General features: G+C 44.8%; 2 protein-coding genes across 3 annotated transcripts; one reads left to right on the plus strand and one right to left on the minus strand.

Annotated features, from left to right (window-relative positions):
• Nucleotides 1-32,271: 32,271 nt before the first annotated feature.
• gba3 (glucosidase, beta, acid 3) lies at nt 32,272-35,335 on the minus strand. 2 transcript variants are annotated; one of them, XM_076035417.1, is made up of 5 exons: nt 35,130-35,335; nt 34,344-34,568; nt 33,464-34,263; nt 32,934-33,047; nt 32,272-32,567 (listed from the first exon to the last, which is right to left on the minus strand). In XM_076035417.1, the coding sequence occupies exons 1-5, from the start codon at nt 35,182-35,184 to the stop codon at nt 32,439-32,441; spliced, it is 1,323 nt and encodes a 440-aa protein (XP_075891532.1). In that variant the 5' UTR covers nt 35,185-35,335; the 3' UTR covers nt 32,272-32,438. The 2 variants fall into 2 exon arrangements, with proteins under 2 accessions (XP_075891532.1, XP_075891531.1); XM_076035416.1 differs by having other exon boundaries at nt 32,924-33,047; nt 35,130-35,334.
• A 1,153-nt stretch (nt 35,336-36,488) lies between these two features.
• Nucleotides 36,489-59,456, plus strand: adgra3 (adhesion G protein-coupled receptor A3). Its single transcript, XM_076035418.1, has 19 exons — nt 36,489-37,530; nt 43,465-43,536; nt 46,975-47,046; nt 51,455-51,526; nt 51,618-51,689; nt 51,782-51,942; nt 52,298-52,511; nt 52,594-52,758; nt 53,016-53,217; nt 53,306-53,455; nt 54,137-54,295; nt 54,409-54,576; nt 55,434-55,644; nt 55,739-55,947; nt 56,050-56,174; nt 56,469-56,592; nt 56,819-56,964; nt 57,399-57,494; nt 57,698-59,456. The coding sequence occupies exons 1-19, from the start codon at nt 37,310-37,312 to the stop codon at nt 59,181-59,183; spliced, it is 4,125 nt and encodes a 1,374-aa protein (XP_075891533.1). The 5' UTR covers nt 36,489-37,309; the 3' UTR covers nt 59,184-59,456.
• Nucleotides 59,457-133,926: the final 74,470 nt, after the last annotated feature.

Consider the following 133,926-nt stretch of genomic DNA (forward strand, 5'->3'; position numbering starts at 1 on the left):
AAACTACTTTGTCTGTTTAAAGTAAAAGTTTGTTCCTGCTGTTTAACAGGTTTTGCCCTTCTCCTGTGCCTGTACCTGACTATGGTCAAGACAAAAGTGGCCATATGTTACAGCTTTATTGAATAGTGAATGGAAAGAAATTTTCAAAAACCACTTTCGAGCCTGCCGTGGCCTTCTTTGGCCATTAATGATGCACTGTTCTGCCCGCAACACTTTATCATGATCTATGAATCTGTGATTTTGATGCGATAGAAAACCAATCACTTGCAGCGGGTCCCTAGGCAAAGCATTAGTCATCATGTCTTTGACACCGGCCCAGAATTGGGTCATTCTTTAAAATTAAATGCCCTCATTTGTAAATATACACTTGCGGACGAACAAAGACGAGACACACTCTCTTCTTATTTTGATGTATGAAAGAATAAAGCAATGGTGCTCAGGTGAATTAATGCTTTGCCAGTGCTGCACCTGTGCGAGGAATAAGTGTAGTGGGACGGGGCTGCAGATGATTGAACACTTTTGTCGGTATCTGGCAGTTGTGCACTTGTATTCCTTTATCAGGCTTATTTGTCAGAGGGTGAATCCCATTCACCCCAGTGGAGCGCACATTACTGGACAGACACGGTGAGATGCCAATAAGATGTCAATATATCCCTTCTCTCCATTCTTCTCTAGCTTATTTTTTATTAAACCTCTCCCCTCAAGATTATTCAGGCATATATCATTGTTCCCAGCTGGAGAGGCTTAAGTCAAGAAACTTAATCTCTGTTGCTCGATAGAGAGCTTCTGCCGTCTGATGGGGTCTGACGGTTATTGAACACCTGGGGTGTATTCAATAAACCTTAAAGTTTGTTCTCGCTTTAGTTCAATAAAGAAGTGCTCCGTATCAATTTGCCCAAGAGATGTATGCCGTGCATAAGCGACAGTGAATTTCCATATGCCTGAGCAATGATGTCTTAATGATAAATGTGCCGTCTTTTGGACTTTATCCAAAGATCGGCCGTCATGGTGGGCTGGAAGGGGTTTATTCTATGAAAGTAGCATCTATTGGACAGAAACTGCCCCACAGGTGCTGGTGGACAATAGTAACTTTTGAAAAAGTGGTGTGTATACAAAGGGTTTTTGTTCTTAAATAGTTAATTAGCATACACTCAACCTTTAAGCTAACCTAGTCCACCCCTCAACATATGGAGGAATGTTGAGACCCTCTTCACACAGTTGCAGATCTGAGGTCCCCTGGCGTCGTTGCAGGTAGGATTGGCAGTGACTCCACTCAGGGCTACAGAGGGGAAATGTTTGAACCACAACGTTCTTGCAGAGCAGCATAAAGACACATTCGAAGCGTTTGACATCACACAGCACACTGCCACCAGGGGACGTGGCAAGCACACTACAGTATTTACAATTATTTTCCTGGGTTTTAACATACCGTATAACATCCTCGAAAAATACAGCTGTTTCCTTTCTGGCTGGGCATGGAAAGATGGCCTCAGACTTTCTGATCAGTGTTGTCATTTCCCTACATGGCCTCATTGCCAATACCTGTGTTAAATGTGCCATACGTCCACATGTTGCCCCTATGAGCTCACTCTCCACAGTTTGTTGAGTACTGCTCAGAAGTGCGGACTAAAATAGGCCAAAAAGGCCCTCATGGCTGTGACTGAGTGTAACTATGACATTCGCGAGGCTCGTTATTTGCATCTAGGGTGTCTGGAATGACTCTCAGAGTAGAAATGAGACGCCAACAAAGGGGGTGCAGTCACTTAGGGTGGCGCCATCGTTACAGTATGAGGTGAGTAGGGGGATGTTAGCGACAGAATGCTAATCGCCATCTGTGGCGCTGAGCAAATCAACTCCACAGTGCACATCATAGGCCTGGGTCACATTAGGACACCCACCCCGAAATGCATGTTATCATCTTACTGCTGGCAAAGGGGAAGAAGAAGAGCAGAAGATGGTGTGCTGTTCCAAATGTTAGTGACATTGAAAGGCATACCACCATTATCCTTGTTCCTCTTCGCCATTCATAAATGCATTTTATATCACTGCACCTAGGTTTACAGGGCTGCTGGAGCACATCTTGGGTAACTTGGGACAAAGGTGATGTACACGCGGGACAGTTTTGTGGCAGGTTCAGAGAGATACACAGTAATCCACATCCATACTTACATGCAGTTTAGAGTTGCCAATCAGCCTAATGAATGTGGGCCAATGCATGTTTTTGAATGCGGGAGTTAACCAGTGTTCTACCTCCTCCTCCTCTGTCTAGTACAAATATTGGAGTTCTTTTGTTCTCCATTACCATCCACCTCACATGACTTTAAATCGTGAACAGGTACTGCTTCTTCACTGGATGAGGAAAGATAATTATTTCATTAATATGATTTGTTTTTAATGGACACACCTCTTTTTTTTCCTTTCAATTAATTTAAACTTATTTTCGTTTCAATGTTTTATTCTAAATAGAAAAAAATCGATTTGCTAGTTGGAGCCTGTCGTCAATCAACAAAAGCATTTTACTGTAATTGCTATGCACCCACCCTGTCTACAATAGTATTTGTTCCATAAAGTGAATTGTAGGGCAAATAAACTATTTGTTTTGTCAGGGTCGTGAAAAGCAAGGGCAGCATTTGGACCTGGGGGGATTGGACGCAAGGTTGTTAGGAATACAAGTGGATTCCAGAGGCTGCTGACCCCTCCATCATCTCTGAGTCTCTGCTTCTTTTATTTTACTTCAAAGTCAACTTCTAAAAAGCAAATGCCAAACCTCGCCATCGCCACCAGCCCTCTTCTCTTAGCTAATATTTTAGCAAGTGATCTCCTGTCAAAATGCCAACATTCCTATGACTAAGGTTATTCAGAGAAAAGGGCAGCATTTGGGCCCGTGAGGCTGAAGTGTTGTGTTTCTGTCCTACGGGACCCTGTTGACTTGCAGCAGCAATTGAAGTTGGTGGTCAAGCGCATTAAAGTATCATGCAGTTTTAAAAAAAAAAATGCATGTAAAAAGAGTTGCCGAACAATTGCCAACACTGACACGCAAACAATGTCATGCTCTGGTATTTCTGTAGATGTGACTGCATCAGCATGCTGAGCCCGCAGCATCCCATTCCACCTGGGAGCTGCGTTGGACCATGGAGGTGTGGTAAAATACTACACGCTCCAGGGCACACATGACCTTTGAGTTATGGCCTTCAGCAAACTATGTGTGTGGAAACAAAAGACAAAAGGACAGAGTGACCAGGAGGGACAGATAGCATATGTGCCTTTGTGATTCCACCGATGATGTGGCTCAAACTGCTACGAGATCGCCACATTTTTATCATGATTGTCCTTACCTGTATGGAGCCATGTTTCCCTTTCTAAAAATCCGAGGTGCATGCATGCACCACATGCTCCCATTTATATTCAGGCCACTTAGGAATACACATTTGAAGTGTCTGCTTGTCTCTTTTCTGCATTTTGTCTTGGTATTCATGAACAAGGTCCCTTTCGATACTGGGACAGAAAGAGAAGTGGTTCCAATGTTAGAAGTAAGTGGAGGAGTTTATTGTTTCAGGCAAAACATGTTATGGATATCCAGACTATTTGGATGGACAGTCACGACGCCACGATGTTGTGGTGGGTGGCATTAAAGGGTCTGTGAAAGAAAAGGTGTCTGAGGACAATGTGAGAAAACTATTCAGTGAGAAGTTGCATATTTGAGATATGACAAACTCATTGTTCATCCACCTGCCATCCCATCACAACAAAGGAGGGCCAATGTTTAGAGTTTGGCTCATTAGTCTCTGCTATTTGACATGTATGGAGTATCCTTGATCTTTTAATCACACATCTTTTTTATCAGTTTAGATGTTGACCCAGACCAAAACTTTTTCCATCTTTTAATGTCTCAACGTTTTGTAGTTTTTATAATGAATCTCAATTTAATACGTTATTTGCTTCTATGCCTCCTAATATTTTCTCGACTTGAATATAAGAAGTCTTCCTAGCAACTATGATCAATTCAATCATTATGTATGTTTACTCAAACACAGATTTTCTATTATCGTCTTATGAGAAACACGCCTTACAGAAACCTCTAAATACATTTTTTAAAATACCTAAATATAATGCAATTCACCAGGTAAGAGAAAATAGATCTGCAGGTGACGTGTCTCTGTTTATTCATGAAGCAAATTAATGTAAAGATTTCTCACTCAAGTTTGATGGGGCTGAGGTGGAATCTGTCTTTAGAGCTCTCTGGTGTCTCTGGTGGAAAGAATATTATCGTTGGTGGTATATATCTCCCTCCCGATTCTGTTGTCAAATATTTTAGTAAAAAACTTGTCCAGCTTGCTTAGCCTAATAAACAAAGAAGTTAAATTCTGCTATATTCTTCCAATTATTTCCCCCTTCTTTTTCATAAATCTACATGAATAAAAGAAAATTCCACAACTTTGATGGATAATATTTTAACAAATTTGTTAAGTTAAGTCTTGTTTTCAGACTTCAGATCATTTCCCAATACAAACCTGGACAGCAACTTAAGTTTGTCATGAGTTTGAGGAACAGTCAACAGCTTTTTGCTGTTAAGTGTTGTTGGTCTATCTCTACAAACGTGCACCAGCTCCACTCTTTCCATTTTGGGGTCGTGTATCGCTGTATCACAGTCTCCCTGAAAATAGTTTATGTTGTTACTCCCACAAACACACAGGAGCAATTCCACATATCAATCAATCAATCAATTAATCAATCAACTTGTATTTATACAGCGCTAAATCACATCCAAAAACGTCTCAAAGCGCTTTGTACAATCAGAGAAAAAGGAACCAACTGGGCCCCCAGAGCAAGCAAAGTGTGACAGTGGCCAGGAAAAACTCCCCTGTGGGAAGAAACCTAGAGCAGATCCAGACTCCAGAGGGCCGTCATCTGCCTATGACCAGTTGGGGTGAGAAGGAAATAGAGAGAGAGAGAGACAGAAGTAGCCAGAGTGGCAGACAGGCCAGAGTGAGTTGCAGGGTTAAAGCTCTCACAATAAACAGTAGATGCAGATATATAAGAATGAATAATTAAAATATGTATGTAAGTGGATGTTTTTGTATCATATACTTTAAAACATTCTAGAATCTAGATAGGCCCAAATGTTGAGTGGTGGGGTGGTACAGCCGCTGTCCATGTAGAGTGATTTCTCTCCATATGATGGAGAGAAATCTCATGTCAGTGCAAGCCTGCTTCTTTTAAAATATTCTAAAGCTCTCTCCTTTGCTGTAGAGATGCTTGTTGTTTTATGTGTGTGTGTGTGTGTGTGTGTGTGTGTGTGTGTGTGTGTGTGTGTGTGTGTGTGTGTGTGTGTGTGTGTGTGTGTGTGTATGCGTGTGTGTTTTCTTGGACTCACGAATGATGCATAGACTCTGACACTTTGACAGATGAACAGATTTAGAGCGCTCGAACGAGCCAGCATGCTCAATAAAGGCAGGAGGGAGAGCCCAAGTGTGTTTGTGTCGCTGTGTGGTGACTGTTGGATTTGCTAAATGTGCAGGTCACGGTGCTTTTATTTCTCCTTATTGATGCACAAAGTTGCGTAATGCGACGGGATGGAGGGACGCGTCAGTCATGCTGAATGCCAGCAGTGAGCTAATGGAAGTGCAATCTGGGTAACTTAAAAATGTGGGCAGTTCCCTTATTCTGCAAGAATCGTCGATGCATCAACTCCCATGCACTGTATGCGCTTTCTTGATTTGCCAAAACAAGTAAAACAGAAAGACATGAAATTAATGTCGACATTTTCCTGCGACTCCACTACATTTTGTTCTTACCTCCCGGACAGGGAGTCGTTTATCAAGACATTTTTTCTGTTGTGGTTTCCACTTTAGACTGGCTGGTTTTGTTGGAAAAGGACCATTACTGCCATATTATATCATGTTTTCCAGTCAGATGTATTGAGATGTTTATCTTTTGCTCTGCCTGTAGATGCACACTTAAATTCAAACGGGTCATTATGTCTTTTGACACGTGCAGGCGCACCAACAAATATGTTTCTTTTTTTCTGTCCTTGCCTGTCATTTGTCAACGAGCGATAAAATTTACCAAAATGTGTTTTTTTTTTTTTTTTATTTACTCTTTAGTTGTAAATAATGAGCAAAGACTTCAGAAATTGAATTACTGCCACTGTGCTGACAAAAGTGTCCAACTGAAATCACGCCGTGGCCCCAGATTCCCACTCAAAACTCCACAAACCAAACACCCCCACCCTACCCCACTGGCAGTTGTGAGGGGAGAAAGTGTGCGGGTGAGGGTGTGGCTATCTCCATGCCCTCACCCGCACACTGTGTTCCCCTGTCAGGAAAACTGCCCAACACAGACAACATGCACGACTTGTCTGCCTAAGCAAATAATTACTGAGATTAATTAACCATGCTGTGGATAGCTGGAGGCAAACATTCAGTTTGAGAGGAGCTAAAACACAGCAGAAAGCGGTCGTGACGTCAGCACTGATGGGGATTGTCAGAGCGACCCGCCTTTGGCGCAGGTGGATGATGAATTTACAGCACTGCTGGAAACCTGACGTCCCTCTACTGTAACAGAATCACGTAGTGTTGCGTAATTGGACTAAATTATGTTGCACACAGAGTTTGTGTATGTGTGTGTGTGTGTGTGCGTACGTGATTTATCACCCACAAGGTTGTATACTTTTTTATTGAAATGTCAGTGAATGATTGTTTTTATGTTTTCTACAGTGGCGACAACAATGAAATATATTTCAAACAGAACTGTGGCTCAGTGAAATCTCTTATCAGGCTCTGCCAAAAAAAATAAATAATAATATTGCAGAGCTTTCGTTTTTACTTTCTCTGTTAAAAGTTGTGAGGTTTTTGTGTGTGTTTGTGTCAATATGTGTTTCTGTATGTTATATTTTTTGACCAACTGACCCGAGCCTCTGGGACATGAAAAGGAAATCCATGATTTAAACACAATCGCCCACCTTTTTTCCTCTCTCTTTTCTTGATTATGTATGAGAACTTTGTGGGTATAACTTCAATAAACTGTTCCTGACTTAAACATTTTTGTTTGCGGTACATCCTTTGCTTCCTGTTCCCACAGTTCCACCCATCTGCCGGCCTCCTGCATAAAACAACACCTATCTGCCGCCCTTGTGGTGGTTGTTGAAGCACCGTCTGGCACCGGTGCCCACGGAGTGACTAATGAGTCTTACAAATGTGTATCATTTGCATCAAAAGACGGGGACAAATTTCAGAGTGACACGCCGAGACATGATCGGCGATAGAGGGTCACAGGTCGGTCTTGTTGATCTGCCAACTCACAGGAGTGATGAAGGGGATGGGTGGAGCTGGTGTTTGCTCTCCTGCAGGAGAGATTATTTAAACAGAAAGCATGTCTCTCCTCAAACCTAAAAGCTTTTCTCTCCGCTCTCCTGGCTGCCGTTTCCCACCTTGATTTCCTCCTCTGAAGGAAACATTGTGACGTCTTTCATCCCCAGGTGTTCACATGCTCGAAACTTTTGTCCCAGCAACCAGCAAAAGAGCATCCACATTGACAGGACGTTGAGCAGTCGTGTTTGGAACTGAAAACTACTACCCCCCCTAGTGGATTATGCTGGAACTTGAGGTGCACTCTTACCATGTGCTCAAATGCCTCCCCACGCAGTGTCTTCCACGTATCTGAGACGCCTGCATGCCTGTTTCTCTGCGTCTAATTGTCCCTGAACACTCGGCCCAACATCTTTAGTTTCCTCTGTTTATGCAGAATGAACCCACTGACAGTTCAGCGCAACACTTCCCTGCAAATAATTTCCTCCCTTTGTGCAGGGAGACAAGGAAAACTGCCTCATTTCAGCAAGCGGCCGCAGTAATTTCATTTCAGTCTCCAAATGAGCTTTCTCTCGTGTTTCATTTTGCACCGTTTCCAAGTCCTTTTGTCACCGCTTCATTTTCTTATTATTGTTCACAAAAATGCCTCTGACATTTAATTTTTTTTTTTTCCTTTTTGGCACATGATCTGGTGCATTCCGTCCCTTCCATTTCACTTTGGCTGACTCACACGCCAATTGTCCAGGAGCAATGATATTTTCCTTTTGGTCTTCTGGACAAGTGCTGATATTCTTGACTCGTCCTCACAAAGGCCCGTCACTCCATTTTAATGGACTTTAAAAGTGACAGTGTTTATGTGTCAATTATCCCTACGGTGGACACACATGGCTGGATCCCTCCTCATTGGGAGGGAAATACCGTCCTTTGTCGAAATTATACATCTGGGAGTCTCGGTGCATGTCATCTCCTTGGCACCGTACCATGGGTGATTGGTTAATGTAAGCAAATATATTCACTACGGTAAGATGCTCGGCAAGGCTCGCCTTGGTTGTGGCAAAAGTAATTTAGAGCTCTAACAGGTATGACAGAGCAGGGAGCGTGCGTGTTTGAATGCGTGATACTGGAGGAAAGGTTAGATCCAGCCTATATCATGAATCACCAGGGAACACCTGGATTTCTATAGGTCATCTGCCGGATTTAATCGAAGCAGCGGATGGGCATTTCCTCAATATCTCACTGTATATCTGCGCTTTTTAGGACCGGAATCCACCTCACGACCATGTGAGTTGCAGTCTTGCGGGGCAAACCGAGGCGTAGAATTACTCTCTCAGTCCGTTTGAAAGGGACCTTGTGAAAAGAAGATAGGGCCCGAACCAGCACCCTCCCACCCCCACCCCCCTCGATCCAATAGATGGAGCGCTCTTCTCAGCCCCGCAGGAAGCAGCAGCGAGCGTCTCGATAGCATCCGCCATCTACTTTATTTTTTCTTATTCTTATTTTTCAATTTGGCGGCGAGGGAAAGGTCAGGATTAGTTATCGACGTGGCTGTGTCTAAGCTAGAGACATGTGGCTCGGGAGCGGAGAGACCAAAGCCTCTGTCATGGGTTCCCTAAAACCATTTTCCTCAGTCCCTGCACTCGCCTAATCAGTGTGTAGGTATTTGACTGCACATGTGTATGTCTGGACGGCTGAGCACTGTGTATTTGTGCTCGTGCGCGTCTTTGACTGTAGCTCCAGAGTTTATTTCCCCCCCCCGACATAACGTTTCTTGCGAGACGATGCATATGCATGTCCTCACACGTTTGTATTTTCGCAGAAGTTGCAGGAAGAGCCATCCGCCTTCTAGCCCAGGGACTTCGCTATCCAAAACACGTTCCCGTTCGAGAGGCTCCTGCCGAGCTGTTGTGTACAATTTCAATCAGCGTGTCAACTCAGTGTCTGCTGTTACTCGTAATCGACAAAGTCTCGTCCCCCCAAACTGATTGGATTCCGCCCTCCTGTAGCATCGCCCTTCTCTTCTCTCACCACCTCCCATCCATCGGCAAACCACCAGCGAATCCCGCTGTGAGAGGCTGCTGTCTCACACTCTTCAGACCTGTGAAATGATGATAGAGGAGCCTCACAACCTCACCCATCAGTCTTTATCGCTCTGGTTTGCTCCCTCCCCGCCCTGCTTCCACCACCACCTCCCATATGGTATGGAAGGGTGAACTCTAGCTGTGGTCACTCTGACGGTGACAGATGATCCCGGCCGTCGTGAACTTGAATACCACCATCCCAACCCCCTAAAGTCATCTCCGCTCTGGCTTTAACCTGCTGACCAGGTCTGCTGGTGAGACCTTTGACAGGTCAAAGGTCAGGGAGTTCCCGAAGTATCGGGCTGAAAAGTTTGAGTTGCACAGATGCTTTGCTGCGTCTATGTCTCTCCACTCATGCAAAGTTTAAGCTGACTGAGTCGTGCGCTTTCCTTTCATGTCGCCAATTTATTTTAAGTGGTGCATTGCATTATTTAGATGATGCTAATAGTGCCCGCCCAATCATTATCTGGTCCAGACTGGGGCAGAAATGCATCTGTATCTCTCTCTCTGTATTAACCAGAATTCAGAAGGAAGGGAGATGTACAAGATTGATTAGATGTTCTGAAAAATCTGATGCTATCTGTCACCAATTGGTTTTCCCCTAATCTCTCTGTAGCTGCGAGATCTTTAAAAGACATTAGCCACATACTGTAAGAAATAAATCAAACAAATGGATTACCAGAGCTAAAGAGTTGTCAGCAGCGTCACAAGACCTTATGAAGACAGATCTGCCTCCCATGAGGGCAATCAGGCGCCGAACGTATCATAACAGAAATTAGGAATGTGACCCATTCTTTATGTCACAAACCAAGGATATATATCCAATTGAAAAAAATAAATGAATGGCCAAGTGCATTATTCAACTATAGCAATATATGTGTTGGCTTGGCTGACCTTGTATTTTAAATACACACACGCACACACGCACACACGCACACACACACACACACACACACACACCAAGGATATATTATCATTCCAAAAAGCTGAGCTTAATGTCGCACAATGGGACACACTATGCAAGGGTCGGGAACCTTTTTGGCTAAAAGAGCCAAAAAAATCAAATATTTTAAAAATTATTTTCGTGAGAGCCATACAATATTTATTATTTTTAATTAGTAACTCTTAATACAACTAAATACAGAGATTCCGCCAAACTGGAGTCTGAAGGAAGCACTGTGGCCATTTCCACATCTAACCTCCGTGTCTCTTCTCTCCTCTCCCTTTTCCACTGTGTCTTTGTCCGCGGTGCGTGGGGGCAACCATCCTGGCATCAAAGTGTTGTTTTATTGCTGTGCAGAGAATTTAAGTATGAGAGCGAATTACGAAACCACCGCGTGCGCGCAGTGTCCAGAAATGCCGCTGTCTGCACTAAACTTGAGCACAGTGGCACTTTAATTGCGTCCTTATTATCAATTGACCTTGATTGCCACACGGGCTTCAGAACTATCTGATAAAGCTAAAAAATAAATGTATATCTATTAAGGGTGTCAAAGTTAACGCGTTTTTAACGCGTTAACTCAAAGGCGCTTTATCGCCGACAATTTTTTTTATCACGCGATTAACGCACAAGGTGCTTTTTGAACCTTTGGCCGCTCCGTAGATTGTGGAAACGGGAAATGAATCGACTCAGCACACAGTCACACGCTTGCAGCCGGCTTGTAAACACAACAAAAAAAGAAAAAGACACTGAGCGTAGATGAGCACTAGGAAGGACTAACATGGATAAGGCGTCAATTGTAAATGGAAAGTTCCACTTCAAAACCCTGCCAGATGGCAGTCTTGACAGGACAAAAGTGATATGCATTTACTGTAAAGCTGTATTTAGTTTCCACCGGAGTACGAGCAGTCTTACATACAGCTGATGCGGAGAGCCCTCTGCCACCTTCTAAAGGTAAAGCAAACCACGTTGGATGGTGTGGCACGGAGACCACTGGCCGCGTCCACCACACGCCAACCTTCAACAGCAGGGACTAAATGGGTGTGGCTACGGCTTGCAGGCCAATTAATGTGGTGGAGGACGAGGGTCTGCGCGATATCATTCGTATCGCCTCCAGTGTCTATACGTATGTACTGCCTTGTAGAACTACAACCATGACTATGGATGATTATGGCACTGACTGTGGATTACTATGGATGCTGGACAGCTGTTATAGGCTATACTGCCTAACTGAACTATATCATTTGAGTCCTGTTCTGTATTGCACTGCCCCCTGTTTAATGCACACTTAATATTTATTGTTTTGATTTAATTTCATTTATTTTGTGCATCACAGTTTGATGCAATGCATAAAGGTCATCCTTTTGTGTTAATGGCTGCTGAAAAAAGGGGATGAATAGTTCAAGTTCGAGTTGAAAAGTAAAATACACTAATTTTGTTAGTACTAGTAATCATTACTATGTAATGTTACAGTTATGCCCATCTGTTATCTTTATTGGGCTTGAGTTTATAATATTTCTTTTTACCCTGTGCATCTTTTGTTTTGCTAGTAGTAATTGTCATTGCTCCAACACGAATAAACATGCTGCATTTGCAGAAAGCATTTGCCTACTACCATGTTGATATGATTATTGAAAAAAAATGGAAAAATATCAGTTTACGGTAGATTTAGAGCAGATAAAAATATGCGATTAATTTGCAATTAATCGTGAGTTAACTATGGAAAACCAAGCGATTAAGCGGATTATTCTTTTTAATCGACTGACAGCTCTAATATACATATATATATATATATATATATATATATATATATATATATATACACACACATATATATATATATATATATATATATATCTTCTTCGGCAAAAGGGTTTGCGCTGTATAAATCAGCTAGCTAACTTTCTGATTAAACGGCAGGAAGTTATGCTTCACCTCACAATGACTTGTGTAGCCTACCGCATTTAATCCAATAAAAACAGAGGTGTTGAACCCTCCCATATACTGAAGCACAGATGTGATAGGCTCCAGCAGCGCAACCCTGAACATTTGTAACCTATAAAATACACAAGAATTTTTTTGTGAAGATTATTTTTAACACTGTGATTTTTGTGATGTTTTATTTGAAAATCAGCGGAATTATTCATTACTTGTGTTAAGAAAGGTCAGCTAAGATTTTTCTGTGAGCCAGATGCCGTCATCAAAAGAGCCACATCTGGCTCGCGAGCCATAGGTTCCCAACCCCTGCACTATGCCATTAATGTGCCTTCATGACCTGTTGGCCCAAGTTAGGAGGGAGCATGGTAGTGTTCCACAGTCAGTGTGCATATAGATATACAGATATGCATTACTAGTAGTTGCATGCTCTCAGATGCCGATATGTACACATGGAGTTTGCGCCATGTGAGGTTTCAGGAATCTGGGACCTATGTTTGTGATTTAGCCCTTCATCACCTGCTCAAACCAATGTCAAACCACCACCTGCTGACCCACCGAGGGTAGCAAGACCTCAGCAATTTATTGGTAATCACAACACTAGCATGTTATCACCTTTTATAATTAGGTATAAACATATTAGCAACATGTTAGAGTGCTTAACAGACAGGGGGCGTTACTTGGATTGGACCCAAGTGCAAGTAGCTGATGTTACTTTTGGGTCGCAACTAAACCAGCATCAACTTACTATTTTTCTGTAAAGGCACATGGGGGTATGAACATTTTTGACTGAGATTGCTTTTGGGAGGGACCAGTGTATTTACATGTAATTTGATATCATTACTGGATGGATGTCAAGAGGTTTTGTTTATTATTATAAATGGACAAAAAGGCAAATATTTTTTGTTTTAATTTTTGGTCTGCTGCACCCTAAATGCCATGTTGGTGACTTTGGAGAAGTGACCAAATGGCACTGGTATGCACACTAATGTTAGTGATGCTGGTTTCAGCTTACTTGCTGGCATGCAGCGGTGGCAGATTATAGGTGATGTTTGTGGATTTGGTTAAATGAAACGTTGTTCTTGCCATCTTTTAGCATTGATTTGAAATGAATTCTTAAAAAGTTGAAAGCTGTAAAATAAAATGTGGTGACGCATTTTGGATTGTTTATTTGAACGCAAAAAAATCTTTAAAACCCATCTAGATTTGTGGCTTGAATTTGTGGTTTAAGGCCTATTGTAACACATTGTGCGAGCCTGTTCATTTAAGACTTCATGTCATGTCATTTCTCTTGCGGTGTCTAGTTGTTTGGCTTCACAAACACTTGACTGCCACACCATTTGCATCCAGTGAAGGATAACCAAGTGAGCTCTGCAAAAAAATAAAAAAAAAATGAATAAAAATGTAAAGGCAGGGCAGGAGCTGATGTGTATCGGTCATCTTTTCTACATGTAACTGTAGCTCAGGTGTCAATTTCCCTTATCTCTTGCCAGGTGTCTGTGACTGGGAGACGGTCACGCTCTTTTGGCATTCCCTCCGCTTGGTGTGCAGCCAACGCCAAACCCCAGCAATGATTGTTTAGAAGAGTTAAACCACAAAGAGGCAGACAGGTGGCATGTGAAAATGTCATCAGTGTAAACCTGGGCCCACTTAAAAACAGTGGCGGCTGTGGGGGCGGGTCTCAGGGTAGGAAAGATGTGGGGCGGGAAGGGGGCACAGCAGCAAGCCAAAAGGCCATTAAAATCTGCGATCATTTATTTCAACTCCCTCACCTAATCCATCTCTCTGGGGAATGGCTGTGTCCTTATCCACCCAAGGCTACCAATTTATTCTCCTGTCTGTCTCTGTGCATCAGAATGAACCCGTGAAACAGTCAAACATGCTCTCTTCCTCCCTTATCCCTACCCCACTCTTCTTCTTCTCTCGCCGCCTCAACCCTCCCTCTGATTTGTTTCCTCTCTACCTCCCCGCCTCCAATTGTTCCATTGTCTTTCTCTTCTTCATCTTTTCCCCTTCCCTCCTCTGTGGCTGTTCCTTTCCTCTATCCCCCTCTCCACTTTGCCGTTTTAGAAACGTATGCATGAATCCAATTCCAATCATATCCTCTGAGAGAGAGAGAGAGAGAGAGAGAGCAACAACAAGACTTTGTCAATGGCAATTTAATCCGCAGTGAGCAAGGTGTATGTAATACGGTGCATGTTCCGGGAAGCTGTCTGATTGCATTTGGATTTGTGCAGATCTGGTTGCAGCTTACTTGTACCGAGAGAGTGGAGCAAAAAATTACACTAATGGAGACAGCTGATTCATTTTTCACTGTACTTAGAATTCTTTTATTTGATTCCTATTTGTGTTCAAGGGGACATTATTATGAGCGGTTGGATACTTATTAAAATATTGATGGATTTGTTTTGCTGAAAGAATGATGGCACTTAGGGAAAGGGGTGGGGCTCCCCTACCTCAGTGCCTAACCTTGTATTTTGTGAAGATAAGAATAAAGGGGTCTGAGGCGTGCAGCTCATCATTCACAGCCTTACTCGTTGTGAAAAAACAAGTGAATAAAAGTAGTGCCTCAAACCAAGGACCAATTTCCCATCAGACCTGATCCCCCAAGGTTAGTCACACCATTGCGCCATCGCATCAGGAAATAAAAAACTCCCATCAGCCTCCCTTGCCTGACACAAACGCCTTTTTTTCCTAATGGCCATCCACTAAGTCCCACTAAACATCAAGTGAATATTTATAGACTATTAATACCTATGTGTGAACCGCAAGTGTCACCAACCGGGCCAAGTCAATGATGGGGAATCATTGTTGGAGCATCAATATTGGCACCGGCTTCCCCAAAGGTGGATAAATGAACCGCTGTGTCTTGGACTTGTGTGCACACGGGATTGGCTGCCAGAAATCCCAGACGGTGAGGTCCACGATCCCATCCCATTCAAATCCCAATGACATAATTGGTGCAATTGTATGATGAATTGGAGCCATTAAGCTTCTTCAGTCTTCACACCACTTCTATCTACAAGCCTCAGCAATTCTCTCTACAAAGGTGTAACCAGTTGAGTTCATCGGGCATCTCTGCTATAGTTGAGGAGGGAGAGGACCGGGGCAATGTTAAATATGTACAATTGGTCAAGTAATTAGATTAATAAGGGCTAATGAGCTCCGGGCCAGGAACTGAAACCCAAAATCCCTCATCCTCTGAGAGGGTGCAGTGAACTACATTGCAATGTGTGCTCAAAGTTTAAATGAAGCCTGAAAAAAAAGGTTTCTTCGTCATAACTCGGCCCAGCAGACTTGTATTCCCCTCTGCTCAGCGCACTAAAAAGACATCTTCTGAAGAAGTAATAATGGACCGGAATTTGTGAAAGTCTGCAGAAAGGGAGAGAAAATAAAATGAGATGAGACAAAAAAAAAAGGCCTTTTAAGATTACTTAACTTCATTTAATCTCTTGCTGCACATGTTTCATGACATTTTTTCTTTGATTTCTACAGTCACACCACAATAAATACAGATGGCTTTAGCTCATAAAACCTACTGATCAGAACTGTGTACAGCAACCTGGTCACTTACACTGTGACAGAATGTATACGGAAGCTAAAAAGATGCACAGGGTTGCTCTGAAAGCATGCTGACATCAGAGATGCTCTTAGCCCTGAAAGTTTGACTTCAAGAAAGGTTGGAAAAATAAAATTTAAATGCATTTTTCATTCGATTTGACTTCAATTTCTGCTCAAAGTGTCCTACAGTAAATAGATGTCAACAGAATTGTGGACACTGCATTGCCTGTAATGCACAACTCCCGGGGCAAAACACATTTCTACAATAGATCCAGCCTTACTGTATGCCTCCAGAGTTGTCGCTGTTGTCTGCAAATTGTGCTAATTTCATTTTCTTTCATCCAATTTATCAGTGTCATTAATGTTCCCAAATGCTTACGCCCCCAGTCAGGATTTAGCGTCCTTCCATCCTCAAATGCAGGATGTTTGTCAGCATGATTGACGGCATCACTTCAGATCAGGTTAATTCAAAAGAGCCTGCGATGGAATTAGGTGAACTATCATTATCGCACCAAAGGTGGGAGTATAATGAACTGTTTCACCTCCATTAAACCTGAAAATTGGTAGTAGGGCCTCTCTATTCTCAAAACATCATAACTTAACTCAAACTTTTTGTAGCAGGGGAGATGACTTTTATTACATCGCTTTATATTTTAATTTCACTTATTTCTGCGCTCCTGCTTTGATGGTACTGGTTGGAATTGGGGTTATACCGTGGTCACATATACGAGCCCAGTGCGAATTGTCTTTTGAAGATATATATATATTATTGGTTCCACCCCCACCAGAAGGCTGTTTCTGTCCTACAGTGGAGGAAGACTACAATAGGAAAGTAGAGCTTCAGGAGGTATTAGGAACATAAAAGTACTGTAGGAGGGCTCCAACTCCCTGGGGGACCGAGATTTATTTTATGAATGCAAAACAAAATAGCACGGGGGTGAGTGGAGAGTGTGGACTGCAGTGGGGGTGCTATGCTCACTGCTACGTCGGCCTTCCTCTCGTTTCCTTTAATTTTTTCCACGTCTTCTCTGACCTGACATGGATTAATTACAGCCCAGCACAATTTACACCGTGCTGGAACTGTGGCACAGAATAAAGAATGGTTGAAATGTGAGCTCAGTGAAAGGGTGTTAGAATGCTGAATTGCTTTGTGCTCCAGCTCTCTTGCCTTTGCTGGGACCATGTTTATGGGGCTCGACTCAGAGGTGAGCTCCCAGGCTTTAAAGTGACAAAATGGGCTCACTTAGATCAAGACAGCCACGATGTTTTATGAACAACTGGGAAACTTTCCATTTTTGCGTCTCCTTACGCGACAACTTGAACATGTCAGCCTTTCCTTGAAACCACGGCATGCAGCTGCTGTAATATGACACAGCTTGTCCGGCACCACAGCCACATGTATTACATGCCTGAAGTAAGTGCATGCAAATATTCTGCATGTGATACATGCACGGTGAGGCGTGCTTGCTGGGACAGCGGCTTTTGTGGACACCTCAGCCATAGTCGACCCGGTGCAGCCAAGGAGGTGTCAGCAACAACTTGCAAAATGGGCCCCTGGCCAGCCAGCCTGGCTGCCCTGCCTATGAATGGCACTTTTGTCAAAGGTGGCAGTGAGGACACTTGAGAGGTCTGCAATTAACACCCCCTTAAATTAGAACGCGTGACCCTGTACATCTGGTCTGGAATTAAAAAAAATAAAAGAAATAAAGGACCTTATCTCCTTTTATTCGCCGCTGAATACATTCACATTTTCTATCGTTTCAGTGAGCAGTGTTTACTTGTTTGCAACCAACGAGCCAGAGGTGAGTTACTGGGTCCATCGAGGTTAACTGGGTGGGGGTGAGCAACAGGAGCAAAAACCATGTTGGCTGGAAGTGACCGGTGGATCAATGCGCTAAATGGTTGAGCCAAAGGTCACGCTGCTCAACGGCAGCCTGGGTGCTCAATGTAACAGTGAGCTGGATGTACGAGAGCCACCACTATCATGTGACCACACACTCTGCTGGATACTCAAGTCAAAGCCGTCCCCATGAAGACACTGGCTAGAAGGAGAACAGGAAGAAGATGAAGAAACTTTTATTGTTCCCACATTGGGGAAATTTGCATGATTACATCAACAGTACAATAGAAAAGAATGGAGATTATATTTATTAAAAAGAAATAGAGAAATAAAATATTAATAGACAAAGAAGGAACTTCTTCATCATTGTCTTCTTCTTCTTCTTCTTCTTCTTCTTCTTCTTCTTCTTCTTCTTCTTCTTCTTCAGTCTTGAGCTGAAGGAGCTGCTCAGGCTCTCCACAGTGTGGTGCAGGAGGTGGGAGGTGTTGTCCACGATGGATGTCACCTTGGCCAACATCCTTTTGTTCGCCCCCTCCTGGATGGAGTCCAGTGGACAGTCAAGGATGCAGCTGGCTCTCCTCACCAGTTTGTCCAGTCTCCTCCTATCCCTGTCTGTGACTCCACTCCCACAGCACACAATGGCATAACACAGCACAGAGGCCACCACAGTGTCATAAAATGTCCGGAGAAGGGCCCTGCTGACCTCAAAGGACCTCGATGTCCTCAGAAGGTAGAATTTGGGTGCTTTGGTGGAAATCAACCCCACGCTCCTTGGTCTTATTTGTGTTGAGCAGCAGGTGGTGTTCACACGAGTCCATCAAGTCCAGGCTCTAAGAAAAAACATCCAAATACTATTTCCAAAAATGATTCCCAATTTGATACAGATTAGACGTGTAAACCTTTCTCCTTTCTTTTTGTCCTGCTCTCATCAGCAACTGACATCCTGTTCCAGACGACTACTTAGACTGCCACCTGAGCTGAGTGGCATACTCAGGAGACCGCAGCAAAACCTTTTAGAGTGAGCAAAGTGACAAAATGAACAACCTGCTCACAAGACCTGGACCTTGACGACCACTTGGGTTTGAAACCCATGGCAAGTATTTTAGCCATTCTAACCTGCCCTGCATGTAGACTGCCCCCTCTCCCTTTTTTCTTTTACTTTATTGTCCCTCCACCTTTTTTTTCTACCTTCAGGTGGTGATTGCATCAGTAACAGTCCCTCAGATCCAACCAAATTCAAATTTTTTCGAAGAGTGTGTCAGTGCGACTGGCAGGGAGACGCAGTCCTAGCAGGAAATAAACAAGACGCCCAACAAATTGGAAAGAGCGATGTTTCTCCCTGCTGTGCATTTAAATTGGCCTGCACAATTTTGACAGGCCACTGTCGTGCATGTCGGCAGGATTAGAAAGCTTCCAGATATTGCTTGTGTCCAGTTTTTTGCTGGATATTTTGCCCTCATTTTCTTTCCTCAAACACCACAGTTACTCACTACATAATTTGCAGCCACTGAGCTTTTTATGAAAAGTAAACATGTCTACTTTTAAAGGTCCCATAGTGTGCAAAATTCACTTCACCTGTGTCTCTAGCTCCTCGGAAATTGGAACTGCTTTAGTTTCCAAACAAATCTGATGAAAATAATGTTGGACTTTAATGTATCATTATTCTCTGTCATCATTCTGAACAAACAACAAAACGACTTCAATGATCAACATTTTTTGTCAGCCTTGTAAATGCTTAACACTGAGAGCATTAACTTGCTGGACAAAATGTGTCCCCACACCCCAAAAATGGTGAAAAACATCCAAGAGCAGTGCTATCACACAGTCTGATGCTCATTCCTTTTATTGTGCATGCTTTTTCCCCCCTCGGAATTACTGACTGCCAAAAAGGGGGAAAAAAAAGACTGGCATGCTCTCCTAATTCCCCTGAGATATGAGCTCTATTCGAGGATATGGCTATTACTTATCATCATCAAAAAGTGCTTGTTTGGTGATAATAAGGACCCGGGATAGAAATCTTGGCCAAAGGGAGGCTGGGGGTGGGCAGGGGGTACCTGCAGCATAGCGATGGAGGAATCCTTCCTCTGCTTAGCCAAGCACTTTCTGGCTCTCCTCAAAAACAGAGGAGGTCGCTGCAAGATCCAGCTTAGCCAACAAATAGAGGAAGATAGGAAGAGTTATTAGCCGTGGGTTTGAGGAATGGAATAAGATAAAGAATAGCAGACAAGAACTTAAAATGCGCTTACTGCGCAGAAGACAACTGCCAGGGAATGTGGAAGGTGTTGCAATAAAAAAATAATAGGTTGCACTGCCTTCTTTTTTAAATCCAGTGTTCTTCTCTGCAATTTTGAAAATGAGAGCAATATCACTCCAGACAGGAAAGATGTTGATTTGCAAAGCACCACCTTAACCCACCTTAAAAGGCAAAGAGTACAAGGAGACTGAGCGTCATTTTTTGTCACTGCATTCTCTTTACTTAGCCTGCAGCATGATCAACATTCGGCCTTTAGGGAGAATCGCCATGAATTTTCCTTTGTCCCCCCCCCCTCTCTCTCTCTTTTTTCACAAGGGGTCAGGAAGACCAAGCACCCAGGGGGAAAAACTGGACAGTTCACAATTCAACATGAAACATAACTCACATCATGCTACATGGAGAGAAGGTTCATGCAATACATAGATTTGGGGTCATGTTTTACAGTTCCAGCAGGGGTTGAGTTCAATAATAGCCCAATTGCTATGCAGCGGCGGTTGGCCTTATCTGTAAAAGTTCTTGACAGCATGCTGAGCATTCCTTCGCCTGCGCCTATGCATGCAGTCCACGCTCCTTGTTTGTTTTATCTATCACCATTCCGCTATTTGGGTTTGACATCGGGTTCATGACCACTTCAATTCACCTCCTGGTATCTGATGATGCCGTCGCTCACACTCCTGTAATGTATTCTGAAGGTAGTGGGGAAAGGCAGCACGAAAAAGGCACGCATCGCCTCTGACTGCACGGTCTTCCCTGATGAATCGTGCCACAATAGACAACTTAGCGTTATCAACACATTCTCCCCTTCCCAGTGCTGTGATTAATCAGAGGGACTACATTATTAATGCGAAAAGGAAAAATAAAGTCGCTGCAAATCATCAAGACAAGACTCAGAAAACCAAGTGTTTATTCACTCTGGTGATGAGATGTGACCTCGCCTTAATGGGGTCGCGTTCATAAGCTTTGTTTGTAATATTTTGGTTGTGTCAGGCGGTTGTGATAGCATGGCAGGAGAGGGCCAGACAAAACAACACAAACAAGGCTCATTTTGGATGGAGAGAGTCTCATAGATCCATGCTGACAGAAATACCCGTTTTGCCCTGAGCATCTCTTCCGTTTGGTGCACATTTCTCTACTGGTCACAAGCGGCGAAGTGATACCTGTAGAGGAAGGAAGAAAAATGGAGAAAATGAAATAAATATCTGTTTAAAAATAGCCTCTCCGCATGGAGGGGAGAGATTTGAAGATATTATCCTCAAAAGCTCCTGTGAGTGAGGCCACGAGAAGAAAAGGCTGTCTAGAGTGAAATATGAAAGGCACATACTCCCTGACAGCCTATGGCTTCTCCTGATACTGCCAACACCAACCCGCTGGAGTGATCCATAGACTCTTTGTGGAGACTTGTGATATAAATGCTGAGGGCTAGATGTTGCCGAAGATGCTTGGCTTGGCTCGCCGCTGCCCCGCCCTCCGTCGTCGTCTCTTCCCATTGCCTCGCCTGCCTCACGGGAAGAATTTGTTATGTTCCCTCTCGCACGCCTGCCTTGGAAACATCAGGAAAGCAGACCGGCGGGGCAAGTCGACTGACTCGTCCTTGCCCCTCTTCAATTTGACAAGGCAAGCAGCCTTGGGGACGTTCCAGTCTATTTTCAAATTGACCATTTATAATCACTTTCTAAAGAAGACAGATAAGGACTGGGGGAGTCAAGCCAGCCCCACATTGTGGTGGAGGGTTCGGAGCTGGGGGTTGGGGGATGATAATACAGCAGCATGTTGTCAGGTTTGTCAGCAGGTGAGATGAATGAAGAATGGGGAGAGAGTGCATAAAAGGGAAGGCACGGCAGGGAACTGACCTCTATTCAGAAAAGGGGGGGGGGGTGGCTGACGGAAGGGACATACATTGCGGCGTGGAGAAATCTTTATAGACTCACAATGTAAAACGTGCCACTTGTTAGTGAAAGTGTGTCTCGTGGCGGTCGAGAGCTTAAAAATTCCAGAGGCGCCCGTTGTCCATTTTGTCCGTGCGACAGACAAGGCTGCATACATCAGCACCTACAAGGTCAGGCCGACTTGGGCGTGGCGAGCGCAGCGAGGGCCTCGGCCCGGCAGGCGTCGCAGCTTTCAGTCACACTGCCTGCTCCACCGACACCGCACGGTGACATTTCCACAAGATGGCTCTTCTGAATTATGCAGGCCAGTGGATAGGCAAGAAGGGAACATCGTGAGAGTCGAAGGCTTATTTTCTGGGTGTCTGCCTCCGACCCCAAACAGCCACTTGTTTTTCATCAGCAGCTCTTTTTTTTTGCCGCTTATGCAAAACAGCGCGCGAGGTGATGGGGGAGCAATCAAGCCAGCCCGCCACTTCTGTTACCTTGTTCTATAGCCGCTGCATTCTTTTTTCCTCCCTCTGGGCGAGAACGACATGGTGTCACCTCTACACTGGCCCCCATCCTTCCCAAATTAATCCCAATTTGGCCATCAAGCGTGAGGCTGTCCAAGGGGGCAGACGGCAAGTAATTGACATTCTCAGGTGCATGACTTTTGTTTATGTATTAACGCTGAGCCAAGGCCTTTCGCCGCGGATGACAGCGGACCCAGTTTGCATACGGCGCCTGATTCTTGGTGGGGGCCGTGCATGAGTGACTGCTCAGCAGCCCGTGGCCATGTGGCATTTCAGCAGAGGACATTTCAGTAAAGACCGCCTCAGGTGTCAGGTGACTGGAGGGTGCGGGCGGTAGCCGCATGAGGTCGTTTGTCCGTAGCATCGATTCCACCGTGACCCCATCGTTCTCTCTAACTATTGATCCATCTCTTGAGACCCCTCCCATACAATGCCCATGCCACAGTGGGGAATTTGAGCCAAGGTGTCAATGTGGCCCTTCCCTTCAAACAAAAGAATGGCAAATTTTCAATAGGACATCGCACATCAGTAAAGAAGAAAAGGCATTGTGCCTCCCACTTCCCTTTGAGGTCACTGCAATATGCAGAGTCCATTTTGGTTATTGGCATTCAATGTAGGTGTGGAGTGTATTAAAACAAGAGCACACAGGGAGCTGGTGGGGGTCCTTCGTATGTGTGTTGAGGTTGGTGGAATACCCTTCCCGCAATGTTTTCCTAGACGGATCTCCCATGGCTTTTAGCATGTCACCCAGAGCCATGAATCACCATAACAGCGCCTAGGTTTTTACCTGGGTCCCTTTGAAGGCTTTTTCATCAGGGTAAAAGGGACCCCAACGTTTAGGAGGGGGTTGGCTGTGCTTGCAGAGAGGTTAGGGATTTGGGTTGGGTGGGTTAATTACAATAACAATGGGGGCGGCCAAAAAGAACCTGAAGAGCATGCTCCGTGGCGGGGCTGAGTCGCTCTCATTTGTTTCAATAACCTAAATTGATTCCTATGTCCTCTGGTGCCATTTGCATCGCTTCCATTTAGCGCGCGCCTCCCACACAACTCTCCTGCCACCCTTTTATATGCAACCTCGTCCTCCCCCAGCTTCCATTCACTTCACGTGCGGAGGACAAGACAACATCAGTTGGGATGCATTGATCTGCCCAAACAGCGGATGCATGAAAATACTCATACGTACGTCCACATGCATTCTTATATCCACCTTTGCGTGGAGGTGATTGTATAGTATGGTAAAGCGTGTACACACTAATATGTATGTATGCGCAACTGGAATAGGTATGGACGCTTAAAATTTGACAATTTGGGAAATGTCTAATGTCTAAGATTTATCAGTATCCAGTCGGAAGAAAGCATGTAGCCAAAAATGCTATTGCTAGTTCCTGTTTTTGAACAGCCACTTTACTTATGCCACTCTATTCTTATGCCAGTTGTGACGGCAGGATAAAATCACATGCCTCCAAGCAGTTTCTGGTGATACATGCCCACTGGTCTGTGGCTCAGGAGGTAGAGCGGGTTGTCTAATGACCGAAAAAGACCGAAAAAATCCTGCTCCATCCCAGTCCATTGTTGTGTCCTATGAGCAAGACGCTTAACCTTAAATTGCTCCCAATGGGGCTAGGCAGCGCAATTGCATGGCAACAACCACCCATTGGTGTGTGAATAGGTGAATAAGAGGCCTTTGTAAAGCGCTCTGGGGTACTGTGATGGTGCTGGAAAAGCCTTATATATATGCAGTCCATTTACCATTTATACATTGGTACACTTTAAAGGAACAATGCAACGATAAGAACCTTTTTTTAAAAAAAGAAAAAAGAAAAAAAAAGCACAACAACACAACAACATAGTTATGTTTAATCTTTCAGTGGTCATTTTTTTTAATTTGATGGGCACGACCGTCATGTATCACTTAAAGCAGTGCTACTTTCTTAGATCTAAATTGTTCTCTCCAAGACCTCTTAGGGTGTATTCACACCAGGAAAGTCCTTTAATTCTGCTTTCTTTTTTGGTTTGGTTCGCTTCCTTTTCACATTGCAATTTTCTCACGAGTCCCAGGATTTGAAAACAAACCCACATGTGTGCAAAAATCGTTCAATCATTGGACAAAACGGTCTGGGGCGGGGTAACACTGTAAAATACGGAAAGTAAACAATCATGGAGCTCCAGCGTGCTGCACTCGTGCTCATGATTTTTCATGACAGTTACGAGCATTTCCAGGAAATTTGGAGCATCAGAGGCTTTTGATGCAACGTCGATTTTATGAGGAGATGTTTGCCATTTTGCGACATCAAAGATGTTTCGCAAGACCCATCTCCTCATTGCTCCACATTGAACCACGACTCGTGTTAGCGGTCCGACGACGTGCTACTAAACTTTCTACTATGCTAACCAAGACAATATTTCCCATAACGGCTGTGGCTACGGAAGCCTGTGACGTGTAAAAAGGTGTGTGATTTCAGAACTGGTTCAAACCACGGTGCGGTCGCTTTCACACATCAACCGAACCGCACCATGGTTTGTTTGGAAGCGAACCGAGACCACCTCTCCGGCGAGGTGTCGGACCGGCTGTTTGCTCCGCACCAGACTTCGCTGGTTTGTATTCACACCAGCCCGAAAGGTCCACACCAAACAGGACAGGTGTGAATACGCCCTTTGTTTTAGTTAACTTTGCTAGGAGGACAGCAGTCACAGAGAGTTACTTACGGCTCCTGGTCCTGCGGGTCAACTTTATTCTCACCCTAACTTTGCTAGGCAGCAACACAGTGGCAACTTTTCTGAGTACAAATTCCCGTTCCCACTGCGTGACGACTGATCCATCTCACCAACACAGCTATGCCCGCTGGGATGCCGCGCTGACTGGCCGCAGCATTGCTCCCAGACACACAGCCAGTGACTGCAGCCCTGCCTCGCGGCCTCTAACCTCAGCTTTCGGTCAACGGTATCCATCTTGCCTTGCTCACTGCCTTGCCTACCTGCAACAGTCCCCCTTTAGCGCAACACACTAGCCTAGTGTTAATACATACACTCTCCCACCCCAAACTGCCATCATCAGTCATGGTCAGAGCAGATAGCGGCGGCCGTCAGGTGGATGAGTGACGACCAAGCTGGCTACCCGAGCAACTGACACTGGGCCTGTGGGCTGAGATAGAGAGGCAAAAACCTGCAAACTCTCCCACACACACCAAAATGACAAAACACACCAGCTGAGTTGCCCTATAGCTGGTCACGGCTTCATAGATTTGACTAAACTGTATTCAGACGTTCTGCTCAGAATTTCTCTTTGCCACCAAACAGCAGGAAACAAAAATAGAGGCTTTATAATGAAACTAATCCTGTCAATTATTGCACTTTCAGCATTTATCTCCTCCTTCAGGACGACAACCCTTCAATGAGCTTATTCCTTAGTTAATTCCTTAAATAAATAAATAAATAAATATGCGGAGTGAAATTGCTGCCAAAGGTATCACAACCGCCTCCTCGAATCAGCAATAAGCAAATCCTATAAATCCACTTTAATTAGCTCTCAATTGAGGCAAATCCTCACTGCTTTTGAACAATATAAAAATATAGATTTTAATGACTTCAGGGAGTTTGAAAGAGCAGGCATATTATACTCATTAATAGTTATTTTCCTGCCTGTTCTGTACATTCGCAAGTTTGCGATGATTGCAGGCCGGGAGGGAGCGCTTGCCTTTGAAACCTGCACAATCCTGGCGTGTTTACACAAATAGACATTGTACTCACACTCACATTTGCGACTTTCAGCGCACACAGAAACAGTTTGTCAGACAAACACGTGCTCCAACTTCGCCGCAAAATTTAAACGATAAAAGTCTCCCCATCAGGCCCTGAAACGCAGCAGCCGTCTCTGCGAGCAGCCTTGAACTCTGGCTGATCTGCTGTTTGTTACCTCGAGCACTTGGCAAAACAATAAACATCTGCAGCCCAAACACTAGAGGAGGCTTATTGTTCATGTTACCCACAAGTTCAACACTGTCTGGCAGCAACAAACCAGCCAGACAACCAGAACTGGGCTGGCAGTGCGATGCTCCAAAAAAAAAACCTCTGTCAATTTGGAAACACGGCCTCCATTACTGAAGTAGAAAACTCCAAATCAGTTCGAAAATTGGAAAATCATTACAGTGCTTCAACTGAAACCCTGCAGCTGATTTGTATTGCAACCGGAAACACTAGTGCACAACAACCAAACCACAGGTTTGGGCACCACTGTGATGATTATGGTAATCCAACAATACCAAAGCTCTATTGTATGTCAGATTTTTGCTGCAAACTCATGACCTTATTAACCTCCTTAATCCTCAACTGGCTTCTCATGATAAGGGGCTTACGTGTACACACACACACACACACACACACACACACACACTAGAGTGTGCTCACGCATCCAAACATTTTCACTTTGATGCCAGGCAAACACTTATGGAGCTATAAACCACCTGTTTTATCCTTCACACCTGAGATTCCTTGCATAATATCAGCCAAAACCCTCGAGTCATCCAAGACAATTAACGCTTTCTTTTAGATCAACAGTGGAGGTGGTGAGGGGGTAGGCGGGATGGGCGGAGGGGATGGCGGCATTTGGAGCAGAGGGCTCTCCCAGCGTAGGTGCATGAGAAAGCAGGTCTGATTGGTATTAAGTGGTGAGATTAAAAAGCCATCTCATAAGTCAGGTCAGCTGGTGTTCATTTGAATGCATTACCAGGGTCCGAGGATAGATAATTCTCTCATTAGCGCCACTCAAACACCGAGCGACAACACGGGTGAGAAGGGAGCATGTCGTACAACACTTAGAGTTAATTAGTCCGTGCGCACTGTTGCTCTGCGCCCTTTTGCATCAGCTCTCTCTTAAAATGGCCTGAACCTGAAGTGTTTCGCAGTTAATCAAAGACAAGCTGCCGAGGAACTCCAAAGGAGCCACTTGTTGGTGCGCTTTACTCCCCGCAAACCTTCAGAAATTGGGATTTATCAGGATTAGAAACGGGTTTAAGTCATGTGCTGAATTTCTACTTAACTGCTTTTTTCCACTCTATGCCAGACTTATGAAAAGGCTAAAAGAAAATCTGCTCAATATGACGACAATTGGAAGAGAGTTAAGTGTGCAAGAGCCTCCAGATGGCAGATTGCACACAAACGAACAGTTTCCTTTCATGTGCTTTGGAGTCAAATCAAAATGGAGAACAAGCACTGCTTTGTCTGATGTACTGTAAGTGGATTGGGCTTCTCATTACAGAGTACAGGGTAAAATACATTGCATTAAGTGATAGAGGTGGGATCGTTCCTTAGTCTATGAAATTATACACGTGGGTGCTTTTTGCCACTTATGACCTACAGGCAGGAAGTACCTTTTTAAGGTGAAGTGCATGTGTAGTGTTGATATTTATCTACCCCCCCTGTTCATTCTGTTAATGCAACACAGCCACAAAAGCTGTAACAGGTACCGCAGACCACCAGCTGGCGCTACTTGATGTCAGATAACCGAAGCACGTTCTGTGCATGTGTAGTGGATTTGTTTCCCTATGGCCACGTGGTAGCAGTAAGTAGACAGAGAAAACGAGGCACGAAAAGTAAAAGTCAATATTGTTGTGTGGCGGAGTTACACCCTGGACAGGTTGCCAGTTTAGAGCAGGGAAGGTGGGAGGCAAACGTAGAGATTGGTATTCATAGTCAGCATGGAGGAGTTTTTGGGAAAATGCCGGGGAAAAAACAAACAAAATAAAACACAGTTTGCATTTAAGCTATTTCGAAAAGACTTAAATGCTTAAAAAACATAGATAAAAATGTTTACATAAAATATCCATGTCCATGTTGCAATGTGAGCCTCCACGTCACATCAATTCTCCATCATAATGTGTTTTTTTTAGTTGTATGAAAGGAAAGGGCCTCTATAGGGTTGATTAAATAAAAGGTGAGAAGAAGTAAAATGGAATGACGCTTGAATTAGTTTCCCCTCCTTATTTCCTTCAATTTTCTGGGCCAGATAAGACCCACAGGTAACACTTTCCGTCTGCAAAGTTTCCGAGGAGATTCTGAGCAAGATGAATTCTCTGCTCATTCCTTTGTTGATGACACTGTGTTTGCATATTGGGAGCACAAGGTTATATCCACATTATTAGTCTCTCTGCTTGGATCTAGGCCTGATAACTCTGACAGCCATCCGCGGCCATCCCCACTTTGGTTCTAAAGCTTCCATAAATTGTCTCCTTTCTCTTTTTCCTATGTTATAGGTTTCGCTCCTCCTACTGCTCTCATGAGACGCCTCTCGCCTCATTGACTACCACAGACACGCAGAGCGCGGACGGGAGTCTCTCTTCTCACCAACACCGCTGGGCTTACCCACCATACACACACACACACACACACACGCTGACCCTGAATACCAATCTCTGCGTGTGCCTCCCACCATCCCTTCCCAAATCACCACCCTAAACCGAGCACATGGGGTTCGCTGAATATTCTAGGAGCTTTCAATTTTTCAGGCAGGTCTGCGAACCCCCTCCCCATCCTGCGGCGCCATCACACTCAAGGGAGTCGGAATTTCAACAGTCGTTAGTGGGGTCATGTGCAGTCCCTCCTGGAGGGACTTTGAAGAAAGAAAAAAAAAGACAAAGAGGTTTCAATTGCCTTTTTCTCTGTTTTTATTCCCTTCCCCCGCTTTAGTGCTCAGTATGGGTCTGTCATAATTCCACTTCCTGTTTTCAAGGCCTCACAATATTCACTTCGCTCAGTCTGGCCGCCAAATTCATCAATCAAAGGCGAAATCTTTCAAAGCGCTTTGTGTAGCTTCTCTCCATGTCACGCTTTTTACACCACTGTGGAGAGCAGCAGGCGACAGAGCTTCCCTTGGAAAAAAAATTAAAATGCCTGGTTTATCCACTTGTATAATGTACTGTAGTGCTCATGCAAGATCAAATGTGAAGGAGGGATGGCTTCCAGAGGAAGGAGGAGGAAGAGGGTGTCAAGGAAGATGGGTGGAGGAGGAGAAGGAGGAGGCATTTCTTCTTCTTTTTCTTCTTCTTCTTCTTCTTCTTCTTCTTCTTCTTCTTCTTCTTCTTCTTCTTCTCCTTCTTCCAACTATTTTGCTCTAATATGAATTCCCAGTGAAACGTCTACCAAAGTAGGTCAATGGGATTTAGAAAGTTTGTGCTGTGTTTTCTCTCCTCCACCACCCTCTCTCCTCTCACTCTCTTGTCAATGGGAAAAAATGAGCAATGCGATTATGAGACAGAGAGTGAGATGATGAGCCGCAGAGAGTGACTGAACAGGGCAGAGAAAAGGAAAAGAACAGAAACAGCGGTTAGTTTTCCAGGGGGTCTCATGGGCCCCGATACTGGCTGACAGAGAGACAAAGACAGGAGGAGGCAAAAGGAAGATTTGAATCTCATCTCCAAGAGGGAGAGAAGCAGAGAAGTGGGGGGGCCGATGCCTCTTCATCTAGATATTGAAGCAACAATCTAATGGTGTGATTTCTCCTGGGAGTCGGCATGTGAGGGTAATCAGTAAATAGAGAGGAAAAAATGCTAATTATTTGCATGAAATTGCAGCTGACGCACCTGTAAGCACTGCAGCGATGCACTAGATTGAGAACTCTTCAAAAAAGAAAAAAGGTTTATCTGACTGCGTTAATTCATAGTAAGTAAATGAATCACCCCCCCCATTTTTGAATATTTCGTGGTGCCTGTCAAAATGTAATGAGTCTTCCAAAGTTTGGCGTGATACAAATGGTGGGCCCCTCCTGATAATTTGCCACAGAGCTGCTTGGGCTGAAATCTCTGCCAGTGGACATGATTGAATGTTACAATTAAATGTTCTAATTCAGTGTCAAAAAGCAACTTATCTGTACACATGATGTATTTGCCGCTTAATTGGAAAGCACATTTAAGAAATGGTTTTCCCCGGCGACTCCCTACATCATGGCCCCTAATCGCAATGAATTTCTGGGCCACAGTAATGAGTCAAACTCGAATATTTGTAGTCAGGGCTATTACAGCGACTGGAGGAGTGAATTATTTAAATGATAATTAATGTTTTAAGCGTTCCATGCCAACCTGCAAGAGGCACAGCACCCCTCCCCCAGCTCCCTCACAAAATGGCTCGTTTTGAAATCAAGCATGTGGAGGGTAACTTTTCACTCATATTTCATTCAATCAGCTCAGCAGAAGCGGCTCTCTCAGCCATGCAGCTAACCCTGGCTGGTGATGGAGGAAGATGGAAGTCATCAATATTGGGCGACAGTCAGTGGAATTGCTAATCAACTCTTAGCTGGGGAACTGGGTTTCCCATCACCTGCGTTCATGAATGGCGGAAAACGTCTTTGGTTGTGATTTTTTATTTTTTTTTCTTAAGAAAGAGAGCAGTGAGTGGAATATTTCCCAAATCTGCTGGACTTGTCTGCCATATCCACCTGTTCAGGAGGCTATTGGACATGTTTGAATATGAGAGGGCCCTTCAAAATAACCTAAAATGTGATTCGATGAAGCTCATTTAAAGAAAGCAAGTCTCCACAAGCCATGTGTGAGACCTCCTACACTGACATGCGTCAGTGCCCCGTGGCCAGTCACAAGGCTCAGTGGAGTTTCAGCAAACTATTTTAATATTCTGGCAATCAGGAGGAAACATAAGTCTTGAGTGCTGTTCTATGATCTTCGTTTGATGACCAAGTGCCTGGAGTGATAAAAGTGAATCCATGTAGCGGCTGCCCTTGTTCACAGGTAGCTTCCTATTCTTGACACAAGTAAACAATGGCCCATACCTCTCACCTCTCTTTTCTCAAAATGACATTGATTAGTCCAACCAGATCAAAACAGATCTGATTAGAGCTTTTTCAAGAAGGGGCTGTGAAACTTAAGACCCGAATCTTGCTTGAGCTTCGACCCATGGTAGGAGAGAATTCCCAATCACTAAATTAGATTTTTAAACACTGCTTTCTCCTCCCCTGAGGTTTGCTCTCTGGTCAATAAGTGTGAACAGTCTCGTTGCCATCATCCCGGTGGGACGTGAGGCTTAGGAAACATTAGGTGATCGTCATAAAGAAAGTGTGAAATTTGGTTTATGTCTGCGTTCAAAGTTGCCCACATTTGAAGTCCTGATGCGAGTTGGCACAGCGGCATTATTCATGTTTCCACAATGGCTTGTTATTCATCACAAGACAAAGGAGGATCTCACCCGGCCTGACATAGATGGAGGAGGGCCACCAGGGTATTACTCACATCTGTTGAAAAGTGGAGCGCCAACACAGCCAACTGGATGTCACGATGCACCGCGCTTATGAATGCAAACACAGTCTCTCAAAACAGAATATAAATGACACTTTTCTGTCACACTGAAGCATGAATATTAATTGTGTTAGATGTGTGATGTATCGTGGTTAGGGAGTTGCTTTGGTGGTTTATTCTTAAACCAGCAGAACGCTTTGTTTTAATCAAAGCGGCACGCGACGGGCTGAAGAGTGCAGCACAATTAAAGCTGGCAAGTTGGAGGCTTGTGGTTTCAATTGTAGCCACAAGATGGCACTGCAAGCCTGCAAACGCGAGTTGTCAAACTGCTGCGTTAATGGATCAAGTTCTGTTGTATGGACTTTTTTAATTTGTGTAAAAAGTGTGTCGTGAGGAAATCACACAATGGATTCAGTCCTTAATTTCACAGAAACCTTTAGTTCTTGCTTCTTTTTTTTTTTAGTCGTCTTTGTGTGGTTTATACTACTGTTTATATTGGTTTATTGTGCAACCCAAACAGCGGCCCCTCTGGGCCATCATCCTCTAAGAGTCAACTGCAATGTTCTTTATGCTGCCTGATGGTGTTCCATTAACTACGTTTCAGCGTGAGGTGTGATAAGCAAGGGAGCACCAGAGCTGTCCATCACAGGATCATGACATTAGTTATACAAACTCTTGTCCATGTCATCAGGTTTCCTTGCTGCTGTGAGGAGCAGTCAGAGTGATAGTAGTTATAGTGTTTATTTAAGTTGGTGTTCAAATTGAGAACAAATCTGAAGAATCTGCAAGTTGCAAGAAAACACAAATTGAAGCATTTAAGTTTTTCCCATACATTTGTTTTTGGAAATAATCTTTGCATAGTCCTTTCCGGATCTGTAAATGGTTCGGCTCAGTTTCGTATCTGCAAAGTCCACATGGAACAGTCCAAAACGGACGCTGTAGCTGTCAGCCCACTCAAAGTTGTCCAGTAGGGACCACGCAAAATATCCACGCACATCAACCCGATCCTCTTGTATGGCTGTTGAAGGGGGAGGGGGGAGGGGGGAGGGAGGGGAGACAATCAGTGAATTTAAATGCAGACAACAATCATAATTTAATATCAGCAAAATCCACAGATCGCCCCGATAAATATCACCCCTTGCCATAAACAAAGATTGACCACAAGATGGTGCCAATGTACACATTTTTACTTGCAGGTTAAGTAGATGCAGTTTTTGTTTTCTTAAAAGGAAATTATTGCTACATTTTGCTAAATGTCACAAATCTCATTTTCTTCTGACAGAAAACATATTTTTTCAAGTCTTTTGTCAGTCACATAACAAATCATCATACATCCAATCTGCTAACATCCACTGCAATTCTACCAATATATACCTTTTCCCACCTCCTGGATGGTGTCCCTATAAAACTCTGAGCGCTGGACATCCTCCATCTGCAGCTTCCCCACTTGGGCAAAGCCATTCTCAGTGATGTAAACCACTGGGCTGTTGAAAGTGTTCTGTAAAAATCACAGGGCAAATGTTGTCAAACAGGGCGTCTCCGCTGTCAGACAGCACGGCGACACTGCCACTGAGCTGCATTCAGACAGCGTCCGTGCTCAAACTAATGGCCTGTGACAAGTGACGAAGGCAGGAAAATGCAATCGCAAACACTCTCAGCAAAGTGGCGGTTTCATTCAATGTGACAGCGCTAATGAAGCGTCAATGTGTTTGTGGGGGTGTTAACGGGAGATTACTGCACACAAAATCAATAGTGAGACAGTAAACAAATGTCACGGGGTTCTCCTGATTTGGTTGGAGGCAATTTTTCTTCTTGTCAGTTAATTTGGACAAAACAATCACTTCACATTTCAACCCATAAGGACATGTCAGAGAAAATGGGGAGCTAAAAGGTGAGCGGGAGCTTTAGCTTTACCTTGATGTACCTGAGAAGATTCCTCAAACCACACGGCACCACAGCAAGCCAGGACACACCGCTGATAGGCCAGGACGGATCCAGAACTTCTTCGACATCCTGGTCACCTTTCATGCTTATCCCGCCAGTGCCACATCCTGCCCTAATTTTACGAGATGTATAGTAGTTCAGCGCAAAAAAGTCAGCTGTGCCCAGTACTGCAGGCTCTTCCTTGGAGAAGGTGGGCAGCCTTGAGTCTCCATCATATGCCTGCTTCTTGCTTTGAGCGTCAATGGCACGCCGCATTATTTCCGGGTAATCTCCTGTCACAAAGACGGGCCACGCAAACCAACCCAAAGTGAATGCAAGACAGCGTTCGGTGGCAGCTATGTCTTCAGTGCAACCAGGCCGCAATGGCTCGAGCCAGTCACTGTTGATGGCCAACGAAATCATGCCCCCCTGCTCTGCCCTGTAGAGGGTGTTGTAGCTGTGCCAGGCCATGGCGTGGGCTTGCAGCATGTTATGGCCCACCAAGTAGGCAGTGGTCCCTGGTTCCTGCAAACCCGGTGCATGGATGCCGTCTTCATGGCCCAGTTTGGAACAAATGTAGGGCTCGTTTATGGTGATCCAAAGCTTGACGCGGTCACCAAATGTTTGGAAGCAAAACCTGGCATAGCTGCCAAAAGTGGCAGCAATAGCAGGTGACTTCCACCCTCCCTGATCTTGCAGAGCTTGAGGCAGGTCAAAATGGTAGAGTGTGACCATGGGGGAGATGCCACAGGCGCACAAGTCATCAATTACCTTGTTGTAGTATTGCACTCCTGCAAGACATACAAAGTTGGTAAGTAGAGAAAGTAGAGAAGCACCAACAAAAAGGCTGCTTTAATTGTACAGTTTTAACCTTTTTGGTTGACATTTTGCGTGGTCCCATCAGGCAGAAGGCGGGGCCAGGACAGGGAGAGCCGATAGTGTGTCAGACCGAGCTGCTGGATGCACTGCAGGTCCTCCTCCCACAGCTCGTAACTGTTACAGCTCACGCTGGCGCTCTGGTCCCTGAACACTCTGCCTGGCTCCTGACAAAATGTGTCCCAGATACTGGCTCCCTTGCCGTCGGCCTGCCAGCCACCTCGACAAAAAGATGTTTCATATCATGAAGTAACACAACATGTCGTCGGTAGAAAAGTTCAAAGACACTGCTGGTGATGGGATTTATCTGGTGTCTGCGACTTTCCCTGAACTCTGAATGACTTTATCTGTTGACTTTTTTTTTTTTTTTTTTTTTTTCTTTTTTAAAGTGTTTTAGATTACATTTGAGTCCATAGTTTTTGGCATTTGAGCACAATATTAAGAACACCTTTGAAGACAAACCCTCAACAAACAGCCTCTCATGTTTATATTGTTTGACTGGTCTATTCAGTGTTTTTTCATTTAAACCAAACTTATTTATTTAAAATAATTATCAAGTTATCACTCGGATAGCAGTAAAACAATATTCATAACATAACGTAGTATTCCTAATTATATACACTAACAGATTTTATATTGCGATACAACAGCCACCAGTCACCTGGCAACTCAATGTTAGAACAATTATTTTTGATCAAGTAGAAAATATATGTATAAACAAGTAAAATATGTATGTATGTTCCCTAACAATAACCAGTGAATTACGGAGTAGCATGTATACCTTCTATTTGATATGCGGCGGTGGCTGCTCCCCACGCGAAGCCACGTGGGAACATAGTTTGCAGCGCTGACGCTTTAATCCGATGCAGCTCTAATAGTGGGCCGGAGTTTGATCAGACTAAGTCAGTCTTTTGCAAGTTTGGCAAATGAAAACAGTATTTTCCCGTCGCGCGACAGGACAGTTGTAAACGATGACAAAACAGGAAGCACTGCGGAATGTGGCGTTTACTTTCCGTGACGTTGGTCTTTTAAAGTCAGGTTTGAAATATCCAAATCTTTCGATTAATTACGTCCACTTTACGCTGTGACTAAGCAATTATCGTGGTAAACACTTTTAGTGTTGATCCCCCTCTCCCTCCCCATATTAAGCAGGATTTGTTCGCCAGACTTTGGAACGCTAGTTTTATCGAGCATCCGTGAAAGCAGCACGGCTCCTGCGCTGCGTCAGAAATATAAACTAGGTTTGAACTGTGCATTACTGAGTAGGCTGGTTAGTTGGTTCGTTCGTTCGCTTTTAATTTGTTCTTGTAAAGTTAAAGCAATCTAATAAGAATATATTACTCATGGATAAATGTTGACAGGGAAAATAAGTCGTTGTTGGGACAGTCTTTTAGGATATAATATTGAGGAGAAAATATGCATGCATTGCCATTAATATTCACATTTTATTAGACAATACTGAAATGTAATACATCTTATGTATCTTGGAATCTTTTGATAATTATACCTGCTATACACTTGTTATGGGGTCACATGACAGGAATGCTTTAATAAATCTACAGTGAAAGTTAATTGCATTATCTATCTACTCTGTGTGCAGGGAAGTCGTGTTTTTCAGCGAAAAAGGGCAAAGGTTGCCTGTCAGGTTACTTGTGGCTTCTCCTGTCCCGAAAACAACTGCTGTCGGTGGAGGTGAAGGCTCTCTAGCCTCCAGGCATGTGTTCCTTTGGCCTGTGATCTCTTCCACACAATCCTATGGTCCCTTTTCAGCCGAATAATGACTCACTCAACCTGGTCACAACATAGAAAATGGATGTCCTTGCCTCTATTCTAAACTACATATGCTGGACACAGGATGCCTCCTTACACCCTGATGTAGGTCATATTTTTGAGTTCTTCTTCTGTTTAATTAGCAACCCCAAGTGTACCTGAAGTATGTTATTGTGAGTATTTTTGCCACTTTTTTTTATTTTTGTAAGCAGATAGATGACTAGGCCCTACTGATTGATTAATAACCTGTTCATATCCAGACGTTTTCCCATTTCCTATTGCCTTGGTAATGTCTTTTAGGAACTCACGAAACCTCATCGGTGTATTTATTTTGAAAGGTACACCGGATATGATACAAACTCCTTGTGACTTGGCTGGAGCAGCTCCCGGGGCAGGACCACACAGTCAGGAAGGCAGCTTCTCAATGGACAACTGGCGCTGATTATTTATCGAAAACTCGGCGAACAAACTTTAACACCCAGGATATATTTCAGAGATTCTTGATTGAGGAGATTTTGAACTTGTTTATGTAATTTTCCTCTTTAAGAAGTTATTCTTTCCCCCCGAGTATTAGGGGTGTGTTATTGTAGCGCGCTTTCCCCATAGTTATTTCCTGTCCAGAGAAGAAGAGACGGGGGAAGTTTACTTGCTCGATCGTCCACATCATTGGAATTTAACTAGTGTATTTTGAACCGGAAAGGCTTGGGCGTGTTTTTTTTTTTTTTGGGGGGGGGGAGTTTTGCTGCACAACCTGGGACCTGTAGCGCCGCCGTGTCCCGTGGTAACGACGGACAGCCTGGTCCGAAACCCACGCTTCGGCCAACAAAGAAACCCCTCGACAGCAACGGCTCAAGTTATTCAGTAACCAACCGGCATGTGAAAACGCCGCGGACGAGACGTCCGCACAGCCCTGAATCGAATGGAGTAGTAAATGAAAGGAGAGGCAGCCCTCGGTCGGGCTCTACGAGGACGCACAAAGGAAAAAAAAAGGGGGAAATCTTTGGCGAGACATGGAGGAAGACGCTTCCGCGGAGCCCAATAGGAGACCAGCGATAACAGCGCACGGCTCTCGGCTCGCGCTCTCCTAGCACACCGCGGAATTATCACTCTGTTCGATCGCCAAACCTTTGTTTTTATTGTTTTGCCCTCGCGTCGCCAAATGCCGCTGCGGTTCGCCGGTGGCGTGCGAACATGAGGGTGGATCTGTTGCAGTTGTTGGCGGTCCTGCTGCTGGGCGCCTGCGGCAGCAGGAGCGGCTCGGCGGCGCTATCGCCGTCTGACTGCAAATCGAATGATAAGCGGCTGAAAAGCAGCCCCAGGAGCCCGGCGTCCGACGGGAAGATGGTGTGCAGCAACATGGAGCTCCATCAGGTGTTACCCGCGGACTCGTTCCCCAACAGGACCCTCACACTGTGAGTACAGCCCACCCCTCCCCTTGGGATGCAGAGTGAAAACACTCCTGCGGCACATTTGGAAGCTTAACTCACAGATGCGAGTTCGATTTAATTTACCTGCACTTTAACTGAGAAAGGAAGTAAAACCCTAGTTGATTTACACGTTACACATGTGAGCTATAGTCGGCCACACATGTCTCCTTTTACATTGGGTGGTTACAATATCCGCAAACCCCCAATTTGACAAGGTTCTGTGGCAGTACTTTCCATTTAAAAGATTTATGTTCACCACTGAACCATAAATCAAACATTGCATATCTTGACATTCCATCACTTTTGGATGTATGTGGAAATGACAAAATCTCCTGTTTGTCTGAGGAACCCCTGAACCCTGGGAAAGTGCTACCATACCCTGCTTTGAGACCCTGGGGGCCTCATTTATCAGTTGACTGAATGAACAGATTTTTCCCACGCAAAGTGGGAAATCTGTCTTGGTTTGTGTTTAGATACAAGCATTACTCTGAAAAACGCGTCAACCAATCATCAATCAAATTAATTAGTGTAGTCCAAGTTTGTAAAAAAAAAAAAAAAAGATATTTTCTTCACAGGGCTTAACATTCCGTACAGATGCAACACCCTCTGCCCTTTGACCCTCGAATGTAGTGGTTCCATTTAAAAAACCCAAACAAAAACCATTACACGTGTCACAACACACTTGAAACCATTACATCAATTTCAGTTTCACTCAGTTAACGACTTCTCATATTATTTTATTCCACACATGTCCGCACCAGTCTTGCATAACTAGGAGATATGAATTTCCTTGAATCCACCTGCAGTGTAGAACAATATTAAGTTGATGTTTAGCTGGAAAACTTCTTCAGATTCACGTCAGAATCCAGTGTTTGTATAAACACTGAGCCCGGTTCAGGCTTTTCAGTTTATGTCACTTTGAGTGCCACATTTTTTGAAGTTCAGCATTCATATTTAACATTTTTTAATACAACAATCAATCCCCGGTCTGTTCATACATAATATATTTCTTAAAACAATACTATTAATGTTATTTTCTTTTAACAGTAAAATGTAAAACATTTAAAATGTATTTAAAAGACCACTAATTTCCTCAGGTATACCAATTACATATATTTGTAATTTAAAAACATAACAATAGTATTTAATAATCCTATTTTATGGAAATGTAACTCTTTGCATGTCCAGAGACGCAACGTGGGGATAGACTGCCTTTACAAACTTGTTTATGAGGTCATTAAAGATATTTTTGTGGAGATTTGTCTTTCTACCAAAGGGGGAAGGGAGGTGGATTGTAATCCAAATCTTTGTGCTGAGTGCACTTGTGCTTTGTGGTGTTGGTGAGTGATGAGGGAAATATGAGAATACCAGGGCAGGGTGCAGGAGATGAGAGTAAATAATAGACTGCAGGGAAGGAAGGAGAGGAAAGAAAAGGAGAGGACTGACAAGGTGGTTAGCTCAGTGTGCATGTTTTAACCTGTTTACCATAAATTATGTTTGCCTTTACTTTGAAGCTCATTTTCCTTTTAGGTCTCTGCATCTGCTCTCCATGCGCTATCATGACTGTGTAGTAAATGACTTATAGTTTGTTAATGAAAATCATTTAGTCCAAAAAACAACATCATTGTGACGATGCACAGAAGACACCAAACATTTTTTTGCACTATTGTTGTATGGTTGTTGAGATCTGCAACTTCTGGAAATATTATTGTGTTCCCTCCGCTGTTTGCACATGATGATGTTCACTGATCCCTTTGAGGTTCGGCGTTCCTCGGAGCCGTTCAGCAAGCCTTAAATCTAGTATTTGTGTTTGCTGTGTCTGTACGTCTTAAGTGAGTTTGTGGAGGGTCTGACAGTGACATATGGTTGGTGGAGCCAGCCCTTGTGATTTAGCACCACACTCTGGTACTGCTACCATCCTCCACAGAAGGAGAGATGTAATAAAAAACAAAACACAGATAGAAAGTGGTGTAACTTCATCTTGAGACATTTGGTGTCCTTCACTGACACAAATTGAACAGTGTCTGGCTTCAGACGATATCACAAAACTTACTCACCCTGAAAAAAAAGTGTACTGATGTACAACGTGACACCAGGTTCACATTCTTGTGTCAGTCAAGTGCATCCTGTTGTGGCTCACAACAGTGTTGTGATACAGATGGTTATTGAGGTGCCCAATGGTTAAGGGTTTACATTTGGTTTCATTGCGGGAAAGAAAAAGCTGAAGGGTTTGATAGTCTTGTGGATTTCATTGTCCTATAATCGCCAGAATTTTTCTGTCTCGCTAGGATCACAAGCGATGGTTCTCCATTAAATGAGACTGTTGTGTTCTTATCCTCCCTGTCTGCTATTTGCATTTGTGCTCATGACCTAAGGGGTTGGGACTTTAATTAAATACAATCAAAACAAACCTAGAAACCACATACTCCCTACTAAAAAAATGTTTGAACAGTTTTTGTGAACTTTATAAAAAAAAAAACTGGTAGAAGACTCGTGAGTTTAATGATGTCTTCAATTTAGACTGTTGGCTGTTGGGCAGCAGATACAGGGTCAAATATTTATTCATGTACACCAAAACTATAGACTTAATTGACAACCAGTTTTGGCTTGGATTAGAACATTGTATTTGATAAAGAGGGACAACGCACATTAATGGACATTTTTACAAAAAATGTAAATGTACCCAATTCTAGCATGAAGCTAATTTGCATTGGTAGTCCCCCTGAACCACTGTGGAAATCCTGGGAGCCTCTCAGCCCTGAATGCCGGCTCTGTTCAGTAGGGTAAAGCGAGGGATGCATTCCCTGCATTTGTGCTCCTCCAAATGCATGCCAAAGTAATCCGAGAGGAAATGACACAAACGTGTTTACAGCTGGCCTCATCCTGTTTCCTCATAGAAGTGAAGACCACAGCTAAAACACAGGGACAGAAATGAAGTTGCAGCCTTGCCTCAAAGAATAAACTAGATTGAGTGCACCATGCAGGTGTAGACAGTAGTAAAAGCCACCTGAACTGTGTGTTCCACATCTGATAATCCCTGGCAATCTCCACTATTCAAAGCAAACATGAGCTCATCTCCTTTTATTTGATTATTTGCACAGAAAAGCAACAACTTTAATGATTTGCCCCGATGCTCTGACCGACTGAATTTTCCCAAAACTATGGCTGCAGTTTCAGGTGCTAAAATGTACGTGTTGGAGGGGGAGAAATTCTCTAAGAGGTTGTGAGACTTTTTTTTTTAGCTTGCTATAGTGCAAGCCAATCCCTTTTGAAATACATAAATACAAAGTCTACCAAATTGTACTTGGTCTCACTTTATTTCCAAACGCTACATAAAATCCTTGTGCCCCAGCATATTTATGGAACAGAAATGCGGTGGATTACCACAAGAATTGGGCTGGCACATTGTAGCGTCCTTGCCAATTGGACCACTTCCCTTTTCCACCTGAGCCGAGGTCCACTTTTCCACTATAGGGGGAAGTCAGTCTTGGAAGAGTTTTTATGAGCTCAACTGAAAGATATTTGAAACCCAGTTGTTGACTTTGAGCCCTCTGCTCTTGGGCATCCTTTGTTTCAAAGCCTCCTGAGCAAAAGTAAAGTGTGGTGAGCATCTGCAAACAATAACTAAAGCTTTGTGGCAGCATACTTTTGGAATTATTTCAATGACGTTCCTCCAACCTAATTGTTGCCTCTCGAGTCATAAGTTAAAGAAGATGGCAACATTGATAGTGTAATCTAATATTTCCCTTGAAGAAAGCATTTCTCGATTGTGCTCTGCTCTCCGTTTTCTTCCATTAATGTTGTTGAGGTTTACATTAAAAGATGACTTGGAGGATATGGCCAGACCACCCTGCAGCTTGTTTTTGCCCCCAGCTCAAACGGCTCTTATCTATGCATCGAGATAAGAAAGGCTCCTCTGTCATTTTAGCCTTAGCTTGAAGAAATTCCAGAGACACTTTTGTAGCCCGGGGGGCCTCGGGAAGATGTCCGTAGGCAGACAGCAAGGAAGCAGACGGTCTATAAACAGACGGCCTGAGGTCGGTGGTGTTGCAGCCGGTTAAATTGCGGCTAATAGCCACACTGGCCTATTTGACTTTTGTCTATATATATATATATATGTGTAGGGTTATAAAGACTGTAGTAACATGTCCTTTCTCGTGACTGGTTTTGCAGACAGAGCAGTTTCCAATGCAAGGAGGTCACAGTCCTGTCATTAGCTGGGGCAGTGACAAGTTAGTGCAGGAATGAACACAAAGCATTGCAAGAAAGGGAGTGTTAGAAAGAGGTTCAGAAAAGGGCCAAGAAGGCAAGAGAATTTTCTTTCCAGAATCTCTAGTTAACAAGACCAGGGATGTGTCTTGAGACAGCGAGACGAGACAGAGTTTCCAAGACATGTTTGAAATTTATAATCTGCTCTGTAAATCTCAGTTTTATTAATTTCCCAATAAGATAGGGGGCGCCTGTGAGGAGATTCTTATGGTCCAAAAAGTCAAGTAGATTCTTTCTTGTGCCTTAAAGATGTCAGTCACCTTTGATTACATTATTGAGTTGTTTAACATCCTTGACACACACACACAAACTCATGACCCATAATCCTCCTCTGCATTTTTTTGTGACAACCTATGTAGCTGAATCGCGCCAGCAAACATGTATCAGTTGCCCAGCCACCCCCTGGCTTGCAAGCTGGTCTTTCACCCACCCTCAATACCCAGTGGATCAAAACATGCTAGTCATTCTTCACCATACATGAGGCCTTTGTGACCACTACCCAAGGGAAGTCTGACGTCTCTGCTCATACCATCATTACACGTGGTGGAAAACATTCGTTGTCCTTTACTTTGCAATATATGCAATTCCAAAAGTACAAAGCAATGCATCCAAGAAAACCTGAAGGCTGTTTGTGTGGACAGTCCGAAGCCCAATTGGCAAACCTGCCCTCAAGCCCCATAGCAACAACACAACCCCTCAGCACAGCGTAATGACTACATTTGCCCCCAGGCTTTTGGGTTTGCTCTCCTACCACAAGCTCCTCCTCATTGACCAGAAAACACATGTTAACCATGAGCGTCCGCTGCTTGGGGTTTTCTTTGGGGAGACGACACTACTTTTGATTCCCCAGACTGTTAAAGAGCAGGGCTGCAGCTCCTTGGACACCCCGGGTGAACCTTTTTCAGTAATTTAACTTAGCTTTACTTATTTATTGTAAAATTGTTTGTCAAAACGGGTTTATTATTCCTGGGTTTAGCAATCGCAAGTTCATGACAAGACTTACAGTTTTTCTTCAGCGTGTAAGTGTAACTGCTCATCATCACACATCAACAGCACTTTAAACTTTTGGGCATTTTATTATCCTCTGACATATCTGAAACCTTTTACGACCAGCAACATGAATACTTTAGTTTTTAGATCAACCAGCTGTGTACTAGTTAACCACAGCTGCTGCAAATAACATTGAGGTGCTTTTCCTTGGGAAAGTGAAATTCTCTACAGAGAGATTCCTTTGGGCCTTGTGCCCAACGAGTCGCTCACATGAGCAAATTTAGGACGGGGAAAAAAAAAACCTGGCCACAACTGACGTTCTTCTTCTGATCCTTTCCTTGTGGTTAGGAAGATGAGAGTAACTTGAGGACTATTAGCAAAGCCTAATACTGTTATCTATCTAATAAGGAGAAGTGGGCCTCTGTTCCACTTCTTGTTGAAAAAATATATATAAATGTTTTAATAAACCTTTATGATTTAATTAAAACACATTTCCTGCTGAAAGTCATGCTTTTTTTCTTCCTGCAAAGACACTGTAGAAAGCACAGTTTTAAGTTTCTGTTAGTTGGCAGGATCAATATTTTGTAGAGAAACAGTGAACTGCGATCATTACATGTATTTCAAATTTTAAAGACTTTCTCTTCACTTTTGCTCACACAGACTTTTAAACAACAACAAGATCCAGGAACTCAGAAATGGGTCCTTCTTTGGATTGTCTTCTTTGGAAAAGTTGTAAGTATTCAATGGTTACTTACTATACTTTATGTGTTATTGTGCATGTAATGTGTAATTTTGTTGATTTGCACGTTAAGCTAATACTGGTATTTTCTTTATTTTGGAACGTAGACTGTGCAGTGGTGGGGACCCTAAAAGTCTCGAGTTATATCGATGACGTACTGTACAGCAAGTGCATTAGCATGAATCATCCATCTTACACTAAAGTGAAAGTCTCACTGGCCCGGTGCCAGTGGAACATCCAGGTCACAAAAAAACCATCTGTACTCACTGCCTCACTCAAGAATATGGGTCCACGGCGGAAGACTGTGGAGGGTATTAGAAAGGGCTAATTATAGGTGCAGCCCGGAGGGTCGGCTGCCTGCCTGGCGACATCCTCTCAACACACTGCTGCTTTGGTAACCGCTCCTCTCCCCCAAGATACAGTAGCTGAGCAAGCTGTTATTGTTATGACAGCTATTATTATCATAATGGAGGTTGCAGTCAAGGAGCGAGGGAGTTCTGAGATGCCGAAGATGTCCCGTGGCGATGTATTGAGATTCCATACAGAGAGCATGGATGTCAACCGTGGCTCCTTCCTGAAAATGGCGGCGGGCCTGTGCGCGGAGATCCGAAGGTGATTTATCGCCTCGGAATGTCTCAGTTCAGATAAAATAACCAGGCCATTAATGCTAACACGTTTTACTGCAAAAACATGACTGCAGCGACCGTGGACGTGCTTTCCCCAGTGCCTTTTTTCCCAGGCTGGTTGAAGAGAAAGGAATGTGAAGCCACTCCTTTTGCCTCTGATATTCCCCCGGATATCTCTGACTGGGCCGCCTGTCGAAAACGACTCTTGCCAAATTTTAGTATTCAGTAGCTTCTACCACTGTTCTAAGTTGTAATAGCTGTTGTGTTGCTTTAAAGGCAAGAATATATTTCTTTCCTTCTCCGGCTTTCTCTATATCTCAATTGTTTTTTTGTTGGTGTTGTTTTCTTCTTCCGTTCCATAAAATGACAACTTTGTTAAACTTGGATGAACAAGTACTTCAGAAAAAATATTTTTGTTGTTGTTGTTTAAATTAAAAAAAAAAATCTCTCCACCAAGAAGAACTTGTATGCGCCTAAATGCATCGTCTGCAAAGTTCCGGTTAGATCCTGTTGTGTCAGTTCACTTGTTGCATCCATTGATACGAGTGTTTTCCTCCAAAAGCAGCCCCCATCCATTGTCACCTTGTAGCCCCACCCACCCACCCGTGCCCTGGGGTGGTACAGGGGGATTGCTGCATGGCTGGAGTCTTGCTTTTTTTGTCATTGTAATGAGGCCAAGCCGAGGCCAGAGGTGTCAGCGACAGCAGTATGATTCCCAGCGACGCTCTGCACACTGAGCCCCCCATCACCACCACCACCCTCTCTCTCCCTGCATTCAGTCACACCCTCCGCCTCTCGAGTCATCTGAATGCACCCAGGCTCTCCATGCTGTCCACCACCCCTCCTTCCTGCTGCCTTATAAAACCCCCGAGTCCACAAAGGAATTCTGCCTCCTTTGGAACTTTCTGCCGTGGCGAAGACAGAGACAGCAGTTGGCTGCGAGGGGTAGAGAATCGATTACGCCTCCGCGCCGTTCAGTGTGTGTGAAATCCTAAAGTTACTGTGGAGATGGTCATGTTTTTTGTCAGGGGCCAAAAGGTGTCCTTCTCTTGGAAATAAACCGCACAGAATCCCCCATTATCACACGCTTGCCCTTAGAAATTAGAGCCCAGTCTGGCGACCGTCACATGCTAATTCCTGCTAAATCCGTTGCTGTGGAGGAATGCTTATTGTGGGAAACAGAGCCAGGAGAAACAGCCCCAGTGTGCAGTATTTTTTTCTTCTTTGTTTCTTGTTTTTTTTTTTTTTAATTCCTGAGGAACTCATTGTCATCTAATTGTGAATGGCCTCACACTTCAAGAAGAATGTCAGCGAGTTTTGCAATAGCTTCAACACAGCAGCATTTTTTTCTAAAAGTAGATCCTCCCTATTTATCCCACGAGTTTCAAGTGAAGTGGTTGAAAAGCTCAGTATTCATTGTTTTAGTTTGGAAAGTTAAAAGGACTTCTGCACTTCGCTCTTGACCTGGCAAACATGACTTCAGAGGTTGCCAGGTTGTGTGTGGTCGGCAGTTATTGGACTCAGCAGCACAGTTCTGCTTGGTTTCACGTGGAGCAGTTCACCCTCCCGCTCCTGCTATTTCATCCATGTATTAAAACATTTTTGTTGGTTGCAGTTGCAGATTAGCGCGGCGCAGACTCAGGCGTGCATTTTAAAACCTTAAACGGGCCCCAATGGAGAAACTCTCTCTTAGACTGTGAGTTGATTGCCTGTTTAAACTTGGACACAAGAAGAGGACTTCTGACGATGTTCATTTCCTGCGTTGCCTCGAGTGTTGTAACCGCAGCCTCTAAATTCTGTTTAAAAATTGGCCTCGGCAGGGAGAGAATCGTCAGACTCGGTGCAAAGACTAATCGGAAAGATATTCCCGATTCCTGGCTGCTCGTTTTCCTTTCAACACTGAATCCGGGCCTGCCAGCTCACATCCGACGCTGCAACAGGCAATTTTTTTTTTCTTTTATCTCTGACTTATCTGATGCCACCTACCCACCATCAGATGACAGGTCCCCCACATCAAACAAGCTTAGTTACCCAGAGGCCCTTTATGTGGGCCCAGGTGGCGACTGGTTTGCCTCTGAAGCTGTTCTTTAATGAGTGAGTCGGCAGAGCTGACCCAGGTGAGCGCCACAGGAATTCTGGGAGCCTTTGAACCTTGGAGGAAGGAGGTCGGAGAGAAAGAGACAGAGAACAGCGAGCAGAGGGACAGTCAGCTGTGTGAAGATCAGAGCATCTATAGACACCTGATGCCAAGCTGAACAGGATACTCCCTTCATTTCAACCTGATCATTAAGAAAATATGTAATTATCTGTGCTATTGAAGTGCCGCTAATTTTTATTAAAGTGATAATAGAGTGTCATGATTTGATGCTCTCAGTCTCCTGAAGTCCTCACCTGGCTAGTTTGAGTTCATTTTTCCTTTCGGTTAAAGCCTCAAACTTTATCAACCAAGGGTTTGTCACTTCTGCAGTCACATCACTACGCTGTAATTGAAGTCAACAGAAGTACTGAATTTATGATCAACAGGAGTCATGTCCAAGCATGTTGTCACACCACTGCACTGCTACTCTTTAGTTAGAATGAAACTATCCCACACATGCAATCCCTCAAGCATTACCGTTTCTCTTAACTACCGACACCGATTTCAGAAGAAGACAAAGCAGATTCGACTCCTGCCTCCACGACAAGCGGAGACATTAGTGGATGCCATGCATCCTCGCCAACACCATTTGGTCACCAAAATTCAACAATTGTAACAATTAAAACCAGAGCCAGCAGTTTGACCAAACATTCCTTCTGCCCCCACAGGGACCTGCGGAGCAACCTGATCAGTTTGATCGAGCCAGGAGCTTTCCTCGGGCTGTCGGCGCTCAAGAGACTGTAAGTTCCAGCAAAGTGTCTGTTAGAGTACGCAAAAAAACCCAAAAACATGTACAGTATTATTGTATTACTCTCAACAAGAGCGGGACGTAATGAGAAAAACAGCTGATAAATGCTACTACGGCTCTGCACTGCAGTGTGCTGCGGTCGCGGCAGCTGTTGCTCAGTGTTTGCCGATGCAATTCAAGTTCATCCAGCTTCCATGAGGAAGCCGGCCGGCTGGTCGGCCAGTCAGTCTGACGGTCGGCTGGTCGGCCAGGCTGAAGCCTTGTTCTGCTGCTGTGTTTAGTCTGGCCTGCAGCCAGTCACTGATGCAGACAGCACCAAGCTTTATCCATTGTCACACTCTGAAGTGTGTGTGTGTGTGTGTGTGTGTGTGTGTGTGTGTGTGTGTGTGTGATTTTAATATGCATATATTATGTGAATCAGAATTCTATGTGGGAGCTTCTTTGAGGTCACGCTAGTGGGAGCATTAACTGGAATGGTCATGGAATGGTCCGACAGTAGCTGCCAACTCAAACTCCAGCTTGGCTGCTACTGCCGAGCGTGAAGAACAAGACAGGAAGACAATCGGCTTCTTGGCTTGGACCGGCGCCCTCCGCAGTCATCCTACACTCTAAAGGACCCCAATCTTTTCAGCCCACACAGACCTGCACTGGCCATTCATAGAGCTGCTGCTGCTGCTGCTGCTGCTGCTGCTGCTGCTGCTGCTGCTGCTGCTGGAGTCTTGTTTAGTTTAGCCCCGGGGGCAACAAAGTTAAATTGGCCCCCCGTCACCCATCTTGCCTGTTTTCAAAGGGTACTTGTCACTCAGTGGACTGTAAAAAAAAAAAACAGAAAAGGGGGGAGGGGGGGGGGAGGGGCAGAGAGACAAGCAAAAGAGACGATGAGGTAGTGCTGCTGCACCCTGGGAATGTAAACACAGAAGCCAGACATCAAGGGTTTTCTATTCAACCTGCTTTTTTCTCTCCGTGTTTCCAGACTGGAGACTGAATGAATGTTTATTAATGAGTTCACCGGATGATAATGGCACTTTATCTTAGATCCTGATGATCTGTGAGCTCTCAATTCAGATCATGCGTCACAGCAGTGCAGGAGCAGTGTAGAGTTTTTTTTATCTGTTGTTGTTGTTGTTGTTGTTTATTATTATTTCTCAAAGTAGCCGTGCTGCACTTACTTCGGCCGTTGCCTCCGTGCTTGCTCGAGCGCGAACCGTATAGTACTGAAGCTCACCTCCTCCCAGCGTGTCATAGCAGTAGATGTCTATAGAGCACTCACACTAGCCAAGTGTACCGCATTTTAGAGCCCAATCAGCTTTGGCACGGTACTGATTGTCTAGTGGACAGGTGTCAAACTCTGGCCCGCTGTCCAAATTTGGCCCGCAGTGTGATTTTATTTGGCCTGTGAGGCAATGCAAAATCTCTACTAGATCTGGCCTGCTGGTAATATACAGCACATGTAGTGCTAATACTACAAATCCCAGAATGCTCTTCTCAATCAGGGCAGGATGTTCATTCATTCAAGTATATTATTATTACTTAATTGGTTCATTGTTGTTATTTTATTTTTAAATGTATTATTAGCCCTTGGAAAAAGGTTACTGTTGAAATTTAAATCAGGAGGCTGCAAATAAAAAAGAGGCAAACGATTTTTGTTATTATTCATTCATTCATTCATTCATCTTCCATACCCGCTTAGTCCCGAGCTCAGGGTCACGGGGGTCTGCTGGAGCCTATCCCAGCTGTCATAGGGCGAAGGCAGGGTGACACCCTGGACAAGTCGCCAGTTCATCGCAGGGCCATATAGAAACAAACAACCATTCGCACTCACATGCACACTTACGGACAATTTAGAATGTTCAATTGACCTCACATGCATGTTTTTGGAGTGTGGGAGGAAGCCGGAGAACCCGGAGAGAACCCACGCAGACACAGGGAGAACATGCAAACTCCACACAGAAAGGTCCCAGGCCTGGAATCGAACCCTCGACCTTCTTGCTGTGAGGCAGCAGCGCTAACATTATTATTATTATTATTATTATTATTATTATTATTGTTATTATTATCATTATTATTATTATTATTATTATTACAAGATATTTTTTTTCAATAAATAGCAATGTTGGCCCGACACTCTGTCCAGTTTTTAAAATTTGGCCCACTATGTATTTGAGCTTGACACTCCTGGTCTAGTGTGAGTGCACCCCAAGTATAGCAACAACAGCATCCAGGTGGTGCATTAAGATTTCCACCCTTTAACACAGCGGCCGTGTTTCACAGTAGACAACAGCAAAGGACTGAAAGAGCCCCACTCTGAGTGCGAGCCAAAAGCTGCAGGCGTTCAGATGTTCCAGTTAACGTTATGCCCGGTTAAAGTCTTAATGAGGGGTGTTGCTTACACTTTGCGTTGAAAGTGCACGGAAAGTGTTGCTTACACTTTCCACTCACAAATGTACTGTATGCAAAACCCAGTAATCAGCGGCAGCCCCTTCCATCCTCGCTGCGAATCCCACCGACAGCTGAGGCGGCTCTGCTGGAGAGCCTCATCACGCCGGGGCTATTTCTGGCTCATCCGCAAACAACTGAAGCGCTGTGCAGACACAATCCTCTGCGCCGTTAACGTGACACATGCCTGCGGTCCGGAGACACTTTGGTAGTAAATAGCCGACCGGCAAGCGGGCACTCTAATCACCAGTGGTTGCAGGCTTTAAATCAGTCAGACTTCATGCATGCAGAAAAGAACATCAGCGAGTGGTCTTTTCTTGTTAGGCTGAGGTGTGGCGCTAACGCAGCGATCACCAGGTTGATGGACATTAGCGTTAGGCTGCACAGCTGCTGCCTTCAGCAACAGACAGCAATAATTACACGAGGCGCAGATGTTGGCACAGGCCTGGTGGTGATCTTTTTTCCAGGTATTGCTTAGTCTCTGCATCACCTTCCTCCAGTCAACCCCCGGGATAGGTGACGAGATGACTATGAGGTCACGCTCCGTGTCTCCTGTGGCGTCTTTGCTTCACATTCTTCTGAGATTTGAACACTCTTGGTCTTGTACTCCAGCTTCTGTAAAGGTAATGTGAGTCGTAACATTAGATGCCTTTTAATTATGTTTATTGGATAATGAGCTGACTGGAAATGCAAAAAAAAAAAAAAAGTGTTTTTTTTTAAGTGGCTGTGAACTCAGCCAATGTAATTTTTGTGTTCCTGCAGTGCCTTTTATTTAGATTTTTAGAAGCAGCAGTATAAAACAAATACCTCAATGATTCTTCAAGTAATCTCAAGTAGTGTAATCCCTCAAAGCAGGTGTTCTGTCTCAATTATGATTGATGGTTTATGTATTTATTTAATTGTGACACATCACGCTTAGGGCACCCACATAGCAAGAGAAAGAGGAGGCGGATTGCGCTTTGTTTAGAGGGAGCAGGCAAAGACAGAAATGTTGAGGTTAATGTTGTTTTTCGCTTGTGTGTTCAAAAGTGCTGGTTTATTAATGGCTCATTGGATTGGTTGTCAGAATACCTGGTTCGCAAAAGGTTCTGTGGCTTTAGCCATAAATGACTCCAAATAAAAAGGGATTAATTCTGAGAATCCAGTGTTGTCAGTTGTTGAGAGGTCACTGTCTTCACTGAGTCACCACAGCACACAAACACAGCCATGTGATGTTGACAATGAGGCACCACGCAATAAGACACAGTCACGTGCACGTCACACAGTAAATATTAAAGGCAAGGAAGAACGTCATGAAGAGAATATGCACATATGTAGCAGCAAGGAATCTTGAGTTGTCCAACTGCACCAGCGACCTCCTTCTTCAAAATGCCATGCAGTGGTATGAGGTTTTTCAATGGGCAAGAATTTTAAGTTCTATCCATTTTTCAACAAGAGTTTGTTTTTTGTTTTTTAAGTTGAAACGCAGTCTGCCTGATAAGGCCATCATACCGGGTGCTTCTACATGGAGGTGTTGCAACCCACAGATGGAGGGTCAGCTCGCGACGTGCCTGCACTTCCTCCTGAATGGCGTCGGGAGTCTCAGACGCTCTTATCAGATCTCCACAGACTCGGCGTCGGGTCGCAGTCAGCGAGGGGAAACACCATTTTTTTATTCAACGTGTTTGACATAAATCCTGGGTGATGACTCTTCTGGCAGGGTGTTAACCTTTTTGAAGTGTCCACCCCCTCCCCCGCCCCGAGGCCCACACCAGACATGATCTAAAATCTCCGTGAAACTTTTTTTTTTGTGCGTTTTGCCTCTACACGTCTGTGTTGAACTTGGCTCCTCTGAGCTCCTTCATATCACCAACTTGGGGATTTTTCAACTTTCCCAACCGTCTTTGATCCTTTTTATTGTGATACATCCAAAATGTGGAGGAAATAAACATTGATTTTTTTTTTTTTTTTCCTCTGTCTTCCAGCGACTTGTCCAACAATAGCATCGGCTGTCTCAACGGGGAGATCTTCAAGGGCCTGAGCAGCTTGATCAAACTGTATGTTGTTTTTGTTATGACGATGTCATCCCTGTGCCTCCTGCAGCGACTGGAAGGAGCTCTGGTTCATGGTCTGTGTCTTCTCTCGCAGAAACCTTTCGGGGAACATTTTCTCCTCGCTGACTCAGGGAAGCTTCGACGGCTTGGTGTCACTGAAGTCGCTGTAAGTCACCTGACGGTACACACAAGGGACATGAGAGGTCGGAGTCGTCTTCTGTGGTCGGCTTTTGAAGGCGCGTTCCTTCGTCCCTGCAGGGATTTCCAGACGCCGTACCTACTGTGTGACTGCAACCTGCTGTGGCTGCTGCGGTGGATCAAAGAGAGGAACATTGCCGTCAAGAACACAAAGTGCTCCTTCCCGCAGTCCTTGCAGGGCCAGTTCATCACCTCCATCAGGCTGGAGCTCCTCACATGCGGTAGGCACTACAAAAAAATAAATTGCACTTTTAAAGAGTTGCGACACAAGCAAAACAAACTCAGTGGCCAGTTTGTGCTCTCCCTGCTTTAATGTCTGGGTTTTTGGCATCAGGCAGGCCGACAGTATTTGGGGACTGTGGCGATAAGATCACCGCTGCTCACGCTGGCTTTATTTGCGCTCGCTTGTGTCTTATCAGCTTGGCACTGGACCGAGCGAGGGCTGATGAAACGTGAGAGGCTGCACCCGCAGGAGCCGTGGCCTTTACTTAAACGAAAAATCAAAAGCCTGCGATCCCCAGTTTAAAGCTCTCAGAGTGTTATTTTGTTTCCAATATCGAGCGTTGATTTCCCCAGATGCCCCTCTGGAGTTGCCGTCCTTCCAGCTGACTCCGTCCCAGCGGCAGGTGGTCTTTCAGGGGGACAGCCTGCCCTTCCAGTGCCAGGCCTCCTTCGTGGCTGAAGACATGCAGGTGTTGTGGTACCAGAATGGCCGCATGGTGAAGCCCGACGCGGCCCAGGGCATCTTCATCGAGAAGCGGATGGTGCAGAACTGCTCCCTCATCGCAAGGTAAACCTTCAGCATGTTAGTCTGCGTGGGGTTATGAGCCAGTTGATGGTTCGCCTCACTCCCTCCCCTTCACTCCAATCAGTGCCTTGACCATCTCCAACATCCAACCTGGTTTCACTGGAAACTGGGAGTGTCGGGTGAGGACCAGCAGGGGAAACACCACCAGGACCGTCCACATCGTCGTGCTGGAGACTTCGGCCAAATACTGCGCACCCGAACGAGTCATCAACAACAGGGGGGAGTTCAAGTGAGTACGCACGCTCACTGAGGAAGAGCAAAGGTGTTCACTTGTTGAAAGCTTTAACACCGGTTGGCCTCCACGCCGTCTGTGTCCCGCTATGTTTAGCTCTCTTGCACCCCCATGTGGTTAATCGTATGTATTAACACTTTGACATTTTTCTGCTTAGCTGATCCAATGACGGACTCTTTCCTGTGAAAAGCTTCTCTGGCATCTGTGTTTTGATTTTTTTTTTCTTTTGTTTTTCTATTATTATTTTTTTTCAGATGGCCACGCACCCTGGCCGGGATCCGGGCCTACCTTCCTTGCAATCGGCTGTCGTCCACGGCAGGCACGTACTCGGGCAGCTTGGGCGACGAGCACCGCGCGTGGCGCTACTGTGATCGCAGGGGCGTGTGGTCCGAGGAGGACTACACCCGCTGCCAGTTCCAGAAGGACATCACCAGGTTTCTCTACGTCATCAACCAGGTCCGCTAGTTGTTTGACCTCTTTCTCCAGGCTGATCTGGGTTCACGAGTCGAAACGTGACCCGATCCTCTCTGCCTCCCGCCTCCAGATGCCTCTGAACGAGAGCAACGTGGTGGAGAGGGCCCGCCGCCTGCTGGTCTGCACCATCGACGCAGCCAACTTCTCCGACAAGATGGACGTCATCTTCGTGGCCGAGATGATCGAAAAAATCAGCAAGTTTGTGGAGAAGTTCAAAGACGTGAGTGGCTGCGCATCTCGGGGAGAAGGACGTCGTTTGAGTCAGCCCCTCCTCCTCCTCCCCCAGCGGGCTGTTGCGACGCTGCCGGCGACAAACAAATTAACTGCTGTGCAGCTGTCTGTTGTCACGTTGTTAAAAGAGAAGGGACGTGTTGCCTCGACTTTGAGCTCAGCAGCAGGAAGGCAGACAGAAAGGTTGTGAGGAACACTGAGCGTGTTGCAGGAGTTGGAGAAATGCAGAAACTCCACAAGGTTAAGTGTGAACTGCGGTGGCCAGCGCACACGCACCAGGATGCCTCGTCAATCTTCTTTGACGTGAGCGTTCACCCTAAATAGGAACGCCACCGTCACTATATATTCTATATCTATCTATCTACCTATACATATATATATACACACACACACACACACACACACACATATCTCTATATTCTTACATACATATGATAACAGATGGGTAGGAAAACCAGATCATTTTTATTGTATTATTAATGTTTTTATGGGCTGCATATTAAACTTTTAACAAAAGAAAAATCATAAATTCGGCCAATTTTTACCCGCTGGACCTTTAAGGACCTTCCTTGTGTTAGTCGAGCTCCAGCTACAGGAAGGAAGTATTTCACGACAATTTAGGAAGCCAGCACTGAGAGTTTCCTCCCTCTCTTCTCTTCCGGCGGCCCAGCTGGGCGAGGTGATGCTCAGCATGGCCAGCAACATGATGCTGGCGGATGAGAGGGTTCTGTGGATGGCTCAGCGGGACGCCATGGCCTGCTCCCGCATCGTCTCCTGCCTCCAGAAGATCGCCGGCTACCGCCTGGCCGCGGCCCAGGCCTTCTCTCTGGTCAGTCCCTGACACCGAGCACCTGCATCTCCAGCGTGTCACCTGGAAAATTGTTCCACCTCCGTTTCTTTTTTACCCCCCCCCGACCCACATTCACCTCTCCCCACCCCCAGACGTCCCCCAACATCGCACTGGAGGCCCACGCTGTCAGGGCTGCCGACTGGAACGGCATGACCTGCATGCTGTTCCAAAGGCCGAGTCCCGAGCGCACGCACGGCCAGGACCGCCAGCTCACCTTCAAGTGCAACACCACCAGCTCCTTCTCCAGCATCCTCGTCAAGGTGAGCTTAGCCCACACCAGACGTTCTGATGCTGTAACTGTTTCCTGGTCAATCATTGAGTCCACACTCTATACTGTTGTCAGTAAAGTGCATTTATTCATCATCCAACACCATGAAAACTAAAAACAGATAATGAGATGAAAAGGTCAATAAATATCAGTCATGGCAGACAGGAGATTTCTATTGAAGTGGATGAATGAATGAAACTCAATTAGGCAACATTTAGTTGGACAAATTTAATTGGTGCAGGTTTTAATCCTGTGACCTGTTTTTCAAAATACATTGCTCAATGCACATGTCCCATTAAAAAGTAAGAATTCAAATGGGAAATGTACTATAAACACTGCAAACTCAATTACAGTGAAATTCAAGCTCAGAAAATTCTCCAATAGTGCAAAATAGCATCAAATATAGCATCAAATCATGTGCTAAAGTGTCCATAGCCTAGAGGGCAAACTAAGTTGCTTCTAAACCGTAATGTAATGCACAACAAACTATTGTCATGCAACTGAACGTTTTACACCACAAACCATTCAGATTATTCAATTATTGACATCAAGCAGAAGGTTAGTACAGAAAAAAAGACAGCAATTTACCGTGTGCGCCTTTGACCAGTCGTAGAATCAAATTTAAACTCCCTCTGCTCTGGTGTCTCTTGTTGCTCAGTTTCTTGTTTCACTACTGCTACTACTTCTACTACTACTACTGCTCCCACGCTTTTAAGCGCTCCACCTCACAGACTTCAATATCCGGGTGTGAGAGTTGCTGATAAATAAAAATAAACTTGAAATACAAAATCATTCACGCTGTAAACCTTTGCTGCCAAGAGACCAACATGGTATTTGTGTTCCCTGCAGAGCACCGTGGTGGAGGCTTCCCTGCAGCTCCCCCAGTCCCTCTTCGCCCAGACGGCAGTCTCCGGCGCTCAGCTGGACGACATCGTCTACAAGCTCCACCTCCTCGGCTTCCGCAATGGCAAGTTCTTCCCCTCCACCGGCGACTCCTCTGTCCTGGCCGACGGCGGAAAGAGGAGGAGCGTGGCCACCCCGGTCATCATGGCCAAGATAGGTGAGTTCCAACAGCCAGCTGTGGAGATCTGAGTGCGGCTGTGACATCGATGCATCTGAAATGAGCTGGGAAAATGCGCCTGCGTTGTGTCCAGATGGCTTCTCCCTGCACGTCCTGAAGACGCCCGTCAACGTCACCCTGCGGCGGTTCGCCCACGGCTCAGACGCCGTGTCGGCCTCCTGGAACCTGAGCCTGGCCGGCGGCCAGGGGGGCTGGCAGAGCGACGGCTGCCGCATCCTCGGCCATCACGACAACTTCACCACCATTTCCTGCAACTCTCTGGGCAACTACGGGCTCCTCATGGTGGGTGTGGTCACACCCTGCAAGTGCAGGCTGCAGGCCGCCAGCTATTTCTTTGGGTTCGGTCGTGACCTGTCAGCATTTGTCTTTGCGTGTGCGATGCAGGACCTCAGCAGCGTGGAGTTCTTCTCTCCGAGCATCCAACCCCTCCACCCGGTAATCTACGCCACTGCGGTGGTGCTTCTTCTCTGCCTGCTCACCATTATCATCAGCTACATCTATCATCACAGGTGAGGAAAGTCACCCCATTTCATTTTTTGCCACCCCCTCTGCTCAGCACACTGCAGTCTGTAATTTCATTTTAATGATAGTTAATGATATTAATTTGTTGTCCTAATTAAATCTCACTCACAATGCTGCGGCTTTTTCCTCCCCCGTTTGTTGCACCATCAGCACTGGGGGCAGCGCCAGAAATAAACAGTGCAACTAATCCAGAGTTCAGATCCAACTTTCATATTCCCACTTTTCATTTTAAACGAAATCGTCCGCTTTGTGATTTTCCTCCTCTGGTTCCGTGGCTGCAGGTCGGTCCGTGTCAGCCAGAAATTTTGGCACATGCTGATCAACCTCTGCTTCCACATCTCGCTCACCTGCGCCGTCTTTGTGGGCGGCATAAATCAGACGCGGTATGCTAGCGTCTGCCAAGCGGTGAGTACACGTCTCCCGCCGCTCGCACTTCACACTGCAGAGTCCGCAGTCAACATTAATTGTGAGAATGAAACTTTTGAACAATCTGCCTCAAGCCAAAATGCACTGCACTCAGAAAAGTCCTGCAAATACATCAGACTACATATTTTCCCAGATTCTGTATACATTTTTTTTTCCCTCCAAATGGAAAAGATTGTGAACAGCGGGGGCGTAATCTGTCTTCCAGGTGGGGATCCTCCTGCACTACTCCACTCTGGCCACCGCGCTGTGGGTGGGTGTGACCGCTCGCAACATCTACAAGCAAGTGACCCGTAAGGCCAAACGCTACGAAGAGCTGGACGAGCCGCCGCCGCCGCCACGGCCCATGTTGAGGTAGACGTCACTGGGTTTGGCTGTCGGTTTGGACTGTGACTCTACAATTTAGCCTCAACTGGGGGAGCTTATTTTCCAATGCATGGTGTCAAAAGTAGTCAGACAGGTTTCTACTGCTATGATTTAGCTCCTGAATTTCATTGAAAATGTTCCAGTTTTTGGCCAAAGATAAAACCAAAGTAACAGTCACATTTCAAATTTAGAGACACTCCACCTTCTAAATTAATAAAAAATCATTTTAAAATGGATGAAGCTGGATTATTTCAACTGATTTCTAGATCTGTGTGCCCTTTTTCTCATACAATGGCTCAAGTGTGAATGAAGATTGTGCTATTGATACAAAATTGCTGCAATGTTGCAAAGCAGCCGCTAGGTGTCACTGTGGAGTCCACCAAAGCATTGACACAACAGCCTTTCTGTGTTTTTGTCCAAAGGTTCTATTTGATCGGTGGAGGGATACCCATCATTGTCTGCGGGATCACTGCGGCGGCTAACATCAAGAACTACGGCAGCAGGGCCAGCGCTCCATAGTGAGTCCTTCTGATGCCATCTTTAACCAACCTGACTTTCAATCACTTTTCAAAATCTACCCTCTGCTTTGTTATTTAATGAGACAGTACGTGTCTGATATTTATACTCAGAAGGTTGGAGTGTGTGGAGTAACGCAGCAGTGGTTCTCACCTCTCTTTTCATCGAATTGATTCAAATGTTCGCCTCCCTCTCGCCCCCTTAGCTGCTGGATGGCGTGGGAGCCCAGCATCGGGGCGTTCTACGGCCCCGTGGGCTTCATCATCTTTGTGGACTGCATGTACTTCCTGAGCATCCTCCTGCAGCTGCGCCGCCACCCGGAGCGTCGATACGAGCTCAAGGAGCCGTCGGAGGAGCCGCAGCGCGCCGCCTCGGCCAACGTGGAGGCCCGGCTGGACGCCCCCAGCAGCCAGTGCCACCTGCTGGCCCTGCAGCTGCAGCCTCACGACGCTGCCTCTTCCTCCCCTGTGCCCCTGTCGGCCCTGGCCAACGAGCACACCTTCATCGCCCAGCTGATGGGCGTGGCCGGGGCGCTGGGCCTCTACGCCGCCCTGTGGGTGTTTGGCGCCATGGCGGTCTCCCAGGACCACCCCTTCGACCTGGTCTTCACCTGCCTTTTTGGCGTGGCTGCACTGGCCCTGGCCGCCTTCATGGTGGCGCACCACTGCGGCAACCGGCGCGACATGCGGCTCTTCTGGTCGCGGGCCTGCTGCTCCGCCAGGCGTCGGGCATACTCGGCCCAGGAGGACGTCCTCCTGCCGCAGGACTCCGCCTCCGCGTGCGCCGCCGCCACCGTCGGAGCCGCTGACAAGGCCGACGGGGAGTCGACAAAGTGCGGCCACAGCAGCGCTGACTCGTCCCACACCAACAAGAGCGCCGCCAGCATGCGCAACTCTGCGCACGGCAGCAAGCTGACCAACTTACAGGTGGAGGCGGCGCAGTGCAAGCCCCCCCCCGCCGCCGCCGCCACAGCCGCCACTGCCACTGCCACTGCCAATGCCGCCGTCTTGGACAACAGCCTGACGGAACACTCCATAGACAATGAGATCAAAATGCACGTGGCGCCGGTGGAGGTGCAGCTCCGGCCCGTCAACAATCTCGGCAACCCGGCGGCAGCTGCCGCTAACGGCCATGGTGGTGGCGGTGGCGGAGGCGGCGGCAGCCGCCACCACAAGAACAGGGCACGGGCACACCGGGCCAGCCGCCTCACGGTGCTGCGCGAGTACGCCTACGATGTGCCCACCAGCTTGGACGGCAGCGTGCAGAGCGCCCCCCACAGGCGGAACCACCACCACCACTACTACGACATGGCGGCGCGCAACAGCCGGCGTGCCGCCTACATGGCGTACAGGGAGCGGCACCAGAGCCAGCAGCTGCAGCAGGACAGCAGCGACAGCGCCAGCCTGCCGCGCCGCTCCCGCTACCCCGACCGGGGTGGTGAAGGGGCCACAGGAGCCGCCGAGTCTGACCGGGGTGCCTCGGCCGCCGCGTCCAACTCCGGCAAAGACTCTGGGTCGGCAAGGCCGCCCGGCAGCACCGAGCTGGAGAGCCAGCCAAAGTCATACGGCCTCAACCTGGTGAGTCCCAACGGCAGCGCGCTGAAAGAGAACGGACAGCTGTTGCCGCTCATCGGCATCGAGGGCACCGCCGTCATCAAGACGGGCCTGTGGAAACACGAAACTACTGTGTAGCGACAGTTTCCATCCTAAAGACTGCATCATCAGGATTTGTGTTAAACTGTGAAATGACTGTTTTTTGTTTTTTTTTAAGATTTGCGATTTCATCGAAATGGCTATGAACTGAACTGAGCCGTGTGTACATATGTTTTTTGTAAATTATCTATTTTTATAACTTCACTGTTCTAGGAAGTCTTCACATGCAACGACACCACCTTCTCCCCTGGGGATGTTTTTCTTCCCAGTCTGTAGTTTTTGGCAACAGCAATAAAGCAAAAGTTCAGTTTACCTACTCGAATGGTATTTTTCTTTTTCCTTTCATCCGCAATCGCTTTTGTATCTCTGCAGCCGGTGCAAAGGTGAGTCAGATCTGTTTTGTTTCCCAGAATTACTCCTGCTGACGACATATGACAAGCTGGTAATTGGATTTCTTGCTGACCTTCGGGTGGCCTCGGGGTCCTCTCTCCTCAGCAGAGTAGCACTTTAATTGCAGCTGGCTGTGGCTCCGGGGCTCGATCAGCAGATTTTTTTTTTTGATTTCTTCCCCGCCTGCTGGCACTTCTGATGAGTGCACCCTGCACTCGGGGCTCCTGACGACTTGATGGCCCGGCAGGGCCGTGATTGACAGCTGACTTGCAGACCAAGCAAAGTCCCCTTGAGTAGTAAAGCATAGTGGGAGGAGAGCAGCTTCCCATCTCTGGCTGTCCTGGTGTCCCTTCTCAGCTCGACTCCGCTGCAGAGGGTGGAGAGCGCTCAAGCACTCCAATGATTAAATTGGAGTGTTCGCAGCCCTGCCTGAGATGGACGGATGTCAGAAAAAGTTGGTAAAAGTTGATGTAAGAGCCTGTAACTGGTGGTTAGTGATGCTGTGTCATTGCTCCTAGTATTTGTACCCATATAATTATGACGAATGTGATGCGACTACCTTTGTTCACCTAACAATAGAACAATATACTTTAGTATGAAAAGATAATTGGATCAGGTTCAAAGTCACTAAAATTATTTTCTTGACAGTTTTTTTTTTATCCTCATCCAACAAGATATCTTGGCATCTTTTTCGCTTTTGTTCTTGGCCCACTGTCCTTCCAGAGAACATTTTTAAATGCATCGCCAGTGTCTAAGGGAACAAAAAAAAGGGTGGCGCTCACGATGGCAAAGTTTCCAACAATGTTTTTGCATCAAGCTGTTGAAAACATGCTTTCCCAGTGGGGCCAAACATGGATTGCGTGAAACCAGGAACTTCCTGGGGTAAATGTTTAATTCACTGATTTGCTACTGTCTACATGTTGCCACCCCTCCCCAGATAACATTAAAAATTTAAGATGATGTCATGGTTCCGTTTTTTTATTTCGTTTATTTCTATTCTTTTGAAATCAGGGTGACAGTATATTCCATCATAGGTCCAGGAAGAGATTGCTAGCCGTCAGACGCTAATTGTTGAGTTGGGCAGCGAGCAGAGGGATGGGACAGCTCTGCAAGCTCCAGCTTCTCATTAATAGCGTATTAATAAAAGACATATTTCACTTGGGTTGAGATATATGGGCTGGCCGTCTTGGATGTGACAACTTGTAATAAGGCTTGTGAATTATGCAGAGAGCAGTTAGGATGTGATTAGCGGAGGCCTCGCTCCTTCCCTCCGGGCACTGTGGAGCGATCGCAAAATAATTGTGATTGGTCGTCTCCACGAGTTCATCCCAGGCTGTCAGCAAGACGGGAATGAAAATAGGAGGATTTGTGGTTGCGCATGCGTGTGTGTGTGGACTGATTCTATCTCCCGTTCTAAGATCAGAGGGACACCTTGGGCGGGAATCGATGCCAAAATTCAGATAAAACAAACAAGCCCCTCCCGCTTTCCCCTTTACATCTCAGGAATAGTAAATCAGAGAGAGAGAGAGAGAGAGAGAGAGAGAGACTCCTATCATGGCTCCCAAAGCACTAGAGGATGATTAAAGTTTCCCCGTAGAGTGTATGTGTGCTCGTAACCCAGAGGCCTGCGAATGGTTCTTTGCCCAGAAGTGATGTTTGCATTTCTTAAACAGCCTCTTCAGGCATCTCAACCACGCATCTGGGAACTTGCCACTAGGAAGACGATTGATAAAACCTGAAAACCAGCTCAATCTGGCTGCTCCGATTGGCTGTCTCTGGAAAAGCCCATTTATGTGTTTCTTACCTGCAGCACTGATTATAAACATATAGCATAAAGCATTAATTAACTGATTTGTCTCGATGGCGGAAACAGACAAAAAAAACTGCAGCAATAATTTTGGATTCATGTTTGGACTTCGAGTTAAACACTTGCAAATGAGGCCATCAGTATGCAGCTCGTGTGTCTGTGTATATTAGACAAAGGTCAGGGCAAATGTTTGTATGCGAGTCAGAGAATTCTTGACAAGTGCTGAGCAAAACATTACCAGCTGTCCTTCAAACATCACAAATGCTTTAATGCCATAATTGCTTCTTTTTTAAAAAAAAAACAAAAAAAAAAACAAGCCTTTATGCTTTTATTTTTATTACAATGACTCACCCACATCCTGTCTGAAGCTTGGTGCAGGTGTGAGGTGTTTGCCCAACAAACAAGAAGAGAAGGCAGCGCAGGTCTTTTCATTCAAGTTGTAAGCAATCTAAGAAGTAATTACTCTGTCTGGAAGTATTTGGCCACAATAATCGATGGCTGCACTAACAATGCCTGTTTAATCAGGCAGCATTGGGTGTAAGCCACTGGTGAATAACACAAGATGTGGTCTTAATTATCTTAAACCTCCATGTTGAAAGCAGAACATGTCAGAAACTCCCATTGTTTCTATTGCTTGTGTTAATTGATTTTCTCATGAAGGATTTGAAATGAGGGTGTCTCATGTGTTACTGCATGGGATGCTCCTTCTTTCTCCATTATCTTTGACTGTTTCCAGTATTGAAACCTAAATATATTCAATTTTGAACAGCAGCCAATAAGCTAAAAAGTGACAATAGAGACTCGAATTTCTGGGTACAAATGAGGTCCATTCTCAACCTGAACACATCTTCCAGTCTTTTTAGCAAAGTTAGATCCACATGTACCCTGGCTGCCACATAATGATGACATCAAGCCATCTGCACTGCTCTAACCCGGATGTGTTGGCAGGCCTGTGTGCTCTCATTAATGCCCCCATCGCCATCCATCTACCTGCGCCAGCGCGTGTCACAGCCCATTCTGGCTTCATCTCTCTGTCCAGGTGCACTGTTATTTATAGCCTCCTCAAAAAGGCATATCAGTCATCGTTCACGGTGACAGCTGCAGACAGAGCTCCTCTTCTCTCGGGCACGCAATCACAGAAATTGAGGGGTGTCCCATCGAGTTGCATTAAGTCTTCTGTGGGCACGAGAAGAGGATGTTTAGAGGCCTCGATGTGAACGTGAGTTGATGTTACTGTGAACGGGTTTCCTTTGACTTATTTTTTTCGCTCAAATTTACAATTAGGGAAGAGCTGAGGTGAAAATATGACTGTGAATTTTGAATCATTTAGAACATCTGTATCAGCCGTCAGCTTGGATGCAGCAGTATGCAGTTCTGGCCAGTTTGAGACATTGTGCACTGTGTCAAATTTGATGATATTTAGAACATGTTTAGTGTGTTAAATGATGATTTTTGTAAACACTTACTATGCAACTAGCGCACTTCCAGTTTAAGTGACGTTAAAAAAAAGAAAAAGAAAAAAGTACACATGGGTTTTTGGCCCATGTCACTACGACCTTCCTTGTGGCTGATAGGCCCATTTTAGTTTTGTAGTGATTCTAGGTTGATTCTGTGTGTTCCCAGGGGGATCTAGAGGTATACTCTGACTTTAAAGGGCCATAAAATGAAAACTGTAAGGATCGTGGAACTTTTTTTGAATGGAAATGTTCTGAACAGGTGACTATGATGATCCTAGTGCATGGGTATTGGAAATCTGGTTTGATGTTGTGTTACAAATTATGTACAGAAATACTTCACTTAAACAAACCTTCCATTATGTGTTTCACTCCTCACTAAAGTGTCTAGATTCATGGTATCCACTTAAAAGTCCACAGGAATCACAGAGCATCACTTAGCCTTCTATGTCACTTTTCTATATGATGTATATAGACTGTAAATGAATACAAATGCGGTTCAAACCATCACTCAAATGGGAATCAAAGCTGTTCATTGGACAGGCTCACGTTCTGAGGCGTGAAACTGTTATTTCATTAAACTTATTCCTTCACAGTGAGACAGCTAAACTCTGTTGGGTTGTTGGCTAGAAAGGCTAGCCACCCCCAATATGGGGCAGATGTTTGAAACCATTTCTGTGATCTTGAAACTAGCTGACGCACCACAAAGAAAGATACAACAGTCCTGAGTTTATGTCTTTAATGTGCCTTAACTGTTCACTGTTGTGGGTGAGTGTGTGTAGAACAACGTCTGTGTGAGTCTCCCTCTGGGACCTGTCTGTGGTTGCACCAAGACTATATTGTACTCAACAGAACTGGTTGGGATGATATGAAACAATTCTGTCCTTACTATATCGTTACATGTGTGTGTACATTTTGGTGTGGTGATGAATTGATCTAAACTGTGATTACCATGTACATCCCCAGTACAAGTCAAAGGAAAATACAAATAATGTGAAATAATTCTACAAATGATTGATATCTCCCACATTTATTTAGTCTAACGTGTGGATGACACTAGATCATCATGCATCTTATTTTTCTGCGTTTAAGGTCACGTGCCCTCCATTTAAAGGGTTATATTAGAATATTTGGAAACGGCCAATATCATCATTACCTAATTACTTATTTTTGCCATCATTGAGTAAGAGACCGTTCATTTCATGTACCAGCATCGCTCATGCAAACAAAACATCCCATAACGTTTTCCCGAAGCGCACACTCGGGATTGCGCGCCACGCTTCACCGACACGGGCGCGCCCCCCCCCCCCCCCCCCCCCCCCAACCACCGACTCCCCCAGCACGTCCGGCGTTCCTGTGCGCCGCGCGCGCCCTCTCTCACTGCGAAACTTGTGCTCGAGTTGACGGAGCGGCGGCAGCAACTGGTACCAGCCGAGAAAGAGAGAGAGAGCGAGAGAGAGTGAGAGACCGGACACGGCACCTCGGGAAGTGAGTCTGAGCGAACATGGAAGCGCGGAGAGTCGAGACCATCTCTGCCCGGGTGGATGCGACCGGCGCGGCTCCCGGTAGGACCGCCACAGCGCGGATTTTTCTCCCGTTTCACTGCCTGCTCGTTGCAAGTGGTGAAAACAAAGAGAGAGAGAGAGACGCCGTGCAAAACTCCCCGTTTGAGACTGACGGCTGAATGCTGGCGCTCAAAGTGAAATATGATGGTTAGCTTTAACTCGGACTTACATTTTGTGGTAGTTTATTTTTATTCGCGGTAAGAGTCAACTTTATGGTAATGAGCACTGGCACCAGTACACCTCTAGCTATGCTAATAATCAATCACTTGTGACGTAATTTACCGTGCTATTTCCGTAGTTAAAAAGTACTGTTCATTAATTGAATGTTCAGTACGACAGGGGAGTTTTACATGGCTTCCCTTTTTCTGCATGTGGGCATTGCACGTTTATGTTTGTCAGAATGGTTTTTGCGCTCTTGCCTTCTCTTGAAAGCTTTTTTTTTTTATTTTTTTAAATTTTTTTTAAAATTTTTTTATAATTAATATTAGCATATTTATAGAGTTTTTTTTAAACAACGAAGCCCTCAATATGTTAGTATATGTGAATTAATATGTCACAAATATAACTGTGCTGCTGCCACAGTTGCAGGATTCCACATTTGTATTTATTCACTTATTGCCGGAGATTTTCTTTTCTTCTTCCCTAAAAAAAATAAAAGGAATTATCACCTTAACCCCACCCCCGTGTCACTGTGTGAGTAAACAGCAAACTTGGAGACCCCTCGAGGTGATTGAATGTGTCTACCTGGGAGGCAGCGTAATGAATTCCGCTGCATAAATCTGTCCACTCATGCTCCTCTGTGTTTTGGCCAACATCCAGAATAATGATCTCAGTTTAGGTGCACAGGTGCCCCCTTCCCCCAGGCTCCTGTCAGCCGGGCGAGCAGCTTAAGTATTCAGGTACACGCTTGTTTGCCCACCTGCATGTCTTGTAATTAGCCTGTGTTGAGGACATGAGTCAAACCCTCAAGGTCTTTTTGCGGATTTAAACTATCACTATCATTGTTATCGCTCTCCAACTTTATCACCGCTTCAGCAACACTTTGTTCGCTCATCTTTTTTAATTTCCAATGAGCACCTCCCACCTACCGCAGTGCTGTGCAGTGATTGTCAGTGGAGGGGAACTCATGCTGTCTAATGAGCAGGCTTTTAAGTGCTTCTGTAGTTGTGTACTAGACTGCATTTAATGATCACTCGCTTTAAGACTTTGGCTTTAAAACCTCATGTGTTGAATTTGCTCATGTCAGATACTGCAGCAGTGTGTGTAGGTTAGTGTATTTCTGCAGGATTTTATAATTGGTTACTAATATTGAATTTGAATGAATTCTCTTTTGTTTTCATACCCAATCACGACATTTGTTTTTCATTTCAAACTTTTTGAAAGCTTAATGGTGAAAAAAACAAAACAAAAAACCCAATGATACAATTGCCTCTCTCTTAACTGCCACTATATTGCCCCCGGTGGGCTACTGTGCAACACCGCGCTCCCCCAAGCCCTGCAGGAAAACCTTTAAAACGCGCAGAACGCCCACAAAAATGCTACAGCCACTCAGGCATGAGCCGATCCTCCCATGAGCCACCTCTTCCTGTGTGCAGTGATTCCTCGCATCGTTGCCTCAGAGTGTTCCCTCATCAGAGCCTCGGCTCCGCTTGACGGCTGCCAGAGGCTCCCGGAGACGTCCGACCGTCTCTCAGCCGCCGAAATATCACTGATTTTCAGAAGGTGAATGAAGTGCATGAAACAAGCCCTGCTTCCATTTCTCCGGGAGGGTTTTTTTCCCCCCCCCAAATTGCTCCATGTGAGATGCCATCAGCACCATGGATAGCTTCCGGTGTGCTTTCTCTGGAATATACTGGATGGAAACGAGTGAGGGGCCATGTGAGCTCGAATGTCCTCCTTAATTGTGTCAGTGTGAATTATGGTCACTAATTAAACCTTGACTGGCTCACACATCCAGGAGTTTTTTTTTTTTAACGACACCACAAACAGCATAAAGCATTAAAGTGCGCTCGCGATAACTGTTACTGTGAGGCATTAGCTCGGTGCTGCTGACTCTTTCATTTGTTCTGATTTGTGTTTAATGGCCTGCGTCCATGTAAAGCTGCAATCCCGGCATTATCATCTATACCAACAGTGCAAAACTTTCCTAATTAAACTGTCAGGCAAGAAAGCCCATGACATATTAGCAGTGTTGATGCGCCAGGTGGAGGTGAGTGTTGATGTGAATGCTAAGAGGTCACGGAGGCTAGTCATTGTTGTGCTAATTAGGATAAGTGCGTAAATGTACGTGAAGACATGACATTGAGGAAAAAAGCAGAATGGCAGCGAGTTAGTCTGCTCATTTATTTTCATTTATTTTCAGTAATAATATTTTTTTCCCAATAAATGTTCCTTCATGCTCTTAAATTGTTTCTGAAAATGATTCGGATAGTAGGTCACAGTCTGTTTCTTGACTAACCTCACTAGTGTTAAAACATTGAGCTGTCTTCATCTGATTGATTCAATTGTCTTCCTATTCACGGATATATTTTCATAAATTCCTTTCTTAAGTATTAGATTTTTCATACTTTTACCATTCTAAATCCTCAGCGTCTAGTCGCACACATGTGGTTCGGATGCTGGTATTTTGAATGTCAACGTCCAAAGAAATGTCTTTTCTTGTGTTGTTTTCAAGAAAGGTTCCTTCCACTTAATGATGTTAAAAATAATCCTCATCTGCATAGTAGAAGATAAACTGGCCTAAAAATAGACGTCTGCCTTCTTTGTTTCTTCTGAACTTTATTCTTATCACTTCAAAGTCATCGCATTCAGCTGCATCACGGTGCCACTCGTCCTGTCTGTGTGAACTTTAAATGGCTTATTGTGCAGAATCAAAAATGTGTCTCTTTGCGTGTGAGCTATTTTCTACGCCTCTGTCTGTTTAGTCTATATGCCCATTTCTTTTTTGTGTTCTGCAGGGATGAAATGAACCGTGGTGCTCCTTTGTCTGCAGTGAATTGTTGCCCTTCAGCTTGTTCATGAAGAGAACTGACCGCATGAACATTGTGTATGTATCTCGCTCTCCCTCTAGCTCTGTGTGCTTTTTTGTGCAGATGTTGTGGTGCAAAGTTGCTCCAGATCTGTCAGCAAGCAGGACAGTGTACTGTGGCTTTATTAGCAGAACATTTGGTCAACGGGTATCAGGATCAGTAGTTTGACTTTGTGTGGTTTGATCTGCACATCTTAATGAACCAGACTTTTCAAAAACTTTCTCCAAGTTACTTTTATGAGATCCTGATTTCTCAAACTTTGCCCTACAGACTTGAATTTGATTTTGACTTGTTAAACACGCTGATCTGGCACATCAGAAGGTCGTGTCAAACACCTGAGATTATACAATGGTAGAATCTTGAGGATAAGTATTTTTTTTTCCTTCTGGCTTTTTGGGCACCTACCTGTCTGCTTCCTCTCCAGCAGGAAGTCAAGTCCCTCAGTCACACTCAGAATGGTTCTGCAAACTCCCCTGCTCCTTCATTGGTCGCCCTCCAGCAGATTCTGTTTACTTTGGATCCAGCCCTTTGTTCTTCCCTTTTTGGAGAGGAAGGCACAGAGGGCGGGTGGGGAGCATCTGCCTGGGCAGACCATCTGCCTTGGGATTCTGGCCAGAGAAGAAGGAGAGGAAAAAAGGAAGGAAAGAAGAAATGAAAAAGGATCCATGCTCATTAAAAGCACGGTGGATGAATGGAGAGGGGGAGACATTCTGGGACTTGTGCAGAGAAGTGAGGTCACAGCTTTGTTGAATGGCTGCATCTATTGGGATCACAGCATCCCTCTTTTGAGTGCAGCAGTTGTCTTGTATTTCTGCCCGCAGGCCTGTGTATTCCTTGGAATGGGCACCAAAGACCGCACGCCAACTGGGCGGTGACGCTCGGCCTTGCCAAGCAATTAGGTCTTTTCTGTGCTTGTGCCAAGGTTATGCTGAGGATAAACTGTCTTCCCTGGTGGCTCCAATAAACCCAAAGCAAAACAAAAATGAACCAACAGGAAGGAAAAGGAACTTGTTGGTTGTTGGAGTGTAAAATAAAAACAAAAAAAGACATCTCTAAAATAGAACAAAAGGCATCACGCTAGCAGAATTACATGAGAGTTTGGAGAATGATGAGGGTTTTTTTTTTGTCTAAGCCGCTGTCATTAGTCTGAAGACTCACAAACCCACAATGCCTCATTAGGATTTCATTTGAGGCTTTATATGCTTTTACCGAACCTAATGATCCTAACGGAAGTCTTTCTGCCAGTCATTGGCAGTCGTTAAAGATATTGATAAATGTTGAACATGCAGATTTAGAAAAAGTAGACGGAGGATACGATAAAGGTGTGGAATAATTTATTGTTTGAAAAAATAAATAAGTCTTTATTAGTCATTATTTTATTTACACTTGTGGTCAAATGCTGCCTTTTAAAAGGTGCAAGTTTTTTTTTTTAATCTCTGTTTTGCATTGAACATTAATTATTTTGGAATGTGGCAGATTTCTCTGCTTTCTGTTCTTGCAAGAAGTTAAAAGCACCAATTAAAAGTATTTTTAGTTTGAGCTGAGAGAAATCAGCTACGGTATTTCAAATGATGCTTTAGCAGGATAGATACGCCTTGATGTTGAAGGATCCTGTACACATGAAGCCTTAATGAAAATAAAAACCTTAAAAAATGAACTTAGCTTAAAGTCTTGCTACTTAGGCTTCTAGTATAATTATATAATATATATTATCTATAATGCATTGCCCTGAGTTTAGATTTTAAAGTTAGTCTATAAAAGAGTTAAGAGACAAGAAGCAATGTTTTCAGATGTTTTTTTGTTTTGTTTTTTTCACTCGAGTCTTTGATATGAAATGGTGTCAGGGCTGTGGATGGCGTCACACTTGGCCATATGTGGAGGCAGGCCCTGTGCCATCCGCCAACTGTAGGATCCGTCTGTCTTTTTTCCATCTCACTGGATGCTATTCTGGGCTCCAGCCTTTGCAATAGTCCGTGTCCTGAAGGGGCTGCTTCCAGAGCTTATAATCTCACAAATATAGTCTGCCTAATGCTGAACATATCTGTCAGTCACATGGTCAGAAGGTGACAATGGCGTGTAAAATGCAGACATATGATTGTCAGTGGTCAGAAATAGATTGGGGGTGTAGCAGGAATTTGTGCAAAACAATGCTGGTCAATTATTGGAGGCTTAAGTCCTGGACAGAGGATGCTCTTAGAATGTCGTGTGTGTGTGTGTGTGTGTGTGTGTGTGTGTGTGTGTGTGTGTGTGTGTGTGTGTGCGCGTGAGTATGGGCGGGTGGGGTGGCAGCAGTGGCATCCATGCAGTGATCAATGGTGACACCATGTGGTCAGAATCTAGGGTGCAGCCCTCGCAATAGAGAGTGCTCTCAGATTTCACTAGTTTACCGTGTTTTTGTTTTTTCTGTAAAAAAGAAAAAAATACTACACACACACACACACACACACACACACACACACACACACACGCACACACACACACACACACACACACACACACACATAAAAGGGCTGTATCGTCTCTGGACACCATATCTGTTGCTGTCCTGTTTCCCTCCATAAGTGATTGTCGGTTGAAGTGTTAGCGTTAGATTCACTTTGAGGGGATCAGAGATGCAGTTTTATGGAGGTCATTCCCTGACCAAACAATAAGCAACAAGACAAAACGTGTTTTACTCACAGCGTACGATTCATAAAAACATTATGTTTGTTGAAAGACCTAAAGAATAGCTACAAATTACATCTTATTAAAATGCATGAATTCTAAACAAAACAGTTTAAATAGATACAATGGAAAGTGTGTTGCAGTGTAAGTTATACATAGAATTATGAATAATGAAATAGAAGTGTTTCATTGATGTTGTTGTTGTGTTGTTATTCTCACAGGGTGAGACCATCTCTGGGCTGTCGTACATAGAACAGGTGCAGGCTGCAGTTGATCCTTTTTTTTTTAAACTGATTTTTTCCTTACAGAGCAAAAGGTTCTTTAGACAAGCAGAAAATAAGAGCATCCCCTGGAGAAAGGCAGAGTGACCTTACAGCTCAGCCTCTTTTTTCACCTGCATGCTCGGCCGCCACACTGACATGCGTCCTTACACAGGAGGTGCACCCCCCCCACCCCCCACACACACACACCCCTACACCTCCACAGCCACCCCCTCCGTCCTCCCCCGAGTCCCACCAGGTGCTTGTACAGTCACCAGTGGAGTCGCTCTGCACGCTGACCGGTGCAGCCACTGTTATCATCAGATAGCAGGCACTGCGGCTGAGTAATTCCAATTCCAGCACATTGGCTCAAGAGAGGAACACACACATCCACAGAGACACTGGAAGTGTGTGTATTGAGTTAAATTGTTGCTGCACATTGTCTTCGTCATTACCAAGTGAATAGTCCATTTTTTAATATCCCAAATCTCCCAGGAGGCTTTTCTGTCTGGTTGCTTTGAAAGCGCTGACCGAGCCTTTCTTTTATCTGCACTTATTACTTGTTATTGTTTTTTACTGAGTTGTTCCGTATAAGCACAGCGGTGCAATGAACACAACTCAGCAGTAATGTTATTGGTAATTGGCCGTACAATGGAGCAAAGCCAGAGAATTTTTTTCTAACATTTATGTGTCTGTGATTTCACTTCCTGATGTCCTTGCCAATAAGAAGACACTGAGACTCAGTCAAATTGGAAAACTCATTGCAAGCTCTCTTTTCTGATATGATTGTGTTCAATATTTTTAATCGGCTATGTTAACGTTCAACTTTTCATTGGGTGATTAGACGACCATGCCATAGGTTGAGCTGCTGCTTGAATTTTCTGTGAACCAGATGCACTGCGACAGCGCGAGGCAGCAGACCGCAGTGTGATGGAAGTGTCTTCTCCTTGTACTTTGAATTTCAGGATTTTACAGACACCTGAGCTAGTGCTTCCCCTCTGCTCTCATATTACCATCCAGCCACGAGTCAAGAGGTGATCACATTGATTTCAGGTCCATTCACAAGTAAAGAATATCAACCGCGGATTCCGCTAAGTCTCCACCGCCAAGCGCTCATGTTCCCAAATGAAAAAGGCGGAAACGGATCCGTGGTATCCTGATACTCGAAGATTACGAGCCGATATTTCTTATCCGTGCGTGCTGCACTGCAGTCTTTTTGGTCCACAGGGTCATTTCCTCTCATGCATTCGGCCAGTTTTAGCCAGCAGCCCCTGCGGAAGGTGAGGAAATGAGTGTGTGTTTATGTGTGTGTCCAGCCTATGTGCTATGCCCAATGCATCACTAGTGTGGCACAGCTGTGAGCACCAGCTGACCTGCAAATGCTCAACTGGGGGTGCGCTGACCACCGTGACGCTGAAATGGAGCAGAACTGATGGAGCTGGTGAAGCAGCAATACTAACAAATATCTCAAAGGTTTAAACTGACTGAGCTGGGAGATGTGTATTTCAAACATTCAATTATTTCTAATGTGCTGTAGCTCTTCTTATTCAAGGCTTGTATGTATCTTTTTATTTAGCGTAAGACACACGGGGCTCCTCACAGCTGCTGCATCAGAGTGCTGCACAGTACAAACGTCACACTTGAGCAGGGAAAGACGATTGCAGGCTTCGTCTTTTCAGATTCAGAGAAGCGTATATGCAAAATGAATAGATAAACAAGTAACCAGATGATGTGAAGTTGTGCAGCAACAGCCTTCGCTCTGTTGGTAATGGTCTCTCTAATGGGCTGTTGCATTATCCTTGCTGGCTTTATGGAGGCGCTGGGGCTCCTTTCAAAATCAGCCTTTTGCTCTTAAATGTGCATCTAGTATCTGTTCATACAGTTGCAGTGTTATTATTATTGTTCCTAAAGCATTTTTGTCTTAAATCTCCTGCAACACTAAGAAACAAGGTTCAACACATGGTTCAGTTTTAGACAGTGTCACCGGTGAACAGCAGTGTTGTGCTTGCCGGTTTATTTAAGCTGTGATCTTACAGCATAATTGCATGTAAATACAACTTAATTTGAGCACAACTACACCCTTGTGTTTTTCATGTTGTGTTACTTTATTCACACCGATGACATTGTTGCTTGCATAATCAAAAGCTAAAGCTAACCTGGGATAATCAGTGAAACATTTGGCCATCTGAGCTCTGGTTGGCCCTTCTGGTTGACTAGAAATTTAGGAGCCCTTCCCTGTGGGCAGCCACACTGTTTTCTATTTAAAAGTATGTACATTTTAGAACTTAGGCCAAGTCTGTCAGGTGCCTTCCTCACCATTTGAATCCAATTCAATATATTGAAACACTTCTTGCTCTTGACTTGTTGGTGCTGTGGCCACTGGCTCGGCCTGCGGGGCCTTGGGCAATTCTGAGTGGAGTTTGCATGTTTTCCTTGTGTATGTGTGTGTGTGTGTGTGTTCTCTCCGGATACTCTGGTTTCCTCCCACATTCTAAAGACCTGCATGTGAGGTGAATCGGGAACTTTAAATTGTCTGTATGAGACAGTGTGAATATTAGTTCAACTGTATTTGCTGCCAGGCGATGAAGTGTCCACTTCTGCAGGATGTAACACCTGTTCTCTTCCCAGACAGCTTGTATATACTCCAGCAACCCTGAGTATATACAAGTGGTTATACAAAATGATATGAAAACTTGTTGCTTTGCAGTAACACACAGTAACACCAAAGCCACCAAAATTTCTCCGTCTGTGGGTGACGTCCACCCAGCTTCTCAAACTCCCTGCGACTCATCTTGGAGATGAATAATTCAGCCAACTGGGGACGGAGCTCTCAACCTCCCACCCTCCCTCGGGACTTGGACTCACCTGACGCCAATGTGTCGCAACAGGATCCACATGGCGGCGCCTAGCACGCTGTAGCCAGCCACTCTGATAGCTCTCCTCACTGGGCTGCGAGTGACAGGGGCCTACTGGGAGCTGGGGGGGGGGGGGGGTGCTCCATATCTCTCCACATACAGAATATGCTTTCCTCACCTCATGGGAGGCAATTAGATTCAGCTGTGCCGCCTCGCCTTAAGCGTCCCCATCCATCACCAGGCGACGCTTAATGTTATGCGCATCTAAATGTGGACTTGAAGCCCATTTTGGGCGATGACCGGTGACAAACCATTTGCATGTGATGGGCGCCAATGTGCATGGGCACCTACTGTACATCGGGGCGTAAACAAGAGACCACTGCCGACAACCGCTGCCCACATATTCTGGGAGTCTGTAGTGATAAATGCAGGGTGTGATGTAGTAATGGCTGCTGCGGCAAGCATCATATTACTCTAAAGAGCTAAGAGCAGCTTTTAAAACTCATCACCTGGCAAGTTGGATCGATAGGCCAGCCCTTTTATACATCTGGCCTAACTTTATGGGTTGGGCTTAAGTTGTCAGTGTGTGGTGCTTCAAGGTTCTAGGAGTCTTGTACTGAGAATTAACCCATGTTGTGTTTGTAAAATGTAGGATGCCATCCATGAAAAACCACATTGTGATGAGTGTGATAAGTCGTATTTTGGTAGGTGACAGATAATCTGCCAGTTAGAATGGGCTATCAAGTGAAGCGATGTCAAATATTTCAGTTTATTTGAAAGCATGACCTTCACCACTAGATGTCACTGGTTTTCAAACATTCCTGAAAACCTGTTCAAGCAGACGCTTCCATTTTTGGAAAAAATTTAAAATGTTTTCCAAAAATATATGTCCAAATAATAAACAAATGAAAAAAAATGATTAAACCAAGCCAGTTTTTTTTTTTTTTTCAATTTAACTCTTATTTTGTAGTATGTATTATAGGTGTGATCTTGGAACTTGTTGGCTGGTAATTTTAGCATTTCTTGGGGAACAGCAACTTTTTTCCAGTTGTAGATTAAGAAAGTATAATCAGAGGTTTTCCTTGGTGATTGCAGGCCGAGGGCGTCTTTGACTTTCTTTTGCCCTACACACAGCACACTACACACACGTGGTTGTCCCTCTCGGGTTAAACTAAAAGCCACAGAGTCGGACAGAAACTCCCCTCTCTTGCTGCGTCGCTCTCTCCGTCCTCTTCCTCCCTCCCTTCTTCCCTGCCTCCCTCCCTCCCTCCCCCTTTCACACTCTGTTGATCAGCTCAGAACTGGTAGAGTGCTGGCGTGAAACCTGAGGATCACTCCCAGACTGAGGGAAAAGGAGGGACTGTGCACATCCAGCTTTAGCCTGCAAGGTAAGATGATGCTCCAAAGGATGAACAATAACAAATTAGGACCTCGGCTTCTTGCGTATTGGAATATGATGTTGTGATGTTGAGAATCTAGCCAGCATCCTTCTGTCACAACGAATGTGCAATGTTGTAAATGTCTTAAAACTGCTCATGTAATTGTGCTCCTGAATAATTCAGGCTACTGTTGTCTTTTGTTTAGCGGCATTTTGAAGTTTCTCTTGTTTGGATGACAGTCTGCAGATGGTCTGGATAATCTTAATCAGATGCTGATGCTAGACTGCACTGCTTCACTTGTCCTAAAATAGCTGCAGGGAGAGGAAAAGCTCAGGCCACATAAAAAAAAAAGGGCACTCTGAAATGTCTTGCATTTCATAATGACCATGCATAGCTGCAGGCAACTGGCAGCCAAAATTAGCTTTTGTTCTCGGTGGCTACATAAAACTTGCAGTGGCGTTCACTTTTTTCTCAGTGGAAAAAACTTCAGGGCTCGGAAATCGCGTATTCCACAAATTCCCTGCTCCGTGAGAAGCATCTCTCAACTTCTTTTTGTGGTTGATGTCCTGCTCTGATGTTTTGCGCTAGAAGAGAACTTCCAGCCATGTGTACGCCGCCCAAGAGAACGCAGTGGAGGGAGGACCTGCAGCATTTCCGCAGGGACTACGGCTTCTCCAAGAAAGTGCTGCTCAACTGCTGCCTGGTGCGGCGCATCATCTCTTGGGCCTCCCCAAACACCAAAGGTAGAACAACCCCCCCCCCCCCACCCCCACCCTTTCTGGATTTACGTTCTAATAAAGCGAAGATGTGCCTCTCCTCGGTACGATAGGAATCATAAGCTTATTGTCAGTGGCATGAACACTGATCCTGGCCCCCCCCCCCTTTTTTTCTAAATAATAAATGCTCAGCAATATATACTTTTTTCCCCTTGTTTGCATAAGGTGAACATATTTACTATGTTAATTAGGACATAACTTCAAAAGTAAGACAAACAAACAAGAAGAAAATAAACTTAAGATGCACTAACAGTGGAAAGTTGATATTAGAAACCAAATGGCAACATTTTTCAAGTTTGTGGCTGTGGAGATGAAACCTGATTCCACCAAAGTAAGACGTAAAGCTTACACACAACAGCCCCTAAAAGCATCTTTTGATTTAGTGCTTTGACCAGAGTGCAGAAGACGCTCTATCCAAAGACTGCTCAGGATGTGAGAGCTGTTTGAAACGTATTACTGCGCTATTGATCAGCCCTCCTTTGACCTTATGGAGAGAATTTATGATTTTTCTGTAGTGTTGCACCATGAGTTGCAATCGACATGTATGGTAAATTAATTTTACCGCATTGATCACTCCTTGGCACTATAACCTAGAAAGAGAGGATTTATGGCGACATTTCTTGTTTCCTCATCGCAAGAACATTAAGCCATATCAGCCAGTGAAACGGGAAATGCAGTGGCTTTCCTTTGGTGATGCCTTCAGGTCACCTTTAACAACAGTAAGAATTTGAGGCAAGAAAAAGTCCTGTTCACTTTAAAAGTTTGGTCTTAGTATAATGTTGGCTGGCGTTGCTTTAAAAAAGTCAAACTTCCAGGCTTTTTCCATTGTGAACTCTTCACTGTACATGTTGCTGAGAATCCTCGAATGCATTTTCTTTAAGTCATATCTCAAAACTCAGGGACTCTGTGGCCATCAGTTTCTTCTGCTTTGATAAGGTTGTCAGACCGTGTTTGGGTGTGATGTAAGTATTGCTATTAAACAGTCATGAGTGTCACAGTGGGGACTAAATGCCATCTGCAGACAAGACTTTTTTCTTCTTGCAGGGGGAAACAAAACAAGAAGCCACCAAAATAGCTGCTTTCCTGCTTTCATGAATAAAATAAAAGAATCCAGCATAGGAAGTTGATTTCATTGTAGTAGATGTGGAGAATGCAGGTAGCGCCAGTGGTATCCTATTTCCTGTGTCTGAGCTCACGCAAGCACACCTATCTATCTATCTATCTATCTATCTATCTATCTATCTATCTATCTATCTATCTATCTATTGCTGCAGTGATGTGCACTAGATCCAGCAGAAGGAGTAGTGGTAGTTTTTTTTTTATTAGCTTTCTCTCTGTCTGAGGTGGCTGCATATTCATCAAAAGCATATTACAGCTTTGAATGGGTGGGTGAAATGGTGCTTTCCCTTATGTTCACTATCATAAATATGCAAATAACCATAAAGGAGTCCAAACTTTGCTTTAATCTGTGTGTTTTGAGCTGTAATTGGCTTGACATTCCTGTTTATATTTGCCCTTTTCTCGTCCTCCCCCCCCCCCCCCTTTTTCTTAACCCAGATGATATTACCTTTTGGCATTTTCCAGAACAACCTTCTCTCATGCCGCCCTTCCTGGTCTAACCCTGCCAGGTGGCAATCTCACCCTCCGGATATTAGAGCACTGTACAGGAAGACAGCAGGCTCACTGTAGCAGGTGTTGTCTAGAAAGGGCGCATGTTGTGCCGACAGGGATGACGCCGGCTCGCAGGAAGGGAGAAATTGCAAGGACTGCAATGCCTGTGACGAAGCACAACGAGCCATTATGTTTACACACGTGTGGACAGGACAGTCGAGTGCAGCTCGGTCTGTGTCAGTGTTTTCTAAAAACCATTTAAAAATATATTTTTACTTTCACCAATTTGATTGACTATATTAACATTTATTTTATTTTGTTTTGTTTTATTTTATTTTATTTTATTTATTTTATTTTTTTAGAGGGGGCGGGGGCAAATGGTGGGGGGCTGGCGGCGGTGCGGGTAATAAATAATGAGAGCAAAATGTCCCTTTGTACTTAATATATTTATCCCGCTCCCTGAGTGCAGCAGAGGTTTTAACGGACATTGGAGGTATGGGAGGGAACGTTTTCAGAAATTGTCACTGTACTTCCTCTTTCCGACCAGCAGATGGCAGCAACGGAGCTGATAAATACCCAACACGACGCACCTTATGCTGCATTTACAGCGCTCTGGCCCAACTGCCATGAATAATAAACAGGAATGCTGGGAGAATGGAGATAATTCAGTTACTATTGAGAAGCCATTAAACAGATCATATCACTGAGTTGGTGTGGTGCCTAAAAATACACTCGAAAGAAAACCTCACAAAACATGTAGGCCATTAAATATGACAAATGATGGCTCCTCTAAATGCTCCCTGCTGCAGTTGTTCCCCTGGCTTGTATACAAGTGTGGGCACAGTGTCAAGTGCAGCAGCAGCAGCAGCAGCAGCAGCAGCAGCAGCAGCAGCAGCAGCAGCAGCTCAGGCCAATATAATCAAACACAGCAACGCTGTGTGTTGGTGCTCCCCCTGAATACAGCGTCACGTGTCTTGTAGCAGTCAGCCGGTGATAGTAGGGCCATAAATTTGCTGAATGCACTGCCACCGCACTGCAGTAGTAATTCAGTGCCCCCAAAGGCACTGCTGTGCCTCTGCTTATGACAGCTCAGGGCTGAAATAAAAGGAAGGATGCATACTCATGGAGTATATCGCTGCTTACACGCTTGATCTTATTTTATTTGTTTTCTTGCTGCGGATACTTGAATTAATGGAGTGCAGGGACATTTAATCCCCCCTCAGCCTGCACACCTCCTGGTCCCCTTGGGTCTGGACATGCTTTTTATTGCTTTTTTTTTTTTTTTTTTCCTTTTTACTGCAAATACAGCAAGTTCTGACTTCCTTGCCCTTCTGTTCCCCTCGGTGTTACCCCCGGAGTCTATCAGCTGCAGTGTTGCAACCCCTTGAGAATGTATCTCAGGGCCACGTCCTTCAAACCCCACAGAAATAGCCTTGTAATTATAATACTTTTTTTTCTTCTTTTTTTAAATAAACCAACCAACCTTGGTGAATCCTCAGGAGCGGGTTTGGTGTTATTTTTTTATTTTTTATATATATATTTTTTAATCCAGCACACGTCAAAGATTTGCCTTTTGAGATAAGTTGAGGTCTCGCTCCTGCTGCTCCCCAACATCAATTTAAATTTAGCTGCTGATGAGAGGAGCTCGCAGGGGGACGCCTCATCTAGCTGTCTCATCTGGGAGACATGAGAGGTGTGACTAAAAAAAGAGCATGGAAAACTTTATATGTGGTGCCAGTCGCCATGATGCTTTGTTTTGCAGTCAGTGTTAAGAGCTTCCAAACTTGAAGGCCCTCGATGACTCCCCTCTTGGTTGGTGCAGCGACTTAAACAAAAGGAAAAAAGAAAAATCACAATTCAGCCATGTGTGGATCTGGAAAAAGCAAACGAGTGACTGTTTCAATCCATTTCCCTCATGGTCAAGAGTGCCGACCTCTGCAGATGTGAGGTGGAAATGGAAGCAGGCAATGATGGATTAGAGGGGGAGTTAAGGCAGCGTGCGGAAGAAGAGCGATTGCTCTGGGAGCGCCACCCGCGTGGTCGGCTGCCAGCGGACGCAGACATGTCCTAGTGGTGTCATTCGCATGATTCATTTGTTGTGAAAGTAGTTGCTGGAGAATGAGGGAGTGAGGATGCTGCAGTCGTACCCCCCCCCCTACCCCTCCCACCCCGACATTAATCCAATTCATATTGCTGTCTAGCCACTGACAGGCAGGGAGAAGAAGCTGTACGTTGTTTATGACTAATGGGGCCCAGAGAAACGCGACTGGCAGCATCCTTTACCTGCACGCACACGTGTAAACGGATAGCGTTTATTTGTATTCTGCGAAAAACAAAAGCTCCGTTCGCACAATGCTAACGGTTTTGAGCAGAGAGGCGCGGCACCATCATTAGCGGCAGAAAAGCTTCCCGCTGGACATGTTGTAATGCAGATGATTTGCTCCCTGAACAGTTTAAATGGTTTCAATACAGTATGAGCCAAAGCACTCTCCACCATGTCCTGCAGCAGTGCGACCGCAGACACCACCCACGTGCGTCAGTGGATAAACAGGGATTAGCATCTAACAGTCGGGGATTAGTGTATTTTTTTGTACGGCACCTCAAAGTAGCCAGTTGACAGATGGGAGAAACATCGGACACCAGTAACCAATATGTGCAGCGCTTTAACGTGACCGGTTACTGCTGAAACCAAGCCGGCTCCATTTTGTCGCAGCTATATCAGAAACTTTACCTATACGTCATTAAATATTAATTCAAGTGTTTTTCCACAGACACGCTGCTGGTATGTGGTTGTTTTTTCGGGGAGAGGTCCCACTCTCCACTTCATTGTTTGAACTGGCCGATCGACTGCTGGGCTTTAACAGATACGTGTATATCTGGAAGGAGCTGCAGTTTAGAGTGATTAATTGATCATCCTGCCTCACCCTTCCTGTAAAACAAACACCCTACACTATGCTTTTGAAAAGTGTGTTTCATTACATCTACTTTTGGCCTGGAAATACATAAATAACAAAGTCAATGAGTGGTACTGCACATTATTCCTGATTGCAAGGGCCTGTTTGACTTTTATTCAGTGAAAAAAAAAAACCCAGTAATCTTAAGTAGAACAAATCTGTCTGGGAGCGAGGCTGCCTGCAATTGAATTAGCCCTTTTTTTTACAACCTCAAACGAGATGCTATCATCAAGTGTCTTCCTGTGCCGAGCCTGAAGTTTATCTTTGACGAACAGCAGTGGGAGTAGAATTGTCCTTTGCAGCTTATATCCCCCTTCTTTTTTTTTTGTCAGACTGCAGCAGCTCAAGAATGAACTAAAAAAAAAATAGAAATATACTTGTGACATTTGGTGTTTTCTTCACTTCCTGGTATTACAGCTCCAAAACTTTGTTAGCACGCATGTCTGGGCACCGTGTTGGTGTAGATGTTCCAAGGCAACCTCAGATTTCAGTGTTTGGCAGAGTTGGCAGGACATTAATCAGTTGCTGCTGCATAAATAAACTCTCACCTGCCCCCCCACCCCTCCCCCCCATCTTTTTTTAAGCTCCTCCTTTCTGCCTGAGATGAAACTGTTTGGCCTAATTCAGTTGAGTGTTTGTATTCCTGCAGCCGCCGTGTTCTCTCTAAAAATAGGCTGCACTGATTGATACCCGGTACAATGAGCACCTTGCCAGGACGTAGCTGCTGCTGGAGGGCAGGGATGACTTTCCTGTGTGTGTGTGACTCGGCCTCGCTACACCTGCTGCTGTCACTGTTCTGCTCATCTTTCCTGCCTGCTGGTCAGGCAGCATCCAGGCAGGAGGCACAGGTGAAACAGCAAGACTGGCAGAGTCGGTTTATAATCCAGACTGAGATATGAAAAGCAGAATGGATCAACACCTGTGGCTTTTTCTAAAAAAAAAATTTCAATTCAGTTTTATGCATGCATATTGGAGTGGAAATAATGACGTATTGTATTTGCACTTGCACGAGTTCAAACTTGTGCAGGATCTTTTGAACCACATCCAAAGCTCAGTGGCTTAGTGGTAGATTGTCTGCCCTGAGACTGGTGGGTTGTGGGTTCGATCCCTGGCCAGGTCAAACCATAGACTGTAAAAATGGTAGCCATTGCCTCCTTGCTTGGCACTCAGCATTTGGGGCTGGACTTGGGGGGTTCAATCACCTGATAACTCCTGGGCACGGCACTGCTGCTGCCCACTGCTCGCTAAGGGGATGATGGGTCAAATGCAGAGGACACATTTTGTATCCTTCAGGATGTGACAATCAGTGGGACTATAACCTTTTTTTTTCAATTTATTTTTTTCTTAAGACGTCTCAAAGCGTTTTGTACAGTAAGAGGACGTGGGCTTTTGCATTCCCTTTGGTGTCGATGTGTAGTTGAACAAAAAAACAAAAAAACAATGTAAGGTTTTGCACTTCGTTCTCTCACCAAGTGGAGTAATGGGATATTTTCAAGCAGCAAGAAATTTTCAGACGCTGGACAATGAAATAGCTTCTTTGGACATAAATGAATCATTGTTGATTCACTGACAGGGTTTTTTTTTTTTTACTTCAACATTGGATTTCTTTTTACATTCTGCACACTGTAACCAAGATAACTATTGAAAAAACAAACAAACCAATATTCCATGCAAATATTTCCATAAAAAGTACAAACTTTATTCAAAATAGTGGGAGGTGCTTTCCTGGGACCCGCACATATATATTTTCAGGTCACTGCTCAAATGCAGCATTTTCCCAGAGTGCCATCACGGTCCCCGATGTCTGCATCAGCCGCCTGTCAGACGGGGACGATGCAGAAATTGGATTGAAGCTCTACTGGGAGCATTGCAGTTAGTGAAGCCATTCAAGACTGTAGCAGTGTGCAGATTGGCCCAAATGATGGGCTGACAGTGAAATGTAATCGTTGTGATATGAAGCTGCGCTGCGGCTGGGCCGTGTTCAATCGCTGCTATTGCAGAGGTGATATGGCAGCTCAGCTGCTCGGCTGCCATTTACATGGAGCAAATGTCTGGGTTCATTTGTTTCCTGGGGACACTTTTGAGACCTGTTGGATTTTACAGCCACAGATGAGAAAATAATTGTTGTCTGTCAGGTCAAAATGGCACGGGAAAAGCAGCTGATTAATTATTCATCTCTAACCAGTGGGGTTATTTTTCTCGCTCATACTCAACCTGCAAGGCTTGAATATTATTCCCTCTCAGGGGTTTTTTTTTTTCTTCCTTCTGTTAAATTTTGAATCGGGTTAAATGATCGTAGTTTTCGGTGGTTGTTGTTTTTTGCACCGACAGGTTTGTTTCACAGCCGACGACGGCCCCTCTGCTAATGACGTGGCTCTAATTGTGGTTGTTTTTTGCTGAAACTCACACATTTGCTCTGCACACTGGTGCGAGAACAAGATGAATAATTTAACTATGCATTCTCATTAGAAGGGCAAATCGGTGTGCATCTAATGGCTATGTATCCCGCAGTCTGATTAATGCGCCAGTAAAAGTCTTTATTGTTGCCTGACGGGAGAGAATTGATGCTTTTGATTGGAATGGATTTCCCTTTACAGTCCGGAGCTGCAAAGGCTCTGTGCAATGAAGCTCTGCCCTCTAGGAGAGATTCATTCATTCTGCTCTCAGTCCAGCAGCCTCCTGGCTTCACCTGTTTCAGCTTCTTGTTCTGTGCCAATAACCTGCAGTAGTGATTGGGAAGTGGCCACATGACCGCAGCGGTAGCAACTGCTGTAGCCAAGAGAGATGGATAACAACCGAAAGAGAACGAACGGCAGGACAGGAAAGGAGAAGGGGGGATAGAGTGGAGAAAGAAATGGAGTGAATAATTAGCAGGGAAATGGGAGGAGGGAACAATAAGGGCAGTTTGCTGACTGGGAAGGAGACAGACGACAGATGGCTGAAGGTGGGCAGTCTGTCCAAAATGCCAGAGAAAAGTTTGTGGGTCTGGCACGGCAGCGCAGAAATGTTGAGCAGACTGGAGTCTGGTGAGGGCCAGGCCATTGGCGGCAGTTTAAACCACAAGACCGACCTCACATCAGCCCATTGCCAACTCCATTCATAATTATACTGAGATGAAATTCATGTTTTAGTGGTACACAATGTCAAAACTGTCAAACACAGTGAGTGCTACTCACACGTCAAGATCACAGATTTGCCCAGCTGCACTCAGGGTATGAAACAAATCTTTGCTTTTGTTAAAAAAAAAAAAAAAAAAAAAAGTTTCTGTGCGGTCAAAAACATTTTGTTGTTTCTCGGTCCCAAGGCATCAATATTTAATGAGTTGAAATTGAAACTGAACATCCGACAAACGGCTCGTTTAAAATTTAGAACGCTCGCTTGCCTCCCTTTCAAAGCAATTCATCATGCGCATCATGCAGGTAGCCATGCACTCCCTCAACTGTTCTATTCAGCCTAAATTCAGTGAAATTTGGTTTGGAAACAAAATGCATGTAAATTGTAGGTCCCACGATATTTTTCACGTCTTTATTCATTATTCAGAGAAATCTGAAAAATGTGACTCATGAATCATAAAAACTTAACTGCATTCTTGCATTTTATTGTGCCAAGGTTTTTCCCTGGTCATGTTGGCGCCTGAATTTAGACTGTCCTGACTACTCTGATTGGAAGTGGACAGCTGTACCTACAAATGAAAAACCTGGGGAAAACGCACTGCCAACGTAATTAAGATAGAAAACATTTCTTTGAACTTCCATGCTGACACCGGTTCAGAAGAGCCCATCGAGAAATCTAACAAATTACTTGAACATCTTCTAAAACAAAAGTTTCGACTTTCTTCTTTTTTGTTGTTTTGCTGGTGGACTCGGCATGGCTGAGTGAATTGCTTCCTCTCGATGATAAACGAGGGACAGCGAAGCATTTGGTCTTTACGAGCGCAGAAATGCGCGCTTATCGTTTTTTGATGAGCTGTGTGGGTGAGGTTGTTGTGAATTATCAAAAAGTATGTTTCTATATCTTTTAACAACACACTTTAGGAAATACTTGACAACAGACAGACATCCAAAGGACCTCCTCACCTCAGCGTTTCCTCAGTTTGGCAGGAACAAAAGACATGTTGGCGCCTTGGCTTTGAAATGCCATTCAGCAGCCCGAGGCTGCAGCGACTTGGGGAATTACATTTTTTTACGCTGTCATTGAACCCTGTGTGAAGAAAAGCTCACTCTGTCACCTTTATGTCTGACTGAAGGTCTCCTTCTGTGTACAACTGCAAATTGCTATCCTGTTATTTCTCCTGCAGCATTGACCCAGTCCAGACATTCGCTTTTAAACGGCACTTCTGGGCTCTCTGTTTTTTTTTTTTTCTTTTCTTTCCTTCTTCTTCTCACTTTCATAGACCACAAGGCTGGGGATTTCTCACACCTACAGCTACACATTAAGGCCAACCTATATTTGCTGCTGCAGCCGCCGTTGCCCTACTGGCACCAGACCCATTTGTTCTCAGTCAAGGGGACGAACTCAGTAGTGTTTTGTGTTCCGAGTGGACCAGATCCATCACTCTTAAGTAACAGTTGGTGGCTCGCTCTTGTTGGCATACCGGCGAACTCTCACCCACTAGGAAATAGGTTAAAAAAAAAAAAAAAGAGTTGACACCAGGAAACCAAACAGTGTGATGTCATGGAAAAGAGCAGGCTTTCAGCTGGCCTGCAGAGCTTTTTAGCATGGCACAATTTATGCCTTGTTATGACAGTCTACTCCCTTCTAACACTAACAGAGTCACTCGCCAGAATAAATTGTGTGCACGACTTCTCGCCATGTGTTTTGACATTAAGGAACAGACGTAAGTTACAGCACCTATTATGGAGTAATAGTATTTTTTCATCTGGCTCGCGCTGGTCTGTTCATGCCTCAGACCCTCTCCACTGCATCATCAAAATATCAGTCGGACCAGCGGGACTATCAGATAAATGCGACAGTCACAAAATTGTGCCTGCATGCAAACAACTCGAGCGGAATGAGTTTCAATTGTTCACAAGGAACACTGGACTCTCTTCTGCGAGTGGCAGGACAATTGCCCACCACATTTTCCTCCCCAAGGTACATTTTCTCATATTTCTGACGACTGCTTACTGGCAGTGCACTTCCACTGATGAATCTCAGATGTGATGGCCTCTCAGTAATTACAGCGCTAATGATCGTTTGCGGTGCATGGCGCCGGCGGCAGCGGGTGTAATCGTCCTCCTCTCACGACGGCCTGCAAGTTCATTTTTTTTCTTATGTTCGCTTTTGGCTAAATCGATCTGTGCTGGCGGGAATGGCACTAAACTGCTACAGCCGTCTCTTCCATGTGCAGCTGCAGTGAATTAAGAGTTTGTTGATAGGATGAGAGTGTCGTAGCTTAAGTGCAAGTGTTAATGGGAACTGCCTCTTTTACGTCCCTAAGACGCCGCTATCGCTGCAACATTATGCCACATAGGAGCAATTAGGAATAAATCCCCTTGTCGAAGGATATTTTTGTAAGATGAAACTATTGTGATGATGTCTCAAGCTTATAGCACACACTGAAGCCATTCTCCCACAGTAACACTCAGTGTCTTACAGTTTTGGACTTGTAAGCAACACAGGGAGCCACATACTAGATGCAATTTGTTACCAGGGCACTCTGGTTGGCCTCACTAGTGAGATCTTACTGGAGTGAGATCGTTTTTCAGTTCACTTTAAATCACTGTGAACAGTGGCAATGTAGCTGATGAGATTAATCAGCACCATGTGGTGCCAAAATGGTGGTGTGAAAAAAAAAAAGAGTACTTCACCACTATGTAACTGCCTGAAGGGTCGCCCTGCCCTTGTCGAGGTATCTCCAATTTAAAAACCTTCAGTTTAACATTTGTAAACACATAATATAATGAGGGGCTGTTTGCAGCCTTTAGGAGGCGCTATAGAGTGGCTATGTGGGTTCTGTGATCCTGTCTTGAGTGTTTTCCCTAAAGTTTACCCTCATTTTTTTTATATACATCTTCTGCATTGTCTTTAGCATTAACAGTAAACTAAGCTGTGTTTGATCTATTTAATTTTGAAAAAATCGGGAAAATAGAATTATTTTTTCCTCAGAAACAGAGGCACCATTTCCTTGGTTGTGCTGGAGATGATGTCAGTGTAGCTTTTCATCAGCCTGGTAACAAGAACTCAGACCCCCCTTTTGGCTCTGCTTAGCCTTGTATCCCATTATCCCCAGAGACTGAGAAGAGGCTGCTGTGACTCCTACATTCAGATATTTACATATCCCCACCCCCTATAGGATAAGCATATACAGCTGGAATCGTTGGGTTATTTGACACTTGATCAAAGAAGTGCTGTTAGCCCTGGGCCAATAGATTTCAGGAGAGAATTGTTTGGTTTCTTACAAAGATGTTCATCTTATCCAGGGGAACCCATAACATCCCCCCTTGTCAAAAATGTCTTGTAAACACACAGGGACACTGACCCGCGTCAACATCAGTCAGACGACACGGCAATCTGCAAAGTTTTCAGTCGACTCAGCTTCCAGCGGGAACGCTGGACCTGCATCGACCCCGTGATTTACGTCACAGGGAATTGTGCTTTGTCTCCTCCGGCTCTTACTTGGGGGAGTTTTTCATCTCGGCCACAAACTCCACTCGCCTGCATCTCATTGGTGCTTGTTCAGTCTCCACTGCGTTTCCGTTGACCTTCTAATTCCAGTGGCAAACGGGCAAGTGTGAGTGTTGAAAATCCCCACTGTGCTACCAAATCCTTGGATCAACAACATGTGAGCATGTCCAAATAAACATGATTCAGAGACATAGCGGAATCCTCATACGTTTGTACACTGTTAAAATGGATTCTTTCTACGTCATTGTGCCTCTGGAGACAGATTCTGGAGACATTCTTTGGAAGTTTTCCTTCAAACATGAGGCTTATGGTGCTTTGCTCATTAAAATAGTAAATTGCAATACCATCACTTCATTTTCAGGCAGCCTTAAAATGCAGTGCCATCTCGAAAATAGTTCCAATCAATCACGTCTCACTCCTGCAGCATTTACAGAGCTGGGTGGGCAAAGGAACAGAAACTATGGTGCTTTCTGTCAAGATTGTTTTTCTTCGGTCAGTGAAAGCGAGCGCTGACCTCCTCCTTCCACTCCATCAAACTGAGCAATGAGCTTGAGAGGGAAAGAGTTCATTAGTGTCCCTGGACTTGATGTTTTCATTACACAGAGAAATAGCGATTTTCATTTTCTTCCTCCTTTTCTTCCCTCACCTCAGTGTCAGACATTAAATCAATGCCCTTAAAAAATGCCCAAATGTCACTGGTGTTGACTGAGAAACTTGACTTTTTGGTGTTTTCCTCCCTGACTTAATGCTTGCTTGAAAGATGGGGCCTGGTGGTTTGCAGTCATTTTCCTTCTAAACATTGTTTTGACCCTTATGCAGCTGTTTGTAATACCTGCTGGATTCTCACAGAATTTATAAACTGTAATCAAGTTTCCTTTGATATTTTATACCATCAATGAGATTTAAAACTTGAAAGGAGAGTTTTGCGCTTGAAGGTTACTTTGCAATATGCAGGTCTCCCTTGTTCCTGGAATACTAAGAACTTTTTAAATGTAAATATATTTTGTAAAGAATTTTTATAGTTAAAGCCTCAGGCACATAGCAAATCACTGCTTCTTTAATTGGTTTTCTTTCCATACAGAGAGACACACAAGACCTCATTTAAATGCCTTACTTATACTTGGATTATTTATTTATTTACTTAGAAAAGAACTGATTTCATTCTCAAACATTACTTAGAACCTTTTGTTTGCCACCGTAAAAAGAAACAGGTTTGATGTAAAACACACAGACAAGTTCATTTTTGCAGACATTGCCGGGAATGAGAATGTCACCGAGCACCAGCAAGCACATTTGTAATAACCACAGCTCACAGTCGAGTGTCTTAATGTGGCTCTGTTGTTTTTGTTCCTTTCACTCTGTGCTTCGTGTCTTAACCTCTTGCCTGGTCCTTGCATTATAAGACAGCCAGCGTGCTCTGTTGCTGTTTGAGCCTCCGAGTCCTGCAGAAGGTCACCTGTTCTGCCAGGAGATGTAGGCAGAGCCATTTTTGGTTCACAGCCAGAGGTGAAGAGCTGTCTTGATTGCAACACTTGAGATGCCGCAGCCGAGGAAGTCCTTGAATTTTTACCTTGCCCTCTTTCAATCCTATTTTATTTTGAAAAAATCTGATGGAGCCAACCCTTGAAATGATAATTTCTGCAACTGCTTTATCCTCCTGCACCTTTTCTCCGTCATGGTGCCTTTATAATGGTTCTGACACACTCACCAGCGATAGTGAAGGACATCTAACAAGGTGTTGGACCCCTGAAGATTTAGAGAAATGCTTCAGGCAAAACTCATGAAGGAATTTGCACCTGGCTGCAATGTCATTGCTCAACTGCAGAGTCTCGGGGGGATCGCTTCACACATTCAAAGGGCCCATTCTTGGTTTTTGCATATCAGGCTTTGCCGATGGCCTTTAAGATTCTGCTGCTCCCTTGACGGATATCTGGAGACTGATTTTAGCATTTCAAACCAAGCTATAAAGATGCAAGCGCAAAGAATTGACTCTCTAACATGGAGCCTAAGTTTCACTGGAAAGAAGGGACTTTCTCCATCACAGACTTACTTCAGCTGGGTCCTCAGAGCCAGTTGCTGTTCTCAGTGTCTGCAGAGGCCACATCTCTCCCAGCAGCTCCCAGTTTAAAACACACCAGAGATGAAGCACTAAGCGAGCATCGCGGGACGAGTGACAGAGATGAATGCACAGCCCGCCATTCTCACTGGGCTCTACTGTACCATTATGAGCAGCTCATCAGCGGCATTTCTCTAATGACCTTTTAAAAACAAGCTCCAGTTAATTTTGGAGGCCGCCGCTGAATGCTGATGAGAAGCCGCAGCAGCGGGCTGCGGCACGGTGAAACAAAGGCCCACCATATGTTCGCTGTATTAATGTGAATTTGACTTCCTGCGCAAGCCATGCAAAGCAGGGTGAAATGTATTCTACTCTAAGGAGTCATTCCATATGCTTTTTCCCCCTCCCCTCGTCTCAGCGCTGCCCTCAGGGAGCTGTTGTACTAACATTAGTACATTGATGTCATAAGCAATTCATTACTGTCTGGGGGATATCGACTGAGCTCTTATCTGCAGTGGCACCCTGCAATGTCACAGCTCACCATACACCTGGCTGTGTTGTCTCTTTTTCCCTTCATACAACAGAGACGAACCCTTTCCCTGTTTAGCGCTCAAACATTCACTCCTTTGAGTAATAATCATGAGCTAGCAGTGGGTTTCTGGTATATTAATCGCTAATATAGTGTTCATTTCAGCAATGCTTCAAACCAGAACTGACAGAATACAGTCTCACGTTTCTATAAACTAATCCATTGTCTTGGATTCCCATTTGTTTCCTATTTTCATCCATTTATTTTAGAAGAAAAAACACAAGTGTGTCCTGGACAGCAAGGAAAAGCTGCTCTATCATCTATTACAGCTCATCAAGCACCTACCGTAGTTCTGTTTTAAGATCACATTTGCTCAAAACAAAATCTTTGAGTGTGGCCTTTGCTGTAATTCCCTGAGCCATAATTTGATGTGTGGAGGAAAGATCCAACATCAATCTTGTTGTTTTAGGGGGCACAGCCTCGTCAAAGATCCCCTCCAGACGTCATTATTGTTGCCCATTTTCAGGCTTTGTAAAAATCGGCTAACCTTTCTTCCAACACTGGCCTCACAGGATTCATCAACCTTTTATCTAATAACCGCACTTGTGTATTTCTGCGTCTCCATAAAGGTTACTGTAACTGCAGTGCAATTTGCAGGGCTCTTGCTATTTTTGTGTGTGTATGTTTAAACGGATTACAAAAAAGTTACTGCTTATTTAATTCTCTTTTTTTTAAAGACTGATCTCTTTTCACAAGCGGAAATTTTACAGTCCAACTGTTTTGAGATGCTGGCAGCTGCGTCGGGCCTCTGAGGGAACCTATAAACGCTGCATCGCGCCAACACCTCGGCTTTATTGGTTTCACCCTGGCGGAAAGTCTGCTCGTAAAAACAGAAACATCATAGCTGCGGTCATTTAAGGTTTGGTGCTAAAAATATTTGTTAATGCTGTCATCAGAGTCGTCGTAATGGTAATCTGGCTTTTTCATCCTCATTCCTTTGTCATTGTCTGAGATTCTCGGGTGATGCGTCATATTACTGCCTTGTAAAAGTGTGTTTTTTTCCCAGTAAACATTTCCAGGCACAGTGCCCAGACAGTTTTCTCTGAAACTGAACTCATCAGATCCATTATTCTGCCCAGAATCTGGTGTTTGGTGCTCATCTCCACTCCTCGCTCCCACTGTGGAAGTGTTTCTGTCGACATGAACGGAGGATTTGTTCCCAAATAGGAAGGTAACAGGAATGGATGGTGCACTTGCTGTCATCTTCTCCGCTCTTTTCTCTTGCTCAGCAGATTGACCAGCGTCGTGCCCGAGTACCTGATGATGAATTTCTGTCCTCATGGGGTTTTTTGTTATCAGGGGTGTCAAACTCAAATTCACAGTGGGCCAAAATGTAAAACTTGGCCCAATGGGCCAACATTAATATTTATTGAAAATAATCTTCCTCCAGATATGACAGTGAACCACTTTATATGGACCCAAACGAGTTTTGCTTCAACCTGAATATGGAACAAAATAACCTAATACTGCACACATGCTAAACTGATTAAAAAAAACAAAAAAAAACTCATCAATATAAATAAAATGTAAAATTAAACTGTATGCCTCTTTTTTTTTATTTTTTTTATTTCAACAGTAACATTTTTCCACTGGGCAAATAATAGATTTGAAAATAAAGTAACAATAAACCAATTCCGTAATAATAATATCCTTCAATGAACGTCCTGTCCTGATTGACGTGCTAGAATACCAGCTGAGCATTCTGGGATTTGTAGTATTAGCGGTATACATGCTGAATAATACCAGAGGTCCAGCTTTAGTAGTGATTTTGTATTGCTTCGCGGGCCAAATATAATGACACTGTGGGCCAAATTTGTCCAGAGTTTGACACCTTTGTGTTATATTGTCATTATTGTTCGCTGATTGTTCGTTTGCACTTCCCTTACCTCGGAATTGAAATTGACTTTTTGCTGTTGTTGTTGTTTTAAATAAACATTTTTACCTGTTTCAGGGTTCGCATTCCCCAATTTCTATGACCCCTGTCATGAGGTTAATGTTGTATCTTGGTGTGTTTTGCTGATGGGGCAACCTTGATGCTCGCTTAATGCAGATTTTCGCCAGTGGTGTGCACCCATGCTGCTTTCCAGCGATATATTCAGGTACCGGGAGGCATTTCACTAATGACATCTTGCTGATATTCTGGCTCTCAACCCTGACAAGTTTCATCATCTCAATGCAATTGCAGCGAGTGTGATGGAAGAAGTGCTGTTTGATAGACGACTAAGAATTATTTAAAAGATTGTGCTGTAACTCTGCAGCTGAAGGGCTGCCAATCCATCAATTGTCTTTCTTCTCCGCTCCTCGCTGCTTTCAATTCTCTGAACCTTTTTAGTTGTTTTTTTGTCAAACAAAGGACGGTAAGTACTGGGTGAGTGAAGCGCACTCCACTGCAGATGAGCACTTCAGAGATTGTGGTTGGCCTCTCCACGTGTCGTTTAGTGGCCGCCCTCACCAAGCCACTCATCTGAGGTATCACTTGATTTTAAAAGATCTAAAGCAAAAGCGCTTCATGCTCCAGGAGCGCAGATTTTCCTGCCGTGCGGTTTTGAAAAGTAGTTAGTAGATCAGCTGCCGCTCCAGTCAAGCTGCTTGCCCACAAACAAAGGGAGCTTTGATTCTTATGAGGTGCTCAATCAATCCATCAGCTCCTCCTGCAGCTCCTCTCTGTCTCGTCACTGCTGCTGGAGGCGAGCATGCGGTTGTGAGGCTACAGTCCTCCATGAGGTGAACGTTAAATATTTAGATTTGTGATGGAATTATTGTACTGCTGAAACATCCTTCGCTCAGCATCGGCAGGGTCGCGCTTTGCCGAGGTTCGAACACCACTGAGACTTTGCCGACATGAAATAAAGGGGCTGCTCCCAAATACCTTTGGTCCCCGTCAACCTAAACTATTAGAGTAAACCGAGCTGGATTCGCTTTATCCCGAACTCAGCGGCGGATTGTTTAAAATGGGACTGTTTGTGTTTTGTGTTGACCCTGGGTTAAATATCGCTCTCTGCCTTGACCAAACTCATGGAGGTGAACATGACTCATGTTGAGAGATTTTCCTGACTGTATATGGGCTTGGAATGTGATGATTTGTTCCGCACATCACGCTCAACACAGGAGAGGCTTTGAGGGTGATCTGCGTGGAATGGAAGCCCATTGGAGAAGAGGGAGGGAAAAAAAGAAGCTTTGTTCACCTGAGAGATGTTCTGCTGTGTGGTCCCATTTTTCTTTCTTGTTGCTGCTCTGATATGATCTGCAGGGCATTTGTTTCTGTCGGAGTCCCTAATTTAACTCCCTGTGACCCGTGTGTGCGTCGCGTGACGCGGGATTGTTCCAGTGTGAAGCTGCTTCTCAGGCGAACTCGGGGGTGTGTTTGTTTATCGGAGACGTGGAGGGGAACGGAAACCAGAAGCTGGATGACAGGTGCACGCATGTGAAAAATCAAGTGTGAACCTTGGCCCCGTGCTGCCGATAGCACAGAGTCTTGAGAATCGCAGTGTTAGCTGAATTCTCTGTCACTCTGCTGAGCACAATGACCCCCCCCTCCCCAGCCCCTCGACCTCCCCCGCCCCAAAAAAGAGAGAATTAACAGGTGAGCATGCTTGTTTATTTCATGGCAAAACTACTTTTGTCAATTTGAACTTCAGTACATTTGATGCATAAATTGCTCAGTGCCTCTAGTGACAAGTCATCAAGTTCCCTGCTCTTAAAAAAAGAAAAAGAAAGAAAGAAATTAGTCCACGCGCCCTGCAGGAATCTGTGACAGTGTCATAAAGGCTGCGCAATGGCCCACAAGTACCTGGTAAATTATTCACCCAATAGAGACACCGGACTAGTCCTCTGCGCTGCTCTGACCCAAATGGAAGTTTCACATGATACCTGAAGTCCCCAGTTCCCACTTTTTTTCCCTCCCTCTCCAACACTCCTGTCTGGAACGTCCTTTCGTTGCAGTTGGACAAGTCGAAATAGACACTGAGGTCAGAGATGACGGAGCTGTTATCGCAGCCGGTTTCCCTTGAAAACAAACATGCACCAAAATATCTTCATTACCTGTCGTTCTAATGAGACGACGTGCCTCTGGTTGTTTTCCCAAGTGCTCTTATCCATAGCGGAAATGGTTAAAGGTTGGAGTTAATGATGGTCCCCTCAGATAGGGGGGGGAGGGGGAGGGGATGCCTGGCATTGATAGATGAGCGCAATCGAGGTACAGTACGGGCAAATTAGCCGAGGAGATGATGCACTTGGTGAGCCTTAACGTCACCGCTGGCGCCGGCCGTCGCCTGTCACTCATTATTAGCAGCGACCTTGATGTTTGTGGCTGCGGGGGAAACTCACCTCGCCTCGCCTCTTCACACCCCATTTTCTGCCTCCGACGTAATATTCTCGCAGCTTTGTCCGTCAGTCCGTCGGCCTCTTTCCTCATCGGGAGCCATTAACGTTGCAACACTGTCACTCATCACTCTAAAACATTCAATTACGTATGATGTGGCGGGCCGGTAATGTACTGTCACTGCTGATTCATCGACGGTCACTTTCCCCTTAATTCTCATTTATTTCTCGCCTCCTCCTCTTCGTGGTGTGCGTTGTATCTCCCTTCTCCTCCTCCTCCTCCTCCTCCTCCTCCTCCTCCTCTCGAGCCAATCAGGCCACGCCTCCATGGCAACCGTCAGCGAGTGTAAAACCTCCACAGATGGTGCTGAGTCGAGCGGAGCAGCAGCAGCAGCAGCAGCAGCGGCGGCGCGACCAGATCAAGTGTGCGTTTATTTGTTCATCTCGAGTGGATGGCCGCCGCGTTGCCAAGCCGTCGGAGGGGTGTCTAGTAGCACAGACGAGGAGCGCGAGTGCAGAGTGAAGCTGCGAGCGCGTTGGTGCGAGCGGGGGAAAAAGTCTGAAGAAGAGGAAAAAGAAAGAGGAGAAGAAGTGAGTGAGTGAGACTCCCACGTCCCCTGCTCATCACCAAGGAAGTAAACTGCTGGGAAGGAAATATTAATGACCTGAACAAAGGAGCGTGGACCACCTCTGTGTTGGACGGACGGCTCTCCATCCCAGGAGTACAGACACTCACACACACACGAGAGAGAGAGAGAGAGAGAGAGAGAGAGAGAGAGAGAGAGAGAGAGAGAGAATAAGAGAGAGAGAGTGAGACCCCCTCTCAGTGCTCTTCAGTCTCCCCCTGACAGAGGTGGGCGCTCAACCTGCTGCGGAACTTTGCAGAAAGTTCAGCTCTCCCTCGGATGTTCCCCGGCCCTCCTCTGGACTCTCTGTCTGTTCTTCGGTGACCTTTTTCTCCTCCCACAAACCTGGCTGACCCTCGCTTCTCCCTCACCTCCACCTCCTCCTCCACCTCAACCTCCCGACTCCCAGGACCAAAGATGAGCTGCAGGAAAAGGTGCAAGCGGGAGATCTTCAAGTTTGCCCAGTACCTGTTTCGTCTCGTCACCGGGACGCTCAATATCGGTAAGAGTCCTGCAGGGGGCTTTGGAGGAAGGTCTGCAGAGGTTCCTCCTGCCGTTGGCTCAGACTTCAGGGTTTGATTGATGCGCGGTTGACATTCGGTCTGTCGAGGCACCGACATGCCATGATCGGCTGACACTGTTGAGGCGGCGTGCACGGTTGATGCGTGCAAGACCTGCTCAAGCATCACTTGGATTTATCGGAGTAAACTTTTATTAATTACCTAGAATGCATCTCCATTGTAGAGACAGTTGCACTCTGGGTCGAAGCAATGGCGAAATCATTTTTCTTACCAGGAAATGTGCTGAAGCAGCTCCTTCTGCAGCTTTTCACTGAGTTTCACACTCTGAGTACAGAAGTTATTTAGCGACAGTAATAATTTCTGGAGCATGTTTTATTTTAAATATGTATATAGTGAAAAAAAAAAAACCTTTAGCAGCATCAGGCTGCAAAACAAAAGAAATTTGAATGTGCTTTGTTTCCCTTTTGGACTGACACACACATGAACACACACACACACACACACACACACACACACACACACACACACGCACAGACACACGCACGGACGGACGTACAAACACACTCACACACAGACACTAAGGGTCTTTCCAATAAGCAGCAAGGTAAATCAACAGCATTAATGAGATAAATCTTGGATTTAAGTGGATTATCAGTAGATTAGAGTTGATTACAGTGGAGAGGTTATCAGCGGATCAACTGCCCCGCTCGCTCATTCGTATTCACACACGGCTTATCTTTGTGGTGTATTGTTTTGCCTTATTTCCCGCATGCAGGTGATGCGGCAACATCAGCGGCTTACATTGATGCCCTCGCCGTGCACCAAGTGCGTCCTACTGTTGAATCCATTGTGTCGTTGATTATCGCAGCGTGTGACAAAGACTGGTGCCGAGCCTCGGAGAGGTGTCACATACAAATGCAAATTAATTCCAATATGAATCCCATATCTCTCCTTCTGCCTTCTTGCAACCTGTTTCGATGGGGCAGCCTGCAATGAAAGCAAAATTTAAAGGGAAATTGAGACTATTTCCTTGAAGTCTTGGTCCACTTTCACCTTTCTTCTCGACCTTTGGGACTAGAGGACCAAGTCGGGAGGATGGACGCCACTGTATCAGAGTCCCTTATACGATCATACCTAAAACTGCAGACTGGCTGTATACAAGGTCTAGACAACTCAGTTTTGTCACAGTGTAAAATCCCCTGTGTTTAAAATGTGATTAGTGTGTTTGTGTTTGATTTTCCTCCAGTGGCATCCAAGCGTTGATGTGGCTTGCCTGTGTCGCCAAGTTATGCCCTTTAATGTCAGTTCTTGATGCTCATTAATTATTGATTATGTGAAATACATGTGAAAATAGGACATATTTCCCCATGGAGGGAGCACATTTACTCTACTTGTGCTGAGTTAGAGCCGTTTTATTGACCATTTTGCCCGAACAATATTACTTTGGCTTCCCCCTCTGTTAGTCTTAAATAGCCATTGCCAATACAGTTTCATTTCCAATATAGGATACGAGCAAATCACTTTTCTGCACCTCAGCGTTCATGGTAATTAAATGCAGGTAACTGCTTATTAAAATTCTGCAGTCGTAGGCACAAAGTCACAGGGCAGTTTTGAAAGGATCGTCAGTTCAGGACAGAGGGTAAAGGAAGTTGTCTGCAGCAGAAAAGGGTAATCCTGGCACAAAAAACAACAACAAAACATGTCCTCAACTCCTTTACATACAAATTCTTAGATGGCACTAGATGACGTGATTTATGGAGCTCCTGGGCACATCGTGTTCAGGTTGCTTGTTAATCTGCCTTTGAACTGACCTCAAAGTAGGGCAGAAGGTGCCAAAAGGTTATATTTAGTCACTTAATTGGCACCTTTAGGGCACATCAAGAGTAGAATTAATCAGTGTCATCTTCATCCTCCTAAGGAACAAGGGCAGCCTGCAGGCTATACATCGTACAGAAATTATCTCTGGTCACAGGAACCTCGGAGTCCATGTAATTAATTCACAAACCTTTTAATTGATATTCTTTCATTTTATGGTGCTTAAAATAGAGACCAATTGTCAGGTCACAATACACATTCTGATTAATGTCAGATGAGTTGCATCTGCTTGAGGAAGTTGTTCATCATTAGTAGTCGCACAAGCAGTGGCAATAGTTGCTGCTGTCGACAAAAGAAACCTCAGTGCAGTACTTGTACAAAGCAGCTGTTGCGTGATGATCAATTATATCATCACCTAATATGCCAATGGAATATCTCACAATCTATTGTTAATTGCTGCGGCTATTTTTTTTGTAGTGAATCAAGATTGATTCATTCATATTCTCATTTTCAGGTTAAAGGTTTAAGTTCAGGTCTGTGTCTTTCCGTTAATTCCGTTATGTTTAAACTCACCACAGGTTTTTGTAGGCCTTTTTGTTTACCCGGCCTGTGGTCTCACAGGGTTAAACAAACCTCACGAGTCATTCTGTTGAGACTTTTTTTTTCTTCTTCTTAAGAGCAGGAACCAGAAAGGAGAGGTGGCCTGAATGATGGATGGCGTCAGTTAGCAGACCGTGGGATTTTAATTGAGATGTTCATCGTCCTAGAACATTTGGAGGCTTGTGGCTCCACCGGTTGCGTGGCTGCCAAGGTCGCCTCCAACATTTCGCAGGCGGTCGAAGGGTTACGTGCATGACGTCGCACTACAAACCTGAGTGGATTGCACTCTGCATTCTACAGATGAAGTGAAGTTTGTTTTCTGTCTGTTGATTGATAGGTTGTGCAGATTTATATCACAGTTAATGAGGATGGAAACAAATAGACAATGTTCCAGGTCAGGAAACTGAACAACTACTGCATCAGCAAACAACCTCTTTATTATGCGCGCTTTATGGACTCAAGTAGACAATAAAAAAAACACAGCATCCCTTTGACTTTATACTGGTTCTTGACACTTTCACCTTCTCTTTGTTGCCTATTCTGTACCCTTAGTGGTGCCCTGAGAATTAAAGTCGGACCAGGGCTTTGCGTTCACATTCCCAGGCTTTGATTGTTCCCTGACATCTCTGCTCCTGCAGTGTATCATCTTTTGTACCCTCATCAGAACTCTATCATGAAGCTGCATAGAACATGCGGTCCATGACCTCTGCTCCCAACTCCCAACCAGACCTGCTGTGCATTGCTCGTCAGGGCCCTTTGGTGGAGGTGTTTGGGTTTCTTTTTTTTGTTTCGCTGTGTTCTTTGTAATGGAACAACAGTGATCGTAATGTCTTCAGGCTTTCAAATGATTCTGTCTTGGAATGGCAGTGCAGCAGTAAATGCCATACAAGCATGTTGTTCCCCCTCAGGACATTGAATTTTGTTTTATTGGTGACTCAACAAAATGGGATTTTTGTTTGTTCACCGTCTAGCTCAATCACTTGTTCCAAGGGTTTTTGTGTGTGTGGGTGTGTGTGTGTGTGTGTGTTCTTTCTCTGCAGTACATAAACTGCAGAGCGAGCAGAGAAATACTGTGATCCTTTACCTGAAATTCTAAAATCCTCTGGTCAGATAAGAAATGGCGAGCCAAGATCTGCCTTGAAAAGTGGCTGATAAAAACCTAATTTTGCTTTGCTTCGGTGCGATTGGTGGCTTTAATTCAAGCGTCTTTGGGATATTATAGTCTGGAAAGGTAATGCCTGTCTTTGAAGGTAATCCCCATTTAAACTGTTTATTCAAGATTATCTACCTGTAAAGAAAAACAGCATCAGATATTTTGTTGGGCCACGGCAGTCAGAACTCTCCATCTCCATCCAACTGCTCCCTACTCAGTGTACTTGGGAGCCTCATGTGGAGGGGCTGCCCAGTGACGCGAGGACTCGTCTTTGTTTCCCTTTCTTTGGTTTCCTGACAGCTTTTAGCAGGTCATGTTCCACCTGTCCCCTAAGGACAGTGTGTTTGAAGGGCCATAATCCCTGACCGAACACTGAATATTTGATATCTCGCAAGCTGGCATCATGTCTGCCTGTTTGCTACGTAGCGTGGGCTTGGTGTTTACTGGGGTTTAGAATAGAAGGTGTGGGTACAGGTCTATCTGTAGGGAGCAATGAAACATTACAAATCCAGCAACTTATTATGACCCAGAGCGATGAGTCTGTTTTTGAGAGAAATTTAATAAGTTTATCTCATCAATAAGAAAACAGTCTTATTTGTCCCCATTTTGTAATAATTTGAACTGTTTGCAGAAGTCATTGGAGTATATGAAGACAGAACAAATCAACCTGGCAGAGTTAATGTGTCATTTTAATTGTATTCATACCTCTAGATGAGTTTTTCCTGTTTAACTTATTACATTTTCAGAAGTGAGCTGTTTCTCACACTGAGTGGTTTAATGTAAAGCCTAGTGGCGTGTTCATTTCGTAGCTGAGTGATTCTCAACAGCACATGGCCAACCATGCTTCAAGCTTACTTGGCCTTTGCATGAATTTGGCCTGACATGAAGCCTCCGTCACGGTTTCCCTTATGGTTGAGATGCAAAATAAAACAAAGACTGCTAAAATTTGCTGAATGGGCTCAATCAGTTTGGTCCAGTTATTTCCCAGTTGGCCACCTGGTAATTGAGATTCATCCAAAAAAATCTTTGAACATGGAATCAGAGAAACTCAAGAGCTGCAAACAAAAAAGAGGCAATGAAGATGCATTTTCCTGTGTGTGTGTGTGTGTGTGTGTGTGTGTGTGTGTGTGTGTGTGCGTGCGTGTGTGTGTGTGTGTTGAAACTGCAGAGACTATCTTGAGAAGAAGTTGTGACTGAAAGCAATGTATACGGATACTGTTGTGAGTGACTACAAACTTCAAACTTCAAAAAAAAAAAAATCTTTCTTTCTTTCCTAGTGGAAAATAGTACCAGTTTCATCTAACTTTCATTTGCCCTCACACTGTGGCCTTTCACCACGACCCTCTCTAAGGTCAGTGCCCTTTTGGTCTCTGCTGCCTGTGTCAGCTGTCCAGTGCCAGGGCAGCACTTCTTCTTTGGCTCATTTTGCTTTTCTTTGGAACCAAGTGTCGTACAGTAAGCTCCGGCCAGTCCAGTTTGCCCGACTGAGGAGTGGAAGTTGTAAAACGGGAGGGAGACGGTGCTCACTGTGGTGGAACATTAATGTCACTTTCTACTTCGGCCTCATCACCACTTGAGATGGAAGTTATTTGATGATATTTGATGACCCTTGCTACTATTGGGGTGAGTGGTTATGTCTGGATTTCTTCTGGGTCTCTCCTTGCCTTCATCAATGCTGATATAGCGATTCAAATGACCGGCTTTGCTTGAAGACTCTTGCTGCAGCAGTTTTGAGACTTGTTATTAATTACTAAATGTAACATGAATAATTAAGTGATGATGGGGTTGTCATAAGAATGGCACCATGGCCGATGAGAAGAGTGATTAATAGGCAAAGACACCAAGGGACTCCCCTGTGTATGGAACATTCTCAGAACTCAGCTCAGACCAGCTCCAACATTTGACAAATTTGTCTAAAGGGACGTTCAAGTAATTTGAGCATATACGTCCAGTGACAGGATATTTCTAACCTTTATTTCTTTCTTAGATTTATATTTTCTGCAATATCCCAACTTTATATCCTAATTTTCTTATATGTATGCTTTATATTTTTAACACCTAAAGTTCTAAACAATTTTGAGCAAGAGTTTGTTTTCTGTGAGTGAACTTTCCTTTATTGAGGAAGTCAGATGTGAGTTAAAAGAGGGAGCGGTATTTTTTATTTTTTTGGGGGGGGAATTGAATCCTGGCGTTGCCGTGTAGATGTCTCCAAAACCACATCCACTGATCCCTTCAGGTTGTGTGGATTTGATTTGACCTCAATTTTTCTCTATTTGTGTTCCATGTGGGCCTGCGGTTATCCCATGACTCTTTCCATTTACGTTCAGCCTCCATCCCATGTAATCAGTTTTCCCATTTGCGCTAATGTTTTTTGAACAAGTGTCCGTCTGAGTGGAAACGATGGCGGGGTTATTTTTAGACTGGCCACCATGGTTGGGCTGGCTGAGCTTCTGTGTGCAAAATTGGACTGTTTCGAAACAGAAAATTGGTACAAAAAAGGAACCTGGGGATCACTAGAACTGGTTTTTGAATTCCGCTGTGTAATAGGGTTGGATATATTGTCTTTGACGTTTGGGAAAGATTTTGTTCTAAAATTATTTTCTTGAGTTTTTTTCACCAGTGAAATCTGTATTTTTAGGCCAGACTGATCCCCAATAATTCATATTTTGGTTAAAAAATACAAAAGTAAAACTTTAACTGCTCTTCTATTCAAAAAATCTGTAATCTAATAATATCATTTATTTCAATTGTAATTCTTTTCCAATTCAGTTCTGGAACTCTTGTTCTTAGCTTGAATTCCTCTTTCCACATCATCCAACCTAATTTATCAATCGTTTTGAGGATTGTGTATCATGTCACCACTGTGTTTTCACAAAAAAATGACCCCTGTCCCAGGATACTATGCAATGCGAGAGACAATGTGCTCTCATGCACCATTAGTCGGCAATTACTGGGATGCCAGCCAAGCTCCAGCTCTCTGCCAACAATCCCAGACTTGATTTACCCTTACAGGATGAAATGGGAGGGTTTTTTGAGTCGTGTATATTTGGTTAGTTGATGATTACCACCATGCATGATCCTCACACATTGTTTTTAGTGTTGCAGACCAATGCAAGCTCCTATAACTGAACATGTCATCTTTTCTTTTCAAAGCCTTCAGTATGCAGTCTCACAGGAATTTTTCACATTTTTTTTATGCTTCATTTTCCTCAACGGCCTCATGGTTTGTCACTGATGGAAACGGCTGATCTTAAATGGCTTTCATTGGCCTCAGATTGAAATTTCCAGCGGATCGATCTCCATCATAAAAACCGCAAAGAATTGCATGAACTGAGGCAATAATGAGACTGGTGGTTCGGTCCTCTATACCTTTCCCCTTGCATTTGCTTAATAAAATAATGCTTTTTTTCCTCAAACATATATGTTACTGCGCTAATTCTATTCTAACCCATGCAGCGTTGGACTGCAGTTATTTCTGAAGGTTTCAGTGAAATCACAAACACACAGTACCGTACCATGGTGAAGGTGAGCTATTGGATTTTTTGTTGGGCTGCAGGGTAGAATAGCTGCATTATGCCATCAGTATTTCATGTTTGTTGTCAGTAGAGGTCGATTTTAGTCAGAAGGTGTTGTATCAGGTTTGTGGCACTCGTGGGGTGCGGGGATAAAGTGGCGCTGTGTGACAAGAATACTCAGTTTTAATCTGTTAGTATGATCCTACTCAAGGACAATCAAAAGCTGAAATTCCTGCCCAGTCTGCTGGAGACGATTGCAGGGTTGTGCTACCTCCCCTCCCTTCTCATCAAATCCCCAGAGTTCTGTTGTAAACCAGTGTAATCGCTCACTTACGCCCTGCAGCAAGGCCTCGTCGTGGATGGCGATGCAGAAAATGGAGCTCATTCTACATCACTGGTCAGATGGACCTACCCCCCGGCTTACCTTTCTGTTATTTCTCTGGCTGGCTGTGGAGGGAAACAGGAAGGATCACACCCGTCTGACATCGGTGTTGGAGAGGAATAAAGTAACGGAAAAGGTACAAATTGAATGAATGATAATGATTGGGCGATGAGCTGGACAGTGCCTCATTCGTACTTGTAGTTATTTTGGTGTTTCTGCAAATCCCTGAAAGTGAGAGCACAAAGACTTTAAATGTCCTTCAAATAACCCAAATGCAATTTGTTTGGTCTTGCATTATGCATTTATTGTGAAAGACTGCATATGAGCTGTGACAAGGACTTCTGCCCATCTTCTATTCCCACTTCTTCTGCACTCTGGGTTGTGAGGGGTGCTGGAGTCCATCCCAGCTGTCTTTGGTTGAAGGCAGGGTTGCACCCTGGACAAGTCACCAGATCACAACATTGCCTCATAGAAAGAGAAACATCCATTCACTCTCAAACTCACATCTACGGACCAATTTAGAGTTCCCGATTCACCCCACATGCGCGTTTTTGGACTGTGGGAGAAAACCGGAGGAAACCTACGCTAGACACAGGGAGACCATGTAAACTCCACGCAAGGCTCGAGGATTGAACCATCTTGCGGATTCAACCTTCTACCTTCTTCTTGATTATTCCATCATTTCGAGGAAGTTGTTACATCTTATCTTGGATTAATTTCCCTAAACAAGCCTAGCGGAGTCCTTTGCATTTTGTAAATGTTGTTCTTTATGTTTAATTCAAGGGGAGCTTCGAACAACCTCTGCAAGCTGAGCTACATTTCTTGGATCTTTTGCATTTGAAATGTGAATTTCGTACAATTCTTTCTTAAACATTTAGAGTAACGCGTTAAGGTTGCATTGATGAATGAAACTTAACTCAAAAGACAACTGATGCACCACAGAGACATGATGTACGCAGACAAAGGTCCAAGCCAAAGATCTCAGCTTTCATGCTTTATTGAGCAAGAAAACAAGAAAACAAAACAAATAAATAATTGTATATAAATAAACAAAATAAACAAAAAAAAAAAAATCATATGTCCACCCAGGTACATTGTGGTCGTGTTCCAGCTAACCTACTTATTGGTTAGTTGGAACCTATAAGTAAAAGAGGATAAATACCTTAAACAAATAGCAAACAACAATAGTAACAAAAGTGTCTACCCAAGAAGCTAAAATTCACAAACGTATCCAACAAAAATAACTATACTGCTAGCCAATATAATATCAAATTTCATATATCCAATAAATGGTTCCTACAGTTAAGATGCAGGAGACGCATTAGATTTATCATTTGCCCACATTTGCATTGCTCATTTCCATGCAGAGATGACACAGCAAAACCCATTCGCCAGAATCCTGGGATCGCGGCTCATCAGCGAGCAACGAGATGCACAGGTGATGTATGACTCGCCGAGTTTCAGAGCATCCCGCCAAAGTGCCATCTAGAAGCGTCATCTGCTGCATTTTTCCACGCATCGCCGCAACTGTTGTGAATTCAATTTAAATGCAAAGCAACAGAAGAGACGACGAGGCGTTTATGTTTGCCACGTGTGTACAGTATCTGTTCTTGAGCATTGGGCTGGCGTGGCTTAGGCCCATCTCCTGGTCCCACCCATCACACTGACCGTTCTATTGGCTCTGACTGGCTGCTTGATCCATTAGGTGCGGACCTAATGAGGATGGATCACCCCTTTTTGCTCTCCTCCAATATCCTTCCAACATCCTTCAGCCTATTTTCGCTCCTGCTGTGGTTTTCTGTTGTCGAACTGTGGCCCAGACGAATGTCTTTGCTTTCTTTATTCTCTCACAAATCCAACACCTTATTGTGTTTAGGCCGATTAAACGGTCAAAAGGCATACTCCAATTCTATTATTAAAAGGCCATTAGGCGGGATTTATTGTCCAGATAATGGCTTGGCTGTTCTTCAGTAATGGGTGGCTTACATCGTGTTGATGGATTGGTAATGATTTAAATGCTCACATGCGGTTTCCTTTAATGATCTCTTTCAGCTGGCCCTTTTTGAAAAGCAGAAGAAAAGTTTTGTGAAGCTTCAGAGGAACAAAGTTCTTGAGTTCATATATTGCGTTGTTTGTGATCACAGTCGTGACGGCTTGAGTGAAGTCTTCAGAGGAAAAATCTTCTGATGGAGTGTGTTTCGCTGCTTGTCCTTATGGTCACGCTGCTCTGAGACGAAAAGCACGCCTGTATCGGTACAACTAAGCGGATTATGTTGCTCCACATCCCTTTTGAGTCAATAAAACGCAATCAAAGATGGCTGGTGTGCATAATAAACCCCTTAATTGAAAGTCTTATCGGACACAGAATTGCTCATAATCCCACAAAGAGGGATTTATGGCCAAAGCAGCAGGATGTTCATTAAAATGAGTTTGCTGTTTGTGTTGAACTTGGGGGATTCCTTGCCTTGTAGTGGACGGCTGTAATCTCCAGCAGACAATACTCCTTCCTGTTTGCGGAGAAAGGTGGCGTAATCTGAGCTTTAGCGGAGTAAACAGAGTGGAGTCAGTGGTCCAGAGAAACGGAGGAGCACAAAGAGTAAACGGAGATGCAGACTGAGCAATATTTACCCCGCAAATGTTCGCTGCCAACCTTTGTGGGATGCATCAGTCGATGCCAGTGACTGAGCAGATGGTTTCAGTGAAAAAAAAAAAAATCCAAATAAAAACCATATTCCCTAATTAATCTAATACAACAATAAAATTACAGTTTTTGGCGCTGACAAATCTAAAAACATGCGGTTAAGCTGTGATGGAAATGCAGCCAAAAAAACAGTTTTTCTTTCATCTAAATCTGCACATTGTACAGCCTAAACCAGGAGTGAGGCTCAGACGACTGCTGGGGAGCCCTGTGTGAGGGGAGTGCATCCCGTACAGATCATCCTTTTTTATGTTTCTCCCTTTGTCTTCACCTTTCTTTGGCTTTCTGACATCGAACGTACGGTGCCGCGACAAGCTATGACTTCACCCGAGCGGGTCGGGCAAATATTGAGTACGGCCTGTCTGTCAGTGGGCTGTCAGTGAAGCTACGTAATCCGCAGTGCGCTGGTGGAAAGTGCCATCAAAGACGAGGCCGCCGCGCTCGGCAGAGACTGATTGTCTCTCGCGGCGGGGCGGCGGTGTGGGGTTTCAATGGGGAGGCTTGATATTCTCTGCCACGTTTGGCGCTGGTGGCGTCTGGGTAATCAGACGCCGGAGGGGCTCGGCGAGGCGTTGCGGGAAGAATCGGCAGCGCTGAGAGATGTGAAATCTGTCATCACTCGATATGATTCTGTCACTCGTGCAACAAGTTTCAAACCCCAGACTGACATTTTTGCCCATGCCTGCGCGCTGGTGAGTGTGGTTGTAATTCAGTGACATTATGGGTTACATGTTAAGGAATTTACTTTTGATTCCTTAATTGTTCATGATTAATTTCGCTGATTCTTCTTATCCTCCATCAATGATGAAATGAATGAATCCTCGACTCGGTGAACAAAAACCTTGTGGGGTGTCTGTGGCCCTGGCTGAGAAGTTGTCTGAGTGTGTTAGTGAGCCAACGTCCCACCTTGAGAAGCTCCTCCCTCCACATTCGCCCTTCGTTCTCTTTCGCTGTTTTCATCTATCCCCTTTGCAAGGAGTCGCACCTCTCGCTCGTATTTTTTCAGCGACGGCGCCATACTGTATGATAGCGCCTGCGGGTTCATATTTAATGGAGGACCCCATTACAAATGAAAAATGGGCCTTGTTCTGTAATGGCTGGCTAAATCCAGAGGCCCTGAGGAGCGCCCATGAAAAGTCTCTAAAGAGGAGAGATGATGCTGAGGTGACGATTTGTCTGCTGGTGATTCTTTCTTTTTTCCTTCTTGCGGAACGCCAGAGGAAGGCGTTGATAGGACGTATTAAATTTCCTTTTGCAGAAACTGATAGAATCAGCGGAGAGAACGCGCTAAGCTTGCAGGAGGTTTTTGCCCATCGGAAGATTTGCAGATGAGAGGAGTAAATACACTGCGCTTGCGTAAAGGGCATCCCTCTTGCGATCGCTAGATGCCTTCGTCAAGGATTAAATCCAAACTAATGGATGGGAAGGAAGCGCTCAGCACTTCTCGGGGAGATCAGTCCTTTCCTGTCTCTCACAGAGCTCGCAGCCCAGTGGCCCCCTCGAGTGACAACCAGACAAATTGGTGTTGAAGAAGCTTGCAGGCACACCGCTCGCTCGCAATTACTGGCCCGCTAACGATCAATGTGGCTCTGTGGAGAATGTGACCACAGTGGGCCGGGACAGGACTCATAAAATGGATCTGGATGGGTGGGCAGATCTTTTTTATTATTATTATTTTTTTGTTAAAAAATGAGCAGGAGAGAGATATTGAACATGAAGAGGTTCCTCCTGAAATGTCGATTGTCCCGACAGCAGGTAAGCAGGTCTCCTCTCCCTTATACGACATGGCAGCCCCATTCCCACCAAGAGACACCATTGTCACTTTGCTTTAAGCGGATTAGCTAAATTTTGGGGCTGTCTTACAATTAAAGTACACATTCCATTTCCTCCACCCTTTAGGAGAAAGTGCAAGATCATTGATCTCCTTAAATGGTCTTCCACTTAATAAATCTGAGCAATTTATTTGGTGGATTTCCCCCCTGAAAAATTCTCATTAAGTATCAAGTATTCCAAAACAATAGTTTATACAATAGTTATATGGAACATATTGCTTTCAAGTGACAGTAAATAGCATTTTTGCAATTGGATTTTTTTAGCTGCTGCAAAGCCAAAGACGATTTCCACTTTATCTCCTACAGCCTCCTTGGATCTGCAGAGCATGGTGAGTAATCCTCCTTCTCCAGGGCAGAACAGAGCAAAAACCAAACCTGAATGATTCTTGTGTCGGCAAATGTCTGCGTCATCGACGCAGAAAGGGGATAAATGTGGTATCAGTATCAACAAAACTGCATTCATCAGCCTTATGAAATACCCACTTGGCTGTTCAGCTTCCTCATTAACCATAATTGTAAGCCATGTTGTCGGACCAGAGTGAATTCACGTATAACGTCGTCCACATGTGGCCGAGCGGCTGATCTCTTATTCCTAACCGCAGCATGAATCCACTCATGTCACGTCAATCCCAGCCGCATCCACGCCGCATACAAATCAGAGGACTCGCGGCCAGTCGCGCCCTCATTACCACGTCACGTTTTGCCCATTTCTTCTCAGCTGGTGTGCACAAACTTTGCCCTTTTTGCACTCACAGCTGGATCTCTATAATTCTGAAGGCTTGAGCCCAAAAGGTTTAAATTTATTGGGTTAGAATTCTATATCCTGCTCCTGGCAAACGATACAAAGTGAATACTTAATGTGCAAAGGCAGGGATGAAATGCAACACATTTCTGACTGAGTTTAAAGGTTCGCAGTCCTGCCGGCGATGAAGAGAATCATGGCTCCGGCAGATCCTTTCAGCGGGAGCAGTTTGGGTCGAGGCAAACGCCTCCCGTTTTAAAGTTTGTTTCTGTGAAATATGCAAAACCTGCAGAATGACAAATATTATGTTTTGCTGAAGGTGGAAGGTGAGCTCCGCCGAACACAGGTTTAAAATTTTGACTTTGAGCATTTATCTCTTCTGATAAAGCCTGTGAACATGTCTGCTTGAAGCACTGAGATCACGGTGGATTACTTCACACATGCACTCACGTGGATTTCTGGTGCAGTGTTATGAAGAAAGGAGATGAAATCCATCAATTGCTTATTGATCTTTGCCTCTGATACGGGATGGCGCCGAGTTGCTGTTATGACCGTGAAATGTAATTTTTATTAGGTCCTCTGGAACGTTAACCCTTTCTCAGCTGTCCAAACAAGTCTGGTGAGGTCTGCAGTGATATCCCCTACATGCCTGGGAGATGTAGGTGCGTTGATACCTGACGGCTGCAGGCAATTTGATCAATATTGAACTCGCTGTTGGAACGTGATGACTTTTGACCAGCCAGTCTAACTCCAATACAGGTCATTGACATTTTTTGTAATTGAGCATCAGAGTAATTAAGCAGTATTAAGCAGACAGACCACAATGGTGGAGCTCTCGGTCTACATCTTAATGAGCTGATAATCAATGTCAGTTCTGCTCCCTTTGATTAAATGATGTTCAGCAACTATCCTGCTCAACTTCACGCCTTAGCTTCACCGTTTAGCCACCATGCTAAGGGTCTCCTTGCTTTTTTGGGGGGCTTTTTCTATCGTCCTAATCTCAGCTAGCCATGTTCAACCTTAAAGGTTTGGTTTCTCACTGTATTTTTTGTTAACATTTCAACCTTGTTTCATAATAAGGAGTGAAATGAGCTGCACAGAAGCTTTTTTTTTGTCTTCAGAAACAGTGGGGTGTGGAAGACAGCAACTGGAAAAGGCTGACTGCTGTGCCGAGGCATGAGGCCGACAACATTCTGGCTGCAAAAAAACAAAACTCTTCCCCAAGGTGAATATAGAGAAGCTGGAATGAATTCACCTGCTGCTTCTCTGTCATATGCAGTGGGTGGGTGGAAGTAAAGGCTGTGTCCTGCGTGTCGCTGTGAGTGTGTGTGTGTAGGTGTTGCTGTTATTTGATGGCAGCAAACACAATTCCGAAGCTGCAGCAGCCTGACGAGTATAAGGGCTGCATTGCAGTGGGTAGGGATGTCATTAAGACAATGTTCCTCTCCTCTTATAGATCAGGAGAGCAAAGACTCCCGTCTCACTCATTGAAGCAAAACCCCCAAACCATAAAACTGCATTCCTTTAGAGTTGTTTTGCATCGTTGTGTCATCATTTTGTTGCACACCTGAAGTTGTGGTTTCTTTGGCAGTGTGGGAATACACATACAGTATATGTTTTTACTGTCACTTTACATTACATTGCTACTGAGTGCCTCTTTTCATTTTCTGACACATTTGGTTTGGCTTTAGCATGTTTTTGCAGCTGGACACAGTTGTCCCGTGTCTTTGTGGGAAGAGCTTCAGTGCTGTGTTCACTGCTCGGCTGTGCCTTAAAACAAAAAACAAAAGCCTTATCAAATAAATACATCAAACGTTTTTAGTAAGCTGTGCAGTAATGATGCATGAAACCAGATCATCAAAACAAACATATAGAATTGGATTCAGTTGGCTGTTGTCTGATGTAATAGGGCATTTTTGATATTAAGAAATTCACTTTATGACTCTCTGGGCCCAAGGGCCCATTTAGCCATCCATCCATGGCTGACTTACATAAATTGGCAGCCCCGCTCATCTTTATAATGGCTTTGACCCCATGACCCCCCCCCCCCCCACACACACACACATACACACACACACACACACACACACGCGCGCGCTCATATGGATTATTGATAAGGTGCGAGAGCATCACTCAACGACGGACCCGACTCCTAACATGAGACCAACAACTGGTCAATACTCACGCTGTTCTCTGGCCGACCTCCCATTCATCAAATGATTTCAGTGCCGTTAAACGCGGGGAAACATGCAGAGTTTTGATTTTTCCTCCTCTCAGACGAACTGAAAGTTGGACACTCCATCACTGTTTACAATGCAATACATAATTCAAACATTTCTGCCTGTCAGGTGAACCCCATGTATGTTTCATGAGCTGATGCAACATGGACAAGGCTGTTTCTGCAAAGAGGAATAAATAAAAGTGTTGGCTGAGAGTTTGGCAACTGAGGAATCACACAGAGGTGGATTTAGAGATCAGAGGAGAGAGCGTCATGACTTTGAGCTGGAGGAGAGAGAAACGAGGCCCGGCAAAGATGAGAGAAGCTGCATCAGACGACTGCCTTTTGTAATTGTGCCTTTTGTTGTGCACGCCTTGCGTCACTGCACTTTCAGAGGTGCCGTGAGCATTATTGATGCACACCAATAATGTCTACAGTGTTGCAAATGTATCAAAAGTGAGGGAATTCCTCACCTTCAGTGTTTGTATTTATGGCCATGGGACCTAATTGATATGTGCCCATATGCTCTCATGAAAGGCACTTCATTATACTCTGAAGCACCTTTAAAGCTGTTGGAACGATCAACACTCCAGCATCGTATCCCCCTTGGCTGCAAAAGTTACACTTTAGTAGGACGTTATCCACAACAGGCTGGATAAGCCAAATTCATCTCCAGTATTAGAATGCAGATATGCAGTATTTACACTGCGTCATCACAAATGCTTGAATCGGTCAATTTGAATGCTTTTGCTTTGAATTTCCCCTCAGCTACTGCCATACTAATGCAAACAGACAGCGAAAAAAAATTTAAACTGTTATCAAAAAAACTCCCCCGAGATAAAGGAACACAAAAAGGCCTTGTTATGCTTTTAAAGGTCTCGAGTCGGCACCAAAACGGGTTATCGTTGTTGTGCCGCTGCTGCTGAGATATCTGCAGCGCAATGCTATCAAGGTAATTGTCTGTCCTTTATCTGGCCGCGTCCAGAGACAACGGCAGTAATGTGCCGTTTGTTTGCCAGGCAGGTGCGTCTGAATCTACCCGACAGGTTCTCCTCCGACGCATCCACCTGCAGCAGCGCAATGCGAGGCCAGCTTCGTTCAGCCTTTGTCACCTTAGCACCTGCGTGGGACATGAAATAGCAGAAACGAATAAGTGCGCAGTCTTTGCCTTATTACTCGGAAGTGCATACTCGCGTGAGCTCCGTGTTCTCGGCCGGGTTTGATTAAACAGCTACCGCATTGCACATATTGACTCCAAAATGAGGTGCCCAAATTCCAAGACGCCGCAGACACCGAGAAAAGTATTTTATTGCAAGCAGACGGCTGAAATAAGAAAGATAATCTCATCTCGCATGGAAAAGGATTGATGACCAAGAGCTGCTGGCTCCAGTTCAGCTTTTTAAATGAGATGGTAAACACATCTTTTCAAGCAGCGCGTCTCCTTATCTCCCCCCCGCGCCACCACTACTTCGCATTCTAATCTTTATCGCCTCCCTCCCCTCCTCCTCCGCCCTTGATCAGATAAGGCTGATCATGAAGTCAATCGAGTGTTTCCCTCACACTCCATCGTCACTGCTTTTTTTTTTTTTTTTTTTTTTTTTTTTGCTTTTTTTGTCTCAGCCCCTGCAAAATGAAACGGCGGATGAAACGCGTGCTGTTACACTTGGACATGCAATCTCTGCCTTGATTCTTGAAACTTCAGGGAGGAGCTTTTGGTGCAGCTGCAGGTGCTTGCAATATCTCTGGATATTGGATTGAACGGGACATGAAAAGATGGCTCCGGTTGAGCGCTTTATTAACGGGGAGCTGAAGCTGGGAGGTGGTGGGCGGGACTTCTGGGTGGCAGCATCAGTGACACGGTCATTGTGGATGTGATTGACGGGCCACGGCTAGAGCCGGACTAACAAGCTGCTGACGAGCTGACGCTCTGAAAGTCCTCGACATACACAGCACAGCAAAGACGCAACTTCAATCACAGCTGGCTGCATCTCACACAGTGCCGTCTAATGAACCGGCTTAGTTAGAACTGTTTGCTGTCACTACATTGACTGGCTGATGTAAAAGCTTCCCAGCAGGGAGGACAAATGTAAATCTGCCAAGCATTTCAGTATTTTACTCATTTGGGGCATTTTAATATAATTTTTTTATTTTGCCTAAATCTCTTGTCGTGTTTTTATTGTGTGTGATTATTTTTTAAAGACTTCTGCTTAGTGCAAACTGTATACTTGGTATAACTAAATACTGATGTTTGCTAATATTGGCAATTGTTAAAAAAAAATCGCTTCAGTCTGTTCCATTAAAATGTCTCTTTTTAGGATCATTATCTAGAATAGAATAGAATCAAACCAAATCAATTTTCTCAAACTCAGCTGGAAGAAAGAAGGAACTTTTGTGCAAGAATGATGCCACACTTGCGCCAGCAACAATGCCTGCTTCCTATTCAAATCAGCCAAGTTATAGTTTATATTGGTGGTTCCAGTGACAGTGTGTTGGCTTCTTCTTGTTCATGTCCAGTTGAGCAAATGTCCCATTTAAGAGTGACAACAGATTGCGCGCGTGCGTGTGTGTGTGTGTGTGTGTGCGCTTGCGCGGGAACAACCGCTGTGCCTCTTCATTCCACTAGGGCCTCCCATCGGGGATAAATCCCCAGACCAAATAGGATGTGTGACTCACCCTGAGCAACTCTCATTAAAACAAATTCACATTGAACAGTGGGCTCTGTGAGATCGGTCGAGATTACCAACGCAGGGGGTTGGAACTCCTGTGGCACCGCCCCGAACGGCCGTGGACGGTGCTCAATTTCATCGCAATGAAATTGAGCTTTTCACTGCAGCGCTTTCGTGCTTATTCTGACCTTTTATTTTTTTTTAGCCCCTGAGTAACAGCACCAATCACAACCCAGCATTGTTTTATGAGTCCATGGCCACATCCCATCGTGACTTCGCGATCGCCAGGAGCTTTGATTGAGCGCCAGCTGCTGGTGACACTCTGGTGCTGATGGGTCAGAGTTTTTCTTAGTTAGTATGTTCCCCCTCATGCAGTTGCAGAGAGATATCTGACGTTGCTTACTTTGAGTCAGACATCGAGTCAGAAAAGAGGCGGATTGTGCAGCTCCACTGGGCGCCTCCTCCTCCGTGTCCTGCACGGCTTGGCGAGCACCAATCTGCCATTGCACGGGACGATGGATATTTGACCAGGTGTGACACGGGTTGAGTCTGCCAGGCTGCCAGCGACAGTCAGGTGAAGCTGCGCTGATGACAGATGGACTCGGGCAGACTGCGGTAGCTTGGCTAGCGCCCACGTTTGGCCCCCCGACACGACGACTGGCCAGTGCTACCGCTTTTGAAGATCTGACCTGAAATCAATTTCAAGGGAGGCTTTAAAGGTCCAGTGTGTAATATTTGGCTTGATTTATGATTTTTATATCAGTAAAAGTTGAATATACTTCCCATAAATACATTAATAAAAACATATAATTGCAGTACAATAAAAGTCATTTAGTTTTTCTACCCTTAGAATGGTTCTCAAATATATGTGTAAGAATATACTTACAGCAAGGGTCTTGCTCCCAGCTCCCTGCCATCTTACACTTCATGGACAATCCAGCTGGCCTGACAACGTGTTTTGTGATTAAGTTAATGCTTCTTTGTGTCTTCAAACAAGCCAACAGGTGGACAACCACGGCAGTTCACTGGCAAGCTCAGGAGGGTGAAAGAGGGAAATATGCCGCAATCTAAAATGTAACCACTTGATGTCGCTGTTTCTTCTTCAAATTCTCCAAATATTACACACTTAACCCTTAATTTACATTCAGGCCTTTTCAAAGTCTGAAATAAAGCGTCCGCGCCTCCTCCACGTCCTCGTCTGTGCTGAACACAAAGGTGGTTCAGCTGCTGCGCGTTGGCCTAGTTGGAGAAATGAGGCTTTTGTGTTGGTGCCACAATTTAATGGAGGAGAAAATAATCATTTTTCCTTGTGCGCATGATTGATGGCGGTTGGATGTGGATGGCGAGGGACCATAAGACTGCGGATTCTCGCCATCTGGCCAGGTAGCAAAGGAACGCGTTTTGCCTTAAAGGTCCAGTTTGTAAAATCTTGACTGCCTGTTTCGTATGAAGGGCAGCGTCAGACGATCCTCCTTAAGTACCGGGCTTCCTTAAAAATTAACAGTGCAAGATGGCAGCTAACTAGGAGCAAGACGCTTGCTATATGCTTACTCTTTTATATATATATATATATGAGAACCGTTCTAAGGGTAGGAATACATCATTACTTTTATTGTACTGTGAGCAGCCACTTTTATTCATGTATTTATAGGCAGTATGTTGAGCTTTTACCAATATAAAAATCATAAAACAAGGAAAATGTTATACATTGGACCTTTAAAGCCATCCCTGGGTGATGATGATGATGATGATGATGATGATGATGATGATGATGATGATGATCGTAGGATGGACAGAACGGACAGGGGGGGGGGAAAGGATGCTGAGTTGGAGATGTTTCATTGTCACATCACTACTGCTGTGAATTGTGGTCTGCGGCGGAGCCTTCACTCACATCAGGGGCTTCAGTTTGCAAACTTTCTGACTCATCGCCCCGCAGCAGCTGCTGCAGCTTCCACGGAAGTCATTTCATTCCCTGGAATGCAACCTTAGTGTGTTTGTGTGTCTGTGCGTGTGCACAGCGCCCCCTAGAGGTCACCTGTAATTGACCCCTAATTGGAAACATAAGGTTGCAGCTTGTTTGTCTCAATGAGCATCTGCTTGTTGAGCCTCCTTTGCCAACGTCTGCTTCAACAGGGCGTTAGAGTTTATCCACATAACACGTTGAAGAGGTCGCACTGGGATCAGTTGCAGCTTTACTGCAGCTGCTCCCAGCTGTTTAAGAAAGCTCTCATGAAGTGGGATGACTATCGAGCCATTTTCTGCCGCAGAGGATCAGGCCTCTTTCCGTTTTTCCACCTGCTGTTTTGAACTATCACCTTTACAGCTTTCAAATCATTTTTCTCACAAACTCTCTTTTTTAAACAGGGACCTTTTCTCACAAGACATACTTCAGAAAGGTCGTTACATTTTTTTTCTAAAAAGTGTCAAACCATCAGCATGTCTGATTCCAATGAACCTTCAAAAAATCTGATCGTTATCAAACTGAGAGAGAGTTCTGACACCTCGCAGCCATCCAGACGGACAGTTGCGTCACGGAAAATTAAAAAGGCGAGTCTGCTCTCTGTTGTTTACACTGTCTCTCTTTTTCAAGGGCCTCCTAATCTTTGTTGTAAAACATATCCTGCGTGTCGCATCCAGCTGTTCAAAGGCAGAGAGGATTTCCATCTACAAACTGTTTAGATTACTGGAATCTGAGCCCGCGTTGGGCTTGTTTCAGCAAGATAACGTGTGACTTCTGTAAACAACCGCGAATTGAGGTTGCTATCTGTCCCAGACACGGATTGTCCAGATAACTGAGCTTGTTTTGGTCAACCTTTAAAAAAAATGTGTTCCTTGCTTTGTTCTTGGACATGAAGCATCAAAAAGCAGATGAGAATGAAGTTTATTGTTCAGATCCTATTAATAAAATGATGCCATTTCAAAAATCATTTTCTGGGACAGACAATCCCACTTTTATACACTCACACTTTTTTTCTTTTTGTCAACCTAAACACCTTTTGGCATAAGTCCATATTTTTTCCATTCCCTGTTGGTGTGAAGAGAAGAGATTAAAGGGTTGCTCAAATGTGGCCTTTGCTGCCCTGCCGGATGGGGGTTGTGACTGAAACCCATCTGATCATTGCTACCGCTGGTTTGTCAATATTCAGGAGCGGCTCCTGTCTTGAAGGAGCTCCCTCCTACATTTGTGTTATTGATCGTCCGTCTCCTGATGCAGCTGTTGTACATGCCCTCGGAATGCTGTGCTAAAGTGAGACAGCAGCTTGTTTCATCGATTCCTGATAAAAACATTACTTATGTATGTATTGAGAACGTCGCTGTGGTTACTTAACATTGATCCTGAGCTGATTGAATATTAATATTTAATAATAAACATTCGAAATGTTTAGATACCGAAATTAATTTGGGGACGACCTGAATGGTAATTTTACACACGCTGGAGATGTAAGGGATGTACTTTGACTAGCTGCTTTGCTGCCATCTAGTGGACAAATATGTGTTGCACCGAGAGAAAGAACGTGAATAGTAAAAGATAAATACGAAATACATTGACTTTTTTTAACCACATTTCATTCTAAATTGTGTGCATTTGACAGATTAGATGAATATATTGCAATGAAACATGTTCTTGTTTTATTGTGAAGCAACCACCACCTGTTCTCTTTGAAGCAACCCTTTAATTCAATCAGTGATTTCATTTTAAGTGCAAGTAAAAAAAAAAAAAAAAAAGTTTAAGAATCAATAAACTGCTTTTTTGTGTGGTGGAATAATGTGGCTGAATGTACGATTCATAGAGTATGTTCATAATCTATTCCAGATTATCCCCTCTAGCAAATACCCACATAAAACTTTGGATAAACACACACACTGGACTTTTTGGGTAAGGAAATAATCACAAAACAAATAAAAAAGAAAAAGTAAAAAATAGTTGTGATTTACTGTTGCTGATACTCAAAGTTACATTCTCATCTCTATGCTGCTACCTGAAGTACTGTTCTACCATCAATCTATCCGTCAGGTTGGCCGGCTCAGAAAAGCAGTCAGCTCTCCTCCTCTGATGACAACTCCGCCACATTTCCACTTACCTTTTCCACTGGTAGCTGGAGAGGAGGGCAGCTGCCCACTTATAACTCTCCAGTGTGTGTGAGTCACCAACACCTACAGACTGACTGCGTTTTAATGGGCTGTGGTCTATGGACCCTGAGCTCGGGAAGAAGCGGGTATGGAAAATGGATGGATGGATGGATGGAAATAAAGAGGACAGGAGCTTACGTGAACAGGAAAGGAAATACACACACACACACACACACACACGCACACACACACACACACACACACACACACACACACACACACACATTATTACATATATATATGAGCTCACCACTTGATCATGTAACAGCAATCTTGTCTGTTATGTAGACGAGTTTTTGTTGAGTTATTCCAGTGCTGTTGAGCTGTTTTGGACAATGGTGCTTAAAATAAAGAGGACTGATTATTATGGGGTGTCTTTGTCTAACACTGTCCTTCATTTTCAAAGTACTTGATAATTAGAACGAGGGGTTTTATATATATATATATATATATTTTATTTTTTTCCTGCACATGCATTGAATGGAGACGATCTACCAGTGGGTGTTTGAAGATTTCACACGAGACACGAGAGCCACTGTAGATTTTCCTTCCACATCAACAGTGGATTGCAAGCACGCTGACACTTGATTGCCACAGTTTTGTAAGATGCACACAGTTCAAGAGGTGGAGTGCGTGTGGGCGGCACAGCCAGCGGATGTACAGTGGCCTTGACTGCTGCGTTGTTTCCGGGGGCCTGAAGGTCGAGATGTTGTTGTCGAGATGTGGCTCTCAGCTTCTGCTGCCCTGATCCAGGGATTTCTTCCAGAATGAATCGTGAGGCAGTGCATCGTCTCTGACCATGTGATCAGTTATTCCTTACAGGTGTTATGATAATACGGGGGGAGACATTATTGGAGGATGGAGCTCGCAGGCGAGCACTTATTTCATGTTTGTTGTGTCGATCTGCGAGAAATGTGCGAGAAATATTCTTGAACTTGTTGTTTTTCCTGCACATCCCTTCCTTAAACAACATGTGTGCACTCACGGCCTTATTTATCAACTCTTCACTGAGGCTGCAGGTGCAGCACTTCTCTCCCTCCATCCACAGCAGGAGGGTGCACTTGAGAAGGCGGTGGTAGGTGGAAATAATCTGGAGTGGTGATCCCTCCTGAATCTAGCGAGTCGCCGCCTCTTGCTCTGAACACCCAATTAATCGCGATGCTCAGCTGGTGCGGAGAGAAAAAGCTCATTGGGCTAACACGCTCTCGCTGCCGAGCGTGAAAAACAGGCAAAGTGAGTGGAAGAAGAGAGAGGGGGTGGGAGGGGGATGCTGGGTATACTGTGGAGCATGCGCGCTAGGAAAAATGGGAAACTCTCTCCAGAAGCTTGCATGTTCTACTCCCACTCCCACTGCTCTCCAGGCTGCTCACCTTCAGCAGGGCGGATATATAAGGCAAGTTTGGAGCGGAGACCTGTTTGTTTTGTTTTTTTTTTTGCCTCCATGTCGGTTTTTTCTTTCTTCTTTTCACTCCTCACTCTCGAGCTGTCCTAGTGTGGGAGAGTGTTGAGAATTGAGCAGACGAGAAAGTCTGTTTTTGGGCATCATGGGAGCTCTGATGGTCATCTTCTCTCTGCAGCCGAAGCAAAGAGTCAAGACCAAAGGTAACCATCTTTGGCACACATTTCACAGCTTAGTAGCTCAACAAATTGCCTGGATACAGGGTCAAGATTTGTTACTTTCCTGAAGGGGAAACTACAAGCAACGGTTGCATGTTGGTTTGATTATGTGTCAAAACCCAGAGAATTCCCCCCCCAAGTCACTCTGTTCTATTGAGTTGATATCGCCTCAGCAGCCGTGCATGAAATTAACTGTTAATCTGTCAACTCAACGGCTCAGCTGGAGCTCCGCTAACTTTTCATCCGCCTCACTCGGTATTGATTTTGCAGCTCACACACGCAGCTTGCCACCGAGACTTGATGCCATCACACTCACACGCGCTCACGCTTATGCCGCTTATTTCTGTCCAACTGCTGTAATCGCTGCTTGCTGTTGTTGCAAAATGACGAGGGGAGTGCGCCACCTTTGTCAAAGAACAATAAAAAATAGCTTCCTCTCTGACGGGCAGATTTATGCGCAGAGAGACGGAGCGGGCGGCACTTGACGTCAGTAATAATTCAGTGGCCTGGGGGGGGCTTCGCCAGAGACGAAACCTCAGAGCAAAATGAACGAGGGGCCGAGTGTAACAACTCACTGCCATAGATCACACCGAGTTGTGTAAGTGTAAGCATTTTTCAGCGAGAGACCTAGAAAAACCCAACGCAGTCCTACATATATAAGATCATTAATCAGCCGTTTGTATTTTTTATCAGGTTGAATCCATCACGCAAATGAATTTTAGATGAACGTGGCTGTGAGTTGCTGGATACGACGCGAGGTGTGAGATCTGATGTGGTGGTTTGGAAGAATGATAATGATGATGATGATGATGATGATGATGATGATGATGATGAAGCCCTGCAACTAATTGATGTGCTGGATTAGTGGGAGGAGGTGCTCTCTGATGTGTTGAAAACAGGTCACGCGCGACGCTGTTGTCTCTCTGCTCCTTTCAACTCCTGATCATCTTGGAGTGAAACTCTGAGACTCTGTGAAGGCACCATGTTGCGCCACGCAGGAAGTGGCAAAGGGACAGCTACTGCCAGCAGCAAGTGTTGAAGTGTTCTGAAGTATCGTCTTACATAAACTGCACTCGGAGCAGATTCAGACCCACCGAATGCTGCTAAATGTGAAAGGGACGCCGTCGTTGCAGGCTGAAAGTTTAAGAAAGCACTTTCAGTATGATGTTGCTGTCAGTGTGGACAGGTGTATCTTGTGTTGGCAAGTTTCTTTACCAAATTATCCAAAAGGAAACATTATAGATTTGGCATCTAAAATGAGTAAATTAGCTGCAATGTCTGCAAAGGTTTTTTTTTATTTTTTTACTTTCTTTGTATTCAGATGACTAATTGAGTTCAGGATGTTCAGACCGCTATCAATTAGTCATTTTTTATTTATAAAACACTAAATTACATGCAAAGGTGTCTCAAGGGTATTTGCACAATCAAAGAGTGCTAGCAGTTCTCTCCAGAGCTAGCAAGAAGCGTCAGTGGGTGGGAAAAACTCCCTAGAGGGAAGAAACCTGGATCAGACCCTGACTCTGGAGGCCCAACATCTGCTTTGACCAGCAGAGACAGAGATAGTCGGAACAGTTGACGGGCCAGAGTGAGTCGTAGAGTTGCACCATACACTGAAACGATGCTATGCTAACACTGTAGCTGCTATTTTTTTCTTTTCAGAGGTCGTGTTTGACAGCTCGCACAGCTGAACTGAGGTTTTTGTGTTTTTTTTAAGAAATAAAACCAAAGTTTTAGTTCTCGCCCCGCTCCACATGGATTCAGCAGTGTTCCCTGTTTGGACAGCACAAAACAAAACACGCAGTGTGAGTGTGCGAGACCTCACAGTGCCACTCCAACTCCCACTCCAGCGCCCTACATTAGTTCTGCACTCGTCCACGTGGCGAGAGATGTGAAGAGCTCCCGTGTTGTCCGAACAGCGCTCGGACACATGAGGGCTCATTCATCCCCGTTGTTTTTTCGCCTGTCACTGTGATTTGAACAGGTCGTGTTTCCTTTGTTTGTGTGCATGAGCGCCTTGCCTGGAGCTGTGACGAGGGCAGCTTGTGTAGGAGTGAGATTGGTACACTCAGAAGTGGGAACACAAACACACACACACACACACAAAAAAAAACCTTGCCGACAGTGACTCAGGCGACCAAGCGGTCGATTCATGTTGCTGCTGATTCTGGTCTCAGCCAGGTAGTGGAGCAAAAGAGCAAAAAGCCTCTGAGCAAAGTTTGAGCCTCAGCTTTTCTTCAGAAGGAGCTGAATTCGACTCTGAGGTGTGAAGTCCTGATCAGGGTTTTTCTTGCTGCTGGCCGGGCCTCCGTCCCGGCCGTCTGGTGTTTACAGATCCAAGCGTGCACTTTTGGAGCGACCGCGGTGAGGGCAGCTGTCATTTTTGGGGGGTGTGTGCCACTGATCAGCGTGATGTGAATGCACAAGGAAAAACAAACAGCAAAAAAAAACACCTAGATTGTTGCCATCAAGAAAAACGAGTTAGGCTCACCTCCTCTTCTGGTTTCCGGCAGCAGTTGCCTGGCAGAGTCTTAAGACTCAAATGAAGAAGGAGACTGTTGGCTTTTCTTACTGTATGAGCTCAGATCACAAGAAGGAAAATAATTACTGCACTGCCAACCATATGCCCCAAGCTCTTTGAATCAGTCTCATTAACTTTTTCCAGCCCTTCTGTCACATGTGATAACCCCCCCCCCCCCCACCCCTCTCTCTCAAAACGATTCATTGAGGTTGACACCACGCGATTCTCACGGCATTTCCTGTGACAATGTTGAGGTCCTCTGAAGGACCCCCTCCCAGTTTTCAGGAGATGAAGGCAGAGAGGGCAGCGTGCCTTTGATACAAAGTGTATCTTGCATTGCAACAAAGAGACTCCCAGAGGGAAATGATCCACATAGACGTGTCTTTCTTCCTGCAACAGTTGGTTAGCGCTGGTGGATTTTTGGCGGCCACCTGGCCTGTGAAATACTTCTCTCTCTTATATTCTCTGATCCATTTCAAAGTCACTGTGTCGTTACACCCACCCCCTCCTTTCCCTCTCTCCAAATTAGCATTTAAATTGAAAAAGCAAAGCTGCCTCACTTGGCTTTTATGCTCGCCATCTTGTTTTTCTTCTTCTTTTTTTTCTTTTTAATCTAAGTGGCGTGTTCAGACCCCTAGGGGGCAGAGTGAGCCGGGATTAAGAGGGTTCTTTTCGCGGCAGATTAATGAGTACGGCACATGCTCGGAGAACTTTTGCATTACTCATTGCGGAGAAATGGGATTAGACATGAGACTCCTGCTCAGTGCCGCCCTCGGGTGCAGACCTGATCTACTTCACAGCTCCCTCCCTGTAGATCACTGTAATATATTATTCATTAGTGAACACATATTCTGATCAGGAACGCATCGTATTGCAGTAAAATCATAATACCTTGGGTGCACAACGCGCCTGCCAAGGTTTGCACCGTGTGAGCGGAGGTTATTCTAATGCTAGTTGTTAATATCCCCAAAGTAACTAACTACTGAATGAGTGGGTCATCCTTTTTTTTATTAACTTTTTTTTCAAGGATATTCTTTGTTGTTCTTATTGTTACTGGAATTAAAGTATCGAGTTGCCCAGTCGAAAGATTGATTGATTGATTTAAGTTTCAACACAAACTTTCTCAGGCGATGACAAGATAAAAAACATTTACATTTCAGTAATGTATCTTGCCACATTCATTCGTTTTTATAATTCGGTTTTGTCTTCTGATCAAATTCAGCAATTTCACTGGTTGGTTCTTGCTTCGTCCACTAGAGGGCAATAAAACTCAACAAACCGACGTCAACCGCCAATTTCAGACACCTGCACGGGAAAAAAACAAACAACGGGTTTATTCGTTGGTGCATTTATTTGATTTATTGCAATTATACCTTGTGGAATTCCTAATCTCTGCTCTGGTTCCATTTAGAGTGAGAGTCAGCTGAATCTATCATCTGTGCACCATGTGTCCCTCTCTTAACGTAGTAGTTTTCTTTTTGAATTAAAGGCACAAGTCCTTATATTTGTACACGAGGAGTGAACTTCATTGAGAACCGACTGCAGAACCTGGCGCTCTGCAGTACAACTCTGGTACATTTTTCACAGGGATTTGGGAGTTGGCTGTAGTGATGCTGCTGAGTGACAATTTGTATAGTTTGTAGAATACTTCCAACATTGCCTTGTCTGTTTCAATCCCATCACTTTATAGTGCCCAACATCGCAACAGAGTTCAGAGGAGCAGAAAAAACCTTAGAGAGAATCAGCTGGCATCACCTTATATTATCTTCTTTACGGAATACATTTTTTTTTTTTTTACGAATTTACTAACAACTAATTGTGAACTTTAACCCTGCATGTGAATATTGAGTGCCATGTTTGTGCCCAGCCTCTCACCACCACCACAACTCACTCCACCACACAGCCCTTCACAGCCAATCATGAGCTGATTGGTACAGCACACCGGGTGCCGGCAACATTCGCAAAGCCCTGATTGCTGTCATTAGCTGAGGCAAGTGATTACGTACGGCTCGTTCGCTCTTGCCTCCAGTCTCTTACTGTAGCTTCCATCCACCTTGATGACCTCATCATCTCTGTGCACCCCATAAACATGTGTGTGTCCAGAGTTCACACACACACACACACGCACGCACGCTGTCATGCACTCTCTCCCGCTGGCGGTCTCGCTGCCGTATTTGGCTCGTGCTCAGCTGCCACAGATGGAGAAAAGTAGCCGGTCTCCAGGTAAATGAGCCGCCCAGTGGTGCACGTGGCGCAGGGGCCATTTCCATGGTAGAGAGGGCAAGAAAAAAAAATCCCCCTTCGTTGTAAAGATAAATGTTGGACGGGCTCCATTGACTCATATTGATCAGCTGAGTGGTGCTTTTGCGAGATAAGCAGGCCTCCTCACTGTTGTCAGTAGCGCCCTGCATGGGTCGATGTTTTAGTTATTTTTTCACCATATCATAATAACTTATAATTTATATAACATATACGTATAATCCTGCTTTTGTCTGAATTTATCTTCAAGAGGCACTATATGAAATTAAATGATACAGTCCCTGTCGTCCCAGTGACAGTAACATCTGCTCATCATCAGTGAGGAAACATCAGGATTCCAGTGGAATTCTTGCCCCCTCATCTTGACCTGCAGCTGGCCACTGGCAGCTGAGTCCCGAGTCCTCTCCTCTCCTCTCCTCTCTTCTCTTCTCCTCGTCTTGACCTCGCCGTCGCTCCCTCAACGTGGCCTGCTTTATTTCCAGCCTCCAGCTGTCTGTCAATGTATCGCACTGGTCTGCGCCCTGTACAGTCTTCATGCTGTTGTGTTGCAAGGAAACGAATGGACACTCTGAGTCTCAGCAATTGGTCAATTTTCTAGAAACAAGTTATCGTTTTGTTGTTTAAATAATAAAACTAAACCAAAACAATTCTTCATGAGATGATAAAAAAACATTTTGCGCTCAATGTGAATAAACATTTGCAGGTTTTGCCTTTGCCCGTCATGCTCAGTCTTGCCCGCTGCTGCGCCTGACCTTTGCACATCTTTCCTGGCCAGTCATGAGAAACACCTTCTCTGCCCGTCCTTTCTCCTGAACCTCGTTCTGTCCATTCTCTCACCACATTGGCCACACCGTCTCACCTCTCCTCTTTTTCCTCCCTCCATCTTCCGCACACTTACTCCTCATCCCTACTACCCCCTCCCCCTGTCCCTTCCCCACTCCTCCTCGCTGTGTGAAGTCCTCACGTCAGACCTGCCGCCGTGGAGCCAGACGGCCTGCGGGCAGCGCTGCGCGCCGAACAGCGCGGCTTCGGGTTGATGTGGACATGTGGATGGTGAACCTGAGGGTCTGGAGATGATCGCCGTGCTGGAGACGGTGGTCCTCTTCGTCAAGGTTCTGGAGCGTTTTGGTTGGCTTGCAGATGACTACGGCGGTAAGCGGAGAGGCCCAGGGGACGTTTTCCCCCGCAGAGCGCCAACTTGTTGCTGAAGTTTCTGCAGCCTAAGGAGGGCGCTGCTTACGGCTCATCCGATTCGTCGGCATGTTTTTCGTGCTGGTGTCTGTGTTTGCCTCTGCACTCAAACAAAACGCCTCTCGATATCTTTCGTCGGGCTTCTATCTGTCGGTTTCATCTTTGGGTGTTGAAAGATCTTCTTCTTCTTCTTCTTCTTCTTCTCCTTCTTCTTCTTCTTCTTCTTCTTCTCTTCTTCTGCCGCATTATCCGGGGTCGGGTCGCGGGGGCAGCAGCCTCAGCAGAGACCCCCAGACTTCCCTGGCCCCAGTCACCTCCTCCAGCTCATCCAGTGGGACCCCAAGGCGTTCCCAGACCAGCCGGGAGACATAGTCCCTCCAGCGTGTCCTGGCACTTCCCCGAGGCCTCCTCCCGGTGGGACATGCCCGGAACACCTGCCCAGGGAGGCGTCCAGGAGGCATCTGGAACAGATGCCCGAGCCACCTCAGCTGGCTCCTCTCGATGCGGAGGAGCAGCGGCTCTACTCCGAGTTCCTCCCGGGTGACCGAGCTCCTCACCCTGTCCCTCAGGGTGCGCCCAGGCACCCTGCGGAGGAAACCCATTTCGGCAGCTTGGATTCGCGATCTCGTTCTTTTGGTCAGTACCCAAAGCTCGTGACCATAGGTGAGGGTGGGAACGTAGATCGACCGGTAAATCGAGAGCCTCGCCTTTCGGCTTAGCTCCTTCTTCACCACGATGGACCGGTACAGCGACCGCATCACTGCAGCCACTGCACCGATCCGCCTGTCGATCTCACGCTCCATCTTCCCCTCACTCGTGAACAAGACCCCGAGATACTTGAACTCTTCCACCTGAGGCTGGATCTTCCCACCGACCCGGAGAGGACAAACCACCTTTTTCCGGTCGAGAGCCATGGCCTCGGACTTGGAGGCGCAGATTTTCATCCCAGCTGCTTCACACTCGGCTGCAAACAGCCTAAGCGCACATTGGAGGTCCTGGCTCGATGAAGCCAACATGACCACATCATCTGCAAACAGCAGGGACGCTATCATGTGGTTCCCGAACCAGACTCCCTCCGGCCCCTGGCTGCCCCAAGAAATTCTGTCCATGAAAATGATGAACAGAACCGGTGACAAAGGGCAGCCCTGCCGGAGTCCAACACGCACTGGAGATACAAGTCTGATGAAAAGTTTTATTTTGTTTTCTCGTTTTGTGTAGTTTTTCTGTTACTTACATTAGGCTCCTATTAGACTTTTAGTGTCGATTCGAATCGCGTCATCTGCGTGTCTTGTGCAGCAGCTGCAACTGAAAATGTCCTGCAGGAAGCCGCCCCTCCTGTCAGTGGGTTTAAATGAATGGTTGAAGAAGTGTGACGGCGCAGTGCTGCTTCTTCCTATTTCTTCTCTCCAATACAGTACTCGGAGGGCACTTGTTACTGATGCGCTCAGTTTGTGCTGCCTGGCTGTTTGCCTTCAGGCTGAGCTCAAATCAACTTAAGCCAAAGTCAGTGAACAAAAGCAAAAGCAAACGTCGGCTCATTTCAGGTGGAGTTACGCGTTTCTTTCTTGTTGCTTTCGATGCTCTTCAGCTCTTCAGCTTTGTTGACAGGAAACACACAAACTGTGTCTCCAACTAAGTGCCCCAAAAGCCTCGTTAATCTCAGCTCCTTCTGTCCTTCTCAGTATTTTCTTTGATGCATCGTTCCACCTGTCTTTTAAAGTGCGTGCAGAGGCGTTCTGTGCTGAACGCCTCCGAGCAAGCACTTCAGTTGATGCAGCTGCAGAATGATTTAAAGCACCAGACGACTCAAAATGACTCATGAGGCAAAGAAGGAAGTCTTGATTGGAGCCCCAATTTTGCTGCTCTTTTATACGGTAAAATGCAGTGATTGACGCCTGGCTGGCATCGTCTCCGCTCTACGTCGGCAAAATGTCATTTTAATCACCGTTCTGATTAAAAATGCTTGATTTTGATAAATAAATAACAGTTGGAACAACGAAAGGTAATGATCGTAATCAATTCTGGAGACAGAAGTATGTTGTTTTTTTTTGTCTCTGCGTGTATAAAGTTTTGACCTTTTCACCGCAGCTTCTCAACATGCATGAACCTTTTGTACATTGAGTCTTGCTCATAGTTATTTACAGCATGTTCGCTTATTCTTTCAGATTTTTTTTTTGCAAATAATGTCCCTACACAAACAATGTGGATAAGTGAGAGGGACTTGAGGCTGCTCATTACGCCTCCGTACTCCCCCCACCTGATGACGTCGAGTTTAAAAATAGTCTTTTGTGGCACAGCCGGACATAAATGGCTCCTTTCAGTCTCTTTGTTTCGGCAAGCGACAGTGAGTGACAGCGGCGTGCCACCGGGGTGCCGCAGACGTGACGGCTGGTGGCAGCCGCCTTGTGGTGTTTTTTTTTTTTTTTTTTTTTGACATTTGTGGTTTCGCTAATGATTCCTCTGTCCGTAGGAACTGCACGGAGGAAACAATTAAAAAACAACAACAAAAATTGAGGACACTCGAACTTTCTTGTAGCATGTGCTTACTCTTTTGCTGTGTCTCAATTCAGGTTCTGCGTCCTTGAAGTACGCATTTTGAAAGGAAGTTGCATCATAGCAGTGCGCGAAGGCTTGTCCCAAATCCCAAGGGTGCTTAGGACGCTCAAATCAGTATCCCATGATGCTTTGCGTGCTGCTGCAAAGCATCGTGGGATCCTGGGAAGTCAGCTGAAATTAGCGGCATGTACTGGTAAAGACACGACATAGAAATCTAAGTATTGAAGTTTCACATAAAGTATCCAGTTTTTAACGTAGGATTTTACTTATTTGATCATCCAACGGCATCGTTAGATGGCGAACCAATGGTTAGCTTGATGCTATAAAAACGTCACTTCCGGGGTTGGCCAGCCGGAGGGAACAGTGGTGACGAAACGAGGAAAAATGCCGAAGGCCGGACCGTCCCGAGTGGTTACCGGGGAGGCGGGGTTTGGTCCGGCCTTCTGGGCTGGCTCCTCGAAGAACGCTTCCTTCAGATGGAGGACACTCGGTCTCAAGGGTGCAGACCCTGAATTGAGACACAGCATTTATTTGACGTCTCACTCTCTACCTCCGTGTTTCTTATTACTTCCGGTTTTAGTGTTTATCAAAATAATGCTTCATGCTTATAACAGTAATACTGATGACCTTCACAATAAAGGTTTAAACGGTATCCAGTACAAAACATTACATCTCCCTTTAACAAAAAAACAAGCTGTGCCTATGGAGATAATCAAATTACATGCACAAGAACTGAGGTTCTTGAATAACATTTCTGTTCCATCAAAGTCGTACTGTAAATTCTCAGCGGTGCAATTAACTTCAGAACATGATGTAACGGCAATATACTCAAAAGTGCTGCAGTATTTAAATGTGCTACTTCAAAAAAAACACAACAGTAGAAAACAATTACACTCAGTAGATCAACAAGTTCTGAGATACTCCTGTGAAAGTTGGAATAACCTTGTGAGGGAATAACTCTGACAATATTCAGGTTGTGAACATCTCACAATGTATATATATATATATATATATATATATACATATATACATATATACATATATATATATTTATATACATATACATATATATATATATATATATATATATATATATATATATATATATATATATATATATATATATATATATATATGTTGTCTAGCAGATGCCGTTGGTTGCGTCTGAATGACTGGCCCTCACTGGCCTGGATGCGGTAGCTCCGCGGTGTCTCAGCTGGTCGAATGACTGTCGCTGGTCTCCAGGTGCCATCTTCCTGCTGGAAGCGGATGGGTGCTCCGGCGTGCAGCGTTGACATCGGTCTGGTAGACCTGTCGTAGTGTTGTTTCTGGTGCTGCTGAAAGTCTTCCCTCCTTGCATGGACAGTAGCCTCGGGAGCCACTTGAGGTCGGAGTTGCTGAGTTATCGTAGGCAGGATGGAACGTAGTCTGAGTCTCATCAGGATCTGGGCTGGTGATTTGAGTCCGTCGACAGGTGTGGTTCTGTACTCCAGAAGGCAGAGGTTTGGGTCTTGCTTGTCCTCTTTGGCCTTGGTGAGGATTCGCTTTGCAGTTTGAACGTTTTTTTCTCCTAACCCGTTGCTCTGCGGGTAGTCCGGGCTCGAAGTGATGTGCTGGAAGCCCCACGACTTTGCAAACTGCTTGAATTCTTGGGAGTTGTGACCTATGGGCCCATTATCGCTGACAACCCGACGGGCGATTTCATGCCTCGAAAACACTGCTTTTATCTTGCGAGTGACAGCGGCTGTGGTGATATTGTGCAGGCGCTCTATTTCGAAGGACCTGCTAAGGTAGTCGCAGATGATGACGTAGTTCTCAGAGTTCCATGTGAATAGATCTGTTGCTACGGTCTCCCATGGGGTCTCTGGGATGCCATGTGAGAGCATGGGTTCTTTAGTATTGGAACTGCGGTGTGTTTGGCATATGTCACACTTTTTCACTATTTCTTCTATCTGTTGACCCATGCCTGGCCAAAACATCACGTCTCTCGCTCTGTGTTTGCTTTTCTCGACTCCAAAATGTCCTGTGTGAATGCATTTGAGCACATGTGGTCTGAGCTTGTGTGGAATGATTATTTTCTCACCCTTTAGCAGGATTCCATCAGCCTCTGTGATCTCATCACGGTGGTTCCAGTACTCGCTGATGATGACTGGGTGACATTGCTTTCTTGTCTCCGGCCAGCCTGACCGGATGACTTGCTTCAGAGTGTAGAGCTGCTCATCCTGAGCTGTCTGCGTCTTGATGTCTTCTAGCCTATTGCATTGCTGGTGGGAAATTGCACTAAAGTCCCGGCAGTTTTTTTTGTTTACGGGGGAGAGGAGGGGGGACAAAGTTTCGTAGGGGGGGTGGGGGGATGACTGGCGTCACGTGGGCCGGACAGATACACACAGCGGGCCGGATGTGGCCCGCGGGCCGTGGTTTGCCCATGTCTGGTCTAGACACACCCTTGTTTGTGTGTTTTTGGCTTTTCACACACTACCAGGGCATTAACCCGCATATTATTTTGTCCTTTTCCATGTCGTCCAACTCTGTTTTTAGACGATCTTCAAGGGCAAATGGTACCCTCCGTGGTGGGCAAACAACTGGCGCGACGCTGGGGTCAATTCTAAAACTGCACTCACCTGGGAATGTGCCGATGCCTTTGAAAACATATGCAAATTCTCATTGAGGATGTGGTCTGATTGGGTGCTGCTCTCTTTGTCACTGTTGACTGCATACACATGATGAGTCCCAGGGCTTTGCAGGCTTTGAAGCCTAGGATTGGTGGGCCTTTGCAGTTCACTACATAGAACCTTTCTGTGGTTGACTTGGCTTTATATGTGCTTCTTATTTTGCAGTAGCCGTTCATTTCTAGCGTATGCCCGCCATAACCTGTCAACTTGCGGTCAGCTGTCATCAATTGTGCGTCAGGCATGAGTGCATTAAAATCTTTTGCTGGTATGATGCTTGCTGGTATGATGCTTGCTTGTGCCCCAGTGTCCAACTTAAAAGTTAATTTTCTGTCTTGTGATCCCAACCCAACGTCTGCATATGCGCTTTCCTCATCTTCCTTTTCTGTAGTAACAGTGTCCACAAATAGCTCTGAGCCATCATCATCATCATCATCATCATCATCATCATCATCATCATCTTTTCTAACTGTGTGGATTTCTCTGTGCACTGTCCTACCTGGAATGGTTTTGGTTTTGCATAATCTTGCACAGTGGTTGAATTTTCGACATTTCAGGCTGTCTGCCTTTTGCTGGGCAGTCTGTGAATTTATTGTGGTGTCCTCCACACTTGCTGCATGTATTTTCGTGAGTCTTTGCACTGTCATTGTGCCTACTTTTTTTGTACACTTTTTGTGAAGCTTGGCTTTCCAGGTTTGCGGTGTATTGCATGCACCTCGTGGCTGTCGTTCGCCATAATCTTTAGCTGCGCTTTTGACAGCTCGTGGGAGCGGCAATGTCGATTGCTTTTTCTTTTTTTTACTTTTCGCGTACTCTAGGTGAGTTGGTAGCGAATACTATGCGGTCCCTGACCATCTCATCGCTGTTTGTGTAGTTACAATCTTTAACTAACAGCTTGAGTTCTGTCACAAAGTGCTCGAATGACTCACTGCTTTCTTGCGTCTTCTCATGGAATTTGTATCTTGCAAATATGGGGTTTGCTCTTGGAGTGAGGTACTCTGAGAATTTGTTGCAGTAGGTTTTAAGCAACTTAGCTTCATCTTCCGTCAGTGTCCACGTGTTGCTGACGTCCCGTCCTTTATCGCCGATCCACAGCAGAAGGAAACTGCATTTTTCCTCTTCGGCTCTGTTTTTAAGTGAACATGAGCTCAGCGTGTTGCTTGAATCTCCGCCACACATCTGGTAAATTGGATGAATCCCAATTCATTTTCGGCGTAGGTACGCCGAACGCCTCCATCTTCGACTTTTCTTCGTTGTCTTCTTCTTTTTTTTTCTTCTTCACGCAAGTCCGTAGTCGTACGACTATCAGTCTGACACCATGTTGTGATATGGCTATATACGAGGAGCCTTATAGCTTATCTATATAATAACTGGACACTTGAACTTTCTTGTAGCATGTGCTTACTCTTTATTTGCGACTCACACTCTACCTCCGTGTTTCTTATTACTTCCGGTTTTAGTGCTTATCAAAATAATGCTTCATGCTTATAACAGTCATGCTGATGACCTTCACAATAAAGGTTTAAACGGTATCCAGTACAAAACATTACAGGTCCCTATAAACCCAGATGTCACTTCAACTTCAACCTGAGCACACAAACCTGTCCATATTTGACAAACATCTGGTGTGATTGTGACTGACATGTACAGATACGCTTTGAAGAAAGTCTTTTGTTTTGTGTCACCTGTTTTTCATCTAAAATTCCAAAGTCCCTTTGACAAAATAATGGATTAAATTTGATTTGAAAATGTAATTTCTTGGGTGACACAAATTTATCTGCGTTGCATCACAGCAAGAAAGTGATGGGTTGGATTCCTGGTTCTGGAGCTTTTCTGTGTGGAGTTTGCATGTTCTATATCTGTGTGGGTTTTCCCCCGGGACTCCAGCTCCCTCCCACAGTGCAGAGACGTGGCTCTGTCTGCCAACTCTCAATGGTCTGGAAGTTTAAGCGTGAGTGCGGATGGTTGTTTGTCTCTCTTTGTTGACCTTCAATAAACTGACAGCTCGTCCAGGCTGTAACCCGCCTGCACCCCAGACAGCATGTACGGACTCCAGCATTAGATTAAGGCTTGTAGAAAATGGCTGGATGGATGGAAGGCAAGATGCCTTTAAAGTAACGCGTCTGGATCCGAAGTCTGAATTAATTAGCAGTTCCCCGGCACAACCAAACGAGGGCGCCAAAGCTCACTGCCTGCACAGCGAGCACACGGTTGATTTCAACAGATCTGAGCAGCTTTCAATATGCATTGATTTTTTTGGTCAAAACAATCTGGAATACTGAGCAGCACTGATGACATAATAGAGATGTTCCACAAGCAACTTTTATTTAGCATGTAAGAGCACAGGATGCGGTGAGACGATCTCTCTTTATTAGGGTTCCATATATTTTATATTTTATTTAAAACCCAAGTCACGAATGCAACCGTTTAGACTCTGGTCAGTGTTTAAAATGTTGTAATTATACACCAATCCTTTTGATATATAATAATCCAGCATCGCAGCGTTCATATGACACATTTTGTTCATTGTTTGAAGTAATTGTGTTGATGGATGAATAACATAAATAGAAACTGAACAGGTAGAATGTGATGGATGCCAACAGTGACATTTTAATAAAAGGCACCGTTTTTATTTTTATTTTTTGTTGAATGAATGGCTTTTTTTTATTATTTTTTTTTTTTATCTTTAATTCATTTTATTGTCATTTAGCAAGGCTGATATGCTCTTTATTGCCTTTTTCATGCAGTTTCAGAAGTAAATCAGTAAATCAGTCACAAGTGTAATTTCCTCACAATGCAAAGAAAAGGCCAAATTTGTTATAGGACTATATTGAATCAACACTAAAATACTTTTTTAACTGCAGGTGTAAAAACTTATACAAACAGCCATTAGACTTAAGATCCTGCTCTGTTCTCATGAATATTGCCCAAACTTAATGAAATATGATAATAACGTGTCTCTGTTACTGCACATCAATGGAAATTTAAGGCAAGCATATGTGTAAAATTGAAAATGTGCAAAGGACAATATATATTCAATCTTGCCGATCAGTCACAGGGCAGTCCAGCCATGGGGTGAGTAAATTTATCGTTCATGTACTTGGAATCTCGGGGCTGTAATTATTCCCTTTTTTTTCTTCATGAAAAAACTTTATTCCTCCGCCTGATGGCAAAGCTTCACAGATCTATGGACCAAGCAAATCTAATCAATAATTTTCTTTGATCTCTTCCCACAAGCAGTGGGACGTCTCCACACAATTAACCATGAAAGAAGCCCCTTAGCATCCCATAATATTTATTATAGAAGCTTTATTAACACTTTATCCAAAGGTTGCCAGTTTGAAATATTAAGCAGCGCTGCTGTCTCAATAATTTAGACTTGCTCTCATTAATACATTTACAGCATTGACATGCATTCATGCTGTGCTCAGAGGGCACAGACTGTGATTTATTATTGTCTTTCATTGTGGTGATTAGTGGAGTATAACGTTAGTCCATTTGTGTTTTGATAAGCGCCAAAGAGCACATGGCAGGAACTGTACTCACAAGGCCACATGTAGCGTTGTGCTGTTCATTTTCCCGCTGCGCAAAAAGTGGAATCCAGTGGAATCAATTCAGTTTTTGCCGTTTATTATCAATTTAATCCCTGGCATCCATCACGCAGGATGTTACTCCTTTTTGACTGTTTGTGAGCCTGCAATGTGATTAAAGAGCAGCAATGAGTACTGGCTCATGACTTTTCTAGTAAATGGCATTGAAAGTGCAGTTGAGTGGAAGAAAAGTCTCAATTTTCCGCCTCACACTTCCGCTAACTTCTTTATTCACACCTCCTTTATGCTTTCACACTTCTACACTTCACACCCAACTGCGGCTCCGCTTTCACCACCTGAACCACAGATTTACTCTTTTCATCAATGAACACGTGCACACCCTCCATCGACTCTTCATGGCACTCCTGAGCCGAAGCTTTCTGACTCTCTGGCTCCTAAATTCAACATTTCTTCCAGAGGAACGACCGCCTGCATCGATTTCTCCCCCTGGAAGTGAACGCCGGGCGCCGTATCTCTTCCCGGAGACGGCCAGCGCCGCCTGTCGCTCACGACTCCGTCACCCATTTCTTCCCGCCCTTCCTTGTCCTCTGACTTGCTGCTCCTGCTCACACGACGGCCCGAAGACCTTTTACAGTGGCAGTTGTCCACCCTCTCCTGTCGTCCATCCACTGTGAGCTAATGTGGCCTGGAAGACACGGCGGAGGGAAAGAGCGGGTCAATGTTATCAGCCTCGGCACACCAGCCTGAGCTTTGTGCTGCTGTCACTTCATTGACTTTTACATGCCGCCTGCAAGGAGTTGGTACGTTGTTTGGAAAATCTGCAGGTCCGTCTGTCGAGGGATCTGTAATGACTGGTCCTTTAGAAATAAATGTCAGTTGGGGGAGATTTAGTAGTACAGATAACCACCCCCCAAGCCCCCCTCTCTCCCAAACCACCCCCGAGAAGAGTTGTGTTGCCTTCTGCTTTGTTTTTTTACAGCAGAACTCAGCAGACGTTGCTGTTTCTCTTTTTATTTGCCGAGCTGTCTGTGTGACTGTGAGTTTAGCTGCCTCTCTGGTGGTTTCCGCCCCGACAGGAGACACAAATGACACCATGATGGTGTGATAAAGAAGAACCCCTCCGCAGATCAGACTTTCATGTGAGGCTAATTGGGAATTCTAAATTGTCCGTTGGTGTGAATGC

The sequence above is a fragment of the Nelusetta ayraudi genome, unplaced genomic scaffold (genome assembly GCF_046127955.1).
Source record: "Nelusetta ayraudi isolate G7.1 ecotype Tasmania unplaced genomic scaffold, CSIRO-AGI_Nayr_v1 ptg000042l, whole genome shotgun sequence".
Taxonomy (NCBI): domain Eukaryota; kingdom Metazoa; phylum Chordata; class Actinopteri; order Tetraodontiformes; family Monacanthidae; genus Nelusetta; species Nelusetta ayraudi.

Excerpts from the sequence above, each read along its gene's own strand:
- gba3 (XM_076035416.1), bottom strand. The coding sequence starts at position 35,184 with ATGTTCCCACGTGGCTTCGCGTGGGGAGCAGCCACCGCCGCATATCAA. Across the intron at positions 34,569-35,129 it reads CGCCGCATATCAAATAGAAG|GTGGCTGGCAGGCCGACGGC; the intron begins GTATACATGCTA and ends CTTTTTGTCGAG. Across the intron at positions 33,048-33,463 it reads ATCTTCTCAGGTACATCAAG|AACACTTTCAACAGCCCAGT; the intron begins GTAAAGCTAAAG and ends TGATTTTTACAG.
- adgra3 (XM_076035418.1), top strand. The coding sequence starts at position 37,310 with ATGAGGGTGGATCTGTTGCAGTTGTTGGCGGTCCTGCTGCTGGGCGCC. Across the intron at positions 51,943-52,297 it reads GCTGGAGCTCCTCACATGCG|ATGCCCCTCTGGAGTTGCCG; the intron begins GTAGGCACTACA and ends TGATTTCCCCAG. Across the intron at positions 53,218-53,305 it reads TTCTCTACGTCATCAACCAG|ATGCCTCTGAACGAGAGCAA; the intron begins GTCCGCTAGTTG and ends TCCCGCCTCCAG.